The sequence below is a fragment of the Pelophylax lessonae genome (assembly GCF_965119305.1).
Source record: "Pelophylax lessonae genome assembly, chromosome: 1".
Taxonomy (NCBI): Eukaryota; Metazoa; Chordata; class Amphibia; order Anura; family Ranidae; genus Pelophylax; species Pelophylax lessonae.
Window position 1 is genome coordinate 683,469,394 of NC_138768.1, and position 144,179 is coordinate 683,613,572.

A 144,179-nucleotide genomic window follows, 5' to 3' on the forward strand; every position below is an offset into this window, starting at 1 on the left:
TAATGTGTGCAACAAAAAATACTTGGTGTGGAGAGGCCAAATTTTAATCCCTATGCCAAATAAAGTCAAGGCTGGATCTGGAGAGCAGCAAATGTGGGTCACAAAGGTGACAAACTGGAAAAATATATTTTCAAAAAGGAGAGAATATTGGGCACTTCCACCATATATGACAAAAGAAACTGATGTTCCCACAGTTCTCCACCAAAGTGCAGAATACTTTTGGGGAAACATTTAGCTAGCTCCTGTGGGGTAAAATACCACCTGTGTAAGATTTTTTGAACAGTCTCCCAATAGGAAAGGCATCTAGAAACTTTGGTTGTCCAGTGCAGGGCCAATAGTCATTGGCGTGTGGGTTAGCAAAAGAACAAAAACAGGGCAAAAGTGGATTTGTAAAATATTTAAAGTATTCATTCGTAAAGCTGTCCACTGCCAGAGATTTATGGAGAGGGAGGTTAGCAATGACTTTTTCAACTTTTTTTTGAGGCGTAGACAATATTTCATATAGTCATGTTGCTGCAGGAGAGTTAAATTTGTATTGAGTAGTATTGAGCTGCTCATTAAGATGAGGTTTCAGTTTAGTTTTATTTTGAGACTCTAGGGCACTGATACTGTCTAGAAGTTCAGTAACCTCTGGAGTCCTTCTCTTCTTCTCAGGGGCTTGTCATTTTTTTTTACAAATCTCTTATAAATGCGTTGTGTGTGTTCCAAAGTACAGGAAGTAATAACATTACTGGGAGATCTATTCATTTACTTGCTTCACCTGCCTTGGCTAGAGATGAAGTTGACCCAGTATTGGAGAGGTTCTTGCATGTCATGTGCATACATGTTAGGTATTCTGCAACAACAGCATTTGTATGTATTTATTACTGCTCAAAGAGATCACAGCATGCCCCCTAACCATGCTCCTCTTCCCTACTCCCAAAAAAGGCAGACAAATCTTTCCTCAGGCATTATCTCAGGCCGCATATATTTATTGGACTACAAACCTTCTCTATGATTATGTAAAATAAGCAAAAAGTCAATTTTTTTATTTCCTCTGCTGCACAGGATTGGTATTTTAAAGTGAACATAGGCTCACCTTGTTTATTATTTTTTAGATTTCAGAATGTACATTTGCTTTGATAAAAGTACAGGGCATTTACTACTTTAGTAAATCAATTTCATTGCTAAAGTCTACACTGGAAAAAGGAGAATGAGGATATTCTTCCTCCTGGCTGCAGCAGACTGATGACATTATTCTCCCAGACTGCTAATCATAACCTAGACACAGTCACTTGCCTGAAACCCAAGGTTTAGTTTTTAATGATAAACGTTATGTAGCACTTACCCCCCAGAGAAGACGCTGTTTCTTAGGTCCTCTTTTCCAAATGCTAGTATCTCTTTGGGCTGCACCATGTTCTCCGACACACCGAGGCAGAAATGTGAAATATATATTAGTGCAACATACCATAAAGTAATTACTAAATTGAAAGAACAGTGAACAAATGTACGATACAAAGTATAGTTATCACTATAAAGATAACTGGCAGATCAATATGTCTACCCTTAAGCCTTGAATTGGGTGGGAGGCGTCCTAACTAAAGAGGATGCCAAGAATTAGAGGTACATTAGTCTTTTTCCAACCCCCTCCCAGTGGCCTGCGTGCTGGCATTCATTGGTGTCCAAAGTTCAGGTGATCAAGTGCTTAAACTTGAATGAGTCTCACAAAGCAGGCGTAGGTGGCCAAACTTTATCTTAGACTGTGCTCCCAGCACAACCAGAAAAGTGATCACACTAGGATGGATGGGCTTCTATGTATAGTGTGGTAAGTTTGAAATAGGAAAGCAGAGGGACTGGCGGAATCCCTAGATGCACACAAAGAAAGAAATACAAAGAGAACAGGATCCTTTATAACACAAGTACATGTAACGCAGCCATATATAAAGAATATTAAATGTTGGGATAACATACATTTTAACCTTTATTGTATTCCCATCTAACACCCTCTTTAGGAACTGCTTCTGGCAGCTTCTGTTATTCAAAATGTAACATTTTCCATTTACCTTTGTTCTGTGTTTCCCTGCATGCATCTTTACCTTTTATTTCTCTATTGTCAATATACACTACTGTACCTTCCTTCAGTAAACTACCAGTATACTGGTCTTTGGCTCATTTACCATTATAGAGCACCATTAGAACTGGTGTCAATTGTTTTTGTTTATGTCAGAATAGCTTCTCTCCCCATTCAAGTCAATAGGACTGTAAAAGTGGTTTGAAGCAAGTTGGTACAGTTTAAAAGGAGGTCAATTACAGGCCAGAAGGAGGCTAACTATGAATCAAATGTGTCTTTTACTGAATTCTGAAAGTGTCTCCAACTGATCTCAAATTTAGACAGAATGTACCTGAAAGCAGAATACATTTCAACACAAGCTCTTAAAGGGATACTAAAATCTTGCATTTTTTTAAGTTAAAAATATTAAGCATGTTATACTTACCTGCTCCAGATTCTCCTCCTCTTCCGTGCTCCTGACCCCTCCCTCTTGTTATGTGCCCCCACAGCAAGCAGCTTGCTATGGGGGCACGAGAGCCAAGTCACAGCTTTGTGTGTCCATTTAGATATTTAGCTGCAGCCTGACCCTGCCCCCTTTCTCTCCTCATTGGCTGACTGACATTGATTGACAGTAGCGAGAGCCAATGGCGCCACGCTGCTGACTTAGCCAATGAGGAGGAGAGTCCCACGTAGCCGAGACACTCTTGCAACATTACTGGATCTAGATGGACCTTGGGTAAGTATTGGGGGGGGGGGTAGAGGGGGCTGCTGCACACAGAAAGCTTTTTATCCTAATACATAGAAGGCATTAAGAGAAAAAACCTTTTGCCTTTACAACCACTTTAAGCTTGCAGTGCACGAATATATCTGCATACACTTTACTGCATTCACTTTTTTTTTTTTTTTTCATTGAAGGTGACATCATGTCAGTTTGTATTTTACCTCTCGGAGATTCTTGTTAGAAAATGAACCTGATTAAATTATCATTGTACTGTCTAGAATAGTGACTTCATGAAGTAGCACAATAGAATGCCTGAGAGGCAGAAACTCTCTTACTTATGATGCAGTTATGGAAATGTATTGTCATTGTCTATATGTCACTTCTTAAAACTTGGTAATGAGATGTGAGTTACCATTGTAAAGACTTTCTTTCAATGTTAAGTAAATGTAGAACTTCCATTGCCTGCGGTTTTGTTAGTTATAATAAAAGATGGTCATGACAACATCTTACGATTTGCATTGCACTCCCGCTACCTTGATGTTACGTATGTCTGCGAAGGAAAGGGTCATAATCACATATAGACATCTAACTGAAATGACAAAGCAAATCAAAAAATATATTAATGTAGGATTTATAGTAATCCAAGCAAATATTTTATAAAAACAGAAAATGCGTAGCAGATCTCAACCAAATCTAAAACGTAGCTTGAAGATTGAAAAGCAAGTTGTCTTATATTTACCTATTATAATATTGATCATATGTAGGATATATTTAGCCCAAGATACTAGGTCAGTAATAAAAAGGAGGAAAAGAAGGCACCAACATACAAATATTTATACTTTATCTAAAGCAACATTTGAAAGAAAAAAAAATATAGGAAATTAAACTGTGGATGCAAACTGCTTGTCAAGCAGCCTTGTCATGTCCCTTACTATTTATACTATTTATTAGGTATTTATTGGGTAGTTGGACTGTTATGCATTTTAAAAGTATATTTACTTGCTCCAAGAACAAACAAAACACATTAGGTATTAGTTTGCATTTTGACCAATATACAGTATCTCACAAAAGTGAGTACACCTCTCACATTTTTTTAAATATTTTTATATCTTTTCATGTGACAACACTGAAGAAATAACTCTTTGCTACAATGTAAAGTAGTGATTGTACAGCTTGTATAACAGTGTAATTATTCTGTCTCCTCAAAATAACTCAACACATCCATTAATGTCTAAACCGCTGGCAACAAAAGTGAGTATACCCCTAAGTGAAAATGCCCAAATTGGGCCCAAAGTGTCAATATTTTGTGTTGCCAGTATTATTTTCCAACACTGCCTTAATCCTCTTGGGCATGTAGTCCACCAGAGCTTCACAGGTTGCGTGTCTAGCGAACATGCAAAATCTATTAAAGTCTATGGGACATGAACATGAAAAATCAAAAGTCCTAATTTTAAAAGCTTATATTCAAGTTTTTGCCTTAAAAAGTGCATGGGGACCTGGGTACTGCCCTGGGGGAAATGTACCAATGCAAAAACATTTTTTGAAATTATAATTTTAAAGAAGTAGTGATTTTAATGATCCTTAAAGTGAAACAATAAAAATGAAAAATTCCTTTAAATATCGTGTTAGGGGGCCCCCTTTATGTGCCTGTAAAGTGCAGAATTTGTATGATGTATAGAGCCTGCTGTAGCAATACTAATATTTCTAAAGGAAAAAATTTAATCCAAACTTGCTTGTGGCTGTAATGTATTGTCAGCTCCCAGCAATACAGATAAGTAAAAATGAAAAAACAGCGTAAGGCCCCCCAAAATCCATGCCAGACCCCCTTCTGAACCATACCGGGCCACATGCCCTTAACATGGGGGGGGGAGGGGGGTGGGTGCTTTAGGACAGGGGGGCTCTGTCCCAAATGTAAATCCATCATCAATTATGATGCCCGCTGACCCGAAAAATAGAAAAATTGCAAAAAACGCTTTGCCTCCTAAGAAGTTACCCATCATATGCCCGATCTTCGGCTTTGACAGTTCTTTTTTTAGGCATGGGACGTGGCCACTCAGTTGCATCACCCGGTGGCACCGCCCCCTTCTGACATCACGTGACATTATGTGATGTCAGAAGGGGGCAATCCACTGGGTGACGTAGTCGGATGGCCCCACTCCATGCATATAAAAGAATTGTGAAAGCCAAAGATCAGGCATACAGCGGGTAGCCTCTTAGGAGGCGAATCGTTTTTGGTAAATGGGGTACCCCAAGAGCCAGGGGAAGAGGCTATATTTCCACATTTTTCTATATAAAAAATGTGGGGAAAATGTGGGAAAAATAGAAAAAATGTGTCTGTATAAATAAATTAAATAAAAGAGGAATAGAGGGAGAGAGAGAGAAATAAAGAGGGATGGGGAGAGAGAGAGAGAGAGAGAGAGAGAAAGAGGGATGGAGAGAGACAGAAAGAAAGAGGGATGGAGGGAGAGAAAGAAAGAGGGATGGAGGGAGAAAGAGAGTAATAGGAATGGATGGAGAGAAAGAAATAGTGATGGAGGAAGAGAGAGAAAAATAGGGATGGAGGGAGAGAGAGAAAGAAAGAGGGATTGAGAGAGAGAAAAGGATGGAGGGAGAGAGAAAGAGAGAATAAGAGGGATGGAGAGAGAGAAATAGAGAGAAAGAAATAGGGAGACAGAGAAAAAGAAATAGGGATGGAGGGAGAGAGAAAGATAAAAAAAGAAGGATGGAGGGAGAGAGAGAGAGGGATGGAGGGAGAGAGAATTAAAGAGAGAAAAAAGGGAAGGAGAGAGAGAAAGAAAGAGGGATGGGGAGAGAAAGAAAGAAAAAGTAAGAGAAAGAGAGACAGAAAAAATTGGGAGAAAGAAGGATGAAGGGAGCGAGAAAGAGACAGGAATGGAGGGAGAGAGAAAGAAAGAAAGAGGGATGGAGGGGGGAGAGGGAGAGGGTTGGAGGGAGAGAGAAAGAAAGAGAGAGAGAGAAAGAAAGAAATAGGGATGGAGGGGGAGAGGGATGGAGGGAAAGAGAAAGAGGAAGGAAGGAAATAAGGTATTTTTAGCAGCTTTTAATTACTGTTGGGTCATAACACACATTCTCCTTCCTCACCTCAATCAGTTTGCAGAGCAGTTCCATGCAACAACATTACAGGAAGCTCATGGAAAGTATTGGACAGTGCACTATACACCCATTGGCTGTAAGGCAATGGAAGGCGGTACAGCCCACTTGCTGCTACCTCCTCAACTCGATAGAACACCTTTGGGATGAATTAGAGTGCAGACTGTGAGCCAGGCCTTCTCTCCAACATCAGTGCCTGATCTCACAAATGCGCTTCTGGAAAAATGATCAAACATTCCTATAGACACACTCCTAAACCTTGTGGACAGCCTTCCCAGAAGACTTAAAACTGTTGTAGCTGCACAGGGTGGGCCAACTCAATATTGAACCCTAGGGTCTAAGACTGTAATGCCATCACAGTTCATGTGCGTGTAAAAGCAGGCATCCCAATACTTTTGGTAATATAGTGCATGTCATAGAAGAAAATAAAATATGTATAAACATAGTGCATAATGTGACCTATTGGGGTTGATTTCCTAAAGGAATACAGACTGTTCTCCACAAAAAGTATCTGCACACTTTGCAAAGTGGATGCTCCTTTAGCTTAATGAATACGGTGAATTTGTGTTCACCTCAAACATTCAATCACCTGCAAAATAAAATGTCTGTATTTTTACATTTTCTTTGAAATGTTTCAATATTCAAAATGCTAAGTAAACATTCACTTTGCAAAGTCTGTACACCATTTCCAAAGTGAACATACTGTACACTTTACTAAATGTGGATCTTTTGTAATGACAGTAGAGGAATAAAGGCATACCAGAATATTATTTTACCTCTACATTATAATCTATTTAACAGGCAAAATTAGGCAAATATTGGATATGATCTCCCAGTCCCATTTGACTTTGAAATTCTCTCTTAGCAATAAGTCCAAACTACAACAGCAACCTAGTGCTGCCCAAATGCTACAGAAGTACTTGTATTTCTTACCGCCCCCCCCCCCCCCCCCCCCTGCTGGTGGCAGATTTACTAGACTGTTGCTATTCTCTGCACTATATTTTACATCTATTTCTAAAGCCATCTTTAAATCCTACAAAATGTGCTTGTTATAAGGTTTCACATAGTTTCTGTGCTGTTAGTGAAGAATGTACCATTGATTGGCATGCAATTTTTTTCTGTATTCAAAGTTCATTTGTCAGTCTTATTATTATGCGACTTTACAATAGTCCAAATAACTTAAGGACATAGTCTGCCTGTCTGACATTTCATGGGGATATGCTTTTCTTCGAGCACTGTCTAAATATAATAAGAACATTTGTCTGCATTATAGTGACATAGATAATAAAGACAGGCTCAATGTCTCCTTAGTGTCATGATTACTGTCTGTCATGAATAGGTCACAACAGCCACGCTATGGTAGAAAAATGTAAAAGCTGGAAATAATGAAAAGGGTGGTCCAAAGGACTGGCAGTTAGGCCATTTTACCTTATATTTTACAATTGGACAGAATGAACCATTACCTTCTAAATGTTAGACTTGCTTTTCATAATGAAAATCATCAGTGACTGACACACAATCCTCTGTAGATTTATCTCTATAAATGAATGCTAGAAAAGTTCATGCCTTTAGTCCCTTATGCAGATGTGTGCTACCCAACTGACCCTTTCATCTGCATCCTGCAGGACTTGTGTATTTTCTCTCTGTATATTAAAATGAAAATTATATGCACCATTACTCAAGGTCATCAGCCTCGTCTTTGCTCTTATCTTTATGTTTCACTAACCAAACCGTCTTTTCATCAACTCTATCATCTTGTTCCTTTAGTCCAAATTAATAAATAAAATGCTTTTTGATTCTCATCTTTAAAATTTGCATTACTTATTCATGTAGCCCCCTTCATTTAACCTTCTGTAAAATATAATTTGTTTTATCTAATGACCAGGTCATTTTCCATGTCATTTATAATTATAAAAGTAATTACTTATATGTTTACTTTTTCAAAATATTAATTTCAACAATAGTCTGTTAGAAAAAGGCAGCTAAGAGAGGTAGAGCACCTAAGCTCCATTCATTGGATCACTGGATTTCTACACCCGTCACATGTCCAAGTATGCTTCATTTGCTTTACCCAATAGGGGAGAAGGGTGTCTGGGGAGACACCGAACAAAACCAACACTAACATTTTTATTTATTTCAGAACAGTTACCATTTCTGAGTGGGCATGTGTAACAAGCCATGGGGGAGATTTATCTATCTGGCACATAGGACTGCTGGAAATTTTTCAAAATGATTTGATAAACGTCCCAAATCTTTTTGAGTTTTGGAGCTCGATGAGAAGTCTCGTCAAATTTGTCATTATTTGTAAAGTGCAAATACTTCATAATGAGCGAAAATTTGTATTTGGATATGACCGTGCCAAAAAAAGGAGTGGCCAGTAATTTGTTGGTGGTCCAATACCACTTCTGCAGGGGTTTCCCCACCACTCCCTGCAGAATAATAATGCCCAGAAACTTCCAGATGTCCTCTTTGGTCACGGGTTCCCACATCCTGCTCCTTGAAAACCTCTGATGCGCTGCAGCTTGTTGCTCCTTGTACCGATTAGTTTCCACAACAATCTTTTCAATAACCTCATCGGTCAAAAAGAGTTGGAGGTATGCCAAGGGGTTGTCATCCTCAACATCCACTTTGATACCAGGTGCTCCAGTAAACGGGAACCTTGGGGGAGCTACGTGCTCCATACCCCAGTCGATCGAGCACCAAGTCCGCACATCGCTGGGCACAGTCGCAGGATCATCGCTGAAATTGCTTTCTGCATCCGATGACGAACTTCCCCACGAATCGCTATCACTCCATTCTGCAAGCGATTATGTATCGCTGTCATTGTTCTCCAGCAGGTCATATACCGCTTTTGAGGTGGCGGCGCGCTTTTTTGATGCCATGGTCACTCTGCAGTATCCAGACACAAGGTACAGGGAAAATGCAGGAAGGGCAATGGAGAAAGCACTGGGGGGCCATCTAAGGTCAATTTATTTTATTTTAGTAATGTAATCCAATAGGATTACAGTGTACCATGGTGTTTGTGCTTTTAACTTTTTGAATTTGCCGCCGGTTCCACCCCCCTGTGAACATCATGTCGCAGGAGACGGAAGCCGGGGCACAGAGAGCATCGGGAGGAAGATCCGCCGCCTCACACCGCCCGGATACATCGCTGGATCCCGGTGACAAGGTAAGTAACCCCTCTTTCAGGATCCAGCGATGCTTCTGGCGATACCCCGAGTGTGGCTCGAGGTTACCGCTTTTGGCACTGAAATTTAACCCCGAGCCACACTCGGGAATACCACTAGGAAGGTTAAGGAGATTTCCCCTCGCTTTCTGTCTGAGAACAGAACGTCAGAAGAAATCTCTTTAAATTCTCTTGTTGGGCCTATTTAGATAATGATGCTTTTCTGTATCTGACCAACACCAGTCAGAGCAAGGGTCCACATTTCCCACCACAACAGTTGTTTGATGGCCAATGTGGAAAAATAGAGACCTGCTGCAATTTTTTGCAGGGCATCGAATGGCACCACAGGTCATCACAGCACATCACATTGCACTACATTGCAGAGACATGAATGACATTTCCATCCATAGACTTTCAATAAAGGTAAGGAAGTGTAAACAGAGCAATGCAATGAAGCAGTGCACTATACCACTCTATCACCACCAGAAAAAATACAACAGCCCAGGTGCTAGAATTATGTGTTTTAGCTTACAGGGAATGTGAGCGGGCCCTTAGAGTTGTCACCAGAACCTTATTGGAAGGTTTCCCCTTTATTCCTATTCCTTTGACAACTCTAAAGTTTTGGTTTGGCAAATTATTTTTTAGGTCAGAGACGATGGTGATCAAGAAGATGACTCTCCGCCATGTGAACACAGACTGCAGTTAAAATCGGACAGGCTTTTCAAATCATCCACACTCTATCTTAAAGTGGTTGTAAAGTCAGAAGGTTTTTTATCCAAAGATATTTTTTGCATTAAGATAAAAAAAACTACTGTGTGCAGCAGCCCATCTCTATCCAGCGATGTTGCAGGAGTGTCTTGACTGCCTGGGACCCTCCTCCTCATTGGCTGTGGCAGCAGCGAAGCACCATTGGCTCCTGCTGCTGTCCATCAAAGTCAGTGAGCCAATGAGGAAAGAAAAAGGGCGGGGTCTAGCCAGGGCTCCATGTCTGAATGGACACATGGAGCTGCAGGTTCGGCTTGGGTGCCCCATAGCATGCTGCTTGCTGTGGAGGCACTCCTCAAGGGGGAGAGGCCAGGAGAACCAAAGAGGGACCTGAGAAGAGGAGAATCTGGGCTGATCTGTGCAAAACCAACTGGACAGAGGAGGTAAGTGTAACATGTTTTTTTAATTTTTTAGGCAAAAAAAAAAAAAATAGATGTTAGTATCACTTTAAAGTAGAGATCGACCGATTATCGGCAAAGCTGATATATTGAGGGCCAATATGCACTTTTCCCGATATATCAGAATCGCCCCGGAGGTTACCGATATTGCCGATATGTCAGGAAAATGCATGTACCGGATGATGCCTGCAGCTAGAGGCATCACTCTGGTACCGGCGTCCATAGCCGACGGTCGGCTGTCTTGTACTGACAACCGATGCGGCTGAGAAGCCACTCGGCTCTCATTACAAGGAGGGGGATCTCCCGCCGCCTTCCGCAGTTTGCCCGGTCTCCCGTCCCACCTTCTCGGCCGCCAAAGACCCAGTCAAAGCCACATTCAGCTCTGATCAGGTCTCCATGCAAAAACCCAGAAGTGATGTCATGAGTGACATGAATTCCGGGTACTGTCTGGCGCCAGATTAAAAAAATTACAGCATTCAAAACAACCAAACTTGGCGTTTTGAATGCTTTTAAGTGCAGAAGAGGGGTTTGGGGTCTTTTAGACCCCCAGATCCCTCCACAAAAGTACCTGTCAAAAAAAAAAATAATAATAATTTTTAAATGTACAAAAATATCAGCCGATACCGATATGTATTGGCAAAAATATCAGTATCGGCAACGAAAAACCGATATCGGTCGATCACTACTTTAAACATATAAAACAAGTTTTGGGTTTACATACACTTAAAAAAAAAAAACTATTTAAAAAAATACATTATTTTAGTTTAAAAAGAACAGGTCAAACTGCCCAAAAATAGCATTACAGTTCAGATAAATCTGACAAAATCTATTTCTCTATGTGTATGCCCTACTGGATATTCATTGCCTATACACGGACCTATTTATGTTTGACAGTTATGCATCTTTTACTCATATAATTGGATATGTGTAACCAGGTTACTGATGATTTTTTTTAAATACAACCATTAAATCAGGAGCACTGTATGCAGCAGCAAGTGTGTTAAAGCAGTGTCTTTATTTCAGCATATTGTGACCCTGTGTCATTTCCGCTTTTCTAATCTTTAATGTTTCGCTAATCGCAGGCACTTTACATGTGTATTTAAAACTCAGTTCTCATTTTATCAGTGACCCTGATTCATATGAGTCTCAGGTGGCCGTTAACGACAGTCACTGTGCCTTTCATGTGATTTGTGCCATGATTATTACCGCGATGATGTGTTTTACATTCTGCCGTGTTCCTGATTATTGTGCTCTTCAAATCAGATTAAATAGTTAGCCACATGAAATATGCATCATGTCTAAGGTTTTCACTTGCATTTACATCATATTGCAGCCTTCATTTTAATTAGTGTCGGATCATTACTATGTCATTTTGTGTTCCTTGTGCATCTACCTGCTAACAAATTACTGTTAAAGGTTAAATAGCTGTAGCAGAAATTACATTATGCAAGGAAATGTCTATTTTTGTTATAATGAACAGTTTATTATGGTGCCTCCCTTACTGAATCTTTCACTTTCTATATAAATACTTTTTTTTTAAAGGACAAGTATCTTTAAAAATAGTTGTGAAATCTCCATAGATAAAAAAAAAAAAAAACGTGCCTGTGCCCTTGGTTAATTTGTAATATAAAGACAATATACCAACTAGATTACAAATTTTGTAGGTTTTTCTGGCATCGTCAAAATTCAATAAGAGATCTTGAGCAAATAAAACTGTCCTTAAACATATATAAAATTGTGTGAAAAGTTAAAGCATTTAATAGATTTCTGCATGAATAAACTACCGTATAAAGAAGCATAAATAAATGCATAATAAAGAAGATACAACATACAATATATTAAATCCTAACACATCTTGGGGGAATCAAAAATGGAGAAAGATCTGGGAGTCTTGGTTGATGATAGATTAGGCAACAGCATGCAATGTCAAGCGGCAGCTTCCAAAGCCAACAGAATATTAGCATGCATAAAGAAAGGGATGTATTCCAGAGATAAGACTATAATCCTTCCACTTTATAAAACTCTGGTCCGACCGCATCTGGAGTATTCTGTCCAGTTCTGGTCGCCAGTCCTCAGGAGGGATGTGTTGGAGCTGGAGAAAGTCCAGAGAAGGGCAACTAAACTAATTAGGGGATTGGAGGACCTTGATTATGAGGAGCGTCTGCAATCGCTTGATTTATTCTCCCTGGAGAAGAGACGTCTGAGAGGGGACATGATAGCAATTTATAAATATCTTAATGGGGATCTCAGCTTAGAAAAAAAGCTGTTCATTCGAAGGAATTGCATGAGGACTCGAGGACATACAATGCGATTAGAGGAGAAGCGTTTTAACCTCAGGCAACGTGGGGGGTTCTTTACTGTTAGGGCTACAAGATTGTGGAATTGTCTACCACAAGAGGTGGTTTCTGCGGGTAGTATGGTGACTTTCAAAAGACTCTTAGACTTGCATCTCAAGGATCAGGAGATTAAAGGCTATGTTAGATGATTACAGTCACACACACCTACACAGGTTGAACTGGATGGACTATTGTCTTTATTCAACCTCACCTACTATGTAACTATGTAACTATCTTTATTGAATAAATCAAACTTGATAAAAAAGTATTTAAACATTTTATTTAATATTATAGTTATAAGAACAAATAAGAGTCTGGTGTCCTAGCCCATAAAGATATAGGTTTGACAAACCCTGCTGTATAAAATTAGATTAAAGCATGGATCGAATCCTGGCTGCTCCCTGCTGAACCAGCTGAGATTCGATCCATCTATGAGTAGGCTGATTGTACCCAAGTCAATCCATCAACAGCACATGAAGACTTATTGAAAGCCAAATTTTCTTGACTTTAGCTTGTAAACCAATTTTTTTATGATAAGAACACAGCAACAACCACAAAAAGAAATAATCGTGCAGACTTTTAAAGTTACTAGGCAATGTATGCATATTGGTTAACAAAGCTATTTACCACAGAATTATGTTATTTTCAATATGTTAAAAAAAAAAAAAAAAAGTAAACCCATTTTTTATGATAAGAACACAGCAACAACAACAACAACAACAAAAAATCATGCAGACTTGTAAAAAGTTACTAGGCAATGTATGCATATTGATTAGCAAAGCTATTTACCATAGAATTATGCTATTTTCAATATGTAAAAAAAAAAAAAAAAGAAAATTTGCTACATCTGAGATCAAAATTTCAATATGCACCAATTAATAAAGAGCATAGAAATTACTATGGGGAAACCATCTTCCAATCCCATGACAAATTTGGTCAAGCTGAACTCCAGTTCTGGAAGTGACTAAATTCTTGGCTCTTCCATTTTCATTTATCACAGAGGAGGGGGACATACGGATATACCTTCCTTTCCTCTGTGCTCAGCTAGACTGACAGGTTGCAGCAGCCTTGAGCGCACTACAGAGCTCAGGAACGGCGAAAGGCAGCAGAGAGGGGGGGGGGGCCCTTTTGCACCCTTTAAAAGTGATCAGGCATCTGTAGAGCTGCTTGATCATTTTTACAGGACATTTTGATACCAGGATCATGGTAACTGCTGCAGCTAATCCTAATGTAACCAGTTCACCTGAAGGACATACAGGTTTGTCCTAAATGTGTGAATGGGTAAGGAATATATTTAAATTAAAGTATTTGAGACTAGAGTTTTTTTTTTTTTTTCCTTATAGGATTTTAGTTCATATGTTCATACATGTAACTGGAATGGTGGACTGTGGTTGTTTATGCAATGTCCACTTAGATATACTACATTATATTTACTTTTGGCTGAAAATTCTAGTGCCTGCAGATCTATGTGCTGCTGCAGACTGGGGTGTCCACTATGGGGATTGCAACTGATACCCTAGGAATACAGGTTTGTCCTTTGCTGACAAAATCTATGGTTGCCCAGAAGTTTTAAGTCTCATAACATGATGTTTACAATATGTGGGTTGCAGGATACATACCGTATTTTCCGGCGTATAAGACGACTGGGCGTATAAGACGACCCCCCAACTTATCCAGTTAAAATATAGAGTATGCATAAAACAGTGCAAGTGGATTAAACTTTTCCAAATTCACTCTAAAGCTGAAAGGAAGTATAAAACAATAAATCCATGGGAGCTGCCATGCTCCACAACCCCCCTCCTTGCATCCCAGTCCCCTCCACAGTACCCCTCCTTGTATCCCAATCCCCTCCACAGTCACCCTCCTTGTATCCCAGTCTCTTCTACAGTTGTCCCCCCTTACTTGCACATTACTCCCTTTCACAGTCCCCTTTACAGCCCCCCCCCCCTTACCTTACACAGCAGATAGAGGATGCAGCATGTCCGAGCATAAGGCAGGAAGTGTCCAACTTTACATTTAACAGGCAGATTGGTTGCTAGGACCGCCCCTAGCAACAACAAATCACAGGCTTTTTAACTTAGACAGTGGTGGAGGTAGGGGTGGGGGAGCCTGGATGGGAGTTCTGTCAGCTTAGGCAGTCCGTGTGGCAGCATAGCTGAAGTGCTCTCACTCTCCCACCGCATATTCTTCAGTTCGGCTCCAGCATCCGCCGTATAAGGCGATACCCGGCGTATAAGACGACCCCCGACTCTTGAGAAGATTTTCCTGGGTTAAAAAGTCGTCTTATACGCCGGAAAATACGGTACTATATTTTACAAATCTGATATGTATTTTTTGTGATGTGAACTGAGTCTCCTATCCCCTGAGGAAGAATATTCAGAATGTGTAGGAATTGAAGAGACATCTCATGAGCAATTACCGTATTTGCCGGCGTATAAGACGACTGGGCGTATAAGACGACCCCCAACTTTTCCAGGTAAAATATAGATTTTGGGATATACTACCCCTCTTCCAACGCACACCAAATACAAATTAAAAAAGCATCACATTTGATTTCAATATGGTCAATATTTCAATATTTGATTTCAAACTATGACCCAATAGTTAGAGGATAATATATTTGGCAAGTTTTAACTCAGGAAACAAAATAAAAAATGGCCCCTGATCTCAGTGACAGTGTTTTTTAATTTTTGAATGCATGTTTGAATTCAGCATCCTGTCTGTAATGCAAAGATATTTTTGCTTTCTGTACACAACCAGCCCTTCCACATTTATATAGTGTGATCCAGCACCTAGATGCTATCTATGATTAAAAATACCATATGCCCGGGGTATGCAAAAAAGAGATAGAGAGAGAGAGAGCAGCCATGTGACCAGAAAAACATGCCTCTTTCACCTGTCTGGCCCGCCATTGTATCCTGTTACTGTACCTTCTTCTCTGCCTCTCAGATCTCGCACATGCGCACCTGCACCGCTTTACTGCAGTCCTCGGGAGCGAGACACAGAGAAGGAGGTACGGTAATAGGATACAAGGGCGGGCCAGACGGGTGAAAGAGGCATACCATAGTCTCTGAGACAGGGAGGGCTTGGAAGCAGGGAGAGCCAATCCAAGCAGGCATACCGTGGCCCTTTTTGAGTCCCCCCCCACCACATAGTTCAGTCGGCTCCGAAGTTTCAGCATCCGCCCTATAAGACGATACCCGGCGTATAAGACGACCCCCGACTTTTGAGAAGATTTTCCTGGGTTAAAAAGTCGTCTTATACGCCGGAAAATACGGTATGTTTTGAGTGTAGACGCTGTCAGTCTGTTGTTTTTATTTTTATTTCTATTTTTGTATGCATGTACACATATGTTTTAACTTTGGATATACAAATATATTACAGTTTATCACAAATATTTACACGACGATGCCTGAAAAGTCCTGTGGTGGTTTTCTGGTCCTTCCACATACGTCTCAGGGATGTTGCAATGCTTCTTGGTGTGAAATCACTTTCACAGACTTTTTACATGTTAAGTATCAATTTACTCTGTATTACATCATATTTCTATATTTTACCCCCCCCCCCCCCCAAAAAAAAATAAAAAAAAATAAATTGGTATTAAATTGTCTTTGTGTGCACTAAAATTCATTATAGTGTATGTGTTCCTGAAAATCTGAGTTTTAAAAATGGTTGTGCAAATATCGTGCAACATAAAAAATTGCTATTCTGATCTTGGCACGCCTAGTATTAGCTAGGGCATGGAAACAGCCTTCCTCGCCGACCATCGAGGCGTTAATTTATTCCATTAATGACCATTGCAACATGGAATATCTCTTCTCCAAAACACACCGCACAGAAGATAGATTTCAGGAGCATTGGTCATTATTAGGGATGATCGAACTTTTGAAAAGTTCGGTTTGACCAGAACACCCAAACTTCCCGAAAGTTCGGCCCGGATTTCAGAACCCCATTGAAATAAATGGGACCCGTGCCCCAGGGACTATTAATCACACAAAAAAAAGTTCTTAAAAATTGTCGTTTTTGATAGAGAGCCAATTATTGAAAAAATAAAAAATGAGATTTCTTTGGATTTAGTGTCTGGGGGGGTCTAAAAAGTGTACCTGTGAAGTTTCAGCTCTGTAGCATGTCCAGAACCAGGAAAAAAAAGATCAATTGTATTAGAATTGCAGTAGAGCAGGCATAGGGCTCCGCTATTTTCACACCTGGCCGTTTTTGTTGCAGGCGTTTATTGGGCTTTTTTGTGGACGTCTTTGGAGGCAGGCATGACATCTGAACTTCTGTGTAGGGGTATATATACACACACACGTATGTATATATACACATACACATATATAGGTGTGAAAGTAGCAGAACCCTATGCCTGGGCTAATTAAATTATTTGCAGGCAAGGGCTCCGCTGCTATCACACATATATGTGTGTATGTGTATAAATACATATATATGTGTGTGTATATATACCCCTATGCAGAAGTTCAGATGTTATGCCTGCCTCCGAAGACACCCAGAAAATGCCCAAAAAAACGCCTGCAACAAAAAGGCCCAGGTGTGTTGTTGCAGGCGTTTTTTTGGGCATTTTTTTAAGCGTCTTTGGAGGCAGGCATAACATCTGAACTTCTGTATAGGGGTATATACACACACACATATATGTATTTATACACATACACACATATAGGTGTGATAGGAGCAGAGCCCTATGCCTGCGCTAATGAAATTATTTGCAGGCATAGGGCTCCGCTCCTATCACACCTATATGTGTGTATGTTTATAAATACATATATGTGTGTGTGTGTATATATACCCCTACACACAATTTCAGATGTCATGCCTGCCTCCAAAGATGTCCACAAAAAAAGCCCAATAAAACGCCTGAAACAAAAACGGCCAGGTGTAAAAGTAGCAGAGCCACTACCCTGCTCTACTGCAATTCTAAAACAAACAATCTTTTTTCTGTGGCGGTCACCTTGACATGGAAGAGTTTGGTCACCCTGCCATAGCAGTCAGAGTCAGTTCACCCTACACTACACTACGGTCACCCTGACACTTAACACTTTCCCTACAGAAACTATATTATTGAATCTAACTATAGTGGAACATAGTACCCTACCTACACTACATATCCCTTTCCTCACACTAATAATTGCTAAATGACACTTTTGAAGCAGGAGTAACAGAACTGCTTCCACGCTCTTCCACAGCCCTGTATTAAAGTGTTAGAGATTTGGCGGGGTCTATCTTATATACTGGGGGGCGTATTCACTACTGATTGGCCTCTGGACCCCCTAGTCACTCCAATCCCATTACTAGCATCCTCCTGCCCCCTCAATTGGCTTTTACTGATGGTTCTGTTCCAATCACGGGCTTTTAAAGCCTAGTTCCTGTCCCATTGCATTTTGCTCGGTTTTGGTTGCCAAATTCCGAAAATGTTCAGCAAAAAGTTCGGAATTCGGCTGAATTTCGAACAGTCAATGTTCGGGTCGAACCGATGGTCGACCTGAACCGTTCTATCATCCCTAGTCATTATGGCTATCTCACCCTAAAAGCATTAATGTCTGATTATCATTATACTAACTTACTCTGAATCACCCGGATTTACTCATATTTGCAATTTAACTTTGGACTAGAGGGGGCCACGGTGGCATTCATATAAATATCACACCTTATTACCTATCTACGCATGTTCACCTGATGTCTGTTATGGTCACAATCTCTCTTTGATCTCTTCTGTTACTTATTGCTCTTACCTGCTTTTTTTCCTGCTAATCCTCATTATCTTCCCCCAGGTGGGCAGTGACTCCACACCCTCAGGGGTTGGAGGTCGACCCCCCCCCCCCTTCCCTACCAGAGAGTTGTTGCTTTTCAGTAGGAATAACAGTTGTGTTAAAGCTCTTAACCTGCATATTGATTGCTTCATGCTATGTAACTTCACTGCATCAGTTGGCTGATTGCCAATTATTTACTCATATAGAACGCACTGTTTGTTTCTTTGTTGACTCTATGTATGAGTGCATAAAAACCAATAAAATGTTTAAAATGAATGGAAAAAGTGATCCAAGTGATTTTCTATTTAAAAAAACGCATATTTTAACAAGTACTGTATGTGAGAAATGTCATAATTGGCCCGAGTCGCAAGTGATAATAGACTCAAAGGATACAAATTAATTTTGTATGCACCAAATGCCATTGCAGACCCGGATTATTTTATAGCAATTATTAATGACATGCGTATACTTGGAAAACTACATATACCATGATTCTCTGCCTTCACTAGGTATCAAGATTTGATTGTCATTTTTTCATTTCTAAGTATTTGTATTTTAACTGCTGATGTGATTTCTGAGTAGTAATTTAATGCACAACTAAGTTAAACATTAAAAAAATACTCTTTTATTTGTACATGTCCAAGTGCAAGGTACAGCAGAAGGGGAATTATAGACGCGTTTCACACGGGCTCAGCATGCTTGTTCACTATTTGAACTACTAGTGAACAATTCCCCTTCTGCTGTACCTTGCACTTGGACATGTACAAATAAAAGAGTATTTTGCTTCATTCAAGCTTCCCTGTGGTGTGCGGCCATTTTCCTCTTCTAGTTTTATTCTGTACAATAGCTGCTTTGGAATCCAACCTCTGTCAACCAATGGTAAGGTTGCCTGATGGATGAATCAGTCTCTTGGTTCCAATCAGGCTACACCCGAACAGTAACCCAAGTCATTTTCCAAATATGGGCATTTTCATATTTGGATAATAACATCACCACTATCCCCAGCCCCTTGTTGCAGGATGGGGCCAGGGATAAAGCCCTGTGTGGGGAGCGGTCACATAAATGACAGCTTTTCAGCACAGACATACCTTACTCTGAGCACTGGTGTACCTCTGTATGCCAGCACAGAGCTGATCATAATTATCACCAGTTTCTTAATCTGCAAACGTCACTGCACTTCTTTAAAAATCTGTTCCTGACATAGTGGCAGGTTCCTAAAGTAGCAATTGTTGGAACTACCTGATTTTATCACCCGTGTAGGTAACATTACTGAAACTGGTGCCTGAATTAGGCACAGGTAGTTCTAAAGCATTTATTGAATTCCCAAGAATGTGTTCAGTAAAGTTGTGAACGTGTAAAATACTGTGCATGTTGTAAAAAGGCTTTTCCTATTGCTAATCTGATTACATTTAATGGACCATTCATGCAGACTTTCCCCTACATCTGTAAACTATAGTGTAGCTAACCAAAATACATACCAGACCCTCTGAGTCAGGTATAGAGTTTAATGGGGTACCTCATGCAAAAAAAAAAAAAAAACCTTTGTGATATCTCCCCAAAACTCCATACTGATTTTAAGGGGGATGTCTACGCAAAAAAAATGGTCCTAATAATCCATAACAAACTCTTAATCTAAGCATGCAGCCTGGCTGAGCAGGAAAGGGAGGGGATGAGCATGCACCCTTCCTCCTGAACCATACCGGGCCACATGTCCTTAGCATGGGGCTGGGGAATAGCAAAGGGGCCACGCTAATGAGTACAAGGGTCTCTTCCCCACAAACCTGGCCAGTGGCTGTGGGTGCTCTACAGGTGGGGGGCTTATATGAATCTGGAAGCTACCTCTTTATTAGCCCTCAGATACTGCTTCCCCCTACATAAATGTAGTAATGAGTACCCCTACTCATTCACAAAAAAAGATATAGCCTACAAGTGCTACACAACACAAGCAGATTGGGTGCTCCCCTGCCTCCCCATCATAGTGTCATAATGACAGCTGAAGCACCAGAGTTAGTACTGGGCACAAAAAAATCAGGACAGCCACGACGTGTCCCCAGGGATCATGGTGAAAGAATTATACACAACCAAACCACTGCTAGACGCTCATGCTATAATGCACCAGAATGTGAACTTTCCATGGGTCATTTGTGTGGGGCTAATGATAGTGATGATTGGAAGTCCAGAGCCCAGTAATATGAGGAGCCAGAAGTCAGATAAATCACAGTTTATTCTAACAATGAAGCAGCAATACAAACAGCAAGAAGCAAGAGCTGAATGAGGAACAGCTTTACAAGTGGTGGATCTGATCCTGAGCTGCAGCAGCAGAGGTTTGCCGGAAGCCTCTGATGACAAGTGCAAACCTACGTATACCGGGAGATCTGAATGGAGGGCAGATCCTGTGTGAGAAAGCTACCCACTGCGGCTAAACAGCAGGGAAGCACAGGTAACCTAAAACAGCGTGGCTGGAACACAGGGATCAGCTGATCAACCAACACAAAGCTGAACAAACAGAAAGTGAAGTCGATTGCCAGGATTGGCTTGACAACTGAAAAAATGCATTATATAGGCAAGTTAATAAAGGCCTGTTAAAAAAAAAACATGTTGAAAAAAACAACTTCCCCCTCTGCTGGAACCCAGGTTCAGACAACTGCTGGAATTCAACATACAAGCAAGCAATAATAATCGAAAAAACAGTATATAATTATATCCACATTGGTGTCATGCATGTATATTGTAGGAACATAAAATAATAAATAAATAAATATATAAATATATATATATACAATATATAATATACTGTAATATGTGATATCCCCTGCAGCCACAACAGCCCCAACTCCCCTGGGAAAAGTTGCCCACAAGGATCAGGAGCACTTCTATCAGAATGCACGACAACAAGCATGCACTGATGTTGACGAGCTCAAAATGTCCTGGTACACTAACCCCTCAAGAGTTCCCCCCCACTGGAACCAAGAGGCCAAGGCCAACCCCTGACCTGGACCAGTGCACAAAGCAAGGTCCACAAAAACATGAATGAGTGAGTGCAGGGCAGAGGAATCTGACCAGCCTGCACAGAGTCCCGACCTCAACCCGACAGAACAACCCTGAGACGAACCAGGGTGGAGACTGCAAGCAAGGCCCCCTGGCCACTCCAGTGCCAGACCCCACAAAGTCGCCCCTAGAAAAAGGATCAAACACCCCCACAGGCACACCCCCAAACCCCGTCGACAGCCCTCCCAGAAAACCCAAAGCTGCCACAGCCGCAAAGGGCAGGACAACCCAACACTGAACCCCACAGACCAAGACTAGGATGCCACCAAAGTCCTATATGTGCAGGCATTTACCACCAGGCGTATTGCGGTTTGCGTTATATGCCTGCACATATAGTTTATATATTTACGTGGGTCATTGCTATGTATTGGTGTATATGCACTATATAGCCGGGAGTGTTGGGATGCCTGCTTTTGCACACACTTGGACTTTGGTGGTGTCCCAGTCTTGGACCGAGGGGATCAGGGTTGGGTTAATCTGCCCTTTGCAGGTGTGGCAGCTTTGGCTTTTCGCAGAGGGCTGTCCATTGGGTTTGGGGGTGTGTCTGTGGGGGTGTTTGATGCATTTGTGGGGTCGGGCGTGGGGCGGATGGGGGGCCTGCCTTGTGGTCTCTGCTCTGGTTTATTCTGGGGGTTCCTCTGTCCCAGGCTCGCTTATCCATGTCTTTGTGGACTTTGCTTTGTGCACTGGTTCAGGTCTTTTGGTGGAGGGGGGATTGTGGTGTGGGGATGGTTTTTCAGGAGTTGGGCTTGGCCTATTGATTCCAGTAGGAGGAGCTCTTGAGGATTCAGTGTACAGGACATTTTGGGCAACATGCTTCTGACAGGGAAACTGTATATTTTATAATTCTCTTTATTATTGCTGGTTCAAATTGTGGCTCACTAAATAATTCTAAGCCTCCTAATCTTGGTCAAGGAACCATATTAGATCATATGTATTGTTTTACCAAATGTAAAGCTTGAGGAATGCAGGATGGCTGAGCCCACTATCCCCCTTAAAAGGTGATATCACTGTACAAACAACTTTGGTCATTTACTCACATACTAGCCTGTATCTACCACAGCCCAAACTGGAATGCGCAAGTCCTATCTCCAGAGCAGCATCATGTAACATGCAAGCGTATGGTTTAAATACCTGTCCATGACTTCATGGAAACAGAATTTTTAGTTAAGTATTATTGGTATATTTTCTAAAATGATCTGTATCTGTCATTACTTTTAATAAATGTTGTGTGATCTCTCTTTGCGTATATCAAATAAAAACCCTGAAAGAACCTAAAATATCATGTGACCATAATAAAACAGCTCCCAACTTTGTGGGAGCAGTTTGGTGGTGGCCCCTTCCTGTTCCAACATGGCTGTGCACCAGTGCACGGGGCAGGGGCCTTGGGGACATGGATGGGTGAGTTTGGGGTGTGGGGGGCTTGACTGGCCTGCGCGGGGCCCTGACCTTGGCCCTGTGGAGTGCCTTTGGAGTGGATTGGAAAGGGGACAGCGGGCAAGGCCTTCTCATCCACATTGGTGTCTGGCAACACAGGTCTGCTTATGGAGGAGTGGTCCGGCATTCTCGTAGTGCACTCCTAGACCTTGTGGGTAGCCTTCCTGAGGGAGTTAGAGCTGTTGTGCTTCGTGGGATGGGCTGGCTTGGTGTTGTGCTCAGTGGACTGGGATGCTGTGGGGGATCATGTGCGTGTGGAGCCGGGCATCCGGTGCTTTTAGTGATATGGTATATATGTCTCATATTTGATTTAGTTCCCCTTCGCTTCTGGTCTAGTGTTGTTTGCCCCCAATAGCATTATCATTATTATATTCACAATAAATATATACTGTGTATATATATATATATATATATATATATATATATATATATATATATATATATATATAATATATATGTATATATATATATATACTGTGTATATATATATATATATATTAGGAATCGACCGATTATCGGCAAGGCCGATATATCGAGGGACGATATTGACTTTTGCCAATATATCTGTATCGACCCCAGAGCTGGCCGATATTGCAAATATTGCTCATTTGAGGGTAAAATGATGTCACATAGCATAATTTTGTTTACAAATGTTATTGAATATGCCACTCACATATGTACAAATTGAAGATATAAGCAATGAAGATATGTCATGAGATCACTTCCGGTTACTGGCGCAAGATTCCAAAAAATGACAGCATTCAAAACAGCTAAACTTGGCGTTTGAATGCTTTTATGTGAAGAGGAGGGGTTTGGGGGTTTTAGACCACCAGATCCCTCCACAAGAGTACCTGTCAAGTGATTAAAAAAAAAAATGTTTTTTTAAATGTACGAAAATATCGGCCGATACAGATATGCAATGGCCAAAATACCGGTATCAGTATCGGCAATGAAAAATCAATATTGGCCGATCACTAATATATATATATTATCTCACAAAAGTCAATGTCTGTTTTTTTTTGACGGATGAAAAATAGGGCATTCATCCATTCCAAAAAACGGACATTGACGAAAGTGGATGAAAACGGATGTTAATGGATGATCATCCGTTGTCATCCGTTTTTACATAGAGATGCATTGATGTCCATTTTTCATCCGTCAACGGATGGATAAAAAACGGACAAACGGACCGTATGTGTGAAAGGGGCCTAAAAAAGAAAATTAATGCAGCCATCACATCCTAGAACTGCTATGCTGCAAAAAAAAAAAAATATATGTTTGCTTTTGGTTTTAATACTGCTTTAACCTTTAGCTCACAAAATGGTATTCTGTATATGGGCAAAGAAGCTTATAATATAATAAAATAAAATACAATTCCTAGCATTCATTTCTGCCAACTAGATAAGAGGATACTAATGTAATACCTTCTTCTAACATAATAATTTAAGTCTCGGTTGCATACATTTACAAATCTGTTTAAAAACTAGGTAGAATTGTTGAGCTGCCTGTGCAGAGTGAGTTGTGTAGGAGGAATCATTACACAGGGATTTTTGTCATTCTAATACTTAATTTGTAAAATTCTCTTTATCAGGTGTAATCTATGTTTAGCTGCTGCAATGCGTGAAGGGCTACATTAATGGAGCTCACTGTGTATGTGATTAGATGGTGTTAATATGTCAGCTAATATCTATTGAAAAAGCGAGTAAAAGCAAATCAATATTCTCAGCTCCACTCCACATCAGTATGCTAAACGTGGAATTATTATCTCTTTAAGCTGTCATAAACAGACAGAGACAGATATTAGTACATTAAGACCGGCCACCCAGAGTATGCTCTTAACCACTTTACAACCGGAGGATTTTGCTGTCTTCCGTCCAGGCCACTTTTTGCAATTCGGCGCTGTGCGACTTCAACTGACAATTGCGCGGTCGTGCGACGCCGTACCCAAACGAAATTTACGTCCTTTTTCTCCCACAAACAGAGCTTTCTTTTGGTGGTATTTGATCACCTGTGCGATTTTTACTTTTTGCGCTATAAACAAAAAAAGAGCGTTTATTTTGAAAAAATAACAATATTTTTCACATTTTTTTATATGAAATTCCCCCCAAAAAAGATGTAAAAACCAATTTTTTTAAAAGTTTTTGGCCAATTTGTTTTATGCTACATATGTTTGGTAAAAAAAATCGCAATAAGCGTATTTTGATTGGTTTGCGCAAAAGTTATTGCGTTTACTAACAAAGGGAAAGATTTCTGTCATTTTTGGTGTTTTTTTTTTTAACGCGTAATGGCGGCGATCTGCGATTTTTTTTGCGGGACTGCGACATTGCGGCGGACAGACCGGACCCCTGACTGACATTTTTGACACTTTTGGGGGTACCAGTGACATTACTGCAGTAATCAGTGCTATATATATGCACTGTTACTGTAAAAATGACACTGGCAGGGAAGGGGTTAATTTTATTGGAGAGGGAGGGGTTAATGTATGCCTGGTGCTTACTGACGTGTAGGGGGGGAGGTGACTATGTGATTCATGGACAGATCGGATGTCCAGCTATGCTGAACAGTCCGATCTGTCACTCCCTGTCACTATGGAGATCCGCCCGCTGTGTTTACACACAGCGGGCGGATCTCCAGACTCGATCCCCGACGATCGGGTAAGAGCAGCGGCGATCGCCGCTGCTCCTCCCCTGGCCCGACTCCCGCTGTGAATGAAAACAGCGGGAGCGAGCCTCCGGCGGCGCGCAAGCGCCGCCCAGAAGGGGAGGAGTCCAGTCACGTTAATACTACGTGACTGGACGGGAACGAGCCACTCTGCCGCAGTAGTATTACCGTGAGCGGTAGTAGAGTGGTTAATCTAAAGAGATTGTATAACCTTTACATTGTGTTTTTGTAGTGTTTTCCAGTAAATTTACAGATTATTTCTAATTTTTATGTGTACATGGAGACAATCAAATTTGCCCGTTACATATGCCGCTTCTGCTTTACAGAGCTACATAATGATTGAGCATTATTGGTCCTTCTCCTAATGCAAGGCTAATAGATCTATCAATAATGCCATTGACCACCAACTCCACAGGCGTGGCATGCCTGCAATCATAGGTCTTGCTGATTGGACTGTATTGGCGGTGATTTGCTGACTTTTGCAACCCGTAAACTTATCATTTGCTAGAACTAATTACCATAAAATAGTTATGCCACATATTCTTAATATTTATAATATTAGAATCGCAAAAACCTGCAATTCAAGCAGCGCAAAAATTCACTAGAAACCACTAAAGTGCATATGTGCAAATGAGAGAGTACATAATGAAATTCAAATAGTTTGCTTTGTCTCAACAGATCCTTCCTGTGCCAATAGATATATAAATATATAAAATCGTGTAAATCGTTATATAATGTGCTACATTCATAAGGTGCATATGAATGAATATCTAAAGTGCTATGTTAATGAAGTGCATTCAGTGCTAAGTGCAAAAAGGCCGAAAGTCCAAAATTAAAAAGTCCAACAAATTATGCCCATGTGTCAAGTGAATGCAACCATGTGAATATATTTGGACTATGCAGGTAGTTGAAAATATAGTGATGGTGGAACCCTCCAAGCACCTTCAGGATATAGAAGAATTGAGAACTCACCAGAAGTAGTGGATCTCTGTTGTCATATGCCAACAAGAGATCACAAAACGCTTATGGGATTTCCAAGATCAGAATCCACTGTTCTCGGCACTCTTCTGAGGGGAGTTCCTGTGAGGTGGTCTCAAGCCAAATATAAAAACAGACTCCTCATAGTGTAGTATTAAGGTAAATAAATCCAGATTTATTAAAAAATAGTATAGTGAAGACCAGGCTTCGAAAGAAGCCCTTGGTGTATGTGCCCCTGGTGGTGGCAGTCCATGGGTGCCATATACTCACTGTGATTGGCAGCACTTTGAGTTTATTGGCACCAAGGTCACTGCACTATACACATTTTTTCACACCTGCCTCTAGGGCCGGGCGTTTTGGCCAGGACCAGAGGAATTTTTTATTCCTGGCCCGAGGGCCTGCCATAGTGTTGCACTATGGCACTATGCACTTCTCCACTTTTCCCCACTTATTTGTGTGTGTTTTGTCACAATTGTCTTTTTTTTAGTGTGGTGGGTACACTTTAAAAAAAAAATAGTATAGCAAACTTTTAAATTGCCCAATGGGCATCATCCGACATGCTCTGCTAAAAATCCGGTCTCCCTGTAGTTCGCAGCCTGCAAATTTGCGGTTACCCCTGAAAGCCATCCCGCTTCAGGAAGTGAATAGAGCAGCGTGCGTTCCACGAAAGGTTCAGACCAAGGCATCATGCGTGTCAGCTTGACGTGTTTCGTCACTACATTGACGTCATCGGAAGTTTTTTTGTTACTTTTTATTAGTAGAATGTAAGGCTTAATTACTTTTTCCAGACTCCTAGGTCCGGTCATGTAATGTCTTGGCTCAAATACAAATTTTCTTCTGACAGTGGGGAGTCCCCAGTGATGAAAAGAGCAGTGGTGACATGATATCAGTACCACCATCTGCACAAATACACTGGGAATGCAGGGTGTCATAATGATGCCCAGTGTCACTAAATCCTGAAAACAGAGGACATCTATTGGTAGAAAGAAATTAATGCAATTAATGGGACAGCACTAATAAGGAGGTGCGTGTTGCAGCTAGTGCTGCTTTGTTTTAACCACCGACTAGCAACCTTAAACAAAAAACTTGCCTGGAATCAGACTTGTGCTCTACCAATAGAAGTTCATTAAATGTTACCCTTTACTAATTAAATATGCATTTGTTTCTATATTCTTTATACTGTATGTTCCTTTTTACTATTTATTAACAGCTCCGAGAAACCCTGGAACTGCTGTTCCCGTGCAAAGTGATATTATATTCACATTGTACTTGCAGTGAGCATATGTGGTCTCAAATTTAGCTCAGAAATAAAAAGTGTTGCATATTTGTTGTAAAATTACCTCATTATCCTTTTATAATCATTGTAAGCCAATAAAAAGGCAGCTGATAGGGCTCATAAGGTATGACAATATGCAGCATGAAAAAACATTGGAAAATAATGATGCTTTAATTCACTGGCATTACAACCTGTCCAAGATGTTACAACTAGCAACTTTAGGTGATTTATTCCATTAAAGGTTACCAGATAATGAAGTTAATGTGGTTGAAATGCCAATAAAAGCTACAAATCATCGCTAACCAAGGACATAAAATGGGCAATATGACATGTATTTTTTTTACCCTGTACTGCTTATTAAAGCATGAGGATATTTTTTCCAGAGAGGATGACAATTATTGTTGCAAGACTGCAGGATGTATATTGCTGCATAATACCTCTCTCCTGATTCTTTTTTATAATGGTGGCTTTTAAAAGTACTTGGCACACACAACTGATTCCAAATTAGGTTCTATCTAGTTATTAATTCCTGTCTAGTTAGCAAAGCTATTGTGAGACTCACGTTCTTGGACTCTGTGCCTTCTGTTAACTCCAGGAGACTGTTTGGAGTGATTACCAATCTAATCTTTTGTCAATATCCCTGATAATGATTTCTAAAATAAATATTTAAAGGCTGCACAAGGTAATAAAATGGAGCAAATAAATGAGACTAATGTTGCCATAAAGACCACAGAATAGGGCTTTGGTTCTGCTTTACTGCAGATGTTAAAAAATGTATTGTGCAACAAAATGCATCCATAGAGGCAATATGTGGAATAAGGGAATAATAACCGCGCTAAAGGAACAGATAAATTAAAACAGCAGCAACTTCAAGTGTGACCACACCCTAATAAATATTATACATATAAGTCGCGCTAAATATATTAGATGGAGATGTGAAGTCCATAAAAGTCCAAAATAATATTATTGATAAATTCCAGGACCAAGCTCCCTTAAGGGTATGTGCTTACCAGATGAAGGTAAGGAAAAGGCAGTCTCGCTGCGTAGAAACTTGTCACCTTGACAGTAGATCCAAGCTTCTATGATCGATCAACTCAGTGGACATGGGATCATGAAAAGCAAAAAATGCCGCAATAGCGTAAAACCCAACAAACAAATTGTGACTATCACCATAGGTGTGGGTAAATGAAAATTGTGATGTGATATGACCTCCACCACAATAAATGGAATAAATAAATCATGCAAAAATATAGGGAACTTAGGGTGAATAACCCCTACCAGAGAGGTTGAGGGTTGACGCCTTAAGTGATTAATGTGTATCGGTTGGAGTAGCCTCTTACCAAACAGAAAAAATAATGACACAGTGAAGAAAACGTTGAAAAAAGGGTATCGTGCTGAACCACCACCAGCTGAATTCGCCTCTTACCCTGGATAGATATAGATTAGCCAAAGTGCACTAAACAAATCCAGTGTAACACTCAGGATCCAGCAATTTCACACCTGTGAGAGTTGCCTCTTACCACATATGAAGTTGTATCAAGCCTGTAGGGTAAACCAAGTGGCCAAAGACCGACCCCAAATTGAATCCAAGCCTGTGTGTATACGAATAACCAGGGGATCCGACCAGAGGTGTAGGTAACTGGGTCTCAGAAGTTTCAGCAATATAGGATATCACCACCATAAGAAGAAAGAAAGGGCTCCCATAGCGTAAAACCATAAAAACATTTTATTCCATATAAGCAAAAAAACTTACAAAGACCAGGAATGGGTGAGCAATGGAGGTTGCCGCCGGCCGGACGGCTCCGCTCGTCCGCACTCGTGGGTCGCAGTCAGATGATGTCAGTACGCCGTTGCCCTGACGACGTTTCGTCACAGATAACGTCATCTGTGACGAAACGTCGTCAGGGCAACGGCGTACTGACATCATCTGACTGCGACCCACGAGTGCGGACGAGCGGAGCCGTCCGGCCGGCGGCAACCTCCATTGCTCACCCATTCCTGGTCTTTGTAAGTTTTTTTGCTTATATGGAATAAAATGTTTTTATGGTTTTACGCTATGGGAGCCCTTTCTTTCTTCTTATGGTGGTGATATCCTATATTGCTGAAACTTCTGAGACCCAGTTACCTACACCTCTGGTCGGATCCCCTGGTTATTCGTATACACACAGGCTTGGATTCAATTTGGGGTCGGTCTTTGGCCACTTGGTTTACCCTACAGGCTTGATACAACTTCATATGTGGTAAGAGGCAACTCTCACAGGTGTGAAATTGCTGGATCCTGAGTGTTACACTGGATTTGTTTAGTGCACTTTGGCTAATCTATATCTATCCAGGGTAAGAGGCGAATTCAGCTGGTGGTGGTTCAGCACGATACCCTTTTTTCAACGTTTTCTTCACTGTGTCATTATTTTTTCTGTTTGGTAAGAGGCTACTCCAACCGATACACATTAATCACTTAAGGCGTCAACCCTCAACCTCTCTGGTAGGGGTTATTCACCCTAAGTTCCCTATATTTTTGCATGATTTATTTATTCCATTTATTGTGGTGGAGGTCATATCACATCACAATTTTCATTTACCCACACCTATGGTGATAGTCACAATTTGTTTGTTGGGTTTTACGCTATTGCGGCATTTTTTGCTTTTCATGATCCCATGTCCACTGAGTTGATCGATCATAGAAGCTTGGATCTACTGTCAAGGTGACAAGTTTCTACGCAGCGAGACTGCCTTTTCCTTACCTTCATCTGGTAAGCACATACCCTTAAGGGAGCTTGGTCCTGGAATTTATCAATAATATTATTTTGGACTTTTATGGACTTCACATCTTCATAGAGGCAATATGGCTAAGCTAATGGTTATCTCTAGCGCCTTTCAGCCCTGTAGCCTTGCATATAATTCCCTCCTAGGATATTATTTGCTTTAATGTGTCTCTGAACCAATAAAATTAAAATAAAATATATTAAACCTTGCCAATCCTTGGATTGTATGGCTGCATTTTTTTTCCTTTATTTTTTCCTTGGTAATCCTGCAAATAACACTCTCTGTCCTAGGATACCTATAATTGCTTACATCCCTATATTTGTGGAGGGAGAAAAGTTTGTTTTGCCAAATCAGTCTTCTCCCCAGATTTTGACTATTAAGCCTAAGGCTGGGTTTCCCCGCATCCAGTTCACATGACAGGCAAGGCCATCTTACCGAATGGGCATGCATTTGCCGGGCGGGCCCCACCTGCCCAGCGACCCAGCCCCAGCCAAGCATTAGTGCCGACTCCCGTGTGCATCCCACCGCCAAACCTAGCAAGTAGCAAGTGCCTGTCGGCCCCGCGCTGCTGTCAGGCCACTTGGGCCATGGAGGGGGAGCCCACAACTGCAGGAATACCTGTCCGCCTCCATGGGAACAGGACAGTTAAGTCTAACTCCCGTCCATGTGTGTGTTCATCGGACTCAACCGGCAAACTTGGAAGCTGTCATTAGCATGGCACTGCTGTACTAATAAATATAGTCTTATCAATAATTAGCATTTTTATTCTCATGGGCGATTGTGTAGGCAGGGCCCCAATGCATTGCATTTCCCGGGGCCCTTTATAGCTCCTAAGATGGCACTGATGACAGGAGAGTGTGAACGGCTCTCATTGGAGCCGGTTTGCACAGCTCTGGGGTGGCTGCAGTCCATATTGGAAAAGAGTCCTGTGAGTCTTTGGGTCTGCTTCAGGTGCGAATTCAGGCAAAAATTTGGACATGATTCACACCTAATTCGGTGTACAGGGACGTATCGGACCCCTGCTGGGAACCGCGGCCACATAAGTGTGAACCCAGCCTTACTCCGCTCTTCACCTCTGTTACATAGAGAGGTGATCTTTTGTAGTTAACAGAAGTTAACTGGGGAAACTGATATAGGTTTGATTTATAAGGGCACTGGAATTCTAACAAGATAAAGTTATATATTTGCAGAAAATGCCCATCGTCTAAATAAGAAAACACATGCAGTCACCATTCTGTGCTACAATATATTACATTGTTAGTTTAAGGTTTGCAGATTTTCAACATGTTTGAAAGAGTTTTTTTTTTCTGGTTTATTGCTGAAAAATGAAAATGACTAAAAAAGTACTATAAGAATATTTGAACTTGGAAAGTGATCCATCAAATTAGATGTATACTTAAAATTTAAGACTAATCTTTCTAAATGAGATTTGTTAGCACAGTTCAATATGACAAAGCAATCAGTAAAAGTTGTTCCTTTTACCATATAATTTCCAATTTGAACCAGCAAACCTCTTAAGAACCTTTAAAAGTGTCCTTTTTTTCCACCTTTCAAAAGTGCCTGTCAGAACTTTGACATCATCAGAGTGCTGTGAAATAAATGACAAAGTAGGCAGTACAAAAAAAGCAGCTGAAGATTGTCTATTGTAAGTGCTCTATTATGGTGCCATAGGCAGAACTCAAGAAAAAGGGATTAAAATACCTATATAAATAATTATGCAATTTAGATTACTAATTAAAATACATACACTGACACTACACTTGCATAGATAAAAAATGGCCACGGCCTTTTTATTAAATTTTTGTAAAATTGTGGGAATAACAAAAAACATGGTATAGCTTGGCCACAGAGCACAAACTAACCACTTTATTTACTAAAACATAAAAATAAATACAGAGTTGTATAAAGTACTCAAAACCCATACTTGAGTAAAAGTACAAGTGCTCGATCAAAAAGTGACTTGAGTAGAAGTGGAAGTGCTCAATCAAAAAGTGACTTGAGTAGAAGTACTAAAGTAGTTTTTTTAAAAATTTTGCTACTCAAGTACTGAAAGTTAAAGTACCAGTAGTTTTGAAAAAGAAAATTGCTACTCAAGTACTGAAAGTAAAAGTACAAGTACTGTGTTATGCAGTTATTAAAGAAAGAAGTCAAAAGTTTGAACATCATATTGTTTTTTATTATTTCAAATGCAGCTTTTATTCATACATACAGTAGCATTTATTTTCGTATGCGCTGATAATACACGTTTTGAGCTTCATGAAACCTGCCATCTACTGTTCTGGCAGTGGGTAATTTTTATAATAGTAACGAGTAACTATGCAGCACAAAAAAAAAATATTGGAGTAGAAGTATTGAAATCATCAAAAAAATGTAGTGAAGTAAAAGTGGAAGTAGGAGAAAAAAATTCTACTCTAGGAAAGTACAGATACTGCCTTTCGGTACTTAAGTACAGTAGTGAAGTAGTTCTACTTAGTTACTTAACATCTCTGAATAAATACTATAGTCCAGCCCAAAAGCTCAGACTACACAAAACAATTGAAAACATTCCACATAAATGAAGACCGTGACAAACAGATACAGGGCGGGCGGGAGGGACAAATCTTCTTTACTTCTGTATGCTGCTCCCGCTGACTGAATTTAACCATTATCTCCCTTTCTTATATAGGGGAATTTCACATCCTTAGGTGATTTTTCCATACAATTTGGACCAATCCCAGGTGAGTTAATATATTATCCAATTAAAATACTAGTCTTATTAACCAATCAACATTGAATTATATTGACCAATTATATTGTTCATTTTATAGTCAATAGCATCCTTTTTTTTTTTTTTAAACCGTCATGCCATGTCCCCATGAATGAATGTCAGGTACATTTTATGACCTGCCCTTCATTTTTATTCACAGCTGATTTGTCTTACACTGTCTGAAGAAAGCAGTTGCCAAAGTCCAGGTTCATTTTAAAACACCAGGAAGTCATTTTTAGTCCTAATTTGTGGCATAATTGGCAGCAGCAGTTGCGTCTTGTCGTATTGTGGACAAAAATTGTGCTTGTTCAGTTGGGAAGAGGTTGATCTTGATGAGTATGTATTTTTTTAACCTTTACAGCTAAACTCCAGACAAACTGCTAACTATGCAGATAAACTACATACAGTATATTCTACTATGTTCACTTTTCTCACTGCCAAAGGATTTGTATTTCTCTCAAACCAATCCTGAGATTATCACAGTTCCACCACATAGCACAGTCCTGTCTGCCTGTTTTGTGCTGTCCACCCATTTTGGAACCTTTACCCACAGCTCTCAGGTTAGACGTCTCCGGTAGCTGCCGATGCAATTTTGGCATGCAGCATCCTGCATTTTTGTGAGTATGGATCCCTCAGTCTGATTCCCACATTCCATTCCACCTGATACATTTCCATGTTCATTACTTTGTTATATTTTTTTTGATCATTTTACTTTATAGATTATGTCTATGCGTCAACCCCTGAAGAGTGAGACTGAACTCACGAAACGTGTCGGGTTACCACAGATGCTACGACACATTTACTATGTACTATTGGATTACTGTATGTACCAATGTAATGGATTTGTATACTTCAGCAACTGTTTGGCATTATGACACCTTTTTTCCAGTTTTATTGCTGGCATATATTTAATAAACTTGTACTATGCTTTTATTACTGGTTGTGTGGCGCTTCATCTAAAGTCCCAATGGGCAAAACTCTGCAAATGTATGTATAATAGGGATGGAGGCGTTTCACAGGGCACTACCAACCATATTTTGTTTCTTAGCCATCAACCAGCCTCCCTTACCAGCTGCTTAAAACACAGGGCTGAAAGGAAAGTACCCACCCTCTTTATTGACCCTTTCTTAACCTACCCCAGGCTGACTCTCTACATAGTATAAAACCTTACCCCCCAGCATATGCATACTGTATGTGTATCTCAAATTGAATTTCCCAATTTATTACAAACTCATTATATTTTGAACAAATCAATTATGTGGAGACAATCAATATAGATGATGTTAATTATGATTTGGGCATACAAGTTGTGATCATCATTTTCCATAATGTACAATGTCTATTAGTGATGTCGCGAACATAAAATTTAATGTTCGCGAATGGCGAACGCGAACTTCCGCAAATGTTCGCGAACCGGCGAACATTGCGAACCGCCATAGACTTCAATAGGCAGGCGAATTTTAAAACCCACAGGGACTCTTTCTGGCCACAATAGTGATGGAAAAGTTGTTTCAAGGGGACTAACGCCTGGACTGTGGCATGCCGGAGGGGGATCCATGGCAAAACTCCCATGGAAAATTACGTAGTTGATGCAGAGTCGGGTTTTAATCCATAAAGGGCATAAATCACCTAACATTCCTAAATTGTTTGGAATAACGTGCTTTAAAACATCCAGTATGTGTATACGATCAGGTATGATGTTGTATCGATCAGGTAGTGTAAGGGTTACGCCCGCTTCACAGTGACAGACCAAACTCTGACAGACCAAACTCCCCGTTTAACGCACCGCAAACATCCGCAAACAGACCAGAACCGACCAAAATGGGACAGGAACTGGGCTTTAAGGTTAGGGTTAGGTTTAGTGTTAGGGGATAGGGTTAGGGTTATGGTGAGATACTTAGGGTTAGAGTTAGTAACCCTACCCCTACGCCTCTAACCCTAACCCTCTAACCCTAAGCACTAAAAATAACCCTAACCCTAGCCCTAACCATAACCCTAGCCCTAACCCTAATTCTAATTTTTTTTCTGGTTCTGGACATGCTACAGAGCTGAAACTTCACAGGTACACTTTTTAGACCCCCCCAGACACCAAATCACACAAAAAAAAGTTCTTAAAAATTGTCATTTTTGATAGAGAGCCAATTATTGGAAAAATTAAAAAAAAATAAAAATTAAAAAAAATAAAACATTTCTTTGGATTTAGTGTCTGGGGGTCTAAAAAGTGTACCTGTGAAGTTTCAGCTCTGTAGCATGTCCGGAATCAGAACAAAATTACGAATTAGGGTTAGGGCTAGGGTTAGGGTTAGGGCTAGGGTTAGGGGGTTAAGTTTAAGGTTAGAGGGTTAGGGTTAGGGTTATTTTATGGCTAGGCTTAGAGGGTTAGGGTTAAGGTTAGAGGGTTAGGGTTATGGTTAGAGGGTTAGGGTTAGGTTTAGTGTTAGGGGATAGGGTTAGGGTTACGGTGAGATACTTAGGGTTAGAGTTAGTAACTCTACCCCTACCCCTCTAACCCTCTAACCCTAAGCACTAAAAATAACCGTAACCTTAGCCCTGACCCTAACCCTAGCCCTAACCCTAACCCTAGCCCTAACCCTAATTCTAATTTTTTTTCTGGTTCTGGACATGCTACAGAGCTGAAACTTCACAGGTACACTTTTTAGACCCCCCAGACACCAAATCACACAAAAAAAGTTCTTAAAAATTTACATTTTTGATAGAGAGCCAATTATTGGAAAAATTTAAAAAAAAAAAAAAAATTCTTTGAATTTAGTGTCTGTGGGGTCTAAAAAAATTACCTGTGAAGTTTCAGCTCTGTAGCATGTCCGGAACCAAAAAAATTACGAATTAGGGTTAGGGCTAGGGTTAGGGTTAGGGCTAGGGTTAGGCTTAGAGGGTTAGGGTTAAGGTTAGAGGGTTAGGGTTATGGTTAGAGGGTTAGGGTTAGGTTTAGTGTTAGGGGATAGGGTTAGGGTTACAGTGAGATACTTAGGGTTAGAGTTAGTAACCTCACCCCTACCCCTCTAACCCTAACCCTCTAACCCTAAGCACTAAAAATAACCCTAACCTTAGCCCTGACCCTAACCCTAGCCCTAACCCTAACCCTAGCCCTAACCCTAATTCTATTTTTTTTCTGGTTCTGGGCATGCTACAGAGCTGAAACTTCACAGGTACACTTTTTAGACCCCCCCCCCGACAATAAATCCAAAGAAATATATATATATTTTTTAAATTTTTCCAATAATTGGCTCTCTATCAAAAATGACAATTTTTAAAAACTTTTTTTGTGTGATTTAGTGTCTGGGGGGTCTAAAATGTGTACCTGTGAAGTTTCAGCTCTGTAGCATGTCCAGAACCAGAAAAAAAAGATAATTTTTCAGTAGAGCAGGGATGGTGGGAACCCTCCTTTTATAACTATATGATCTTTTTTTTTCTGGTTCTGGACATGCTACAGAGCTGAAACTTCACAGGTACACCTTTTAGACACCCCAGACTCTAAATCCAAAGAATTTTTTTTTTTAAGTTTTTTTTTTTTAATTTTTTCAAAAATTGGCTCTCTATCAAAAATGACAATTTTTAAGAACTTTTTTTTTTTTTTTTTTCCAAGGAAGAACTTTTTTTTTGTGTGATTTAGTGTCTGGGGGGTCTAAAAAAAGTGTACCTGTGAAGTTTCAGCTCTGTAGCATGTCCAGAACCAGAAAAAAAAGATAATTTTTCAGTAGAGCAGGGATGGTGGGAACCCTCCTTTTACACCTATATGATCTTTTTTTTCTGGTTCTGGGCATGCTACAGAGCTGAAACTTCACAGGTACACTTTTTAGAACCCCCCCCCCCCCCCGACACTAATCCCAAAAAAGTCATGCCTGCCTCCAAAAATGGCTGATAAATATATATATAAAAAAAAATAAAAGCAGACTGAAATACCAGCCCTAAAAAGGGCTTTTTGGGGTGCTGTCAGGATGCTGTCCTTACAGCAGGAGTGGACACAGAACACTGGCCTAGCTAATGATTTCCCTATCAATTCAGCAGCAACAGCAGCCCTCTCCCTGCTCTAACTAACTCTGCAGCTTCAGAATGAATCTAAGATGGATGCTGCCCTTGCTTTTTTTTATAGGAGGTGGGAGGGTCTGGGAGGGAGGGTATGCTGATTGGCTGGAATGTGTCTGCTGACTGTGAGGTACAGGGTCAAAGTTTGCTCAATGATGATGTATAGGAGGCGGACCGAACATCGCATATGTTCGCCCGCCGAGGCGAACGCGAACATGCGAAGTTCGCCTGCGAACAGTTCGGGACATCTCTAATGTCTATATATCCTTCTTGTGAGAGGCAAACTGAGGAACTGTTTTATATATTTATGCTTGTACATTTTGTCTCCTTTGATTACCTGCAGACAGTCACTTAGGGGTAGTTCACACATTCATCCTTACTCCCAATGGCTCGTTACTCAAAAAACAGTCCAGGGGTTTTGGTTTTTGATATTTATTGTAGAACTTGGATGGAAGAAGAGAATAGTGGATACTCCAACTTGAACTATCTACTGTTGATAAGGACAACTCTCACTTGGCCTCACCAGGTTACTTGTGGAAGCAGTCACACTGCTTTAACCATACTGCCACGTGTATTGAAAAGGTTAAGTCTTCTTGCTCTCTCTCCAGCAACAGACTTGGTGAACTACATTATCTTCAGGACACTCTCTAGTGTCCCCTTTACTGACACCCGTCCACTGACTCCTCTGGCTGAAGGGATGCCCCCCCCCTCCCCCTCAGGACAGGCCCCTTGACACAGATCTGTACTCACTGTATGCAGAATAAGATCCTTTTCAGTGTCTCCCTTCCAGTCAGCTCTGCAGGACCTCCGGGTTCAGTTCCTCTGTACTTAAGGCCCTCAGGTTGACCACCTGTGGCTGCATGGCAACCTCTACAGAGGAGGAGGCAGCTGCTCTCCTGCTGAAAGACACCAAGCACCGAGCCATTTTATACAGTGTTCCAGCATGCACCAAGGCACTTTCCTCTGCCATTTACCAGGGCTGTACTAAATGCCTGTGCACTCATGTGTCAGGTTTCCTCTCACTGTCCAATATGCCTCCCTATTGGACCAGTGTGAAACACCTCAGACAAACTGAGCTGCACTTGAGCACAATGAGCAGATCTCACTAGCAGATCCTGCTCTCTGGTAGACAGAGAACAGTATAGATTTACCTGGCAATCCTTCTGATAAGCAGAAAGGATCCAAAACTATACTCTCTCTCTAGCACCTACCTAGGAGGGTGCTACATCTGCAATTGCATTGAACAGATACACAATATGCAAACTCATGTTTAAAAGAGCTGTTCTAATGAGGTTTATTATTACAACCTATTTTATGCATAAGAAAGGAATGGTGTGAGATGCTATTAACACATTCTATTTTCTAACAAAAATAGAATAATGTCAGCAGCTATCTCTAAAAGTTGAGAAACTAAAACCTTGAGAGGGAGGGGGTAAGAAATAGAACATTCTAGCAAGTTCAGTATATATTGTATACAGAATGGACATTACAAAACTGTTGCACAAAGTTGCTTCTCTTGGGCTTAAGTGAACAATGCAGTACATTTTTTTCAACTGCTAGGAGAGGCTTAGGCTGTAGAGAAAAGTAATGATTTGAGTGCCACAATCCATCCAAAATGTAATTTGCATCATCTAAAGCATTGGCTGAGTAGTTGCCACTCTCATACAGGACTGGTAGGTTTTTTTTTTACATACAAATTTCAGCTGATTCACCATACCCAGAGACAACTTGACACTTTTGTCTGTCAGAAAGCCCCCTGTTGCAATTAATAATTCCCCACCATATCATGCAGCTGCTGCAGACAGATTGGGACAGCCCTGGATGCTGTGTAGAGTAAATGTTTTCAATGCTCACTGCTGTATCTCCTTTCAATGAAAGCAGGCTCCAAATCACATAGTCCACGGGACAGTATACTGTCAACCTCTGGAAAGGAGCTTAACAGGTTTCTCATGCACATCCTCCAAATATTTTTTCTCTTTTGCTCTCTCTATAGGGCAGAATGAGCTCTGCAACTTTCCCCTTTGTAATATGGATCCAGGAGGGTTACCAGCTAGTAATGATCCTTCTCCTTAAAGGGGCCCATCCACCTCATGGTCGCTGAAGAAGACATTGTTGTCAGCTACCTCTCCCCAGCTGCCTAGAACTTTCAGGTTTGTGAGGAATTAAACCCACACCTATAATTCTATAGGGGTGTGCTCCCGCTGTGTTCCTAAATATGAGTGCCACATCCCGATATGAGAAGCATATTTGAGAATTCCCCTTGGGGTGGGACTTTGAAGGCCACTCAAAAGTATACAAAAGAAAATATTGGGTATATATGGATTTTATTACAAAAAATGGTAAAAGGTAGACATGCACAAATAAACAGTGAAAACTAGTAAAATTATTGGCAAAACTGATATTTGTATGAAGGTGTACAAATCACTCAACCAATTATTCCATGCAAGATCCGACGTTTCAAGGTGAGAACCTCTTCTTCAGGGATTTTTGTGGGAATAATTTTGTCTGTAAGTATTAGAGAGATATATCAAAGCAAACAATTGTCGATATAATAAAATACAGTAACAAAATATTGGTATAAACATGTTTTTTGAGTATAGACATACACTCATTATAACACAGCATTGTAAATATAGAAATCGTTGTATACACTTACATGGTTGAAGGACGCATGAACACCACAATTGTTTTGCCACAGATTAAAAACATGGAACATTAACGACACCCACAGAGATCATCGTCAGCCTTGTCTATAAGAGGAAGGTTTGGTACTTGGAGTAGGTCCAAAAAGGGATGTTAGTAAGCATGTGATAGTGGAAAGTGTGCAGACCAGAGGGGCCCATATTGCTCCAGCTGGAGTCCAAAATAGCCCAACCAGAGGGGCGGGGGTCAGTCACAGTAATGCTGTAGATAGCAAGGAAATACATATAATAAGTAAAAAAATACAAAATATTTGTTTTATCTAGGTGCAGTGTATAAAGAGTACAATGACGCAACAAAACCAAAAATATGCGCGTATATGGAAATACTACACATATATAAGGCGATAGCCTAATGGGTGTGCGTCAGGTGAATGCACATATAGCGTCTCACTAGGATCAAGCAAGTATTTCCATATACGCGCATATTTTTGGTTTTGTTGCGTCATTGTACTCTTTATACACTGCACCTAGATAAAACAAATATTTTGTATTTTTTTACTTATTATATGTATTTCCTTGCTATCTACAGCATTACTGTGACTGACCCCCGCCCCTCTGGTTGGGCTATTTTGGACTCCAGCTGGAGAAATATGGGCCCCCTCTGGTCTGCACACTTTCCACTATCACATGCTTACTGACATCCCTTTTTGGACCTACTCCAAGTGCCAAACCTTCCTCTTATAGACAAGGCTGACGATGATCTCTGTGGGTGTCGTTAATGTTCCATGTTTTTAATCTGTGGCAAAACAATTGTGGTGTTCATGCGTCCTTCAACCATGTAAGTGTATACAATGATTTCTATATTTACAATGCTGTGTTATAATGAGTGTATGTCTATACTCAAAAAACATGTTTATACCAATATTTTGTTACTGTATTTTATTATATCGACAATTGTTTGCTTTGATATATCTCTCTAATACTTACAGACAAAATTATTCCCACAAAGATCCCTGAAGAAGAGGTTCTCACCTTGAAACGTCGGATCTTGCATGGAATAATTGGTTGAGTGATTTGTACACCTTCATACAAATATCAGTTTTGCCAATAATTTTACTAGTTTTCACTGTTTATTTGTGTATGTCTACCTTTTACCATTTTTTGTAATAAAATCCATATATACCCAATATTTTCTTTTGTATACTTTTGAGTGGCCTTCAAAGTCCCACCCCAAGGGGAATTCTCAAATATGCCACACCTATAATTCTGCCCCATGTCCTCCTCCTTCTCCTGAACGCCACCACTACTCCTACTCCTCATGCTCCTTCTGTTCCTGCTCTGGAATTACAAGGCCAGTGTCTGGGAATAGTAGACCTGGAAACACCAGGAAATCCTCCTCCTCTTCCTGCTGCTGTGCATCCAGTGCCCTGTCTATATTTTCTATGCAGTATCTGCTCCAGCAGGAAAACCACAGAAATTGTGGTGCTGATTCCCGCATTGTCGCAGCTCACCATTCTAGTTGCCTCCCCAAACAGTGACAATATGGTGAATGCATCCTTTATTATGAGCCACAACAGCTCCCCCAGCCTGTCCTTGTGCCATACTCACATGGGTTCTCATTTATGGCTTGCTGATGAATAAGCAGCTGCTGCAGCAAGGCCAAAATAGAGATACACAGGTTGGGCATGTGTTTGAGCAGAGGGAGTTCCTGCTGGGTATGACTGCCTGCAATTGCTACAAACTCTTCTGGCCTGCCTCCTAAAAGCCAGAGTACCTATCCTGGAAGTGCTGCACCACTGGCTTAAAAATGTCTACAAGGCATGTCACATGTATGAACTTTCACCTGCCAAAGGGCACAGACCAGTTGGCACCATTGTCACTGACAATGTTTCCTAGGACAAGATGAACTGGGGTTAACCACCTTTAGGTGTGCCTCTGAAGAGTAGACAGAATCTCTGCCACAGTGTAGCTCCTGTCTCCTAGATATACCAGCTGTGACACTCTATCCCAGTGATTGTGAACATTGGCAACCCAGATATTTTGGAACTACATTTCCTATGATGCTCGTGCACTCTGCAGTGTAATGGAGCATCATGGGAAATGTAGTTCCAAAACATCTGGGGTGCCAAGGTTCACCATCACTGCTCTATGCCATTGTTTTGCCTGAGACTTTACATGGTTTCAAGAACACTTGCAGAGAACTAATGTAAAGGATGACCCACCTGGAGAGACATTGAGGAGGAGGAGGAGGAGGAAGAGATAGAGGCCTCTGTACTTTCAGTATCATCAGTTGTAAGGATGTGGGGTAGCACCATCCACTTCAATGGTGTTCTGCATCCTACATGGCCAAATCCATCAGTTGGAAAGGCAAAAGCTATAAAGTCAGTGAGTTTGCCATGCTGGCAGTGAACTGCTGCTCATGGGGTTGGCTGGTGGCGTACTTTTTCCTCTATTTTATCAGCTGGGGCAGAGAAACTTCCTGCAATATGCTAGAGTTGGAGATTGCAGGATGGGTTTGGAAGAATCAGAGCAAGGTTGCAGCCTACACTTGCCCCTACTCTGTGTTGCACCATGGTAATCCTCTTTGCTGCTGGAAGAGGCATAATGTAAACCTCTGACACTCCCTGAAATACACTTATCCCTATATGCTTCTGATTGGTAATCCTGTACAGTGGGGGTAGAGTTGGAAAGGGATGATCTGGAAGGAGGAGTTTGGACATTTTCCCCCTGATGTTAGCTTTGTGAGAAGTCATGTGTCTCTTCATATACATGGTACCCACATGACTAATGGTATTGGCACTCTTGATATGCTTTTAGGCACAGGCTGAAAATTGCAATGTTGCCATCCACAGCACGTATTGGCAAAGGACCACAATGCTGAACTCTGAGGAGTGAACTCAGTGTATAACAGTGTCCTGCCCCGTGGTATTCTGTCATCCAAGCACTGCGCAAACTGTTGGCGCTATATACAGTAAATCCTGTATAATAATAATCTAGTAGAATCGGATGGCTGCACCCTTCTCTCCTCTGTCAGCTGTCCCAGGATAATATCCTGCCTTGCTGATGTTGTGAATTCATCTCATTCACACCCCTTTACATTGGGGCCAACCCTAAGCTGGCAATATAAGGGCCATATTTAGGCAATGATGCCACTCTGGTCTCTGCTCTATTGCTTACATGACCGGTGATTTCTGGCCACGTACAGTAAATCAATGAGCCTGGTGATTTTTGTGTTTGACCTTAGATAGAATTAAGTGCTGCTCATCCTCATGCACCAAGTGATTGATAATGTGGTCAAATAACTTCTTCAGTTGGCAGGGCCAAGGCAGGAGTTGCTGTGGAAGAGAAGACATAACAGGGCACTTTTTTTGGAAAATGAACGAGGTAAAATTTGCGTTGATTTATAGAACTATGTTGCTTTTGATTACATATTGTTGTTACTATTTACAGTTTTTTTAGAAAATTCCTTTTTGTTTTTACTGCTTCCTCCTATTGGGATTGGAGTAGGTATCTCTGTGTGTGATCATTTAGCTTAAATCAACTATGATTTAGGCCACAAGTTGTCTGAAATGTGTTAGCAGACTATATACTTTTTAAGTGATTTGCCTGATCTTTAATAAAATAATCTGGAATACAAAGCCATGTGTAGGATTTCTTGTCAGGAGGTCAGGTGCAAGACTGACCAATGAATGACAGTTGTGTGCAGTCTATTATGGGAAATTTTACCAAGCAATTCTCGCTGAACAGTGCTATATTTTGCATTTAACCCAAACAGCAGAAGTTTGGTCTGAACTTAGAAGAAGCTGCAGAAACATTAGGTGTGGCACCTTTACACTGACGTAGCATTAGAATTCACTGCAATCGTTAAGTCACAGCACAGGATTGACCTTGTAGAAAAAAAATGCCCAAATTTGCAAGCTGAGAAGCAGTTGCTGAAACATCACATGTCATATCATCTTTATAAAGGTGAGCCAGTCATCTATGACTGGGTACTGACAATTTTTATTTTCTGTCATTAAACCACCTGCTGAAGAAGCTGGCAATAGCGGCAGTATGTGTTAAAAGGACGAAGGCTGACAATGCTAGTTGGATATTGTGACGAGACCCTTGCTCGCCCTGTCCGCTCTCCCGACACTCCTCTGTTTCTAGTCAGTCAGCTTGCAGATCGCATCGTCTGATGGTTCGGTCAACCAAGGATCCGGGATCCGAACTACAGCTATGTGCCGTTCGGAATCCATTAGAACAAAACACCAAGCAGGCTGTATGTAAGTTCAAGCAGGAAGACAATTTATTGGAAGAACACAGCACACTTTATACAGAAAGTGGAATATACATGCAAATGAGGGCTTGAAATGAGTCAACAGGGATTGGTCAGATAGCTTTGACCAATGCAAATGAGGGCTTGAAAATGAGTCAGTAGTGATTGGTCAGATAACTTTGACCAATGCAAGGAGACAGAAGCCCCAGGGGGCAATCAATGTACACAATAGTCAGACACAGAACAATGGTTGTCTAACGAGCCCTGAATACACATTACTCTGTGTCAATACCTCCCTTAGCAGACAACAGGTGCGGTCATTAGCATTAGCCCACCTGACAATAGTTGAATGGGGAGCCACCCCCAGACAGTCCGGCTCCTCAGAACTTCCTGGGATGACCATATTAGGAAAGGGCTTCCTGCTCAGAAACCTCATGGCAAAGGGAACAATTGACCTTGCTGACAAAAATGAAGCAATTCAACCCCTCACCCATCTGTCCTTAAATTCCAGTGATGGTGAACACCATCACATATCTTCCCCCGGGTACACAGTCCAACAGCCACAGTGGGACCCCGAACGGGTCAACTCGAGGATGTTGGAAAAGTAGTCTTAAGGTTCTAGGTCTGTCTGCCGGGATAACCCATCCGCATTCCCATGTATATTCCTGGTGTAGGGGTGTGGGGCCTTTGTGTAATTGAGAAATCTACACGTATGTGTCTTCCATCAAGTTCCATGCCATTTGCATGTTCTTTTGCCTCCTTTGCATCTTCAACATTTTCAAAGCAGACAAACGCGAAACCCCTGGAACGCCGAGACTGCCGATCATACACAATGGATACATCAGCCATTGGACCATATGTTGAAAATACTTCTCTTAGATCTCGCTCCGTTGTGTAACGACTTAGGCCAAACACGCCCAAACAGCAGTTAGGATCAGGATTTACCGGACGTACTCTACTTCCTATATGCCGCCTTCGATTTGACATGGGAGAGCGACTGTGGCTGTGACGTCTGGTGGTCCCGGCCATGGTGGCCTCTGGGGCATAAGAGGAAGTTAAATGGCCCAAATCGTTTCCCAAAAGTACTTCTGCGGGTAACTCGCGTAGCAATCCCACTCGCACATATCGCTCCCCTGAGCCCCAATCCAAGAGGACTTGGGCGGTGGATAAACGTAGCACCTGGCCCCCTGCTACCCTGACTGCAACAGTCTGGCCGGTCCGGGCTGACTGGGGAATCATGTGAGGCTGGATGAGGGTAATCGTAGCCCCGGAATCGCGGAGTCCCTGGGCCGGCTGCCCATTAACCCATACTGCCTGGCGATGGTGCTGCCGATTATCTCCGGCAGCAGCTTGGACAGGATCCGCTTCGAAAAGTTCGCCGCACTCTTCCTGAACATCTCGATGGATGGGCTCATTCTGGTAGCAATGAGCCGCTGGTCTGGATGGATGATTAGTCTCTCGATACCTCGTGGATTGGCTAGGGCAATGTCGTTGCAGATGACCAGTTTGGTTACAGGTATAGCACTTAGGTCCGGTAGGAGGGTTGGGTCGGGCTGGGGGTCTCGAGGCAGACCACGGAGGTACTGAAGTCGGCTTAGAGGCTGGTAAACTGGGCCGAGATAGTGGATAGCGCTCGTTTTCGCCTGACCTTCGAGAGTCCAGATATTCATCGGCCAGAGTAGCCGCTTGTTGTACCGTCTGTGGTTGTTTATCTCGCACCCAATCCCGTACTACCAGAGGGGTGTGGTTAAAAAACTGTTCTAATAGTACTAGCTGGGTGATGTCCTCTATGGTATGAGCGTGGCTTCCCTGGAACCAGCTCTTAAGGTTCCGCTGCATATGATGTGCCCACTCCACGTATGTTGTGTTGGTTTGTTTCCGGGATTCTCGAAACTTAATCCGGCTGGCTTCGGGTGTAATGGCAAATCGGGCTAGCAAAGCTTCTTTTACCCGGTCGTAGTCTTTAGCGTCTTCGTCCTCCAGGGCCCGAAATGCATCCGCCGCTCTGCCAGTTAAATTACTCGCCAGTAAAACGACCCAATCTTGGGACAGTACTTCATGTATCTGGCATAGTCTCTCAAAGTCCTGCAGGAATGCGTCAATTTCCTCCTCTCCTTCCTTAAATAGTTTGAACGCCCGAAAGGGCAACTTACGGACAGTCGCTGCATCTTTAGGCGTTTTCTCCGATTGACGTATTTCTGCCATTTTCTGCTCATGTTGCCGCTCTCGTTCCCTCTCTTGCCGTTCTCGTTCTTTCTCTTGTCGCTCATCCTGCAGCTGGATGTCTCTAATGGCATTCTGTATGGCTGTCTCTGATGGGTTAGCACCATATAATGCCAACCGCTCCTGAACTCGTTGCTGAAAAAAGTCTTCAACTGACCGGGGTCCTGCATCACCCTCCCTCTGATCCATCTCGGCTAGCTCACTGATCAGGGTGGCCTTGTTCTTTGTCCCACCGGTCCCTCCGCGGCTCTCAAGTAAGTCTTTCAGCGTGGCTCTCCTGCATGCTGCATAGCTGGTCATTGACTCTGGTGGTTTGGAGTGTCCTGGTAACTGGAGAGCAAATCCCACCGCTGCCAACCAATGTGACGAGACCCTTGCTCGCCCTGTCCGCTCTCCCGACACTCCTCTGTTTCTAGTCAGTCAGCTTGCAGATCGCATCGTCTGATGGTTCGGTCAACCAAGGATCCGGGATCCGAACTACAGCTATGTGCCGTTCGGAATCCATTAGAACAAAACACCAAGCAGGCTGTATGTAAGTTCAAGCAGGAAGACAATTTATTGGAAGAACACAGCACACTTTATACAGAAAGTGGAATATACATGCAAATGAGGGCTTGAAATGAGTCAACAGGGATTGGTCAGATAGCTTTGACCAATGCAAATGAGGGCTTGAAAATGAGTCAGTAGTGATTGGTCAGATAACTTTGACCAATGCAAGGAGACAGAAGCCCCAGGGGGCAATCAATGTACACAATAGTCAGACACAGAACAATGGTTGTCTAACGAGCCCTGAATACACATTACTCTGTGTCAATACCTCCCTTAGCAGACAACAGGTGCGGTCATTAGCATTAGCCCACCTGACAATAGTTGAATGGGGAGCCACCCCCAGACAGTCCGGCTCCTCAGAACTTCCTGGGATGACCATATTAGGAAAGGGCTTCCTGCTCAGAAACCTCATGGCAAAGGGAACAATTGACCTTGCTGACAAAAATGAAGCAATTCAACCCCTCACCCATCTGTCCTTAAATTCCAGTGATGGTGAACACCATCACAGATATGGTAATACTTTATGGTATAATATATATTTTTTGGGACCAGATTGAAAGAAAACATTTAATTGGTAACATCACTTGAAGAGGTTTGGTACTCATTGCTGATCCAAGACTAGTTTATTTTTTCAAAGGTGAACCTGTTGACCATGTCTGGGTGGAGGTAAATTCATGTGTCAAAAAAACGGATTAAATGTTTGTAGTTGGAACTTTTTATATCAACAATTTATTAAACATGTGTTTTCTTTAAAAAATATATATACCGGTATATATGTTATCGCACATCTTTTAAATGATGATAAAAGATGAGGTTGCATAAAGTAAACAGCCAACAAACAAACAACTGTTGTTTTGTTTTGTTTTTCGGAATGATTAGTGCTGACGGCCATAGCCGGCTGACATGAGAGCTGTTGCAGTCACTCCGGTCAGTGTGAGAGAAGGGAAGTGCTGTGCTCCCAGCGCACCCCTGCCTCTACATAAAGAGACAGGACACATTCCCCTTTTTGCTACCACTCACTTGTTCTGGTCCTAGGTCCAAAAAAACCCTATGAACCCGAGGGTTCTTAATGAGCTCAGCCAGGTGATTGCCAGACCATTATTCTTGATCTTTAAGGATAGTTTACAGACGGGTATGGTGCCAGCTGATTGGAAAAAAGCCAACGTGGTACCAATATTTAAAAAGGGGCCGAGATGTATCCTGGGTAACTATAGGCCGGTCAGCCTAACGTCAGTAGTCTGCAAAATTTTGGAGGGGATGTTAAGGGACCACATACAAGACTTTAGTAATGAAAATGGTATTATAAGTAGTAATCAGCATGGATTCATGAAAAATCGTTCTTGCCAAACCAATCTATTAACCTTCTATGATGAAGTGAGCTGCCACCTAGATAAGGGAAAGCCTGTGGATGTGGTGTATCTGGACTTTGCAAAGGCCTTTGACACCGTTCCCCACAAACGCTTACTGTACAAACTAAGGAAGGTAGGTATGGACCCTAAGGTGAGTACCTGGATAGAGAACTGGCTCCAGGGGAGGGTCCAGAGGGTGGTGATTAATGGGGAGTACTCGGATTGGGCGGGTGTGGAAAGTGGGGTCCCCCAGGGTTCTGTCCTGGGACCAATCCTGTTTAATTTATTCATAAATGATCTAGAGAAGGGGATATCTAGTACAATCTCAGTATTTGCAGATGATACTAAACTAGGCTTGCCAATATCTTCTATGCAGGATGTGGAAACCTTGCAAGCGGACCTGAACAAAATAACGGGGTGGGCAACTACATGGCAGATGAGGTTTAATGTTGAAAAATGTAAAGTAATGCACCTGGGGGCCAGAAACCAGAAAGCAAGCTACTCACTAGGGGGGGAACCTCTGGGTGAGTCTAGGATGGAAAAGGACTTGGGGGTACTGGTAGACAACAGGCTTGGCAGTGGCATGCAATGCCAAGCCGCTGCAAGCAAAGCCAACAGAATACTGGGATGTATAAAAAAGGGGATTCACTCCAGAAATAAAGAGATTATTCTCCCACTCTACAAGACTCTGGTCCGGCCACATCTGGAGTATGCTGTCCAGTTCTGGGCACCGGTCCTCAGGAAGGATGTGCTGGAACTGGAGAAAGTCCAGAGAAGGGCAACAAAAATGATTAGGGGAATAGAGGACATCAGCTATGAGGATAGGCTACAAGCACTGAACCTATTCTCTCTGGAGAAGAGACGATTGAGGGGGGATATGATATCAATGTACAAATACTGTACTGGCGACCCTAGCATAAGGAACAAACTATTTAGAGAAAGGAGATACAATAAGACACGTGGCCACTCACTAAAACTAGAGGAAAGGCGGTTTAACCTTAAAGTGCGTAAGGGGTTCTTCACTGTAAGAGCGGTAAGGATGTGGAATTCTCTTCCACAAGCAGTCGTATCAGCAGGGAGCATTGATAGTTTCAAAAAACTAGTAGATGGGCACCTTAGAGACCACAACATACAGGGGTATACGATGTACGGTTAAAAGCAAACACACACACACACATCATAGGTTGAACTGGATGGACTGATGTCTTTTTTCAACCTCACTAACTATGTAACTATGTAACTATGCTCATGGTATTAAGCTATGCAACACTGTCCCTTACATGGATAAGTTCGCTGCAGTGCTGATCGAAGGAAAATTATCCTATAAGTCGTTTTGAGAGAAGTTGATCATTAGATTGGCTTTACTGGAATATGAATGGCTCTAGATTTATTGATATTCAGCTGGTTCCTGCTGAATCAGACAGATTGCAGTCCATTTATGGCCAGCTTTAAAGGATAAGTTCACCTGTTTTTATGGTGGAACCAGGGCTGGCCCAAGACATTGTGCTGCCTGGGACCAAGGATGAAATGCTGTCCCCCCCCAAAAAGAAATAACAGCCAACAAAAGGCCCCCACATCCAATAACATAACATTTTGAAAATCTTATATATACTGTTATCTTCTTCCATAAGTCATCACCGGACTTGCCCACCAAACACCCACTGTCTGTCCTCACTCCTCCTGTCACTCCTGTGTCTGCCAAGCCCACCGCACACCACCCTAGAAGATCCAGCCTGCTCTGCGTGAGAAGGAGTTGGCTGATGTCTGACATCATTGCACACACCAGGTTGACGTAAGGGACCGGAGGAAACTCTCCGCTTCCTCATACTCATCAGTTTGCTCTACGGGCGGCAATATGATATGGGGAAAAGCCACCCGTAATACGCTGCAAACTGATGACACACAAAACTGCTGAAAAAAAAATCTTGGGAGACAATTTGCTGCCCCTCTCCAAGTGCTGCCTGGGTCCAATGGACCCATCAGGAACCATGGTAGGGCCGACACTGGGTGGAACATGCAATATATGCCCAATGCTGCAGCTGCTGCCTAATCCCCCCTCTCCTCCTCCCTATGACAGCAGCAAGGTGAAAAGTTCCCCTTACTAGCTGTTTGTTTTTAAATTAAGCATGGCAATGCAGGGCTCGCCCATATGGCCGTATCATGTATTCACACACTTCTTTGTGTGTATGAACTACAAGCCCCGACATCCTTTGTGGCTGTAGGCTTGTAGTTCTCAATAAACTACCATGGCGCTGTGGAGCTCCATGGTACTTCATTGATTTTTCCTGTCAATGTATCTGCTTGCCAATACATGGTGCACGAGCACACAGATTCACTGATCGGTCTGCAGGAGACCCGCAAGGCAATATTTTACGGACTCAAAAAAAATAGATAAATGCACATTTTTTTACCTGTGTATTTTTATTTATTTATTTTTTTTAGAAAAGTGAACGTATCCTGTAACTTCAGATGCAGAAATAAGGGAAAGATAATTATGACAATTATACAAATGAAAAAAGCACACACACACACACATGGCCTGTATTGTACATGTGAACATTTTCATTAGAATCAATTTTAGTAACAGTTGTGCTTTAATTCTGAAAGACAATGCAAGCTCAAGAATTATATAATCTCTGTAAAACGTAATTGTTATAATTTGTTATTTGCAACACATAACAGTAACTAGTGATGGAAGAACATCGGCCGGGGCGGTTCACGAACGTCAGCTGCAAATTTTCTCAAAAGTCCGCGAACCACGAGTTTGCGGCGGGCCCCATTGACTTTAATGGGAGGCGAAATTAAAAAACCTTTAGGCTTACTAAGACTTACTAGATGTGCACAAATAGTCCCGGCACATGGACAATGTCATAACAGAAGTATTACAACTGCAATGTAGGAGACAAAAAGCGCACGCCGACCTCGGATTATAACGTTTTATTAAACATACAATACACCACTATGAATTGCACTCACATTTTGTCCTTTCAAGGACAGGCACATCTGCAGCCCCAAAAAATTGGACCACATGGATTTACCTGACAGCAAAGAACGTAGTATTTGGCGGCTGGAGGTACATTAGGCATTCACAGGATACAGAAGTAAGTGTCGGCCAGTATAGGCCCCAAAAATTAGACCACATGGGTTTACCTGACAGCAAAGAACGTTTTATTTGGTGGCTGGAGGTACATTAGGCATTCACAGGATACAGAAGTAAGTGTCGGCCATTATAGCCCCCAAAAATTAGACCACATGGGTTTACCTGATAGCAAAGAATGTAGCATTTGGTGGCTGGAGGTACATTAGGCATTCACAGGATACAGAAGTAAGTGTCGCCCATTCCAGGCCCCAAAAATTAGACCACATTGGTTTACCTGCCAGCAAAGAACATAGTATTTGGTGGCTGGAGGTACATTAGGCATTCACAGGATACAGAAGTAAGTGTCGCCCATTCCAGGCCCCAAAAATTAGCCCACATGGGTTTACCTGACAGCTAAGAACGTAGTATTTGGTGGCTGGAGGTACATTAGGCATTCACAGGATACAGAAGTAAGTGTCGCCCATTCCAGGCCCCGAAAATTATCCTACATGGGTTTACCTGACAGCTAAGAACGTAGTATTTGGTGGCTGGAGGTACATTAAGCATTCACAGAAAAAATAATTGTCGGCCATGAAAGGCCCCAAAAATTTGGCATTCCATGGACATGAAATGCCTTTTATGCTGCTGTATTTAGCGAAGACAAGGACCAGGAATTGTTGTGGGTAGATGGCGGTCTGGCGGATATTTGTGGCCTGTCATGAGGAATTTCAATGAAACATGGTCTACTGGTCACATGTGTTGATTTCCTCCGAGATCCATGCCTCATTCATTTTTATAAATGTCAGGTAGTCTACTCTGTCATGAGCTAGGCGAGTGCGCTTATCGGTCACAATCCCCCTGCTGCGCTGAACGTCCTTTTGGACAGGACACTGGACGGGGGGCAAGCCAACAGTTCCATTGCAAATTGTGCATGCTTTGGCCAGAGGTCAAGCTTGCCCACCCAGTAGTCCAGGGGTTCATCACTCCTAGGAGCATCCACATCGGCCGTTAACCCGATGTAGTCGGAAATCTGTCGGTCTAGGTGCTGACATCCCTGATGCTGGATCCAGAGTACAGCTGTCGATGGTTCGGCTGAAAGAAGGATCTCATATAAGAAGTGACCAAGACATCTTCAAACTGCCCTCTTCTTGCAGGCGCTGTTGGATTGCTACACGCAACTGTCTCTCTGTGACTGAAAATTCCTCTGCCAGCGCACGCAAAAGCAGAATGCAGCATTTCCCGCAGCAAGGCCTGGAAGTGCTACATTCTGACCGCCCTCTGTGATTGTGGTAACATTTCCGCCATTTTTTTTTCTAAAGGGGGTCTAAGTACATTGCCACCCAGTACTGGTCCTTGGCCTTTATTCCTTTTTACGGGGTCCCCCTTAAAATACTGGAGCATGAAGGCCCCCATTCGCACTAAACTGGAAGCGGTGTAGTGGTCTGCTTCCAGCTCATCATCCAGGATAATGTTGTCCTCGTTCTCCTCCCCCCATCCACGGATAACACCAGGGATCCCAGAAAGCTTTAAAGCATGCTCTTCTTGCTCCTCCTCATCCCCCGGCACCATCCTCCTCTGACTCCTCTTCATACTCTTGTTGTTGACTTGTCTCAGATGGAGTAGCACCCACTGGGAATTCATCCAACATTGCGACTTGCTCATCTTTCTGCTCCTCGATGGCTTGATCAATGACACGACGCAATGCACACTCCAGAAAGAAGGCATAAGGTACGATGTCACTGATGGTGCCCTGGCCGTGACTGACCAGTTTGGTGATCTCATCGAATGGCCGCAGAAGTCTGCATGCGTCCCGCATAAGCAGCCACTGGTGAAAAAACCCAAGCTCCCCATAACCTGTCCTGCCGCAGAGTTCGTACAGGTAGTCGGTAACTGCACGTTTCTGCTGGAGCAGCCTATCAAGCATATGCAACGTTGAGTTCCATCACGTCGGACAGTCACAAATAAGATGCCTGACGGGCAGGTTGTGTCCCGCTGAATGTCAGCAAGGCGAGCCATGGCTGTGTAAGATCTTCTGAAATGGCCTGAGATTATCCTGGCCTGCCGCAAGACATCCTGGACCCCAGGGTATTTGGCAATGAATCGCTGCACGACCAAGTTCAGGACGTGTGCCATGCATGGCATGTGTGTTATTTTGCCCTGTTGCAGCACGCTCAGCAGATTGGCACCGTTGTCGCACACCACTCTACCAACTGTCAAATTGAGCGGTGTCAGCCACTGATCTGCCTGTGAACGCAAAGATGAAAGGAGGGCAGGACCAGTGTGGCTCTTGACTTCCAGGCACGACAGACGCAGCACAGCATGGCAACATCTCACCTGGCATGTGGAATAGGTTCTGGGGATCTTGGGCAGTGCAGCGGAAGAGACAGTAGCAGCAGAAAAGGAGGAGTCAGCTGAGGAGGAGAGGGAGGATGGAGGAGGAGGAGGAGAAGAAGAGGCAGGCCTGCATGCAATCCGTGGCGGTACAACCAAATCTACACGGGTGCCATGGGTTACATGCTTGACGGCCGTCAGAATGTTCACCCAGTGGGCAGTAAAAATGATATACCTTCCCTGCCCATGTTTGCTAGACCATGTGTCTGTGGTCAGATGTATCTTGGCACCAACACTGTGTGCCAGAGATATATTCACTTGCCGCTGAACATGGCCATACAGCTCTGGAATGCCCTTCTGCGAGAAATATTTCCTGCCTGGGACCTTCCATTGTGGTGTTCCAATGGCCACATATTTACGAAAAGCCTCCGAGTCCACCAGTTGATATGGCAGTAGTTGGCGGACTATCAGTTCAGACAAGCCAGCAGTCAAACGTTGGGCAAGAGGGTTATCCGGCGTCATCATTTTTTTCCGCTCCAATATTTGGGCCACAGAAGCCTGCCTTTTTCCAGAACAACGTGACAACGGCATGATGGAAGGTGGAGTGGAGGACAATTGTGAGGAGAGAGGAGAAGGAGAAGAGGCTGGACGGTGAGAGCCTGGAGTGTAGCTTTGTGGGTTCTGACGGTGTTGCTCCCACTGGGCTCAGTGATGGGAGTTCAGGTGCCTTTTTAAGGCGGTCATCCATAGGTGAGTTTTGGGCATACTGCGGCTTATGCGTTGATTGCAAAGGCTGCAGATGGCAACACTGTTGTCAGTAACGGACACATTGAAAAAGTCCACACTGCGGAGCCATGTGCCGGCGTCCTGGGAGCGCCAGATGTGACCGTACATGGTTGATGGCTCGGTCTTGATACATTTGCAGTCTGCTTTTTACCTCTTGTGCAATGCAAGTTCTGCCTGCCTCTCCTCCCTATCTGCCGGTCCGTCTCTCCCTCTGAACTCCCCTCCTCTTCCTCTCTTGTGGCCACCCACGTGATGTCCATAGACATGTCATCATCCACGTCACCTTCCCCACCACTAGCATTCGAGATCTCGGAGTAGGCAGCAACAGCGGGGACCAACCTCCTTTGGCTGATCTGGGTACTGTCGTCAGACTGCTGAATGGCGGCTGTTGCTACCTCCTCTTCCTGATCCGATGCCAAGAATGGCTGCGCATCGCAAATGTCTTGTGATGGATCGGAAAATCATCCCAGTGACTCAAGCGGAGGGTATGTGGTGGTGGTGGTGTTTGTGGTGGTGTCTTTGGGGGTGCACACAGCAGAGTGAAGAGGGTGCAGATAGAGAGGATGAGGAGGGTGCAGAAGAGGAAGGCTGAGTGAGCCACTCAACCAAGTCTGGTGCGTCCTTTGACGTAATCAAACGCACCTTCTGAAACTTCACACTTTGTCTCCGGCCTACTGCTCTTGCCCTACCCCTACCACCCCTGCGTAAGTGTCTGCCTCTTCCTCTGTCTGTCATGTTTTTAAACTACCCTGTGACAAAAATCTCTAGAGAATCGCAGTATATCTGGAAAATGTATATAACACCCCGCTTCAATCTGTGGTATTGGGGGGCCACAGGTTTATCACACCAGTTCTACAAATAATTGGCCAGTAACTGTTGTCACCAGTGTTAATTTCGTCGACTAAAACCGACTAAAATGTTTTCGTCGACTAAATTAACACAATTTTAGTCGACTAAAATATGACTAAAACTAAAACAATTCAGATGACTAAAATACGACTAAAACTAAAATGGCATTTTAGTCTTAAGACTAAAATACGACTAAAACTAAAATGGCATTTTAGTCATAAGATTATAACTAAAACTAAATAAAAAATTGACATTATCAAAATTAACACTCCTCTGCTGGTCATTTCTATATCGGCAACACAATTCCATCCAGAGCATGTAATAATAGCACATTAAAGTTTAAACATGTATTGCACCACCGCCTACGCATATGTAAGGAGCATCTACTAAGCTGCTGAAAACTAAACAATTAAGAAAAAAGCTTTTCTTATATTTTTCCCTAATATTTAATGTTGGTAATATATTCAGGTAATATGTGCAATGACATTACAGCCAATGGAGTTTACAGCAGTGTTAATTTCATCAACGAAAACGTTTTCGTCACCACTTTCGTCACCGTCATTTTTCAACTGACAAAAACGAGACGCAAAGTATAGCACATTTTCGTCAAATGACGACAACTATGACGAAAATCAAATCCGTATTCGTTAACGAACGAAAACTAAACAAGAATGTGAGGCAGGGATGTTTACCCAACTTCCGGTTTTCACGGAGCTCCGCCTGTGTGGCGTCTGGCGTGGCGTGCCCCGTGACGTCCGACGTGAGGAGTGGACTACTACAAGAGAGTCAAATCGAGACTAGTCACCTGACCTCACCAGAGCACTGCAGCTGCAGCACTACAGCCAGACGCGCCAGGCCCGAATCATCACACGGCACTGGCACCCGGCCACCACCACATCCAGAGCAGAGCACCCACTGTGAGTTTACAGCCAGGCCAGCTATTACTGCCTCCCTGAGTCCCCTCAGACCACTCACCAGTCACCACTGGCATCTGATTCTGCCATCCATCCAGGACTGTGTGCGTGCATATAGGCCGCTGAGGCCCGCCCAGCCCATCCTGTTCAACAACTTCAGTTCAGAGTCAGACCAGAGACCACCCTTAAACCTGAGACCCCCATCCAGCACTCTGAGCAGCACTGTGTGCACTCACTGCACTGACTGGAGGCAGCAGCATTACGGGCCTCCTCTCTGACCTGACCATGACCATTTAGATGACTAAAATGTAGGACGTTTTAGTCGACTAAAATGTAAGATGTTTTAGTCGACTAAAATGTACTGGAGTTTTAGTCGACTAAATACGACTAAAGCTAAAACACTTGCAGAAGACTAAAATGGGACTAAAACTAAAATGACATTTTAGTCCTAAGACTAAGACTAAAACTAAATTGAAATTTGCTGCCAAAATTAACACTGGTTGTCACTCTGTGTAGCACAGTTAACACAGCAAAATAGGCCATTTTTTTTGCAGGACTAAAATACACTCTTAGAAAAGTATAATGTAAAATAACACCCCACTTCAATATGTGGTATTGGAGGGCCACTGGTTTATCACATCAGTTGTTCAAAAAATTCAACGTCCTTTTGGACAGGACACTGGACGGGGGGCAAGCCAACAGTTCCATTGCAAATTGTGCAAGCTTTAGCCAGAGGTCAAGCTTGCCCACCCAGTAGTCCAGGGGTTCATCACTCCTAGGAGCGTCCACATCGGCCGTTAACCCGATGTAGTCAGAAACGTCCTTTTGGACAGGACACTGGACGGGGGGCAAGCCAACAGTTCCATTGCAAATTGTGCAAGCTTTGGCCAGAGGTCAAGCTTGCCCACCCAGTAGTCCAGGGGTTCATCACTCCTAGGAGCATCCACATCGGCCGTTAACCCGATGTAGTCGGAAATCTGTCGGTCTCGGTGCTGACATCCCTGATGCTGGATCCAGAGTACAGCTGTCGATGGTTCGGCTGAAAGAAGGATCTCATATAAAAAGTGACCAAGACATCTTCAAACTGCCCTCTTCTTGCAGGCGCTGTTGGATTGCTACACGCAACTGTCTCTCTGTGACTGAAAATTCCTCTGCCAGCGCACGCAAAAGCAGAATGCAGCATTTCCCGCAGCAAGGCCTGGAAGTGCTACATTCTGACCGCCCTCTGTGATTGTGGTAACATTTCCGCCATTTTATTTTCTACCGGGGGTCTAAGTACATTGCCACCCAGTACTGGTCCTTGGACTTTATTCCTTTTTACGGGGTCCCCCTTAGAATACTGGAGCATGAAGGCCCCCATTCGCACTAAACTGGAAGCGGTATAGTGGTCTGCTTCCAGCTCATCATCCAGGATAATGTCGTCCTCGTTCTCCTCCCCCCATCCACGGATAACACCAGGGATCCCAGAAAGCTTTAAAGCATGCTCTTCTTGCTCCTCCTCATCCCCCGGCACCATCCTCCTCTGACTCCTCTCCAGACTCTTGTTGTTGACTTGTCTCAGATGGAGTAGCACCCACTAGGAATTCATCCAACATTGCGACTTGCTCATCTTTCTGCTCCTCGATGGCTTGATCAATGACACGACGCAATGCACACTCCAGAAAGAAGGCATAAGGTACGATGTCACTGATGGTGCCCTGGCCGTGACTGACCAGTTTGGTGATCTCATCGAATGGCCGCAGAAATCTGCATGCGTCCCGCATAAGCAGCCACTGGTGAAAAAACCCAAGCTCCCCATAACCTGTCCTGCCGCAGAGTTCGTACAGGTAGTCGGTAACTGCACGTTTCTGCTGGAGCAGCCTATCAAGCATATGCAACGTTGAGTTCCATCACGTCGGACAGTCACAAATAAGATGCCTGATGGGCAGGTTGTGTCCCGCTGAATGTCAGCAAGGCGAGCCATGGCTGTGTAAGATCTTCTGAAATGGCCTGAGATTATCCTGGCCTGCCGCAAGACATCCTGGACCCCAGGGTATTTGGCAATGAATCGCTGCACGACCAAGTTCAGGACGTGTGCCATGCATGGCATGTGTGTTATTTTGCCCTGTTTCAGCACGCTCAGCAGATTGGCACCGTTGTTGCACACCACTCTACCAACTGTCAAATTGAGCGGTGTCAGCCACTGATCTGCCTGTGAACGCAAAGATGAAAGGAGGGCAGGACCAGTGTGGCTCTTGACTTCCAGGCACGACAGACGCAGCACAGCATGGCAACATCTCACCTGGCATGTGGAATAGGTTCTGGGGATCTTGGGCAGTGCAGCGGAAGAGACAGTAGCAGCAGAAAAGGAGGAGTCAGCTGAGGAGGAGAGGGAGGATGGAGGAGGAGAAGAAGAGGCAGGCCTGCATGCAATCCGTGGCGGTACAACCAAATCTACACGGGTGCCATGGGTTACATGCTTGACGGCCGTCAGAAGGTTCACCCAGTGGGCAGTAAAAATGATATACCTTCTCTGCCCGTGTTTTCTAGACCATGTGTCTGTGGTCAGATGTATCTTGGCACCAACACTGTGTGCCAGAGATATATTCACTTGCCGCTGAACATGGCCATACAGCTCTGGAATGCCCTTCTGCGAGAAATATTTCCTGCCTGGGACCTTCCATTGTGGTGTTCCAATGGCCACATATTTACGAAAAGCCTCCGAGTCCACCAGTTGATATGGCAGTAGTTGGCGGACTATCAGTTCAGACAAGCCAGCAGTCAAACGTTGGGCAAGAGGGTTATCCGGCGTCATCATTTTTTTCCGCTCCAATATTTGGGCCACAGAAGCCTGCCTTTTTCCAGAACAACATGACAATGGCATGATGGAAGGTGGAGTGGAGGACAATTGTGAGGAGAGAGGAGAAGGAGAAGAGGCTGGACGGTGAGAGCCTGGAGTGTGGCTTTGTGGGTTCTGACGGTGTTGCTCCCACTGGGCTCAGTGATGGGAGTTCAGGTGCCTTTTTAAGGCGGTCATCCATAGGTGAGTTTTGGGCATACTGCGGCTTATGCGTTGACTGCAAAGGCTGCAGATGGCAACACTGTTGTCAGTAACGGACACATTGAAAAAAGTCCACACTGCGGAGCCATGTGCCAGCGTCCTGGGAGCGCCAGATGTGACCGTACATGGTTGATGGCTCGGTCTTGATACATTTGCAGTCTGCTTTTTACCTCTTGTGCAATGCAAGTTCTGCCTGCCTCTCCTCCCTATCTGCCGGTCCGTCTCTCCCTCTGAACTCCCCTCCTCTTCCTCTCTTGTGGCCACCCACGTGATGTCCATAGACACGTCATCATCCACGTCACCTTCCCCACCACTAGCATTCGAGATCTCGGAGTAGGCAGCAACAGCGGGGACCAACCTCCTTTGGCTGATCTGGGTACTGTCGTCAGACTGCTGAATGTCGGCTGTTGCTACCTCCTCTTCCTGATCCGATGCCAAGAATGGCTGCGCATCGCAAATGTCTTGTGATGGATCGGAAAATCATCCCAGTGACTCAAGCGGAGGGTATGTGGTGGTGTTTAGTGTTGAGCGAACACGGACTGTATTATTCGTGTTCGTACCGAATAATTGGATTTTTTGTACCCGAACACGGACACGGACACTTTACTGTATGTTCGGGTAAAAATCCGTGTTCGGTCGTTTTATTTCCGGGTTTTGCATGCTTTGGCGCTCTTTTCATGGCGGGCTTTCAACAGCCAATCAACAATCGTTTAACTGGTGTGCCTTAAGCCATCCCAGCCATGCCTGCAAATGTCTCAGTAGCTGTGATTGGCCGTCTGAAGCATGTGACCAAGTCTTTATAAGTTCGAGGCAGCCGCAGCGGCGTCATTATGCTGCTTAGATTCAGGGACAGAGCACACATCAACGTGCTGGCTGCTGATTAGGGAAAGATAGGCAGGAAAAAACCATTTGTGTCCGGATAGAATTGAGGGACAGGTCGGAGTGTTTAGGCAGGGCGAGTTGTAGGCATTTTAGGGATAGAGTCTGCTGAATTATAGGGTCAGTGTCTTCTACAAACTACAATCGATATTGCTGTGTGGGGGGTGGGGTCTGCACTCAATCCTGATCTACGATCTCTTCTCAATCCTGTTAGGGACAGAGTCTGCTGAATTTTAGGGAAACTGTGTTCTACAAACTACAATCGATATTGCTGTGTGGTGTGGGATTGGAGATAGGCAGGTGTCAGTGATCCACATCCATTTTTCTGTGTGTGAGCTGCAGTGAACACAATCTTTTTGGGCTGCAGTGAACACAATCTTTTTGGGCTGCAGTGAACACAATCTTTTTGGGCTGCAGTGAACACAATCTTTTTGGGCTGCAGTGAACACAATCTTTTTGGGCTGCAGTGAACACAATCTTTTTGGGGTGCAGTGAACAAAATCTTTTTGGGGTGCAGTGAACACAATCCTTTTTGGTGTGCAGTGAACACAATCTTTGTGGGGTGCAGTGAACAAAATCCTTTGTGGGGTGCAGTGAACACAATCTTTTTGGGGTGCAGTGAACAAAATCCTTTTTGGGGTGCAGTGAACAACATCCTTTTTGGGGTGCAGTGAACACAATCTTTTTGGGGTGCAGTGAACAAAATCCTTTGTGGGGTGCAGTGAACACAATCTTTTTGGGGTGCAGTGAACACAATCTTTTTGGGGTGGAGTGAACAACATCCTTTTTGGGGTGCAGTGAACAAAATCCTTTTTGGGGTGCAGTGAACAAAATCATTTTTGGGGTGCAGTGAACACAATCTTTTTGGGGTGCAGTGAACACAATCTTTGTGGGGTGCAGTGAACACAATCTTTTTGGGGTGGAGTGAACAACATCCTTTTTGGGGTGCAGTGAACAACATCCTTTTTGGGGTGCAGTGAACACAATCTTTTTGGGGTGCAGTGAACACAATCTTTGTGGGGTACAGTGAACAGAATCTTTGTGGGGTGCAGTGAACACAATCTTTGGGGGGTACAGTGAACACAATCTTTGTGAGGTGCAGTGAACACAATCTTTGTGGGGTGCAGTGAACACAATCATTGTGGGGTGCAGTGAACTCAATCTTTGTGGGGTACAGTGAACACAATCTCATACTTCTGAAGGTTTGAGGGTGCTGCCTGTTCCATACTCCCCCTACTCCTCATCTAGCCTTTTAGGGGTACAAACAATAGTAATTGGGGCCTAGTGTGGTTGTGTACGTGTGATATACATACACTTTTTTGGGATCATATTTTCTATTCCGCTATTTAATCAAAAACCTTTGGGGATCAGTTAAATTGGGGGATAGTCTGTGTTGGTACGTGTGAGAGAGATCCACCTTTCCAAGTTGTTGGGGTTCATCTCATACTTCTGAAGGTTTGAGGGTGCTGCCTGTTCCATACTCCCCCTACTCCTAGCCTTTTAGGGGTACAAACAATAGTAATTGGGGCCTAGTGTGGTTGTGTACGTGTGATATACATACACTTTTTTGGGATCATATTTTCTATTCCGCTATTTAATCAAAAACCTTTGGGGATCAGTTAAATTGGGGGATAGTCTGTGTTGGTACGTGTGAGAGAGATCCACCTTTCCAAGTTGTTGGGGTTCATCTCATACTTCTGAAGGTTTGAGGGTGCTGCCTGTTCCATACTCCCCCTACTCCTAGCCTTTTAGGGGTACAAACAATAGTAATTGGGGCCTAGTGTGGTTGTGTACGTGTGATATACATACACTTTTTTGGGATCATATTTTCTATTCCGCTATTTAATCAAAAACCTTTGGGGATCAGTTAAATTGGGGGATAGTCTGTGTTGGTACGTGTGAGAGAGATCCACCTTTCCAAGTTGTTGGGGTTCATCTCATACTTCTGAAGGTTTGAGGGTGCTGCCTGTTCCATACTCCCCCTACTCCTAGCCTTTTAGGGGTACAAACAATAGTAATTGGGGCCTAGTGTGGTTGTGTACGTGTGATATACATACACTTTTTTGGGATCATATTTTCTATTCCGCTATTTAATCAAAAACCTTTGGGGATCAGTTAAATTGGGGGATAGTCTGTGTTGGTACGTGTGAGAGAGATCCACCTTTCCAAGTTGTTGGGGTTCATCTCATACTTCTGAAGGTTTGAGGGTGCTGCCTGTTCCATACTCCCCCTACTCCTAGCCTTTTAGGGGTACAAACAATAGTAATTGGGGCCTAGTGTGGTTGTGTACGTGTGATATACATACACTTTTTTGGGATCATATTTTCTATTCCGCTATTTAATCAAAAACCTTTGGGGATCAGTTAAATTGGGGGATAGTCTGTGTTGGTACGTGTGAGAGAGATCCACCTTTCCAAGTTGTTGGGGTTCATCTCATACTTCTGAAGGTTTGAGGGTGCTGCCTGTTCCATACTCCCCCTACTCCTAGCCTTTTAGGGGTACAAACAATAGTAATTGGGGCCTAGTGTGGTTGTGTACGTGTGATATACATACACTTTTTTTGGATCATATTTTCTATTCCGCTATTTAATCAAAAACCTTTGGGGATCAGTTAAATTGGGGGATAGTCTGTGTTGGTACGTGTGAGAGAGATCCACCTTTCCAAGTTGTTGGGGTTCATCTCATACTTCTGAAGGTTTGAGGGTGCTGCCTGTTCCATACTCCCCCTACTCCTAGCCTTTTAGGGGTACAAACAATAGTAATTGGGGCCTAGTGTGGTTGTGTACGTGTGATATACATACACTTTTTTGGGATCATATTTTCTATTCCGCTATTTAATCAAAAACCTTTGGGGATCAGTTAAATTGGGGGATAGTCTGTGTTGGTACGTGTGAGAGAGATCCACCTTTCCAAGTTGTTGGGGTTCATCTCATACTTCTGAAGGTTTGAGGGTGCTGCCTGTTCCATACTCCCCCTACTCCTAGCCTTTTAGGGGTACAAACAATAGTAATTGGGGCCTAGTGTGGTTGTGTACGTGTGATATACATACACTTTTTTGGGATCATATTTTCTATTCCGCTATTTAATCAAAAACCTTTGGGGATCAGTTAAATTGGGGGATAGTCTGTGTTGGTACGTGTGAGAGAGATCCACCTTTCCAAGTTGTTGGGGTTCATCTCATACTTCTGAAGGTTTGAGGGTGCTGCCTGTTCCATACTCCCCCTACTCCTAGCCTTTTAGGGGTACAAACAATAGTAATTGGGGCCTAGTGTGGTTGTGTACGTGTGATATACATACACTTTTTTGGGATCATATTTTCTATTCCGCTATTTAATCAAAAACCTTTGGGGATCAGGTAAATTGGGGGATAGTCTGTGTTGGTACGTGTGAGAGAGATCCACCTTTCCAAGTTGTTGGGGTTCATCTCATACTTCTGAAGGTTTGAGGGTGCTGCCTGTTCCATACTCCCCCTACTCCTAGCCTTTTAGGGGTACAAACAATAGTAATTGGGGCCTAGTGTGGTTGTGTACGTGTGATATACATACACTTTTTTGGGATCATATTTTCTATTCCGCTATTTAATCAAAAACCTTTGGGGATCAGTTAAATTGGGGGATAGTCTGTGTTGGTACGTGTGAGAGAGATCCACCTTTCCAAGTTGTTGGGGTTCATCTCATACTTCTGAAGGTTTGAGGGTGCTGCCTGTTCCATACTCCCCCTACTCCTAGCCTTTTAGGGGTACAAACAATAGTAATTGGGGCCTAGTGTGGTTGTGTACGTGTGATATACATACACTTTTTTGGGATCATATTTTCTATTCCGCTATTTAATCAAAAACCTTTGGGGATCAGTTAAATTGGGGGATAGTCTGTGTTGGTACGTGTGAGAGAGATCCACCTTTCCAAGTTGTTGGGGTTCATCTCATACTTCTGAAGGTTTGAGGGTGCTGCCTGTTCCATACTCCCCCTACTCCTCATCTAGCCTTTTAGGGGTACAAACAATAGTAATTGGGGCCTAGTGTGGTTGTGTACGTGCGAGATACATACACTTTTTTTGATCATATTTCCTATTCCGCTATTCAATAAAAACCTTTGAGGATCAATTGAATTGCGGGATAGTCTGTGTCGGTACGTGTGAGAGAGATCCACCTTTCCAAGTTGTTGGGGTTCATCTCATACTTCTGAAGGTTTGAGGGTGCTGCCTGTTCCATACTCCCCCTACTCCTCATCTAGCCTTTTAGGGGTACAAACAATAGTAATTGGGGCCTAGTGTGGTTGTGTACGTGTGATATACATACACTTTTTTTGGATCATATTTTCTATTCCGCTATTCAATAAAAACCTTTCTAGGGCAAGATCTTAAATTACAGAAATATGAGGAGACCGTCAAATAAGGGCCGTGGCCTGGGTCGTGGTGCTGCTGGTAGAGCTCCTGTTGCAAGGAGAGGACATGGTCGATCTGTGCCAGCTACACGCACAAGTGAAACACCTTCCTCAAGTGTGAGTAGGCGACAGAACCTGCATCAGTATTTGGTAGGGCATCAAACGCCCCTAGAAGTGATGAGGCCAGAACAAGTTGAGGCGATAGTAGATTGGTTTGCTGCTGACAGTGCCTCCAGTTCCTTCACATTGTCTCCCACCCAGTCTACTGCAGAAAGGTCAGAGTTGGCACCTGCAGCCAATGTCCAACCGTCTTTCACCTCACCCCCTTGCAAATCAGGCCAGCAGTCTGAGCCCCAAGCCATACAGCAGTCTCTTATTCTTTTTGAGGACTCTGTCAGCAGGGTTTCCCAGGGCCATCCACCTAGCCCTGCCCCAGAAGTGGAAGAGATTGAGTGCAGCGATGCCCAACCACTTATTTCTCAAGATGAGTACATGCAAGGATCATCGCAGCACGTCTCCGATGATGACGAAACGCAGGTGCCAACTGCTGCGGCGTTCAGCATTGTGGAGACCGACAAGGAGGGCAGGGGTGAAGACTGGGTGGAAGATGATGTGGAGGACGATGAGGTCCTCGACCCCACATGGAATGAACGTCATGCAGGTGACCTGAGTAGTTTGGAGGAAGAGGCGGTGGTCGCACAGAGCCACCAGCACAGCAGAAGAGGGAGCAGGGTGCAGAAGCGGAGCGGCCGTGCCCTAGACACTACGCCCGCTACTGCCCAACGCAGCAAGGGAACGAGCGCACCAAAGTCAGCTCAAAGGAGTTCTCTAGCGTGGAAGTTCTTTAGAAAATGTGCTGATGACAGGACACGAGTGGTTTGCACCCTGTGCAATCAGAGCTTGAAGCGAGGCATGAACCTTCTCAACCTGAGCACAACCTGCATGATCAGGCATCTAAGTGCAAAGCACGAGCTGCAGTGGAGTACACACCTTCAAAACCAAGAAACGTCTCTGGCTCATCCTGCTTCCTCTTCTGCTGCAGTCTCGGCCGCTCCAGCCACATCTGTAGTGATACCGGCACCTGCCACCCCGCAAACAGACGATCTGTCAGCAACACCACCACCTGGGTCACCAACAACCATCTCCACAATGTCCCGTGGAAGCGTTCAGCTTTCCATCTCCCAAACACTTGAGAGGAAGAGGAAGTACCCCCCTACCCACCCGCGATCCCTGGCCCTGAATGCCAGCATTTCAAAATTATTGGCCTTTGAAATGCTGTCATTCCGTCTGGTGGAGACGCACAGTTTTAAAAACCTTATGTCGGTGGCTGTCCCACAGTACGTCGTGCCCAGCCGCCACTACTTTTCCAGGCAAGCCATCCCTTCCCTGCACAACCAAGTGGGGGAAAATATCAGGTGTGCACTGCGCAACGCCATCTGTGCCAAGGTCCACCTAACTACGGATACGTGGACCAGTAAGCACGGTCAGGGGCGTTATATCTCCCTAACGGCACACTGGGTAAATGCAGTGGCGGATGGGCCTGAGGCGGATAGCAATTTGGCGCATGTCCTTCCACCACCGAGGATTGCAGGGCGCTTCAGTTTGCCTCCTGTTCGTAACTCCTCCTACTCCGCTTCCTCATCCTCTACCGCCTCCTCATCCGGACAGCGTAACACCTTCACCACCAACTTCAGCACGGCCAGGGGTAAACGACAGCAGGCAGTTTTACAACTTGCCTGTTTGGGGGACAAACCACACACCGCGCAGGAGTTGTGGAGGAGCATGGAACAGCAGACAAATGAGTGGTTGCTGCCAGCGAGCCTCAAGCCCGGCCTGGTGGTGTGTGATAACGGGCGAAATCTCATAGCAGCTCTGGGCCTAGCCGGTTTGACGCACATCCCTTGCCTGGCGCATGTGCTGAATTTGGTGGTGCAGAGGTTCCTTAAAAACTACCCCGATATGTCAGAGCTGCTGCAGAAAGTGCGGGCCGTTTGTGCGCACTTTCGGCGTTCTCACCCTGCTGCTGCTCGCCTGGCAGCGCTGCAGCGTAACTTCGGCCTTCCCGCTCACCGCCTCATATGTGACGTGCCCACAAGGTGGAACTCCACCTTGCACATGCTGGAAAGACTGTGCGAGCAGCAGCAGGCCATAGTGGAGTTTCAGCTGCAGCACGCACGTGTGAGTCGCTCTGCGGAACAGCACCACTTCACCACCAATAACTGGGCCTCCATGCGAGACCTGTGTGCCTTGTTGCGCTGTTTTGAGTACTCCACCAACATGGCCAGTGGAAATGACGCCGTTCTCAGCTTAACTATCCCACTTCTATGCCTCCTTGAAAAAACAATTCGGGCGATGATGGAAGAGGATGTGGCACAGGATGAGGAGGAGGAGGAGGATGAAGAGGTAACATTTCCAAGGCTTTCAGGGCAGTCATTCGCAAGGGGCTCCGAGGGTGGGTTCCTGCACACGCAAACGCCAGGGACGCAATTGTCCAGCAGGGGCACAGTTCTGGAGGATGAGGAGGATGAGGAGGAGGAGGAGCTGGAGGAGGAGATGGAACCATGTTCACAGCAGGGTGGCACCCAGGCCAGCTCATGGCCATCACTGGTGCGTGGCTGGGGGGATACAGAGGACACGGACGATACACCTCCCACAGAGGACAGCCTTTCGTCGCCTCTGGGCAGCCTGGCACACATGAGCGATTACATGCTGCAGTGTCTCCACAACGACCGCCGAGTTGCCCACATTCTAACTTGTGCTGATTACTGGGTGGCCACGCTGCTGGATCCCCGTTACAAGGACAACGTACCGTCCTTAATTCACTCACTGGAGCGCGATCGCAAGATGCGCGAGTACAAGCGCACGCTGGTAGACGCCATGCTGCTGGCATTCCCATCTGACAGCGGGGCCACAGTGGAAGCACAAGGCAGAGGAGGAGGAGGAGGAGGTCGCCAACGCAACCAGGGCACCGCCAGCACCTCAGAAGGCAGGGTTAGCATGGCCGAAATGTGGAAAAGCTTTGTCAGCACGCCACAACAAACAGCAGCACCAGCAGCTCAGATGGAACGTCTTAGCAGGAGGCAGCATTTTACCAACATGGTGGAGCAGTATGTGTGCACACGCCTACATGTAGTGAATGACGGGTCTGCCCCCTTCAACTTCTGGGTCTCCAAATTGGGCACATGGCCTGAGCTTGCCCTTTACGCCTTGGAGGTGCTGGCGTGCCCTGCAGCCAGTGTATTATCTGAACGGGTATTTAGCACGGCTGGGGGCGTTATAACAGACAAGCGCAGCCGCCTGTCCAGAGACAATGTGGACAAGCTCACGTTCATTAAAATGAACCAGGCATGGATCCCACGGGACTTTTCCGTACCTTATGCAGAATAGCAATGGATACCGACCTTACCCACCCATTGTTCCATTTTTGCTCTTTCTCACTCTTTTGGGGTGTACCCTCATTTAAAATTTTTGAAAAGAAGCAGTGTTGGCTACCTCGTCCTCCTCCTCAGGGCCAGATTAATGTAGGGGCTATTGGAGCTGCAGCTCCAGGCCCCTACCTTTTATATAGGCCCCGGGTTGGCCATATTCACTGTTACCGCTCTTCTGTCACTTGTAAACACAGAAGTCTGGCTTCTATGCTCGCTTCCCCAGGCAGCACCCTCAGAACCTCCCCACACAGCGTGAAGGCCGGACAAGGAGGGACAGTTGGCGATGCATGGATGTGTTTATGGGCTTCAGAGACAGCATCCCATGTTGAATTAGGCATGCATGGCTGCACCCTTCCTCCTCTGGGTGCATGGCAAGGCACGGCCCTTAAGGCCCTTCAAAATCCTCAGCACCAAGCCCATGATGCTGTTAATCCGGCCCTGGTCCTCCTCCACCGCCGCTTCCACCTACACCGCCCATAGGTGTGCGCAGCCTATTGCATTAAGGTGTGCACCCCAAAGTTGAAATACACATGCATGTGTTTGCCAGCAGGGAGAGTAATGTATCGGGGCCATGTACCTGTAGGCAAGGAGAAATAGAGCAGAGCAGGTCCCAGGGAGATCTTTCCCATCTCCTCACTGGCAATGCTATGTGCCCTAGGTGATTAGGGTGTGCCCAGGCACACCCAGCACACCCTGTGCGCACGCCTATGTCACCGCCACATCCACCACCACCTCAACCTCCCTCCTACTCCATATGGGCCTCGTCCTTCAGAGATGAAGAAGAACATTGTTTTATTTTTCTGTTTTTTTTTTGTTGTTTTAAGTTATTTCCCTATCCACATTTGTTTGCAGAGCACTTGCCATGCTCTTAATTACGTTTTGCTGCCATTTGCAGCACTCTAGCCCTTTCCTTTGGTGTTTTAGAGCCATTTTAGTGCCTTAAAGTTCGGGTCCCCATTGACTTCAATGGGGTTCGGTGTCCGGGAAAAGTTCGGTAAAAGTCCGGGACACGGACCCGGACTTTTTTTTAAAGTTCGGCCGAACCCGTCGAACACGGACATCTAGGTGTTCGCTCAACCCTAGTGGTGTTTGTGGTGGTGTCTTTGGGGGTGCACACAGCAGAGTGAAGAGGGTGCAGATAGAGAGGATGAGGAGGGTGCAGAAGAGGAAGGCTGAGTGAGCCACTCAACCACGTCTGGTGCATCCTTTGACGTAATCAAACGCACCTTCTGAAACTTCACACTTTGTCTCCGGCCTACTGCTCTTGCCCTACCCCTACCACCCCAAGCGTAAGTGTCTGCCTCTTCCTCTGCCTGTCATGTTTTTAAACTACCCTGTGACAAAAATCTCTAGAGAATCGCAGTATATCTGGAGAATGTATATAACACCCCGCTTCAATCTGTGGTATTGGGGGGCCACAGGTTTATCACACCAGTTCTACAAATAATTGGCCAGTAACTGTTGTCACCAGTGTTAATTTCGTCGACTAAAACCGACTAAAATGTTTTCGTCGACTAAATTAACACAATTTTAGTCGACTAAAATATGACTAAAACTAAAACAATTCAGATGACTAAAATACGACTAAAACTAAAATGGCATTTTAGTCTTAAGACTAAAATATGACTAAAACTAAAATGGCATTTTAGTCATAAGATTATAACTAAAACTAAATAAAAAATTGACATTATCAAAATTAACACTCCTCTGCTGGTCATTTCTATATCGGCAACACAATTCCATCCAGAGCATGTAATAATAGCACATTAAAGTTTAAACATGTATTGCACCACCGCATACGCATATGTAAGGAGCATCTACTAAGCTGCTGAAAACTAAACAATTAAGAAAAAAGCTTTTCTTATATTTTTCCCTAATATTTAATGTTGGTAATATATTCAGGTAATATGTGCAATGACATTACAGCCAATGGAGTTTACAGCAGTGTTAATTTCGTCAACGAAAAACGTTTTCGTCACCACTTTCGTCACCGTCATTTTTCAACTGACAAAAACGAGACGCAAAGTATAGCACATTTTCGTCAAATGACGACAACTATGACAAAAATCAAATCCGTATTCGTTAACGAACGAAAACTAAACAAGAATGTGAGGCAGGGATGTTTACCCAACTTCCGGTTTTCACGGAGCTCCGCCTGTGTGGCGTCTGGCGTGGCGTGCCCCGTGACGTCCGACGTGAGGAGTGGACTACTACAAGAGAGTCAAATCGAGACTAGTCACCTGACCTCACCAGAGCACTGCAGCTGCAGCACTACAGCCAGACGCGCCAGGCCCGAATCATCACACGGCACTGGCACCCGGCCACCACCACATCCAGAGCAGAGCACCCACTGTGAGTTAACAGCCAGGCCAGCTATTACTGCCTCCCTGAGTCCCCTCAGACCACTCACCAGTCACCACTGGCATCTGATTCTGCCATCCATCCAGGACTGTGTGCGTGCATATAGGCCGCTGAGGCCCGCCCAGCCCATCCTGTTCAACAACTTCAGTTCAGAGTCAGACCAGAGACCACCCTTAAACCTGAGACCCCCATCCAGCACTCTGAGCAGCACTGTGTGCACTCACTGCACTGACTGGAGGCAGCAGCATTACGGGCCTCCTCTCTGACCTGACCATGACCATTTAGATGACTAAAATGTAGGACGTTTTAGTCGACTAAAATGTAAGATGTTTTAGTCGACTAAAATGTACTGGAGTTTTAGTCGACTAAATACGACTAAAGCTAAAACACTTGCAGAAGACTAAAATGGGACTAAAACTAAAATGACATTTTAGTCCTAAGACTAAAACTAAATTGAAATTTGCTGCCAAAATTAACACTGGTTGTCACTCTGTGTAGCACAGTTAACACAGCAAAATAGGCCATTTTTTTTGCAGGACTAAAATACACACTTAGAAAAGTATAATGTTAAATAACACCCCACTTCAATATGTGGTATTGGAGGGCCACTGGTTTATCACATCAGTTGTTCAAAAAATTGTCCAGGGAGTTTGGCACTGTGTGTATCAGAGTTAACGCAGCAAAAGAGGCAATATTGTTGCAGGACACAAGTACACTTGTAAAAGTATACTCAGATAACACCCCACTTCAATATGTGGTATTTGGGGGCCACTGGTCTATCACACCAGTTGTTCAAAAAATTGGCCAGGGAGTTTGGCACTGTGTGTATCAGAGTTAACGCAGCAAAAGTGGCAATATTGTTGCAGGACACAAATACACTTAGGAAAGTATACTCAGATAACACCCCGCTTCAATCTGTGGTATTGGGGGGCCACAGGTTTATTACACCAGTTCTACAAATAATTGGCCAGTAACATTTGTCACTGTGTGTGGCAGAGTTAACACAGCAAAAGAGGCCAAATTTTTGCAGGACTAAAATACACTCTTAGAAAAGTATACTGTTAAATAACACCCCACTTCAATATGTGGTATTGGGAGGGCCACTGGTCTATCACACTAGTTGTTCAAAAAATTGGCTAGTGAGTTTGGCACCGTGTGTAGCAGACTAAACTCAGCAAAAGAGGCAATATTGTTGTAGGACACAAATACACTTGTAAAAGTATACTCAGATAACACCCTACTTCAATATGTGGTATTGGGGGGCCACTGGTCTATCACACCAGCTATAATACATTAAAAGTGCTTTTGTCACTGTTTGTAGTATTGCTGCAGCAACGTTCAGTCACCACACCAGTCACAATGCTGCACAGTGCACAATACAAATCCACTATAAAATGCTTTCTATATTACAAAGTATATTATACCATGGATTACACCCCTATATAGTGCACTGCACACCTATACCAAATAAATAGCAGCCCTTGAAATTACTTTTGTGGATATTAACAGAGCGATTTGTGCCACTGCTGATCTCTGTCCCTGGAGCACACTGGATACCTTTCCCTAAACTGAAAAACTGCACACCTATACCACTATACCAAATATATAGCAGCCCTTACCATGACTTTTGTGGACATTAACAGAGCGATTTGTGTCACTGCCGATCTCGATCTGTCCCTGATGAACACATCATACCTGCCCCTAAACTAAAAAGAAAGTGTAGTAGACCTATACCAAATACCAGCCCTTAAAAGGACTTTTGTGGACATTAACAGAGCGATTTGTGTCACTGCCAATCTCGCTCTGTCCCTGATGAACATAGCACACCTGTCCCTAAACTAAAAAGAAAGTGTAGTAGACCTATACCAAATACCAGCCCTCAAAAGGACTTTTGTGGATCTTAAGAGAGCTATTTGTGTCTGACAATCTGTCCCTGATGTGCACAGCCAACCTCTCCCTATGCTGACAAAAAGCAGAATGTGAATTGGCTGCCAGCTCTGGTCTATTTATAATAAAGGGGGCATGTCCATGTGCTGAAATGTTTCAATTGGCTGTCCCGTTCCACCTGACGGCTGTGTCATGGGTCAAATTTCTCCCCAATGTAAACTAATATGGCTGCCGCGAACAACGTCATGTGTTCGCAAAATTGGCGGGTAGCGAACAAGCAAAATTTGCCGCGAACCGACCCCCGGGCGAACTGCAAGGCCATCCCTAACAGTAACCTGAATATTCATGTGTCCTTCTCCCCATCATAAGGGTTATAAACAAGTATATATCTGCCAATGGCACTCTCCAACTAGTTTTGCCTTTATTTTAATTATCTTCATCCTTAACTATTGTTTTCTTTTTTTTTGCATTATTGTAGTTATAATTGGATCTAATTTTCTGCAGATAAATTCAGATCCCCTCAGGTTGTGGTATGCAAGAAGCTGCACATCTTCAAGCCATAGGTGTGTGCAGTCTATTGTATTAGGGTGTGCACCCCAAAGCTCAAACAACAAGCCTTACTCTGCAGCCTCAGCTGCACAGGGCAGTGAATGAATGGTAAGTGCTCTGTGCTGAGTGGATTCTTGTTCATTAACAGATGGAAGCATAGTAAACACAGTTTACTATGCTTCATCTATGAACTGACCCAGTAAGTGAGTGTGCTCATTGTGTTCATTTAGAAAAGAAAGAGGCCAGTAAATGACATATTTACTAGCCCCTTTCCCTGGTCTACATCCTAAAACATCCCCTGCAGCAGCGGGGGGAGAGGAGAGGGGGGAAGCCAGCAGCAATGCGAAACGGGGGGGGGGCACACCCGCCACACTCCCTGCAGACGCCTATGCTTCAAGCTCTGATACCCCTCCAAAGCAACACAGCTTAATAGGGGTTGGTGGGGCTGCCCATTATAGTGATGAGCCAATGTTAAGGTGCAGATGCCTGGGGTAATAGATAGAGCTGGCACCTACAAGAGCTGGTTTCTATTTTCCTATAACATTGACAAAGTTTTTTAGGTATTCAGTGGTGCTAAATGGAAGATTAGGCTGGATGTGTTGAGATGCCAACTGTATGGTGCAAGCTGAATTTAGTAAGTCCACAGGTACGCTTTAGGAAATGCCTAATAATAATAATAATAATAACATGACCTCATTTGAGCTGGGGAATTGAAGGGATTCATGCATTCAATAGCCTGTGCATTTCTGCTGGAAGATGAAAGTTTTCATCTGTCACAATAAACATGACAGGTTATTCTCTGTAGGACTTGCTTCCCTGTTTATACTTAATGCATCGGTTCACTAACGGTTTTATCTACTAATTGTCATAATCAATTACTTCACATAAATTCCAAGTACAAACCTGTGAGTCAGAGCAACAAACTGCATTGTTGACTAGAAAAACAAAAAAATTAAACATAACTTAAATTTGAAGTCAACAGCCAAACAGTCATTTTGCTCTGTGCAGGTACATAAAACATCAAGGGACAAAGTGAGATGTTTTGATGGTTTATGCTACTGCTGGATTTTCGTACTTAAACATTGTGAATATTCCATTCTTTTAACATCCATGCACATCACATAGCAATTAAAAAAAAAAACAGAAGCATAATTCTGTATATAAAATTTGCAAAAAAATAAAATAAAAAAGTTTACATTTTCACCTACACAGATTTGTCTTTGATCTATACAAATACACACAAATGGGCACATTGACAGGCAGATGTGCCGATACCCCCTTAAAGTGAACTAATACCCGACAAGTAAACACTTGCTGTTACAGAATCTACAGAATGGTTAATTGTGCTAAGCAGGATCTTGAAAAGTCGACATATTGTCTTTAAATCCTCCTGAGCACTTCCTGGTATGTAAAAGTGCCTAGATATCCCTACTCGTGTAGCCTCCTAGCTGTACATCTGCAGAATAGGATCATGGAAAGGTTATCCTGCCCATCCTGCTTTCCATAACAACTATTATCATGAGATTTAGAGAGATTTTGTGACGTCTTCAAGACCAATGCCGGGTCCATAGCCCTACTTTTTATGTGATGACATTGGGGAACAGTCAACTGCTGGAACTAATGCTAGTCTTCCCTAGACCTAGCCCTTGAAGTGCAGGCACAGCCCCCCTGCAAAGAGGAATGTTCAATTTCAAAGAAATGGCCCCTGCCCCCATCTATAACTGGCCTTCACAGCAAGGAGCACATGGACGGGCAAACGCTTGAAAGACAAAACAGTGAAAATTCCCAGCTCATCTCACCAAACAGTCTGCTTACCAACCAAATTAACCTGACAAACAGTATGCATTAAAAACAGGGGTTTAGTTTGCGCACATTTGCAAACGCATGCGTAAGCTGCAAGGCCCTTCGCAGCACGCTGTATTACTTGAAGTCCTAATCCTACTAATTTGTGAGAGTCTCCACAATGGAAGCACATGCATTCTAATGGATAGATGAGGGGCAGGTGGGCCTGGAGGTAGCCTAGTCCTCACCAAAGGGGGAGGGGCACCACGGACACCCAGCTAATAGCACATTGTCTTTCATGCGGAATGTTCAATTTTCCAGAGTTTGACTTAAACAGAGCTTCCACAGTATATTTCTTTGATGCAAAAGACAGACAGAAAATTCCATGTTCAATACACTGTTTAGCCTTTTCCTGTCCGTGCTATAGCCGAAAGACAGCTACAGCGCGGATCTTAATTGCCAGGAAGGCGTCCATGTATGTCTTCTCGTGCATGAGCTGCCTGTGCGCTCCCTGTGATCAGCGAGTCCATGAGACTCAGCTGATCACAGATCAGAGTAAGGGGCTGGTCCCGGCCCCTTACCACGTGATCAGCTGTCAGCCAATGACTGATCATGTGATGTAAACAGCAGCCGGCGATCAGCTGTTTTTTTATCCTCACGCTGTCAGTGTGAGGAGAAAAAAAAAGTCAATCACAGCTGCTGTCAGAGGGACATTGGTCCCGAAGAGGAGAGTGCCAACTACCAGTGGCCACCAGCACCATCTACCAGCGCCCACAAGCGCCACCTACCAGTGCCCACTAGTGCCACCTATCAGTGCCCACCAGTGCCCACAGTGCCACCTACCAGTGCCCACCAGTGCCATATATCAGTCCCAATAAATGCCCCATCATGAGTGCTGCCCATAAGTGTCACCTACCAGTGGATTTCAGGGCCCATCAGTGCCACCCATCAATGACACCTATTAGTGGCCATCAGTGCCCATCAGTGCAGCCTATTATTGCCCTTCAGTGCCAACTACCAGTGCCCTTTAGTGCCACCCTTTAGTGCCATCCATCAGTGCCCATTGGTGCCACTCATCAGTGCCACTCATCAATGCCACCTATTAGTGCCCATCAGTGTTACCTATCAGTGCCCATCAGGGCCCATCAGTGCCGCCTCATCAGCGCAAATCAATGAAGGAGAAAAATTACCTGTTTGCAAAATTTTATAACAAACCATAAAAACTGTTTTTTTTCCCACAATTTTCAGTCTTTTTTTTTTTGTTCAGCAAAAAATAAAAACCTTATTGGTGAATAAATACCATCAAAAGAAGCTCTATATTTTTGAAAAAAAAAGATAAATGGGTACAGTGTTGCATGACTGCCCAATTTACATTCAAAAGGCAACAGCGCTGAAAGCTGAAAATTGGCCTGGGCAGGAAGGAGGTTTAGGTGCCCAGTAGGCAAGTGGTTATACAACAACCTGTATTTTTATTGTATACAGGTGAACAATGGTGTTTCACATTTTAAAATATACAATTTTTGAAAAGCTATATCACATAATCCATAACTATGAATAAAAAAAACCCTCTTGATAATAGGGATAATCTACCCTTGTTTGTCATTAAAATGTGTATATTTTGAAGAGAATAAGTAATGACTTAGCTTGCATAAAATTGTATAGTCAGAGTTAAATTACACTGCTCAAAACAATTAAAGGAACACTTTGAAAACAGATCAGATCTTAATGGGGAAAATATCATGCTGGATATCTATACTTATATGGACTGGGTAATGGAACGAAAGGATGCCACATCGTTAGATGGAAATAAAAATGATCAACCTACAGAGGGCTGAAGTCAAAGACACTCTGAAAATCAAAGTGAAAAAATGATGCAGCAGGCTAATCCATTTTGCTAAAATTTCATTGCAGCAACTCAAAAAGGTTGTATGCATGCCTGACAACGTTGGGGCATGCTCCTAATGAAACAACTCGATGGTGTCCTGGGGTATTTCCTCCCAGATCTGCATCAGGGCATCACTGAGCTGCTAAACAGACTGAGGTGCAATCTGGTGGCATCAGATAGACTGAAACATAATGTCCCAGAGGTATTCTATTGGATTTAGGTCAGATGAGCATGGGGCCATTCAATTGTATCAATTCCCTTATCCTTCAGGAACTGGCGGCATACTCTTGCCAAAAGGAGGAACCCAGGACCCATTGCACCACCATAAGTCTGACAATGGGTCCAAGGATTTCATCCCAATACCCAATGGCAGCCAGGGTGCCATTGTCTAGCCTGTAGAGGTCTGTACATTCATGTATGGATATGCCTACCCAGACCATCACTCACCTACCACCAAATCGGCCATACTGAAAGATGTTACAGGCAGCATAATGGTCTCCATGGCTTCTCAAGACCATTTTGTGCCTGTCACATGCTCAGGATGAACCTGCACTCACCTGTGAAAAGCACAGGGTGCTAGTGGTGGACCTGCCAATTCTGGTGTTCAATGGCAAATGCCAATCAAGCTCCATGGTGCTGGACAGTAAGCACAGGGCCCACTAGAGGACATCAGGCCTTCAGGCCACCTTTATGAAGTCTGTTTCTGATTATTTGGTCAGAGACATTCACACCAGTGGCCTGGTAGAAGTCATTTTTTAGGGCTCTGGCAGTGCTCATCCTGTTCCTCCTTGCACAAAGGAGCAGAAACTTGTCCTGCTAAGGACCTTCTACAGCTCTGTCCAGCTCTCCTAGAGTAACTGCCTGTCTTCTGGAATCTACTCCATGCTCTTGAAACTGTGCAGGGAGACACAGAAAACCTTCTGGCAATGGCACGTATTGATGTGCCATCCTGGAGGAGTTGGACTACCTGTGCAACCTCTATATGGGCCAGGTATCACCTCATGCAACCAGTAGTGACACTGACCCTAGCCAAATGCAAAACTAGTGAAAAACAGTAAGAAAAGTTGAGTAGGGAAAAAAATGTCAGTGGCCTCCACCGGTAAAACCATTCCTGTTTTGGAGGTCATCTCACTGTTGCCCATCCAGTGCACCTGTTGTTTATTTCATTAACACCAAAGCAGCTGAAACTGATTAACAACCCCCCCTGCTACTTAACTGACCATATCAATATCCCAGAAGTTTAATTGACTTGATGCTATACTCTGATTAAAAAGTGTTCTTTTAATTGTTTGAGCAGTGTATTATAAAATGTATCACCTTTTTATTGTGATAGAATGGGAGTCATAAACTGAAGTCTGACAGTTGCTGTCCTGTCAACTTCTTGACCTCACAAACTGCAAACTCTTTTGAATTCTTTTTTGAATGGACCTGTTTTATTCTAACTTGAATATGCAAATTATACACCAAAGATAGTAGAAAAACGTTTACACTTGTCAAGAAACATATACAACCAGAACTCTTCCCTACCAATTAAGAACATTATTAGTGCCAAACTCCAAATGCCAGTAAGCCAAGAGAACTCTCACCACATCCCTAATATATATAGAAATTTAAAGAAAACAGGTGTCTCCAAAACAGCGGACCCTAAACTGGCCCCATGGGACCCGTATGTATACACAGGATACACCCAAAGTGGGACTTTAAAGGTGAGGTTCACTTGGCAATTGTAGATAAATGATAAAGAGCAATAAGTTAAAATACAATAATTTTATTGATACATAAATAACATGACAGATCAATCAGCAGAGATGCAAAGCATCAATACAAAGATTCAAGATTGTGCAATAAAAACAGATATAAGAACCATATCTTAGAGTAACAAGGTCACACAGGTCCGACATGTTTTGCCGCCATTTTGTGGGCTTCCTCAGGGGCACATAGAGACTGGTGACCTCCAAATAGGTTCTAGGTATAAATAACAAATTATGAGTATCTTACATATTATTTAATTTTTACAATGTAGCAAGATTAGACATAAATCATTCGTATAGAGATGTCAAACAAGACACTCACCAATATGATAAAATCCGGGGCATAATTAAAGAATCACTGAACAATGGCATAATCTGCAAGTCCATCTGAGGAGTACTCAAACTCCTGGACAGATCCAGCTGGGTATGTCCTACTGGTGTGGCAAAAACTGGACCGAATAGTGCCAGACAGCGGAAGTTAATAACGGGGTCAGCAATAGGAATTATTAAATCGCTGCCTCCTTTAAATCAAGGAAAGAGGAAACAATTGGTACAAAATATATGTCTAAATATGTATGGTCTGAGGTGGCATAAGTATAAGCCACCATTTGTCAGGCCAAAATTGTTTATCATAGTTTTCAGCCGGTGAAGCGGACATGGGTTTGGACAATACATGGTAGAGAAGAAGAAATAGAGTGCTCAACATATTGGTCCTGGCTGCTGCCCAGTGAATATATATAACCTATATTATGGTACTAAAATGCAGCAAAACCCATCTTCCCTATCAGAAGCTCTGGTGAACACCAGTTAGTACTTAGCAGTGTTGCTCATCTTACTTTAAAAAAGTAATTAGTTACAGTTACAAATTACTTCTCACAAAAAGTAATTGAGTTACTGACTCAGTTACCACATTGAAAAAGTAATTAGTTACTCAGAAAAGTAACTGCGACTTTTTTTACTATTCTATAATGCAATTACGTTTTATAAGATCTTTAATAGTTGTGGCGGTGTGGCACACTGTGGGGGTTTGAGTCCTCCTAACTGTGAGTAACTGTATTTTGTTTTGTTTTTTGGTACCTGCTGCCTGAAATAGTAGGTGGCAGTGTGGTGGTGGTGTGGCACACTGGTGGTGGTGTGGAACACTGGTGGTGGCGGTGTGGCACATTGGTACTGGGACACTAGAGCAGGGTCCCCATAGATTCCACTTTAGAGCAGGCCAGGGTCATCATCAATCCCCCTTTAGAGCAGGGTCCCCATAGATCCCCCTTTAGAACAGGCCAGGGTCCCCATAGATCCCCCTTTAGAGCAGGGTCCCCATAAATCCCCCTTTAGAGCAGGGTCCCCCAAAGATCCCCTTTAGAGCAGGCCATGCTCCCCATAGATCCCCCTTTAGGGAGGGGTCCCCATAGATCCCCCTTTAGAGCAGGGTCCCCATAGATCTATGGGGACCCTGCTCTAAATGGGGATTTATGAGGACTCTTTTCTAAGGGTGGATCTATGGGGACCCTGCTCTAAAGGGGGATTTATGAGGACCCTGCTTTCAAGGGGGATCTATGAGGAACCCTTTCTAAGGGGGATCTATGGGAACCCTTCTCTAAAGGGGGATCTATGGGGACCCTGCTCTAAAGGGGGATTTATGGGGACCCTGCTCTAAAGGGGGATCTATGGCACAGATCCCTCTTTAGAACAGGGTCGCCATAGATCCATCTTTAGAGCAGGCCAGCGTCCCCAAAGCTCCCCCATAGATTCCCCTTTAGAGCAGGCCAGGCAGGGTCCCCCATATATCCCACTTTAGAGCAGGCCAGGCAGGGTCCCCCATATATCCCACTCTTTCATCGTATGGGGGGAGGGCACTGTCTCTGACTGCAGTGCAGAACATACATCATGACATGGGGAGAGGGCACTGTCTCTGACTGCAGTGCAGAACATACATGGCATGGGGGGAGGGCACTGTCTCTGACTGCAGCACATACATGATGTATGTGCTGCAGTCAGAGACAGTGACCCCCCCCCCATGCCATGTATGTGCTGGCGCTGCAGCCAGAGACAGTGCCCTTCCCCCCTCGCATGCCAAAGCCACCCCCCAAGCACACACTTGTTGTCACTTGTTGTAAAGCACTTGTTGCAGGAGCAGAGAGCAGAGAGCAGAGCTGAGTGTCGGCCATGGGCGGAGGACAGCGGTCATAGAGGAGAGGGGGAATTACAATTACATCTACTGCCAATGCAGCCGAAAGTAGCGGCAACAGCGTTACAGGGAGGGAACGAGTAATCAGATAGATTACTCGTTACCCTCAAAAGTAACTGCGTTAAGTAACGCCGTTTAATCAAACACATTTACTTCCATCACTGGTACTTAGACTCCATACCTCTGGTGAGCCCATGTCATCAGCCAGGGTTACCTGCTTCTTTACTTATCCAGCTGGTTGGTGCGTGCCTCTCTATTGTGTTAGCTACTGACTTCCAAGACTCACTTGGAGATGCTCCAAACAGCTAGTAAAACACTAAGCGCTTTTCAGGTGCTTTTCGGACGCTTTTGAATAGCTTTTCAGGTGCTTTTGAAGAGCTTTTCTTAGTGCTCCAAACATGCTCCAAAGATGCTGCTTGCAGGATTTTTTTCACTGCCTTGCCAGCACTCCGCTTCAGCTTGAAAGCATTAATTTAACGGGAATAGGTTTTTGTGAGCTTTTCAGGCACTTTTTTTCTTAGCACCAAAGTGCTCACAAAGCACCTCAGTGTGAAAGGGGTCTGACTGCTGACCGTGACATATACACTCCAGTGAGGTAAACCTCCCAGCTCCTTTTTCCACATTTGGTGAATCTGCACAATAGCGTAAAAACGCTTACATTTTTTTACAGTCTTTGAATAGCCTTTGTGCAAAAAAAAAACCGAATGAATTACCAATAAATAAAAAACTTAAATGAATTAGACAACATAAACTGTTATATATATATATATATATATATATATATATATATATATATATATATATATATATATATATATACTTACCTAACTAAACAAGTCCTTCCTTTGCAGATGACATGAAAATCTTGAATGATATACAAATACCTAACCGCAAATCTAATACAATGCCAACATTAAAAAAAATGTTTTGTTTCTAAAAATTTACAATTACATTCATATAAATTAAATCTGTAATCTGGCTATCCCTCTACAAGGTATCTATCTATCTATCTATCTATCTATCTATCTATCTATCTATCTATCTATCTATCTATCTATCTATCTATCTATCTATCTATCTATCTATCTATCTATCTATCTATCTATCTATCTATCTATCTATCTATCTATCTATCTATCATCAGTTATTCTTGGAACTTTTTAATCAAGTTCATAAACATCTTTTAAACTATTTTCCAAGTACCCTGCCTGTATTGTCCTGATGTCAAAATGATAAGTGAACAAAATTGTTCTAATATTGAAGCTGTCAGCAATTCAAAACAGGCAGAAGATTAAGTGGAGAATGGTAAGAAGGGAAAAGCATAGAAAGTGACAGGTAAGCAAGAAAGATGCTCTTTGCCACAGGACAACTGGCAGGTGCAAGTGAGAGATACACTATCTCCTCTAACAGAAAAATACAAAGGAAATTAAAAACAATGAAAACATTTACTAAAATGGATGAGACCGCAAAACAAAAAAATAAGGAAATGAACCTCTGTTTTAATTGCATGGATTTAAAAATAAAAATGCCTTTATAATGCTCATTTAAATTGTTATCCTGCTATAAAATGAACAAAAAATAAACAGAAGTTTATGGTTCTATATACATTTGTCATTAACAAAGCTGCACGAAGCACTGGAAATATGCCAAGTGTTCTGTTCCATAGTAATATTCAATATAATATTATACAATTATTATTGAAAAAGGGACTGAATGTTCTGAAGAACTCAGCTTGTAGGTTTCATATTTTTGAAACATAGCCTTTATGTGTTGTGTTATTTTTTATGTTTATTTTTAATAGTGCAATAAATCTATTTGTACTGGTATCGAGTAGAAAATTATATAATAGTTCACAGGGATTTGAGATGAATAATCATTTAATTTTCCAGATTTACAAACTAAGGAAAGTGATTTAACTTAAGCTTAATTTTACTGACCATTTTATTATTAGTGTAGTACTCATTCCAGGAGGAGCCACTGGGAAAAAAAACAGGTCTCCCTTAAATGCTCAAAGACTGCTGGGTCCAAGTACCAGTTCCAGTACACACAGGCTCAGTCTACAGGTGAATTTTTGTAGTTTAATTGCAGTAGAGAGAGTAATGGGGGTGCGGGATACACCAGGAATGCAAGTAGGTACAGGAGGACAGATTCACAAGCAAAAATCCTTCAGCAGCAGCCTCAAATATTTCTAGAGGAAGAGAGATAAGCCAGTCCATCTGAGACTTTGTGTCAGGGATACCACATGCAGGCATCCAGGAAGGGTGATCAGATCAGTTGGCTGCTCTTAAGGAATAAGGACCCAGATGAGTAAGATTTAAATGAATTTATTAGGTCAAAAGACACACTCCAATACCGACACCAGTAGTTCATCAATAAGAAAGTGAAATATAAAAGTGACAGTGCAATACCCAAATACTAGCCTATCTAACTGTATACAAAATGGAGGGAGCACACAAGAGCAAGACAGGCCAGGGACAGGAGACAAGCTGAACAAGAAGCATCTATCTATCTATCTATCTATCTATCTATCTATCTATCTATCTATCTATCTATCTATCTATCTATCTATCTATCTATCTATCTATCTATCTATCTATCTATCTATCTATCTATCTATCTTTATCTTGCTAAGTTAGCGCTCCTAACTGATACAACACCAATAACATTTCTTTTGACTGATTAATCACCCGATTATACCACATCTCCCTCTTATCCAACTCAACTCCCTTTCCCATCAACCATACCACCCTCTTTCTTGTACCCTACGCCTTGACTTTATAACACTGGTATGCGCCCAGGTGACAGATAGTGATGGGCGAACATCTGTTGGGACAGTTTGCGAACGCGATCGCTCAAACTCGCTTAAATGTTCGCGAACCGCAGGTTCGCGGCGGGTCCCATTCATTTTAATGGCAGGCGAACATGAAAAACCTCCAGGTCATATTTGCAGCCACAAAATACTTATTAGCTGTGCACACATAGTCTCACCACATGGACATTGACATACCAGAAGTATTGCTATTGGAAAAGTTGCCATAAACTATTTATTTTTATTTTTTTTCCAGCAAATTTTTCTTTTTTTTTCATAATTTTTTTTTTTTTTGTAAATCAGCCAAAACTGACAGCAGACGGTAAATACATGTCAAATACATATAGGGTCCATTCACACATCTGTAAAATGGGTCCGCATCCGTTACACAATTTAGCGGAACGTTTACAAACCCATTGATTTTCAATTCCAGTCTGAAAAATTAGGCATTCACAGGATAAAGGAGTAGAATTAGACAACAGGCGTTCACCTGACAGCAAAGAACTTTGTATTCTGTGGCTGGAGGTACATTAGTCATTGACAGGATACAGAAGTAAGTGTCGGCCAGTATAGGCCCCAAAAATTAGCCCACAGGTGTTCACCTGACAACGAAGAACTTTGTATTCTGTGGCTGGAGGTACATTAGCATTCACAGGATAAATAAGTGTTGGCCATTACAGGCCCCAAAAATGAGGCATTCAACGGACATAAAAGGCCTTTTATGCCACTGTATTTACCTAAGACAGGAACCATGAATTGTTATGGGTGGTGGCGGATATTTGTGGGCTGTCATGAGGAATTTTAATCAAACATGGTCTACTGGTCACATGTGTTGAATTCCTCCGAGATCTATGCCTCATTCATTTTTATAAATGTGAGGTAGTCAACACTGTCGTGAGCTAGGCGAGTGCGCCTATTGGTCACGATCCCCCCTGCTGCGCTGAACGTCCTTTCGGACAGGACACTGGACGAGGAGCAAGCCAACAGTTCCATTGCAAATTGTGCAAGCTCTGGCCAGAGGTCAAGCCTGCCCACCCAGTAGTCCAGGGGTTCATCACTTCTCAGAGCGTCCACATTGGCCATAAACCCGATGTAGTCGGACACCTGTTGGTCTAGGTGTTCCCTGGTGCTAGATCCAGAGGACAGCTGTGGATGGGTCGCGGAAAGAATGATCTCATATCAGAAGTGACCAACACATCTTCAAACCACCCTCTTCTTGCAGGCGCTGTTGGATTGGTACCCGCAACTGTTTCTCTGTGAGTGGAAAATCCTCTGCCAGCACACGCAAAAGCAGAATGCAGCATTTCTCGAAGCAAGGCCTGGAAGTGCTACATTTTGACAGCCCTCTGTGATGGTGGTAACATTTCCGCCATTTTTTGTTTGTACTGGGGGTCTAAGTACATTGCCACCCAGTACTGGTCATTTTGTCACAGGGTCATTTAAAAAATGACAGGCAAAGGAAGAGGCAGGCCCTTCCACAGGGGTGGTAGGGGTAGGGCAGGAGCACCAGGCCGGAGCCGAAGTGGGAAGTTGCAGAAGGTGCATTTTGATTACATCATCCTATCTATCTGCACCCTCTTCACTCTCTGCTGTGTGCACCCGCAAAGACACCACCATATACCCTCCGCTTGAGTCACAGGAATTATTGTCCGATCCATCACAAGACATTTGCGATGCGCAGCCATTCTTGGCATCGGATCAGGAAGAGGAGATAGCAACAACCACTACTCAGCAGTCTGACGACAGTACCCAGATCAGCTCAAGGAGGTTGGTCCCCGCTGTTGCTACCTACTTCACTTTTGTGGACCTATTATCTAGCGATTTGTGTCACTAACGGTCTGCCCCTGCTCCACACAGCAACCTCTCCCTACACTGACAAAAGACAGAATGTAAAATGGCAGCCAGATCAGGTCTATTTATAAGGAAGGGGGTATGTCCATGTGCTAAAATGTCTAAATTGGCTGTCCTGTACTACCTGATGGATGTGTCATGGGTCAAAGTTCTTCACAATGTAAAAGAATATGGCTGTCGTGAACATCGCCATATGTTCGCATGATCGGCGAACAGCGAACGAGCAAAGTTTGCCGCGATCCGACCGCTGAGCAAACCGCAAGGCCATCTCTAGTTATATTTCCCCAGCAGTCCACATCAGCTTCAGTCTAATTATGCAGTCTAATTATATGTACAGTCCATCTACTGGGAGACACCCGCTGGTGGCCACCGGAAATTACGCCCTTCGATTCCAGGAATCACAGTGTCACCAGCAGGTGACCCAAGTAATTTCACTAATCCTGACAGCCCCCCCCCCCTTGAGGAGCGGCCTTTACCCCTAAAGTCCAAAAAAGTTTCTCCTTCATATCTGTGGACTTTCTTGCACTCTTCAGGCCAGAGTCTTTTAACCTGCTGGAAGGCGTGCCACCAGGGTCCAGTAATTGGTCATGCGCTCCCCCACCAGGGTCTGGAAGCTGTCTGAGTACCCCACAGGTCATATTCCTGAAGAGTCGTAACATCAGAAATAAACATGCCCTTGATACAGCAAATGTCCCAACGAAGCGTCAGCAGCAAGCTGGGCATCAGGCAGTGAAACATCAGCGGCAAACTGGGCTTTAGGCAGGGAAGCATCAGTGGAAAGCTGGGCATCAGGCAGGGAACCATTAGTCAGAGGACAATCAATCTGGACACCAGGCAGATGACCATCAGGCTGGGCAGCAGGCAGAGAATCATCAGGCTGATCAGCAGGCAGAGAACCATTAGGCTGGGCAGCAGGCAGAAGACCATCAGACTGGGCAGTAGGAAGAGGACTGTCAGGCTGGGGAGCAGGCACCGCACCGTCAGGATGGGCAGCAAGCACCGGACCATCAGGTATTATAGCTCTCATTTTCTCATACTGGTCACTGGAAGTTCAACTTGGCACCTCATGGCAAAGAACTTCCTGAGGATCTGAAAAAAAGAATTGTTGCTCTACATAAAGATGGCCTAGGCTATAAGAAGATTGCCAAGACCCTGAAATTGAGCTGCAGCATGGTTGTCAAGACCATACAGTGGTTTAAAAGGACAGGTTCTACACAGAACAGGCATCGCCATGGTCAATCAGAGAAGTTGAGCGCACGCGCACAGCGTCAAATCCAAAGGTTGTCTTTGGGAAATAGACGTATGAGTGCTGCCAGCATTGCTGCAGAGGTTGAAGGGGTGGGGGGGTCAGCCTGTCAGTGCTCAGACCATACGCCGCTCACTGCATCAAATTGGTCTGCATGGCTGTCGTCCCAGAAGGAAGCCTCTTCTAAAGATGATGCACAAGAAAACCCGCAAACAGTTTGCTGAAGACAAGCAGACTAAGGACATGGATTACTGGAACCATGTCCTGTGGTCTGATGAGACCAAGATAAACGTATTCGGTTTAGATGGTGTCCAGCGTGTGTGGCGGCAACCCGGTGAGGAGTACAAAGACAAGTGTGTCTTGCCTACAGTCAAGTATGGTGGTGGGAGTGTCATGGTCTGGGGCTGCATGAGTGCTGCCGGCACTGGGGAGTTACAGTTCATTGAGGGAACCATGAATGCCAACATGTAATGTGACATACTGAAGCAGAGCATTTGGCTCCAGGGCAGTATTCCAACATGATAATGATCCCAAACACACCTCCAAGACAACCATGGTAAAGAGGCTGAGGGTAAAGGTGATGGACTGGCCAAGCATGTCTCCAGACCGAAACCCTATTGAGCATCTGTGAGGCTTTCTCAAACGGAAGGTGGAGGAGTGCAAGGTCTCTAACATTAGCTCCGTGATGTTGTCATGGAGGACTGGAAGAGGACTCCAGTGGCAACCTGTGAAGCTCTGGTGAACTCCATGTCCAAAAGGGTTAAGGCAGTGCTGGAAAATAATTGTGGCCACACAAAATATTAACACTTCGGGCCCAAATTGGACATTTTCACTTGAGGTACTCACTTTTGTTGCCAGCAGTTTAGACATTAATGGCTGTGTTTAGTTTTTTTGAGAGGACAGCAAATTTACACTGTTATTCAAGCTGTACACTCACTACTTTACATTGTAGCAAAGTGTCATTTCTTCAGTGTTGTCACATGAAAAGATATAATAAAATATTTATAAAAATGTGAGGGGTGTACTCACTTTTGTGAGACACTGTAAGTCCCAAAGGGAAACCTGATGTAAATATAATGAAAATACGTATTCTTTCTGTCTCAAGGCTAACACTGTACATTGGTACAACAGGTACGCTGCTGCAACAAGGAATAACATTAGCATTTGGCAATTTATGAACTATCATCAATTGCTAATTTTACCATACCTGCAATAGGCAAATATATGTAGCTATAGAAGTTTACTGGGTGAAATCGCAGATCTTTGCAAGGGGTCCGAAATTGTATTTTGTTTTCTGGGATATACCCAGAAACTACATTGATTTAGAATAATGATTGCAAGTATGCTTATCACAATGCAACACATAAAAAACACAATACAACGCAAAAAAAATGCAATGCATTGCAAAACACACAGGGAAGAAACACAGGCATTATATGTGCATTTTCCTTTGCATTTTGATGTAAAAGGCACTCATATACAGTGTAAATGCAGCTCTGTAATCATTAGTACATCATTAAATGTATTCAAGTAGAATAAGTACATGAATGAACCTGACATCAGCCTCTTGCAGTCCCTGTATAGCAGAGCTGGAGTGTAAGAGGAAGAAGCAGCATAGAGAACCAATAAGTTGATGGTTATAAAGAAACATTCTTAATGGCTCAATTCTATGCTGATTCACTTTTACTGATCCGTCACAGACTGGGGCTGGTTAAGGACAACCTAGGCTCAGAGGAATTGGGTTGAGTGATGCTAGACATGAGACTAAGAACATATGATGGCAAAGAAAAATACTGTACCACAGGGGAAATCTCTGAATTAAATCTAAATATTGCAGTAATGCTGTTTTTTATTTTTATTTTATTAGCTTTTGATTTTTATATTGTTATTTGTGACTGAGGTACTGACTGTTTAATGTGACATTTAAAATGACCCTTCAACCTGAATCTTAGCAATAAATATATCACTTAGAATACCCGCTAAACAATAGCAGTTAGCCCTAACTCCCAATCCTTACTCCTGTCTTAATTCTTAAATTGAATGTCTAAAATCTAACGCCTTTAGCTCTTTAGGCCTGTCCCATATGTCCAGGATCTGAAGGGATTTCTATTTTGTGCAGCATGCTCCCAGCTTTTATGTAAAAATAAACAATGGCAGGATGGCTAGCAGGAGGACTTTAAGGTACACTTGCTTCCTGATGTTCCCTGCAGAAACATATGTGAAAGGAAAGGTCTGCATATGGCACACAAGTATGAAAAAGTTTTCTCAACGCATAATGTGTAGCGCTCTACATGCAAAAATGAGAGAGATAATTCTAGTCCCTCTATTATGGTTAACTCTAAACTGATAAGCTGAAAAGGCATTTAAAGTATCTCCTATTGAAAATTTTAAGTAGCGTGACATAATTGGAATGTATGTACTGGATACAACTGCATCTTCCCCTTCCCCACACTTTTTTGTGCAGCTTTTGAACTAGGGTGCGCTCACTCCTGTGATTCTGGGAACAGTTATCCGATGTTTTTTAGCCAAGCTTCAGTGTCAAATTGCCCACATGTACGGCACTTACATTAATCAATACTTTTCAAAGCTTTTTTTTTTTAAGACCTTTTTCACACGTGTGCCTCTGTGTAGCGGATTCCTCTTGATCAACGAGAGATCGCCCTGCTGGTCCCCTGCTGAGCAGACAGATGACAGGTCCGTGTCCACTCCGCTGTGCAGAACGGAAACAGCCCCGCTCTCCTCTATGAGGAGATCAGATGGAACCAATCTGCCTGTTTTTGGCAGACAGGATCAGATCGGATGGTGGTGGGTGTCAGCAGACATGTGTCCGCTTACATCTGCTCCATAGAGGAAAATGCAGTGTCCAATCAGGTCTGCCTGATAAAACTGACAGGCGGACCTGATCAGACAGCCCGTGTTAAAGGGTTCTAAATCTACTGGGGCTTCTTGTCGGAATAGTCCTTTTTATGCAGCCTTTAATGCATAGCCCACGTATTGGAAAAAGTAAGAAGGGTTGTAACTCCTATTGGATTTTTATTGCTGAGTGTGTCTGTTTTGGAGAGCTAACCTTATTAATTTCCTAGGGACCATTTTCATTAGAAGAGGAAGTGAGGGGAATTCCAAAATGTTATGGTTGTCACTGGAATAGGAATAGATTGAATATCTTTCCCTTGCGTGCATGGGTCCTCTCCGGGGACTCTCCCTCCTCATTGGCTGAGACAGAAGCCTTTGGCTCCCGTTGCTGTCAATCACAGCCAGTGAGCCAATGAGGAGAGAGAAGATGCAGGGCTGAGGCACTGCTCTGTGTGGGAATGGACATGCAGAGCAGCGGCTCTGGAGTGAACCTGCTTAGGTACCCCCATTAAAGCTGCCTACTCTGGGAGCATTCGGGTAGAGGGAGGGGCCAGGAGCATCGGCAGGAGACCCACGAAGATTAGGATCGGGGCTGCTTTGTGCAAAACCACAGCACAGAAGAGGTAAATATAACATATTCTTTTTTTGTTTTTTGTTTTTTTAATGCCTTTAATATTACTTAAAGATATTTAAATAACATACCAACATTGCTGCATTAACCCACATTTTTAAAGTACAAAACATCATTCTCCTGATCTATGAGAACATCTAAACAGTCTAAAAAGGTTATCCTAAATATAGAAGCATTCTGCCAAATATTTTAACCTTTTTAATTTTTTATTCAAAATGTTTTAAGCAATATAAAAGTAACACTCATATATATTATTTCATTAGCATATTAATAATGCCAAACAAGGGTAGACCTGGGTATAAATATTGTGATAAGCTTTGTACCATGAATAAAGTGCTAAATACAATTTAATTTAAAGCATGTAAGAAATAAATAACAAACTATAAAAATTACGCAGGCTCAATGTACAAAATTAACATACCATGATGAGGATGTTATATTAAAAAAATTGATAGTTTTTTTTTGTTAAGTAGAGTCCATTGAGATTTTATAGTAACAGTCACAAGACTAAAATAAAGGCAGTTACCCAGCAGGGAAAGTAAATACTTCGTTATCATGCCATATATGATCATTGACTCTGATTAGACCCTAAGGATAGATATAAGAAATTTGAAAGAGCCCTGCCCAATGTCACCAGCTGTACAGAGACAGCAGTGTAAATTTTGTTGCTATTGTAAAAAAAGTCATACATGTAAAATAGTATACCTCCTACACCTTGGCTTTTTGTTAAAACTCTTAATCATAATACATTTGCAATAAAATAATGCTATATGAACATATTCTTTTTAACACAAGAAACACAACTGAAAGATTAAAAATGGTGTAAGACCAGAGATTCTGGAATGATTAGAAAGTGAGGTACTGTATGTTAGAACATTCTTAGTATTCCTGTGCTGGTTTTTATCAATGAAATCAATTTATTATTATTATTATTATTATTTTTATTATTATATCCTTTATAAAGCACCAAACATATACTGTACACAGCGCTGCATAAACATATTGTTTGCTTGTAGGGAAGCCTTTTGTGGGAAAAGAAGGAAAGAGCTTGTGCCTTTAGGGATTCTTGCACTGACAAGATCTGAAATCATGCAACAGCACAAAGTACTATTCCCCTGAACAGCAAGAATGTTTGTTTGCCTTATTTGTGTTAAGATTTCCCAATGGGAATTATCATCCAGTGTCAAGGAGACTTTTCTTTGTATTAGCTAGAAGTCTCACTGGCAGAGTTCCTTAAATGATTTTGCTTGAATATGTGAACAGAACACCTGTTTAATAAAATTTATGAACATACCAGCTCACAGCACAAAGAGGTACAGCCTAGTTATCGATCTAAATAACTAGTTATTTGTTGTCATGTTACTATCCCAAACTGTAAAAAGTGTTTTAAAACCCAGAATATTTTTCTTTGGGTAGAATTAAATATGTAAAATTAAAATACACATGTTGGAGTTTTTCAGTTTATGCAAATAATACTAATATTATTAGTAACACTGCTGATTCAGAATTATACATTATGTAACCTGGACTGTAGCTGATTACTGCTGTGGAACTTCTTCTGTTGCTGCTGTATTATCCTTCTGCAGTGTGGACGGCGTCCATCTTTAAGGAGACCACTTTGCAATGTTCATCCATGAAGTGTCTCCAGTGCATGGGGAAGCCATCTTTGCTGGGTCTGGACAACAGTGATTGGCTGATGCAACAGAGTTAGGGGAAGAATAGTCTAGAGGCTGCTGAGAGGAATAAAAAGTGGACAGTTTTGAAGCAGGAGAGGTCTGGCTGGAAGCAAGGAGGTGTGTTAAAGAGAGGCTGTATTGCTGATGCTGCTGCTGGATGAACATATCCCTGCCATAGCTGACCACAATCAGATGAGAAATAAAGAGACTGTAAGGAAAGGGCTCACGTGTTGGTGGAACTGTGGCTACCAGATCTATAGGCTGCAGTTCCAGTGTCCACCAGTGGGTGTCCCTCAGCAGCCAGAAGATCCTCTTATGAACAGTAACCAGTCATCACCTGATGCTTGTTGCAGGATGTGTATTTAAACCCTGTCCATGCTCTTCATTCTGGCCTTGGTGTTGTCTCCATGTGCCCCTGACCTGCGATCCTGTATCCTGTATCCTGGATCCTGGATCCTGATTCTGACCCTGCAGCCTGATCCCTTTCCACCTGCTCTCTCTCTGTCTCCTGTTACCCTCTCCCTATTCTGTCTTGCTCCCAGCTCCCTCTGCTTGATCTCCCGTATATGACCCTGGCTCTGTTCTGATTAGGCTTTGCAGTTTGCATTCCCCATTTGCTGTATATATTTGTTTTAGGCATTTGTTCTTTGTGTGTCACTGTTTGGTTTTCTGGTTTGTTTTACTCAGTTTGGTATTTGGGAGGTGCGTTTACGTTTATGTTGTTCACTTATCTTTAAAATAATTTATATTCTTTTACACTGTATTTGTGCCTGACATTCTCTATGGCAGTCCACACATTTCTGGTCACACCAGCAGCTGACATAACACCAAGGACAGTCTCCTGACCAGAAGTGCCTGCGCAGGGAAGCCATCTTGGCTCTGCTGTTATTTGTTTCAAAATGCATCCAGAGGGGGTTGTATATTTTTCTTTGCTAGTGACAGAGGAAAATGAATACTGCTGCCAGATATTGAAGGAGTGGGTTAAAGATCAGCTGTTAGAATGTATTCATCTTGCTCATTCTCTAGTTGATCATGGCAGGATGTTTTTTTGGAGATGTTCAGCCACTGATGGGGGTTTGGGCGGAACTGTCTTTGTCCAGTATTCCTAAAGGCAGTGATGACTTTTCTCCTCCCTTCAGTATGGCTCAGGTAGAATCACTAGTATGGTTATTGGAGGATGACTCTGTTTATTTCTTTGAGCACTATTCAGCATGTTCCCAACAGGAGATAGTAGAGTGTATTAACGTACTGCATTCTCTTGTCAGAAAAGCAGAGTGTAAACTGAATTTTGTTCAACCATTACTACAAGCATGGTCAGATATATTTCATTCAGCATCAGCCAGCTTGCAACAACCCATTCCTGCTGCAAGACACCCACTTTCTCAAGTATCTCCCTCTCCATCACCCACAGCAACCACAGTTGCAGTCCATTATACCCTGCTACCAACTATGTGTCAGTACCCTGTTCCAATTTGCTGCACCTACTCTTCCTTTAACCTATTGATGATGACTAGTGTTGAGCGAACACGGACTGTATTATTCGTGTTCGTACCGAATAATTGGATTTTTTTTACCCGAACACGGACACGGACACTTTACTGTATGTTCGGGTAAAAATCCGTGTTCGGTCGTTTTATTTCCGGGTTTTGCATGCTTTGGCGCTCTTTTCATGGCGGGCTTTCAACAGCCAATCAACAATCGTTTAACTGGTGTGCCTTAAGCCATCCCAGCCATGCCTGCAAATGTCTTAGTAGCTGTGATTGGCCGTCTGAAGCATGTGACCAAGTCTTTATAAGTTCGAGGCAGCCGCCGCAGCAGCGTCATTCTGCTGCTTAGCTAAGGGACAGAGCACACATCAATGTGCTGGCTGCTGATTAGGGAAAGATAGGCAGGAAAAAACCATTTGTGTCCGGATAGAATTGAGGGACAGGTCGGAGTGTTTAGGCAGGGCGAGTTGTAGGCATTTTAGGGATAGAGTCTGCTGAATTATAGGGTCAGTGTCTTCTACAAACTACAATCGATATTGCTGTGTGGGGGGTGGGGTGAATCTGCACTCAATCCTGATCTACGATCTCTTCTCAATCCTGTTAGGGACAGAGTCTGCTGAATTTTAGGGAAACTGTGTTCTACAAACTACAATCGATATTGCTGTGTGGTGTGGGATTGGAGATAGGCAGGTGTCAGTGATCCACATCCATTTTTCTGTGTGTGAGCTGCAGTGAACACAATCTTTTTGGGCTGCAGTGAACACAATCTTTTTGGGCTGCAGTGAACACAATCTTTTTGGGCTGCAGTGAACACAATCTTTTTGGGCTGCAGTGAACACAATCTTTTTGGGGTGCAGTGAACAAAATCTTTTTGGGGTGCAGTGAACACAATCCTTTTTGGTGTGCAGTGAACACAATCTTTGTGGGGTGCAGTGAACAAAATCCTTTGTGGGGTGCAGTGAACACAATCTTTTTGGGGTGCAGTGAACAAAATCCTTTTTGGGGTGCAGTGAACAACATCCTTTTTGGGGTGCAGTGAACACAATCTTTTTGGGGTGCAGTGAACAAAATCCTTTGTGGGGTGCAGTGAACACAATCTTTTTGGGGTGCAGTGAACACAATCTTTTTGGGGTGGAGTGAACAACATCCTTTTTGGGGTGCAGTGAACAAAATCATTTTTGGGGTGCAGTGAACACAATCTTTTTGGGGTGCAGTGAACACAATCTTTGTGGGGTGCAGTGAACACAATCTTTTTGGGGTGGAGTGAACAACATCCTTTTTGGGGTGCAGTGAACAACATCCTTTTTGGGGTGCAGTGAACACAATCTTTTTGGGGTGCAGTGAACACAATCTTTGTGGGGTACAGTGAACAGAATCTTTGTGGGGTGCAGTGAACACAATCTTTGGGGGGTACAGTGAACACAATCTTTTTGGGGTGCAGTGAACACAATCTTTGTGGGGTGCAGTGAACACAATCTTTTTGGGGTGGAGTGAACAAAATCATTTTTGGGGTGCAGTGAACAACATCCTTTTTGGGGTGCAGTGATCAAAATCCTTTTTGGGGTGCAGTGAACACAATCTTTTTGGGGTGCAGTGAACAAAATCCTTTGTGGGGTGCAGTGAACAGAATCTTTGTGGGGTGCAGTGAACACAATCTTTGGGGGGGTACAGTGAACACAATCTTTTTGGGGTGCAGTGAACACAATCTTTGTGGGGTACAGTGAACAGAATCTTTGTGGGGTGCAGTGAACACAATCTTTGGGGGGTACAGTGAACACAATCTTTTTGGGGTGCAGTGAACACAATCTTTGGGGGGTACAGTGAACACAATCTTTTTGGGGTGCAGTGAACACAATCTTTGTGGGGTGCAGTGAACACAATCTTTGGGGGGGTACAGTGAACACAATCTTTTTGGGGTGCAGTGAACAACATCCTTTTAGGGTGCAGTGAACACAATCTTTGTGGGGTGCAGTGAACAACATCCTTTTAGGGTGCAGTGAACACAATCTTTGTGGGGTACAGTGAACATAATCTTTGTGGGGTGCAGTGAACACAATCTTTGGGGGGTACAGTGAACACAATCTTTGTGAGGTGCAGTGAACACAATCTTTGTGGGGTGCAGTGAACACAATCATTGTGGGGTGCAGTGAACTCAATCTTTGTGGGGTACAGTGAACACAATCTCATACTTCTGAAGATTTGAGGGTGCTGCCTGTTCCATACTCCCCCTACTCCTCATCTAGCCTTTTAGGGGTACAAACAATAGTAATTGGGGCCTAGTGTGGTTGTGTACGTGTGATATACATACACTTTTTTTGGATCATATTTTCTATTCCGCTATTTAATCAAAAACCTTTGGGGATCAGTTAAATTGGGGGATAGTCTGTGTTGGTACGTGTGAGAGAGATCCACCTTTCCAAGTTGTTGGGGTTCATCTCATACTTCTGAAGGTTTGAGGGTGCTGCCTGTTCCATACTCCCCCTACTCCTAGCCTTTTAGGGGTACAAACAATAGTAATTGGGGCCTAGTGTGGTTGTGTACGTGTGATATACATACACTTTTTTTGGATCATATTTTCTATTCCGCTATTTAATCAAAAACCTTTGGGGATCAGTTAAATTGGGGGATAGTCTGTGTTGGTACGTGTGAGAGAGATCCACCTTTCCAAGTTGTTGGGGTTCATCTCATACTTCTGAAGGTTTGAGGGTGCTGCCTGTTCCATACCCCCCCTACTCCTCATCTAGCCTTTTAGGGGTACAAACAATAGTAATTGGGGCCTAGTGTGGTTGTGTACGTGTGATATACATACACTTTTTTTGGATCATATTTTCTATTCCGCTATTTAATCAAAAACCTTTGGGGATCAGTTAAATTGGGGGATAGTCTGTGTTGGTACGTGTGAGAGAGATCCACCTTTCCAAGTTGTTGGGGTTCATCTCATACTTCTGAAGGTTTGAGGGTGCTGCCTGTTCCATACTCCCCCTACTCCTCATCTAGCCTTTTAGGGGTACAAACAATAGTAATTGGGGCCCAGTGTGGTTGTGTACGTGTGATATACATACACTTTTTTTGGATCATATTTTCTATTCCGCTATTTAATCAAAAACCTTTGGGGATCAGTTAAATTGGGGGATAGTCTGTGTTGGTACGTGTGAGAGAGATCCACCTTTCCAAGTTGTTGGGGTTCATCTCATACTTCTGAAGGTTTGAGGGTGCTGCCTGTTCCATACTCCCCCTACTCCTAGCCTTTTAGGGGTACAAACAATAGTAATTGGGGCCTAGTGTGGTTGTGTACGTGTGATATACATACACTTTTTTTGGATCATATTTTCTATTCCGCTATTTAATCAAAAACCTTTGGGGATCAGTTAAATTGGGGGATAGTCTGTGTTGGTACGTGTGAGAGAGATCCACCTTTCCAAGTTGTTGGGGTTCATCTCATACTTCTGAAGGTTTGAGGGTGCTGCCTGTTCCATACCCCCCCTACTCCTCATCTAGCCTTTTAGGGGTACAAACAATAGTAATTGGGGCCTAGTGTGGTTGTGTACGTGTGATATACATACACTTTTTTTGGATCATATTTTCTATTCCGCTATTTAATCAAAAACCTTTGGGGATCAGTTAAATTGGGGGATAGTCTGTGTTGGTACGTGTGAGAGAGATCCACCTTTCCAAGTTGTTGGGGTTCATCTCATACTTCTGAAGGTTTGAGGGTGCTGCCTGTTCCATACTCCCCCTACTCCTCATCTAGCCTTTTAGGGGTACAAACAATAGTAATTGGGGCCCAGTGTGGTTGTGTACGTGTGATATACATACACTTTTTTTGGATCATATTTTCTATTCCGCTATTTAATCAAAAACCTTTGGGGATCAGTTAAATTGGGGGATAGTCTGTGTTGGTACGTGTGAGAGAGATCCACCTTTCCAAGTTGTTGGGGTTCATCTCATACTTCTGAAGGTTTGAGGGTGCTGCCTGTTCCATACTCCCCCTACTCCTCATCTAGCCTTTTAGGGGTACAAACAATAGTAATTGGGGCCCAGTGTGGTTGTGTACGTGTGATATACATACACTTTTTTTGGATCATATTTTCTATTCCGCTATTTAATCAAAAACCTTTGGGGATCAGTTAAATTGGGGGATAGTCTGTGTTGGTACGTGTGAGAGAGATCCACCTTTCCAAGTTGTTGGGGTTCATCTCATACTTCTGAAGGTTTGAGGGTGCTGCCTGTTCCATACCCCCCCTACTCCTCATCTAGCCTTTTAGGGGTACAAACAATAGTAATTGGGGCCTAGTGTGGTTGTGTACGTGTGATATACATACACTTTTTTTGGATCATATTTTCTATTCCGCTATTTAATCAAAAACCTTTGGGGATCAGTTAAATTGGGGGATAGTCTGTGTTGGTACGTGTGAGAGAGATCCACCTTTCCAAGTTGTTGGGGTTCATCTCATACTTCTGAAGGTTTGAGGGTGCTGCCTGTTCCATACCCCCCCTACTCCTCATCTAGCCTTTTAGGGGTACAAACAATAGTAATTGGGGCCTAGTGTGGTTGTGTACGTGTGATATACATACACTTTTTTTGGATCATATTTTCTATTCCGCTATTTAATCAAAAACCTTTGGGGATCAGTTAAATTGGGGGATAGTCTGTGTTGGTACGTGTGAGAGAGATCCACCTTTCCAAGTTTTTGGGGTTCATCTCATACTTCTGAAGATTTGAGGTTGCTGCCTGTTCCATACCCCCCCTACTCCTCATCTAGCCTTTTAGGGGTACAAACAATAGTAATTGGGGCCTAGTGTGGTTGTGTACGTGTGATATACATACACTTTTTTTGGATCATATTTTCTATTCCGCTATTTAATCAAAAACCTTTGGGGATCAGTTAAATTGGGGGATAGTCTGTGTTGGTACGTGTGAGAGAGATCCACCTTTCCAAGTTGTTGGGGTTCATCTCATACTTCTGAAGGTTTGAGGGTGCTGCCTGTTCCATACCCCCCCTACTCCTCATCTAGCCTTTTAGGGGTACAAACAATAGTAATTGGGGCCTAGTGTGGTTGTGTACGTGTGATATACATACACTTTTTTTGGATCATATTTTCTATTCCGCTATTTGATCAAAAACCTTTGGGGATCAGTTAAATTGGGGGATAGTCTGTGTTGGTACGTGTGAGAGAGATCCACCTTTCCAAGTTGTTGGGGTTCATCTCATACTTCTGAAGATTTGAGGGTGCTGCCTGTTCCATACCCCCCCTACTCCTCATCTAGCCTTTTAGGGGTACAAACAATAGTAATTGGGGCCTAGTGTGGTTGTGTACGTGTGATATACATACACTTTTTTTGGATCATATTTTCTATTCCGCTATTTAATCAAAAACCTTTGGGGATCAGTTAAATTGGGGGATAGTCTGTGTTGGTACGTGTGAGAGAGATCCACCTTTCCAAGTTGTTGGGGTTCATCTCATACTTCTGAAGGTTTGAGGGTGCTGCCTGTTCCATACCCCCCCTACTCCTCATCTAGCCTTTTAGGGGTACAAACAATAGTAATTGGGGCCTAGTGTGGTTGTGTACGTGTGATATACATACACTTTTTTTGGATCATATTTTCTATTCCGCTATTTAATCAAAAACCTTTGGGGATCAGTTAAATTGGGGGATAGTCTGTGTTGGTACGTGTGAGAGAGATCCACCTTTCCAAGTTGTTGGGGTTCATCTCATACTTCTGAAGGTTTGAGGGTGCTGCCTGTTCCATACCCCCCCTACTCCTCATCTAGCCTTTTAGGGGTACAAACAATAGTAATTGGGGCCTAGTGTGGTTGTGTACGTGTGATATACATACACTTTTTTTGGATCATATTTTCTATTCCGCTATTTAATCAAAAACCTTTGGGGATCAGTTAAATTGGGGGATAGTCTGTGTTGGTACGTGTGAGAGAGATCCACCTTTCCAAGTTTTTGGGGTTCATCTCATACTTCTGAAGATTTGAGGGTGCTGCCTGTTCCATACCCCCCCTACTCCTCATCTAGCCTTTTAGGGGTACAAACAATAGTAATTGGGGCCTAGTGTGGTTGTGTACGTGTGATATACATACACTTTTTTTGGATCATATTTTCTATTCCGCTATTTAATCAAAAACCTTTGGGGATCAGTTAAATTGGGGGATAGTCTGTGTTGGTACGTGTGAGAGAGATCCACCTTTCCAAGTTGTTGGGGTTCATCTCATACTTCTGAAGGTTTGAGGGTGCTGCCTGTTCCATACCCCCCCTACTCCTCATCTAGCCTTTTAGGGGTACAAACAATAGTAATTGGGGCCTAGTGTGGTTGTGTACGTGTGATATACATACACTTTTTTTGGATCATATTTTCTATTCCGCTATTTAATCAAAAACCTTTGGGGATCAGTTAAATTGGGGGATAGTCTGTGTTGGTACGTGTGAGAGAGATCCACCTTTCCAAGTTTTTGGGGTTCATCTCATACTTCTGAAGGTTTGAGGGTGCTGCCTGTTCCATACCCCCCCTACTCCTCATCTAGCCTTTTAGGGGTACAAACAATAGTAATTGGGGCCTAGTGTGGTTGTGTACGTGTGATATACATACACTTTTTTTGGATCATATTTTCTATTCCGCTATTTAATCAAAAACCTTTGGGGATCAGTTAAATTGGGGGATAGTCTGTGTTGGTACGTGTGAGAGAGATCCACCTTTCCAAGTTGTTGGGGTTCATCTCATACTTCTGAAGGTTTGAGGGTGCTGCCTGTTCCATACCCCCCCTACTCCTCATCTAGCCTTTTAGGGGTACAAACAATAGTAATTGGGGCCTAGTGTGGTTGTGTACGTGTGATATACATACACTTTTTTTGGATCATATTTTCTATTCCGCTATTTAATCAAAAACCTTTGGGGATCAGTTAAATTGGGGGATAGTCTGTGTTGGTACGTGTGAGAGAGATCCACCTTTCCAAGTTGTTGGGGTTCATCTCATACTTCTGAAGGTTTGAGGGTGCTGCCTGTTCCATACTCCCCCTACTCCTCATCTAGCCTTTTAGGGGTACAAACAATAGTAATTGGGGCCTAGTGTGGTTGTGTACGTGTGATATACATACACTTTTTTTGGATCATATTTTCTATTCCGCTATTTAATCAAAAACCTTTGGGGATCAGTTAAATTGGGGGATAGTCTGTGTTGGTACGTGTGAGAGAGATCCACCTTTCCAAGTTGTTGGGGTTCATCTCATACTTCTGAAGGTTTGAGGGTGCTGCCTGTTCCATACTCCCCCTACTCCTAGCCTTTTAGGGGTACAAACAATAGTAATTGGGGCCTAGTGTGGTTGTGTACGTGTGATATACATACACTTTTTTTGGATCATATTTTCTATTCCGCTATTTAATCAAAAACCTTTGGGGATCAGTTAAATTGGGGGATAGTCTGTGTTGGTACGTGTGAGAGAGATCCACCTTTCCAAGTTGTTGGGGTTCATCTCATACTTCTGAAGGTTTGAGGGTGCTGCCTGTTCCATACCCCCCCTACTCCTCATCTAGCCTTTTAGGGGTACAAACAATAGTAATTGGGGCCTAGTGTGGTTGTGTACGTGTGATATACATACACTTTTTTTGGATCATATTTTCTATTCCGCTATTTAATCAAAAACCTTTGGGGATCAGTTAAATTGGGGGATAGTCTGTGTTGGTACGTTTGAGAGAGATCCACCTTTCCAAGTTTTTGGGGTTCATCTCATACTTCTGAAGATTTGAGGGTGCTGCCAGTTCCATACCCCCCCTACTCCTCATCTAGCCTTTTAGGGGTACAAACAATAGTAATTGGGGCCTAGTGTGGTTGTGTACGTGTGATATACATACACTTTTTTTGGATCATATTTTCTATTCCGCTATTTAATCAAAAACCTTTGGGGATCAGTTAAATTGGGGGATAGTCTGTGTTGGTACGTGTGAGAGAGATCCACCTTTCCAAGTTGTTGGGGTTCATCTCATACTTCTGAAGGTTTGAGGGTGCTGCCTGTTCCATACCCCCCCTACTCCTCATCTAGCCTTTTAGGGGTACAAACAATAGTAATTGGGGCCTAGTGTGGTTGTGTACGTGTGATATACATACACTTTTTTTGGATCATATTTTCTATTCCGCTATTTAATCAAAAACCTTTGGGGATCAGTTAAATTGGGGGATAGTCTGTGTTGGTACGTGTGAGAGAGATCCACCTTTCCAAGTTGTTGGGGTTCATCTCATACTTCTGAAGATTTGAGGGTGCTGCCTGTTCCATACCCCCCCTACTCCTCATCTAGCCTTTTAGGGGTACAAACAATAGTAATTGGGGCCTAGTGTGGTTGTGTACGTGTGATATACATACACTTTTTTTGGATCATATTTTCTATTCCGCTATTTAATCAAAAACCTTTGGGGATCAGTTAAATTGGGGGATAGTCTGTGTTGGTACGTGTGAGAGAGATCCACCTTTCCAAGTTGTTGGGGTTCATCTCATACTTCTGAAGGTTTGAGGGTGCTGCCTGTTCCATACCCCCCCTACTCCTCATCTAGCCTTTTAGGGGTACAAACAATAGTAATTGGGGCCTAGTGTGGTTGTGTACGTGTGATATACATACACTTTTTTTGGATCATATTTTCTATTCCGCTATTTAATCAAAAACCTTTGGGGATCAGTTAAATTGGGGGATAGTCTGTGTTGGTACGTGTGAGAGAGATCCACCTTTCCAAGTTGTTGGGGTTCATCTCATACTTCTGAAGGTTTGAGGGTGCTGCCTGTTCCATACCCCCCCTACTCCTCATCTAGCCTTTTAGGGGTACAAACAATAGTAATTGGGGCCTAGTGTGGTTGTGTACGTGTGATATACATACACTTTTTTTGGATCATATTTTCTATTCCGCTATTTAATCAAAAACCTTTGGGGATCAGTTAAATTGGGGGATAGTCTGTGTTGGTACGTGTGAGAGAGATCCACCTTTCCAAGTTTTTGGGGTTCATCTCATACTTCTGAAGATTTGAGGGTGCTGCCTGTTCCATACCCCCCCTACTCCTCATCTAGCCTTTTAGGGGTACAAACAATAGTAATTGGGGCCTAGTGTGGTTGTGTACGTGTGATATACATACACTTTTTTTGGATCATATTTTCTATTCCGCTATTTAATCAAAAACCTTTGGGGATCAGTTAAATTGGGGGATAGTCTGTGTTGGTACGTGTGAGAGAGATCCACCTTTCCAAGTTGTTGGGGTTCATCTCATACTTCTGAAGGTTTGAGGGTGCTGCCTGTTCCATACCCCCCCTACTCCTCATCTAGCCTTTTAGGGGTACAAACAATAGTAATTGGGGCCTAGTGTGGTTGTGTACGTGTGATATACATACACTTTTTTTGGATCATATTTTCTATTCCGCTATTTAATCAAAAACCTTTGGGGATCAGTTAAATTGGGGGATAGTCTGTGTTGGTACGTGTGAGAGAGATCCACCTTTCCAAGTTTTTGGGGTTCATCTCATACTTCTGAAGATTTGAGGGTGCTGCCTGTTCCATACCCCCCCTACTCCTCATCTAGCCTTTTAGGGGTACAAACAATAGTAATTGGGGCCTAGTGTGGTTGTGTACGTGTGATATACATACACTTTTTTTGGATCATATTTTCTATTCCGCTATTTAATCAAAAACCTTTGGGGATCAGTTAAATTGGGGGATAGTCTGTGTTGGTACGTGTGAGAGAGATCCACCTTTCCAAGTTGTTGGGGTTCATCTCATACTTCTGAAGGTTTGAGGGTGCTGCCTGTTCCATACTCCCCCTACTCCTAGCCTTTTAGGGGTACAAACAATAGTAATTGGGGCCTAGTGTGGTTGTGTACGTGTGATATACATACACTTTTTTTGGATCATATTTTCTATTCCGCTATTTAATCAAAAACCTTTGGGGATCAGTTAAATTGGGGGATAGTCTGTGTTGGTACGTGTGAGAGAGATCCACCTTTCCAAGTTGTTGGGGTTCATCTCATACTTCTGAAGGTTTGAGGGTGCTGCCTGTTCCATACCCCCCCTACTCCTCATCTAGCCTTTTAGGGGTACAAACAATAGTAATTGGGGCCTAGTGTGGTTGTGTACGTGTGATATACATACACTTTTTTTGGATCATATTTTCTATTCCGCTATTTAATCAAAAACCTTTGGGGATCAGTTAAATTGGGGGATAGTCTGTGTTGGTACGTGTGAGAGAGATCCACCTTTCCAAGTTTTTGGGGTTCATCTCATACTTCTGAAGATTTGAGGGTGCTGCCTGTTCCATACTCCTCCTCCTACTGCTCAACCATCCTTTTAGGGGTACAAACAATAGTAGTTGGGGCCTAGTGTGGTGGTGTACGTGCGAGATACATACACTTTCTTTTTGATCATATTTTCTATTCCGCTATTCAATTAAAACCTTTGGGGATCAATTCAATTGCGAGATAGTCTGTGTCGGTACGTGTGAGATCCACCTTTCCAAGTTGTTGGGGTTCATCTCATACTTCTGAAGATTTGAGGGTGCTGCCTGTTCCATACTCCTGCTCCTACTGCTCAACCATCCTTTTAGGGGTACAAACAATAGTAATTGGGGCCTAGTGTGGTTGTGTACGTGCGAGATACATACACTTTTTTTGATCATATTTCCTATTCCGCTATTCAATAAAAACCTTTGAGGATCAATTGAATTGCGTGATATTCTGTGTCGGTACGTGTGAGATCCACCTTTCCAAGTTTTTGGGGTTCATCTCATACTTCTGAAGATTTGAGGGTGCTGCCTGTTCCATACTCCTCCTCCTACTCCTCATCCATCCTTTTAGGGGTACAAACAATAGTAATTGGGGCCTAGTGTGGTTGTGTACGTGCGAGATACATACACTTTTTTTGATCATATTTCCTATTCCGCTATTCAATAAAAACCTTTGAGGATCAATTGAATTGCGGGATAGTCTGTGTCGGTACGTGTGAGATCCACCTTTCCAAGTTTTTGGGGTTCATCTCATACTTCTGAAGATTTGAGGGTGCTGTCTGTTCCATACTCCTCCTACTCCTCATCCATCCTTTTAGGGGTAGAAACAATAGTAATTGGGGCCTAGTGTGGTTTTGTACGTGCGAGATACATACACTTTTTTGGATCATATTTCCTATTCCGCTTTTCAATAAAAACCTTTCTAGGGCAAGATCTTAAATTACAGAAATATGAGGAGACCGTCAAATAAGGGCCGTGGCCTGGGTCGTGGTGCTGCTGGTAGAGCTCCTGTTGCAAGGAGAGGACGTGGTCGATCTGTGCCAGCTACACGCACAAGTGAAACACCTTCCTCAAGTGTGAGTAGGCGACAGAACCTGCATCAGTATTTGGTAGGGCATCAAACGCCCCTAGAAGTGATGAGGCCAGAACAAGTTGAGGCGATAGTAGATTGGTTTGCTGCTGACAGTGCCTCCAGTTCCTTCACATTGTCTCCCACCCAGTCTACTGCAGAAAGGTCAGAGTTGGCACCTGCAGCCAATGTCCAACCGTCTTTCACCTCACCCCCTTGCAAATCAGGCCAGCAGTCTGAGCCCCAAGCCATACAGCAGTCTCTTATTCTTTTTGAGGACTCTGTCAGCAGGGTTTCCCAGGGCCATCCACCTAGCCCTGCCCCAGAAGTGGAAGAGATTGAGTGCAGCGATGCCCAACCACTTATTTCTCAAGATGAGTACATGCAAGGATCATCGCAGCACGTCTCCGATGATGACGAAACGCAGGTGCCAACTGCTGCGGCGTTCAGCATTGTGGAGACCGACAAGGAGGGCAGGGGTGAAGACTGGGTGGAAGATGATGTGGAGGACGATGAGGTCCTCGACCCCACATGGAATGAACGTCATGCAGGTGACCTGAGTAGTTTGGAGGAAGAGGCGGTGGTCGCACAGAGCCACCAGCACAGCAGAAGAGGGAGCAGGGTGCAGAAGCGGAGCGGCCGTGCCCTAGACACTACGCCCGCTACTGCCCAACGCAGCAAGGGAACGAGCGCACCAAAGTCAGCTCAAAGGAGTTCTCTAGCGTGGAAGTTCTTTAGAAAATGTGCTGATGACAGGACACGAGTGGTTTGCACCCTGTGCAATCAGAGCTTGAAGCGAGGCATAAACCTTCTCAACCTGAGCACAACCTGCATGATCAGGCATCTAAGTGCAAAGCACGAGCTGCAGTGGAGTACACACCTTCAAAACCAAGAAACGTCTCTGGCTCATCCTGCTTCCTCTTCTGCTGCAGTCTCGGCCGCTCCAGCCACATCTGTAGTGATACCGGCACCTGCCACCCCGCAAACAGACGATCTGTCAGCAACACCACCACCTGGGTCACCAACAACCATCTCCACAATGTCCCGTGGAAGCGTTCAGCTTTCCATCTCCCAAACACTTGAGAGGAAGAGGAAGTACCCCCCTACCCACCCGCGATCCCTGGCCCTGAATGCCAGCATTTCAAAATTATTGGCCTTTGAAATGCTGTCATTCCGTCTGGTGGAGACGCACAGTTTTAAAAACCTTATGTCGGTGGCTGTCCCACAGTACGTCGTGCCCAGCCGCCACTACTTTTCCAGGCAAGCCATCCCTTCCCTGCACAACCAAGTGGGGGAAAATATCAGGTGTGCACTGCGCAACGCCATCTGTGCCAAGGTCCACCTAACTACGGATACGTGGACCAGTAAGCACGGTCAGGGGCGTTATATCTCCCTAACGGCACACTGGGTAAATGCAGTGGCGGATGGGCCTGAGGCGGATAGCAATTTGGCGCATGTCCTTCCACCACCGAGGATTGCAGGGCGCTTCAGTTTGCCTCCTGTTCCTAACTCCTCCTACTCCGCTTCCTCATCCTCTACCGCCTCCTCATCCGGACAGCGTAACACCTTCACCACCAACTTCAGCACGGCCAGGGGTAAACGACAGCAGGCAGTTTTACAACTTGCCTGTTTGGGGGACAAACCACACACCGCGCAGGAGTTGTGGAGGAGCATGGAACAGCAGACAAATGAGTGGTTGCTGCCAGCGAGCCTCAAGCCCGGCCTGGTGGTGTGCGATAACGGGCGAAATCTCATAGCAGCTCTGGGCCTAGCCGGTTTGACGCACATCCCTTGCCTGGCGCATGTGCTGAATTTGGTGGTGCAGAGGTTCCTTAAAAACTACCCCGATATGTCAGAGCTGCTGCAGAAAGTGCGGGCCGTTTGTGCGCACTTTCGGCGTTCTCACCCTGCTGCTGCTCGCCTGGCAGCGCTGCAGCGTAACTTCGGCCTTCCCGCTCACCGCCTCATATGTGACGTGCCCACAAGGTGGAACTCCACCTTGCACATGCTGGAAAGACTGTGCGAGCAGCAGCAGGCCATAGTGGAGTTTCAGCTGCAGCACGCACGCGTGAGTCGCTCTGCGGAACAGCACCACTTCACCACCAATAACTGGGCCTCCATGCGAGACCTGTGTGCCTTGTTGCGCTGTTTTGAGTACTCCACCAACATGGCCAGTGGCAATGACGCCGTTCTCAGCTTAACTATCCCACTTCTATGCCTCCTTGAAAAAACAATTCGGGCGATGATGGAAGAGGATGTGGCACAGGATGAGGAGGAGGAGGAGGATGAAGAGGTAACATTTCCAAGGCTTTCAGGGCAGTCATTCGCAAGGGGCTCCGAGGGTGGGTTCCTGCACACGCAAACGCCAGGGACGCAATTGTCCAGCAGGGGCACAGTTCTGGAGGATGAGGAGGATGAGGAGGAGGAGGAGCTGGAGGAGGAGATGGAACCATGTTCACAGCAGGGTGGCACCCAGGCCAGCTCATGGCCATCACTGGTGCGTGGCTGGGGGGATACAGAGGACACGGACGATACACCTCCCACAGAGGACAGCCTTTCGTTGCCTCTGGGCAGCCTGGCACACATGAGCGATTACATGCTGCAGTGTCTCCACAACGACCGCCGAGTTGCCCACATTCTAACTTGTGCTGATTACTGGGTGGCCACGCTGCTGGATCCCCGTTACAAGGACAACGTACCGTCCTTAATTCACTCACTGGAGCGCGATCGCAAGATGCGCGAGTACAAGCGCACGCTGGTAGACGCCATGCTGCTGGCATTCCCATCTGACAGCGGGGCCACAGTGGAAGCACAAGGCAGAGGAGGAGGAGGAGGAGGTCGCCAACGCAACCAGGGCACCGCCAGCACCTCAGAAGGCAGGGTTAGCATGGCCGAAATGTGGAAAAGCTTTGTCAGCACGCCACAACAAACAGCAGCACCAGCAGCTCAGATGGAACGTCTTAGCAGGAGGCAGCATTTTACCAACATGGTGGAGCAGTATGTGTGCACACGCCTACATGTAGTGAATGACGGGTCTGCCCCCTTCAACTTCTGGGTCTCCAAATTGGGCACATGGCCTGAGCTTGCCCTTTACGCCTTGGAGGTGCTGGCGTGCCCTGCAGCCAGTGTATTATCTGAACGGGTATTTAGCACGGCTGGGGGCGTTATAACAGACAAGCGCAGCCGCCTGTCCAGAGACAATGTGGACAAGCTCACGTTCATTAAAATGAACCAGGCATGGATCCCACGGGACTTTTCCGTACCTTATGCAGAATAGCAATGGATACCGACCTTACCCACCCATTGTTCCATTTTTGCTCTTTCTCACTCTTTTGGGGTGTACCCTCATTTAAAATTTTTGAAAAGAAGCAGTGTTGGCTACCTCGTCCTCCTCCTCAGGGCCAGATTAATGTAGGGGCTATTGGAGCTGCAGCTCCAGGCCCCTACCTTTTATATAGGCCCCGGGTTGGCCATATTCACTGTTACCGCTCTTCTGTCACTTGTAAACACAGAAGTCTGGCTTCTATGCTCGCTTCCCCAGGCAGCACCCTCAGAACCTCCCCACACAGCGTGAAGGCCGGACAAGGAGGGACAGTTGGCGATGCATGGATGTGTTTATGGGCTTCAGAGACAGCATCCCATGTTGAATTAGGCATGCATGGCTGCACCCTTCCTCCTCTGGGTGCATGGCAAGGCACGGCCCTTAAGGCCCTTCAAAATCCTCAGCACCAAGCCCATGATGCTGTTAATCCGGCCCTGGTCCTCCTCCACCGCCGCTTCCACCTACACCGCCCATAGGTGTGCGCAGCCTATTGCATTAAGGTGTGCACCCCAAAGTTGAAATACACATGCATGTGTTTGCCAGCAGGGAGAGTAATGTATCGGGGCCATGTACCTGTAGGCAAGGAGAAATAGAGCAGAGCAGGTCCCAGGGAGATCTTTCCCATCTCCTCACTGGCAATGCTATGTGCCCTAGGTGATTAGGGTGTGCCCAGGCACACCCAGCACACCCTGTGCGCACGCCTATGTCACCGCCACATCCACCACCACCTCAACCTCCCTCCTACTCCATATGGGCCTCGTCCTTCAGAGATGAAGAAGAACATTGTTTTATTTTTCTGTTTTTTTTTGTTGTTTTAAGTTATTTCCCTATCCACATTTGTTTGCAGAGCACTTGCCATGCTCTTAATTACGTTTTGCTGCCATTTGCAGCACTCTAGCCCTTTCCTTTGGTGTTTTAGAGCCATTTTAGTGCCTTAAAGTTCGGGTCCCCATTGACTTCAATGGGGTTCGGTGTCCGGGAAAAGTTCGGTAAAAGTCCGGGACACGGACCCGGACTTTTTTTTAAAGTTCGGCCGAACCCGTCGAACACGGACATCTAGGTGTCCGCTCAACCCTAATGATGACCTCTTCACTGCTGCCTGTGACAATCCCACAAAACCCTCCTTAGCAACTGCTCTCTCTTTTTCCCCATTTCTCAGCTCTTCTCTTCCATCAGCTGCTCCCCTTACTCACTGCCCTGCATTCACATCCAGAACCTCAGTAAGCTAAAACCAAAAAGAAACAAACGTTTTTCCCAACTCGCACAATCCTGCCATTATCCAATCTTGCTTCCACGCCAGCCCATCTGCTCCAGTCTGCTTCCAGGCGACCGATCTGCTCCAGTCTTATGATCCAGTGCCTGTTGCTCAGCCTGATGTGCCTCTGCCTGCTGCCAAGCCGGATGTGCCTCTGCCCACTGCCCAGCCTGATGTGCCTCTGCCTATTGCCCAGCCTGATGTGCTTTTGCTCACTGCCCAGCCTGATGTGCCTCTGCCTGCTGCCCAGCCTGATGTGCCTCTGTCTGCTGCCCAGCTTGATGATCTGGTGCCTGCTGCCCAGCCAGATGATCCAATGCTTGCTGCCCAGCCAGATGACCTGGTGCCCAATGCCCAGCCTGCCTCTGGATGTCCTGTCCCTAACAACCTGCCTGCCTCTAATGGTCTGCTGCTCGATGACAAGTCTACCCATGATGATCTAGTGTCTGATGACCTGCCTTCCTCTGCCTCTGATGATCCGGTGTCACGTGTCCAGCCTGATAGTCCCATGCTCAATGTCCAGCCTGCTTCTGATGATCCTTTTACCAATGACCAGCCTGATCTTAGTTATCTTCTTCCTACCACCCAGCCAGGTTCTACTGACTCAATACCAGCTGCTCAGTCGGATTGTGCAAAGGCTAAGTGTCCACCTGCTAATGGCTCTGAGTCCTCATGTGCCTTATATGGGTTACCTGCTTGGCCTGAGATTCCTTTGACGGTTGCCTCTGTTGAGTCTCTCTTGCAGTGCGTTGTTCCTATGGCTCAAAAGCCTGGTGGACCGGACATACCCTTGGTAACTAGTAGCTGCATTTGCCTTCATGCTCCTGGTCATCTCCTGGGGAAAGGCAGAGTACTATCTGTGCCTTGCCATGATCCAGATGTGATTGCCACAGCTCCGGTGCACTACGGAACCCGGGTCGTGTACCAAGTGCCTCAGAGAGACACAGGTGGCTTTTGAAGTGCAGAGTAAGTCCTGGAAACCAGGCAAGCTACATGGTTATGGTGAGACACTTCAGTGTCAGAGTTCCGGTATTGTCACATGACCCCAGGGCAAAGTCTGCAGATAATTTGTGGGACTGCTGTTTTGAGGGACTTGGAGTATCGAATGCTGTACATCTCAGAGGATCTGGCCAGCAGGACACCCAGCCAGTTGCTTGACCCCGGGGGGGGGGGGTACCCAGTCAGTCCCCTGACCCAGGTTGAGGGACATTTTGTCTATTGTTGGATCTTGGCAGTAGGGTATCTCACTTGGAACCTGACACTTCTTCAGCTTACGAGGAACTTTTGCTCTGGACTTTCTTTTATAGAGTTGTTCAGTTATGGCTGTTTGGAGTGTCCAGAGGCTGCTCCTCAGAGGGGGGGGGGGCTGTAGTCTGGTGTCCACCAGCGGGTGTCTCTCAGCAGCCAGAAGATCATCTTATGTAATCGGTCATCACCTGATGCTTGTTGCAGGATGTGTATTTAAACCCTGTCCATGCTCTTCACTCTGGCATTAGTGTTGTCTCCATGTGCCCCTGACCCGCAATCCTGTATCCAGAAAAGTGATCCCGACCCTGCAGCCTGATCCCTTCCCACCTGTTCTCTCCTAGTACCCTCTCCCTGACCTGTCTTGCTCTCAGCTCCCTCTGCTTAAACTCCCGTGTATCACCCTGGCTCAGTTTTGATTATGCTTTGCATTCCCCATTTGCTGTATATATTGGGTTTAGGCAGTTTTTCTTTGTGTGTCACTATTTGTTTGGTTTTCTGGTTTGCTTTACTCAGTTTGGTATTTTGGAGGTGCATTTAAGTTTATGTTGTTCACTTATCTTTTAAATAAATTATGTTCTTTTAGTCCCTGTTCACACATATGCGATGCGGGAACCCTGCAAATCCACTGTGGGTTCCTGCATCGCACTCAACTCCCAGGCAGTTCACACTGCCCTATGCAAATTGCTGGGGGTGTCAATACAAAGTTAACGATACCCCCAGATCAGTTCACATATCGCAGTGAGAACTGTCAGTTCGGACATGAATCGGATCGCATAGGTGTGAACACCCATGCGATCCGATTCTGGTGAGGACCCAAAAAAGGGTCCTGTGCGAGTTTGGTCCGAATTTGATGAAAATTCAGCCATACAATCTGTATGGCTGAATTTGCATCGCAGAGAGATCACATGTGATTTGCAGAGCAGTGCGCTGCTAATTACATGCGATGTCTGTCATCACATATGTGTGAACCGGCTCTCACACTGTATTTGTTCCTGACATTCTTTTTGACAGTCCACGCATTTCTGGTTACACCAGCAGCTGAGAACATTCCCCCTGGGAGAGTGTGATTTGGATGCCTGGTAAAATCTGACTGTAGTAGAGAGCACTCCCACTGATTGTAAGGAAGGAAGAGGGACTGTTTCAACAGGATTTATAGAGAGAAATAACAGAAATGTCTATCCTTGTCTGACTTGAGTTGGACTTTTACTGAATCAAAGTAAATGTTGGGAGACCCAGAAGAGGGGGATCTGGAAAGAGACTAACATCATACAAGTTAAACTGTTATCTGCTGGGAACTGTGCTTTCTTCAAGGGCCCTAACTATGGCAGATTTTTTTATTTATTTTTTCACCATTCACTTGCCAGTGTTACAAAATGGAGGCTGTTATAGCCAGTTAAGACTGTCTTTATATATACTGTTGCAAGGTAAATGTAGTTCAATTCTGTTAGTCAGAATACTGATGGTTTAACCATATCTCACAGAGTAACATCATTGTCTTATTGATTGTTTGTACATAAGTTTAGTAATTCTTTCTTCATTTAGACTATGCTTAACCTAAAAAATTCTTTGAAGTACGTGGGTGTTGGTAAGTGCTGGATGAGTGAGGTGTGTCATCTTCAGGTGTGCAGTGAAATCACAAAACAATTCAGTAGTTCCTCTGTAGGTAGCGCTACAGGTATAATGTCGTAGATGTATATTTCTGAGTTCGTAGCATTAATGAAGTTAAGAAAAATTTTTGTTCCCTGTCTTTCCCCAATATAAGACCAATCCACTACTTTTTTCAGTCCAAATTTCCCCCTGATAAACATCATCCTAAAAGGTTTACCTGAGACCAGAATGATGAACACCCCCTCACTTATCTTGAGCATCGCTACCCTCCAACAGTATAGTCTTCTGCTACCATTTTAGTGTTTCACATGACAGTCTCTAATAGAGCAGTCTCTCAAATCTTAAAAGATATTTTTTGTTTTTAAAGTGTTGCTCTAACAGAATGATTTCCCATATGCTTTCTTTAGCTTTTCAAACTTTAGAGGGGCATTCTGAAAGGGCAACCACTAATATGGCATCCTGTGTCTTATAATGAAACCTTTGGCCAACAAGAAATTCTCTCACATGAAAAGGTAATTTTCTCTAAAAATGTCCCCATTCTCACAAGGCAATGTATGACATTCTCTTTTCATTTCTCATTTGGTATTATCTTTTAAATTTTCCAATGGTGCTGATGAACATATGTAACCAATCTGCTGATGAGAACCTGAGAAATGTCCCCTTTTAGGTGATAATCACCCTTCCAATTGATAAACGTATGTGTCTATTCCTGGTAACCACTGTTAACGTACTTTTCCAGATGACTAAAGACTTCTCTAATCCCAACAATGACTGATGATATTTGCAGTGCTGAAACTAACCCTACCTCACCTTTACCACTGTTTTTTTTTTTTTTTTCATTCTCTTTTCAATAGTTTTTATTAAAGTTTCAAAACATCAAACATAAAATACAGTACAGGTAAACGTAATGGTTGTATAACATTGAACAAATATAGTAAACACACTAGAGTATACCATACAAAACCGTGACGGATACATTTTTGGATTCCCCAGTACTCAATGTCCGGGCCCCCCCCCGGAGACCAGGCCCCAGTCCAACTTCCCCCGCGCTGAGCCGAAGGTTCGGGCCGCCGGACCACCCCCAAGGGGATCAATACTGTGGTCCCACGCCCTCCCCCCCCCCACCCCCGCAGGAGCTGGGACCCAGCCCCCGGCGTACACCCAGAGCTTCCCGAAGCTAACAGGAGGTGCGTCCACAAAGAACCTTAACTCTAGCATGCTATAGAACATTACGTTTGCAATATCCACGCAGATGAACACAGAGACCATCAACCGGACGGTCTAAACATCAGCCTCAGATAGAAATATATGTCATCATTAATAATGTGATCAAGTAAAGATCAAGCCCGAGCAAGAGGAAAACCCCTCAGCTCGGGTACTTTAGCAACCAAGGACTCCATTCACGGTCAAACAGCAGGCTTCTATCGCTGGAGTTGGCAAAGAACTGTTCATAGGAGTAGTGGGTTCTAACCCTGTTTATGACATCTGTCACCATGGGTGCATCAACAGACCTCCACGCCGCGGTGACAGACATCCTAGCAGCTGTGAGAATGTGAGAGGTCACACAACGAAACGGTCGTGGAACCTTGTCAATACCCAAGTTCAATAGAGCTAGGGCTGGGGACATGGACAGCGAAATTCCCGTTATAGAAATAAGTAGTGCAAACACCGCTGCCCAATATCCTCTCAGCTTCCTACACTGCCACAATAGATGGAATAGTGTACCTCTACCCCCACACCCCCTCCAGCATAGGACTGGTGCATCTTTGAACATCTTAGCCATCTTCACAGGTGTCAGATAACTACGGTGGAGAAATTTGAGAGCCACCTCCCAGTGGTTAGTACAATGCGTAAATGTGTAAAAGGAGCGAATAGCCAGCCGCCATTCCAGCTCCGAAAATGCCACTGAAAGGTCGCCCTCCCAGGCCACCATACTAGCCGACTTGACCCATCCACGCTGGAAGCGCAGACGATGGTAGAACCACGACAACCCCCTCGTTTTACGATACTCCTTGTGCAAATAGTCCCAGATCTCAGAGGGCACCTCAATAATCGGGTTGGGAAACTTAATGTGGTAATGGTGTAGCTGTGCATGAAAGAAGGAGGACGGGGTTCCGACCTGCCCACGGACATCATGGTATGTGAAGGTATCCGGGAACAATGTCCTCGGAATTTTCAGGGAGGGAAGCAGGAACTGATAGGCTGCCAGTGTTAATTCTCTCTTAGCTATCTGGGTTCCCTCCATCCTCTGTACCTCCCCCCAAGCTCCCAGTGTGGCCCGCAGTGAGGACAGGCTGGGAATGTGCACCTCCCTTTTCGTCAATACGGCCTGAAGCAGAGATGGTAGATCTCGCTGCGCCACCATTGCCCTCTCTAACAGCACCCATAGTTTGTCCGAAATTGGATCGAACCAAGCTTTCGCTTGGTCCAACAAGGCAGCAGAGTGGTAGGACTTAAGATGAGGGAAACCCACCCCCCCGAAACCCACCCCCCCAGCCGATCTAGATTTAAGTAACGTGGAGTATGACAATTTAGGTACCCTGCCCTCCCATAGGAACTTCCGGAAGAGCTTATCCATACCTCTAAAGAAGGATTTGGGTAACAATATAGGGAGCGTCCTAAAATAGTACAATATTTTGGGGAGCGCTATCATTTTAAGGGCAGCTATGCGGCCCATCCAGGAAAGATCGTAGGACGCAATGTGCTGCAAGTCCCCCGTAACAATGGACTGTAATTTAGCAAAGTTGGTCTGGTACGTTAAGGATGTCGGCGCCACTAGGGAGATACCCAGATACGTAAGGGACTTGTTAGTCCATTGAAAAGGATATTTTGACTTCAGGAACTTCAAGATCGGAGGGTTCAGGGAGAGTGGTAAGCACACGGACTTAGTGACATTGAGTTTGTAGTAAGAGACTGTCCCAAACCTGTCTAGCTGTTGCTGTACGTAGTGCAATGACTTTACAGGGGAAGTTAAGGTCAGGATCACATCATCCGCAAAAAGCCCGATTTTGTGATCCCTACCTCCCACCGAAATCCCAGATATATTAGGGTCGCTCCTAATCGCCTCAGCCAGAGGTTCCATAACCAGAGTGAAAATCAAGGGGGAAAGGGGGCACCCCTGACGGGTCCCGTTTGTAATGTTGAAATTAGATGATAAAGCACTTGATGTAAATACCCTAGCTGAGGGCTTGGTGTACAATGCTGAGATAGCCGAGAAGATGTTCCCCCTCAACCCGAATTTAGTAAGTGTCGCTCTAAGGTACCCCCAGTGAACCCTATCGAACGCTTTTTCAGCATCTAATGTCAGGAACACCGAGGGCACCTTCCGGGTTTCAGCTATCTGCACCAGGTCCAGCATCCTCCTGGTACCATCCGGCGCCTGTCTCCCTTTCACAAAACCCACTTGGTCAGCCTTGACCAGGTGAGGAGTCACCTCAGCCAGTCTGACCGCTAATATTTTGGCATACAACTTGAGATCGGTGTTTAAAAGGGAAATGGGGCGAAAATTCTGGGGAGCATCTGGCGCCTTCCCAGGTTTTGGAAGTGCCACGATAACCGCCTGGAGCATCTCCTCGGGGAAGGAGGAGCGCTGAACAGCGGCGTTGAACATCCTACTTAGATATGGAGACAGAACCTGACTAAAGGCCTTATAGTATTCTGAGGAGAAGCCATCCGCTCCCGGTGATTTATTGGAGGGCAAAGAAGCTATGGCTAGTCGGATCTCCTCTTCGGTTATGGGGGCATTAAGGGATTGCAACATATGGTCCGTAACCCCTGGGAGATGAAGGGTATCTAGGAAGTCAGCTATGAGGGAATCTGTAGGCTGTGGGGTAATCACATCATCCTGGAGATTATACAACGAGGTATAGTAACTCGAGAAAGCATTAGCGATCTCATTAGGGTGTCGCACCTGATTACCAGAAACGGGATCAGTGATAGAGGCCAGCTTAGTTTTTTGTTGTCTTTTCCTTAAGTAGTTAGCTAACATTTTCCCTGACTTATTTCCTTGAGAGTAATGCCGCGCTTTAGTGCGAAAGAGGAGGTATTGATGTTCCTCCATAAGCTTAGCTCTAACCTGCAGTCTACAGTTTGTGAGGTCTCGCAAAAAGAGCTGGGACGGATTCAGTTTATGCGCTGATTCTAGTGCTTTAAGTTTCTCCATTAGGGCCCTAAGCGCCTCCGTTCTTGCTCTTTTAGCCCTAGAAGCCTGCTGAATGAGCAACCCTCTCGAGAACGCCTTATGAGCGCACCACAAATGAAACACATCAATCCCAGGGGTATCGTTGTACCCAAAATAGTCCCTTATCTGACCACCCAGTCGGTCCCTATGAGCGGGGTCCCGGAGCAAAGAGACATTGTTGCGCCACAAATGCACCGGCGTTGTCACGTGAGACTCCGAGACCGCCACCGAAACCGGCGCGTGGTCAGACCATGATATAGAATGTATCACAGAATTCTCCACTGCCCTCAAAAATTGCAAATCGGCCACAAACAAATCCAGCCGCGAATAAGATTTGTGAGGGGCCGAAAAGTAGGTAAAATCCCTTTCCGTGGAGTTAAAGCATCGCCACACATCATACAGGTCAGAGGCATGCAAGAACCTCTGCAGAGTAGCCCTTGCACGTCCCTGAGCTGGAGAACAATCCAGCTCCTGGTCCACCACACAGTTGAAATCCCCACAATACACCGTGAGACCTTTCTTCACGCGATCCACCTTCTTGACTAATGCTTTAAAGAATTTGATCTGGCCCTTGTTCGGGGCATAAAGATTTACGATTGTATATGTAGTGTTGTTGATGTCGCAGATCAATATCACGTATCGACCTGCCTCATCTGACACCACTTCATGCAGCTGAAATGCCACAGAATGTTTAACTGCAGTGAGCACCCCCTTTTTTTTGGATTCCCCAGAAGAGACAAATATATGTGGATAAGCCTTATCCGTGCATTTAGGTGGGTTGGATCGCGCAAAGTGGGTCTCCTGTACACATACAATATCACCCTTGAGGGTGCGAGCCTCTCTCCAGAGGGACCTACGTTTGAACGGGCTGTTCAGTCCATGGGCGTTAATAGAGACAATTTGAATAACCATTTAAAATGGTACCGTAATGATCATTGCAGTCCAATCTATATGCAGAGACAAGGACTCTGTAAGATATGGTTGGGGACCATGAATAGCCTCCAGCATCAGCGACTAGACCTAAATTGGAGGGTAACACTAGGCCGTGGCCGTCACAGTACCTGCAGTCCATGTAGAATAAGGTCAGAACTGAGCAACTTGTCCTCGCTGGTGTAATGGAACCGTGGGAGTCCTTGGTTACAGGGTGAGTGGTTTCCAGGTGTAAGTAGCTTGCAAAGAGGCTGAAGAAATGAAAGAAACAAAATAAAACAAAACATGGAAGTAACAAAGGTAACAAACCAAAAGCTTGGGGTAAACCCCATCATGCGATTCAATCGCAGGTAGTGGTAAGGGGGGTAATAGCACCGGCCTCCCGGATACCCCTTGAACTCCAGCATGTCGGTCAGGGAGAAAAAAAAGGGAAACAGACAGACCCCCTAAAACCTCTCTGGATCTGCTGAAGAGACCTCCAGGGAAAAGGGACAGACCATTAGAACCATCGGGGCCAACGGGAAGGGACCCAAAGTTCATTTGTTGACTCGGCGCCATTCAGGTTCAAGTCGAGCTGGCGGATCTGTACTCGGCGGTGAGCTCTGCTGATCCGGGATAATTCCCCACTGCTTAGTCAGCGCAAAGCCCTCATGCACTGAGCGAATAACATGTGTGCGGCCCTCCTTGATTATGAGCAGCTTGGTAGGGAATCCCCAGGAATAAGCAATGTTGTTGTTCCGTAGTAGCTTGGTCAAGGGAACTAGTTTCCTCCTCGCCGCCATTGTGAACTGAGACAGGTCTGCGTAGACAGATATATCATGATACGGGTCCGGCAGCGGTGAATGCTTCCGTGCGAACCTCATGAGATCGTCTTTGACATGAAAAAAATGGATGCGGGCTATAACATCCCGTGGCACCTTGTCTGGAAGATGTTGCGGCTTTGGCAAGCGGTGGGCCCGATCTACCACTACTTCCGTCACAGGTGTGTCAGGCATCAGAGCCAAAAGCATGGCTTGGACATACGGCCTCAGGTCTGACGGGGGAATAGACTCCGGGACCCCCCGAAGTTTAACATTGTTTCGGCGGGCCCTGTCCTCCAGGTCCGCCATCTTGCTCTTTAGGGCCTCCAGGTCATCGTCCTGCCCGTTATGAGAGTCAACTAGTTCGTTATGCGCTAGCGTGAACTCCTCCATTTTGGATTCCAAATGGTCCACCCTGCCCCCGAGTTCAACTACATCGGTTTTAATTCCATTGACACAGGCCACAATTTCCCTGTGAAAAGCGCCATTAATAGTGAGGAGCATTTCCTTCATAGTGGCATCTGTGAGAGGCTGCCCTGTAGTAGGAAAGTCTTTAAAGTTCTCATAGAACTCCAGCGTGCTGTTCAGGGACCCCTCCCCCGCCCGCTCATCTCCTGCCCATCTGTGGCTTTCAGACCTCTTGGGCGCCGATTTGTGGGGGCTGTGGGCAGGTGAGGTCCCCTGGGATGATTTGCTGCTCGCGGCGGGGGAGATAGAGCCGGAGGTCCGCTCGTGAGTTCGCCGCGCCTCTCCGGAGGCTCCGGCGCCTCGGGCCTGCAAGGAGGACTCGGCGCCATCTTGTGAGCGCGGGGTGCTGGAGGTGGCGAAAAAGTCCGTCAGTTTACGGGGTGCCCCGCTGTCTTTACGCTTCCTCATGGTGGTCTAGAGGTTCCTGAGTGGTGTATGAGGGGATTAGGAGCCGGAGGTGCTTACCCACGTCGCTTGGCTGTCGGTGGAGATACCGGGAGAGACGGAGCTCGGATCCTAAGCGGCCATCTCCTTCGGCTGCCGGCCACGCCCCCTTTACCACTGTTTTTAACGCATACTGTTAGACAGGATAATTTGATTGGTTGCAGGCTTGTCGTTAAGTTGCTGAAGACACCATATGGCGAAATACATTGATGTCCGTCTGCCTACACTTCCTTACTAACCAGTGACGTCACTTCTGGCGACTCCATGGAACGCACGCCGTCCGGCTTCTCGGAGCGTTTAAAGAGGGGTGAGCCCATTACATGGTTGAGGAAAGTGCATGCAATTGATATGCAATCTGAGCTGGTGGCAGTCAAGGCACATACTATGTAAGTCTAACTATTGATGTGTGCCTGCATTTTAATATTTAATAAAACAGTGTTGCACTATTATAAGTGTTTCTGTTTTACCTCCATATAACCAACATCGGCCATCTTAGCGGGATTAGAGAGGTGCAGACCTATCCAGGTCTCCTGATTGCTGATAAGGCTGTATGGTCCCTGGGACCTGGCACTTCTGGTGAGCAGATTTATGAGCTATATCACGAGGTGGAGCACTTGAATCAAAATAAGAAAGCATGGTGTGGGTGACAGCATTTATTGAGCACTATTCCACTTAACCACTTAAGCTCCGGAAGTTTTTACCCTCCTAAAGACCAGGCTGTAATTTAACTAACAATTGCTTGGTTGTGCGACGATGTACCCAAATACAATTGATGTCCTTTTTCTTCCCACAAATAGAGCTTTCCTTTGCTGGTATTTGATCACCTCTGCGTTTTTTAGATTTTGGGCTATAAACAAAAAAATAGCGACCATTTTGAACAAAAAAACACAATATTTTTTTACTTTCTGCTATAAAACATTCCCAATAAAAACATTTTAAAAAATCTAGAGTATAATGTGTATATATGTCTATTACAATAAACTTTTTTAAAGATAATGCACTAGGCTGGTGCGCCCTCTGTCCATTTCTCTTTTCCAGCAAAACAAATGGTACAGGGGTGTTAACCCTTCCCTATGCTATCTAAAAAACGTAAAAATGATTCTTTTGGCTGGAGCTGCTCTTAAAAAATGTACCGGTTCTGACTTAAAAACAAATTCGACTTAAGAACAAACCTACAGTCCCTATCTTGTTTGTAACCCGGGGACCGCCTGTACAGTGATCAGTGCTAAATAAACTGTTACTGTATAAATGACACTGGCAGAGAAGGGGTTAATACTGGGGGTGATCAAGGGGTTAAGTGTGAGCCTAATTGTGCTTACTAACTGTGGGGGGGGGCTCTGTGACAGACACATAGAGATCGGTGTTTCAGCTTAGCTAAGACACACAATCTCACTGTGCCTGTCTGACAGGAAAGCCACCTGCCTTGTTTACATAGGCAGGCGGCTCTCCTGTCAGTTTCCTGGAAGATCTGACTTCTGCTGTGTCTAATCCGCGTGCACATAATCATGTAGATCTACGTGATTATGCGCAGCCGAGCCGCCCTGCTGCAGTAAATCTGCGTGGGGCGGTCAGTAAGTGGTTAAGAAGACTTAATTGTATATGGACTGTGAATGCTTCACCTTTATTCATTTCTGCTGGTTATATAGCAATAGTGTATTGTTGTGTTCACACTATTGGCACATTTGTATGTTAGTTTCCATTATATCTACATTAGCCATCACTTAACAGCACCTGCTTTATATGTATTATTTTTGTTTTTAGTGTTTTTCACTTAAAGGGGCAGCAGTTAAGGGAACTCACTATATGGATGAGGCTCCCTTCATGATTATTGTCGGTAAGTTGAGCTAGGAATTTTCTTTGGTTTTGTTTGATATGCGTGGCCCTTCCATGTGCTCCTTGCTGAAAAGGCCAGTTATAGGTGGGGCAGTGGCCATTTGTTTATACTGTTGGAATACTGATGAGTGGATGTACTGGACACCTTTTGCTGCCATTGTGCTATATTATGGGTGTCCAGTCTGCCCCTGTGCCTATAAGGAGGTGTGGGCTCCATCCAGGCTTACCTGTCTTCTGCCTATCCATTATAATGCATGTGCTTCCACTATGGAGGCTCTTAAAATTTAGAGTTAGGACTGCAGATAATACTGGGATGCTGTAAAGTGGCAGCGCAGCTTATGCATGTATTTGCAAAAGTGTGCTAACTAAACCCCTGTTTTTAATGCATACTGTTAGACAGGATAATTTGGTTGGTTGCAGGCTGGTCGGTAAGTTGAGCTGGGATTTTTCTTTGGTTTTGTTTGATTACCTCACCTTTATCCTCTTTGGGCTACTTCACACTTTGCACTTCCAGCTTGTGAGCACTCTTCCCTACCCCAGTTATTTATACATAACGGCTTTTATGAAAACAGTAAAAGGGATGCCTTATCCTTCCTGAACCCCTAAGCAATACCTTATTCCAAATATAATGTGAGTGTTCCCTCATCTACTCTCGTGATGAGCGTGGGTTCATCATCCATACATTAAGGAACGCAATTAAATAGTGTATTGATAACACTGCATATGATGTTACCTGGGTACACCAGTACGCGTAGAATTGGCAGTTCATAGGACACCTCATAATAGCTATATTTCTTGACCATGATATTTTGTATGTATCTTTAAGGGCTCTTTCACATGGGCGATCCGATCAGATCCGCCTGTCAGTTTTTTAGGCGGATCTGATTGGATCCTCCATGCAGCTCTATGGGGCAGCGGGTGTCAGCGGAGACACCTGCCATCCGCATCCGATCCTGTGCTTGAAATCTGGACGGAGGGAAACCCTATTTTTCCATCCGTTCAGTAATCGGATCGGATCGGATCTGATGAGAGCGGACAAGCGGTCCGCTCTCATCCTATCCCCCATAGAGGGCAGCGGGGGCTGAGACACCTCCCTCTCCGCTCTGCAAGCGTAGACGGAGCTGTCACCTGCCCGGCTCAGCGGGGATCGCGGATCGATCCCTGCTGAGCAACACGGATCCGCCTACGGAGCGGACCGTGTGAAAGAGCCCTTATATGATTAAATCTGTTTTTAACAATATCTGTTTTTGAATAAAATATGAATTATTTTATATATGCTTGCCGTTTTTACTGTAAGTATCAGACCCCTTAAAATCCCACTAACAATCGTGACCATGTTTGGATTCTAGGACCATGTGGTCATGTGTCAATTTGTTTCTTTCCTATTTGTAAATAGCACCAATAATATTATTAAATAAAGCAGTTCATGTGTACATAGTGTAAAATCAATAAAGTGTTTCAGATGTGTGGGAATAAATATAAGAATTATTGCATTAAATTGTGGGTGAACATAATAATCGATCAAAAAATGTCCATGCAAAAGTGCAAAAAAATATATATAAGTGGCCGCTCACCTCTATATACACTCATAGGAGCATTTTGTGATAAGTATCACCAGGCTTGGAACAGGATCTTCCTCCACAGCTGGGGCATTTATTGGGGTCACTAATAAATCCCTTGCTCCTTAGGGGATACAGCCAGTGAGTGGTTCATTAAGCCGCCTCTTTAAATTGTAATGGCCAGGTATTCCTCCCGATAACTCCCGCTCATGTCAGGATTAGGAACACAATAAATAGGATCTCATGGTGTAGTAGGTAAAATTTATTAAACCAAAACATAGTAAAACTCACAATTCAGTAGGAACAAACGAGTAGCCACCGATGCGGTAAAGATCCAATACTTCCGGTCTCAGCCGTAGACCGGAAGTGAAGTCACCTGTCTCCTCCCGACGCGTTGCGTCACTACACTTTTTCAAGCGTAAGGCCGCAGCATAAAAGACAGCATGAATCCACCAGGGAGACTCATCGTAAATAGCATTAACTCAGTAGGATCCAGATTGGGAGAATACATTGACTGGTTCCTACAACCGGTAGTGCAGAAAACTAGAACCTAAAAGATACCAAAGATCTAATACAATATTTGAAAAACATAGAAATCAACTCAGAAGTAATCCAACTGGCCACAGCAGACGTGGCAAGTCTATATACCATTATAGACCATCAAGAAGCCATATCTGCTACAAAATGGGCCCCTAGAGAAATGAGTAAACTTTAGTATAAACTTAGGAGATTTCTAGTAAAATGCCTTAAATATAGTCTAGAGCATAATTATTTTTGGTTTAACTCTGAGTAATATAAACAACTACAAGGTGTGGCGATGGGAGCCAAATATTCGCCAAGCGTAGCTAATCTTTTTTTTGGCAAAATGGGAAGAATCAGCTATTTATAAAAATCGACCAAACCAATTACTTGTTTATAAGAGATTTAGAGACAATATTATTATTCTTTGGGCTGGAGACAAGGAAAGCTTGTTAAAATTCGGAGAATCACTTTCTCACAATGATTAAAACATCACCCTATCATGGGACATTAGTGAAGAAAAGATTACATTTCTAGATCTAGAAATCTGGCGAGAACAAGATTCATTAAAAACCAAAACTTTCTTCAAACCAGTAGACAGGAATAGTTATCTACCCATGAACAGCTGTCACCATATGCCCTGGCTGATCAATATCCCGAAAGGCCAGCTTATGCGTTTTAGGCTTAATTGTACAGACAAGAGGGATTACGAACATCAAGCTGAAATATTGGGAACACGGTTTATTGAAAAAGGCTAGAAGACAGAAGATACAAGAAGTGGGTAACATAAAAAGAGAAAATCTGATAGAAAATACCAACGTAAAATACAAACATGAGGCAACATATCAAAATCCCTCCCTGATTCTTGATTTTAACGTACAACATAAGAAATTAGAAGCCTTCATAAAAAAACACCGTAAATTTCTGCTAGCGGATAGAACCCAAGCAGAATTTCTACCACAATACCCTAGATTTGTATATAGAAGAGCACCAACACTCCGCAATATGATGGCAAAAAATATAATTGATCAACCGAAGATAAATAATTTCAGTTTTTTTTTTTTTAAGGAAAGGGGTTCTACCCATGTAAAAACAGTTTTGCCTGTAAAAAAACATCATCGAATAAAAAGAAAACAGAAGAAATTGGATAAACAAGCACAGGGAAGGCCTATACAATTAAAGAATTTATATCCTGAGAACAGAGGGAGTGGTCTTTATCTTTGAATGCCCTTGTCATTTTCAAAATGCAGGAAGAACTAAAAGAACCCTCTGGAAATGCCTGCGAGAAAATATACAAAACATTCAAAAAGGCTTTCCAAAACATAGTGTCACTAAACACTATGCCGAGGTACATCACAAAGATTCCTCATCCCTCATTTTTTTTTGGGGGGGGGGTAGAAAAATATAAATGGCACTGGAGGGGGAGTAACAAAGTGAAAACCCTAAGTCAAACTGAGTCTTGCTGGATTTTTGAAAAATGCAAACACTCACACCTCCAGGACTCAACATTGAATTTGATCTAAATTGTTTTATATCTGACTGTTACCATCCCTTTTTCTATACACATCTTTTATTACTTTTGGATATAATCTAGAGTTATTTTGAGGTTCTATCTTGTTTATATACACTTCCATGCCCTTTTCTCTATTTAGATTTACATTGTAGTTTTTAACATTTGGAGGCCTTTACATGTTTTTTGTAATGTTGCCATGCATTCATGGTTTCCATTATTTAAAAAAAATAAAATAATAAATTTGGGTTGCTACCATTTTACTTTCTCTGGGTATCTATTTATATGATTATGATCCATCTATTATCTAGTCCTTTTTTTATTATTGTATGTGGATTCATGTCATTTGCATTGAAATTTTGAGTTGGTTGTGGGAACCTTATCCAATTCACTTATGAAGATTCGCATGTATACATGTTTCCTCTTTGAGCCAATATTATGCTCGTGACATTATCATCATAAATTTAATATTATTGGTCTATTCTATATTGAATCAGACACTTATTGCATCCAAATCTTTTTTATGAATTGTATGATTTATATCCTGGGTATTCATCATGCCATTTTGTTTATTTTGATTTATTTTTAATGTTTGAGCCCGTGATTGATCCAATCCCCTTGGCTGTTCTTTTTATTATTCAGAATGTGAATTATGGACCTTAGAACTAGAAATGTCCCAAACTATTCGCCGGTGAACAGTTCCCGGCGAACATCGCTTGTTCGCCACGGCGGGCGAACATATGCAATGCTTGGTCCGCCCCCTATACATCATCATTGAGCAAACTTTGACCCTGTACCTCACAGTCAGCAGACACATTGCAGCCAATCAGCATACCCTCCCTCCCAGACCCTCCCACCTCCTATAAAAAAGCAAGACAGCATCCATCTTAGATTCATTCTGAAGCTGCAGTGTTAGTTAGAGCAGGGAGATTGCTGCTGCTGCTGAATTAATAGCTAGGCCAGTGCTCTGTGTCCACGCCAGTCCTCAAAGACTCATCTGCTATAAGGACAGCGTCCTGACAGCACCCCAAAAAGCCCTTATATATATACACAGTGCCTTGCAATTCGGCCCCCTTGAACTTTGCGACCTTTCGCCACATTTCAGGCTTCAAACATAAAGATATAAAACTGTAATTTTTTGTGAAGAATCAACAACAAGTGGGACACAATCACGAAGTGGAACGAAATTTATTGGATATTTCAAACTTTTTTAACAAATAAAAAACTGAAAAATTGGGCGCGCAAAATTATTCAGCCCCATTAAGTTAATACTTTGTTAATACCACCTTTTGTTGCGATTACAGCTGTAAGTCGCTTGGGGTATGTCTCTATCAGTTTTGCACATCGAGAGACTGAAATTTTTGCCAATTCCTCCTTGCAAAACAGCTTGAGCTCAGTGAGGTTGGATGCAGAGCGCTTGAACAGCAGTTTTCAGTTCTTTCCACAGATTCTCGATTGGATTCAGGTCTGGACTTTGACTTGGCCATTCTAACACCTGGATATGTTTATTTGTGAACCGTTCCATTGTAGATTTTGCTTTATGTTTTGGATCATTGTCTTGTTGGAAGACAAATCTCCATCCCAGTCTCAGGTCTTTTGCAGACTCCATTAGGTTTTCTTCCAGAATGGTCCTGTATTTGGCTCCATCCATCTTCCCATCGATTTTAACCATCTTCCCTGTCCCTGCTGAAGAAAAGCAGGCCCAAACCATGATGCTGCCACCACCATGTTTGACAGTGGGGATGGTGTGTTCAGGGTGATGAGCTGTGTTGCTTTTACGCCAAACATAACGTTTTGCATTGTTGCCAAAAAGTTCGATTTTGGTTTCATCTGACCAGAGCACCTTCTTCCACATGTTTGGTGTGTCTCCCAGGTGGCTTGTGGCAAACTTTAAACGACAGTTTTTATGGATATCTTTAAGAAATGGCTTTCTTCTTTGCCACTCTTCCATAAAGGCCAGATTTGTGCAGTATAGGACTGATTGTTGTCCTATGGACAGAGTCTCCCACCTCAGCTGTAGATCTCTGCAGTTCATCCAGAGTGATCATGGGCCTCTTGGCTGCATCTCTGATCAGTCTTCTCCTTGTATGAGCTGAAAGTTTAGAGGGACGGCCAGGTCTTGATAGATTTGCAGTGGTCTGATACTCCTTCCATTTCAATATTATCGCTTGCACAGTGCTCCTTGTGATGTTTAAAGCTTGGGAAATCTTTTTGTATCCAAATCCGGCTTTAAACTTCTCCACAACAGTATCTCGGACTTGCCTGGTGTGTTCCTTGTTCTTCATGATGCTCTCTGCGCTTTAAACGGACCTCTGAGACTATCACAGTGCAGGTGCATTTATACGGAGACTTGATTACACGCAGGTGGATTCTATTTATCATCATTAGTCATTTAGATCAACATTGGATCATTCAGAGATCCTCACTGAACTTCTGGAGAGAGTTTGCTGCACTGAAAGTAAAGGGGCTGAATAATTTTGCACGCCCAATTTTTCAGTTTTTTATTTGTTAAAAAAGTTTGAAATATCCAATAAATTTCGTTCCACTTCATGATTGTGTCCCACTTGTTGTTGATTCTTCACAAAAAATACAGTTTTATATCTTTATGTTTGAAGCCTGAAATGTGGCAAAAGGTTGCAAAGTTCAAGGGGGCTGAATACTATCGCAAGGCACTATATATATATATATAATTATATATATATATATATTGCAGTTGCCTGCCCGTGTGTGAGAGGCCACAGGCCCACAGACTGTACTGTGTGCACACCACTCATATAGGGTGGCACAGTACATTGCACGGCGCACGCGCAGTGCCCCAAATTGGAAGTAAGAGGACTGACAAACCACCTTTTTCCATCTCCCGGTTCCTAAAATCTATTCCATACACCGGCCCCTGATAGGGGACGTAACAGGGATTAAACAGATAAGAATAGTACTACTTAACACACCACTCATATAGGGTGGCACAGTACACCTAAATTGGAAGTAAGAGGACCGACCAACCATCTTTTTCCATCTCCCGGTTCCTAAAATCTATTTCATACACCTGATAGGGGACAAAACAGAGATTAAACTGCTAAGAACAGATTTTTTTAATTTAAAAAAAAGAGGACAGCCTCTGCGGAGCTGGGTATTTTTTGGCCGTGTTACTGAACGCTCATGCACAATGGCTGTAGGCTCATGCATCCTTTTGCGGAGGTGACAAACCTGGTCAGTCAAACCCAAGGCAACATCATCGACCTCATCCCACATGCGTTTTTTCTGGAGCGTGCCCTGTGAAGAGTGCTGGATTAGGCCGTAGATGAGCATGAAGAGGAAGAGTTTTGGTCACCATCACCACCAGAAGCAGCCTTGTCGTCGTCGATTGCTGGACCTGCGGCAACGCAGAGAGAGGAGTCTGAAGAAGAGAAGTCAGAGGAGGAAGGTGGCTTTGAGGAGGTGAAAGACCAACTACAGCAGGTGTCCCAGGAGGCTTGTTGTCACCTTTCGGGGACCCTTGGTGTTGTACGTGGCTGGGTGGAGGAAGAGACCCTCAATGACGTCAGTGAGGACAAGGAACAGGACATGGCTAGCTTGGTATCCAGATAAAAGGAAAAATAAATCTATGCGCTACCACTAGAAAAAAGGGCGGGGATAAGGAGGGAGCTAATCTGCAGAATGGAGCACCCGGACTCTGCAGCTAATTCCTTAGTGTCACCACATACAAAGTAAATTAAAGAGAGAAAGAAGAATCAGCGCAAGATGTCCCTACTGGATGAACCATAAATAAAGGAATAAAACTGATAAGAAGATAAATAATTCTTAAATTCTTCTAAAATCATAAAAATATAAATGATGTGCAAAGATCAAGTGCTTATTAAGTGGAATAAAGGTTGATGACAAAATACTTATACAAAGATGTAAAGAGTGCTCCTATAAATAATTAATTAAGAACTTGGAAAGGAAGCATCTTAATAAAAAAAATAAATGAAGTGATGTGAAAAATCAGGTGAGTGCCCTCTGAAGGGTGAACCCCTGCAACCAAAGGTTGCACAATGGGTGTGCAAATAATTACTTGCTAATTCACCGGCACATTTATTGCTGCTCATTTGTTATATAATTTGAAAACCCAAGGAATTTTTTTAAATTAATCACAGTGGGCCTCCTATATGTTTCTTGCGTTTAGTACGTGGTGACTACACAATTGGCGGCCCTTTCTACAGATTCTTTGTTTGTTTGCACATTTGGATTTATTTTTATTTTACATATTCACCTAACAAGTCTCATACCCCATTGGTAGCGCATTGGCCTTCTTTTTATCTTTACACAACATGCACAGGCATCACTTCGGCCAGACGCGGCACCCAAAAACACTGTAGCATTCACTTGAATGGTCTTGGCCAGCTCTGGACCAGAACTGTGCATGCACAGTCTCCAACCAAGCTTCATGGCCATATTTTTTTACTGGCAACCTTTTGTGTCACTGGCAGTTACTGGCTGGAGGAAAGTTCACATTTTTTACTGGCTGCCAGTAAAAAATATTGACAGTTGGCAACACTGGTGGGGGTCCTCTAATAGAATTGTCCAATTTGTTTTCAAAATGTGCTTCATCCTCTTATACTTACAATGGTAAAATGCAATTAAATGAACATTTAAAGCTGTATCCTGTGTGGGCTTGTAAGAAGTATTATCCTGCATAGAGGAGAATACTCTTTGTCAGTAAATTTATTGTTTAGTAGAAGGCTGTGTTCCTGATAATCCTCAAGCTTGGTACAGTTTTTACTGCATTATTCTTCCCTTCTTCATGACAAAACAGAAGGTAAGGAAAGGCAAGGGATTGGTTATCAAAAAAACTGCAGTGTATGAAAGACCAAATGAATTGGAATTGCAATATGAAACAAAATTGTCGATGTCGGTATCAGAGCCTTCCTATATATTGACCATATTGTCTATGTACCTTCCGTAAAAGGTTATGTGGGTCAAGAAAGGTTTATTACGTCCGATGTAATTGGCCCCCCAATAGTCCATCATCAGAATGGCATAGGCAGGGGAATATTTTCCCCCAAAAGCTGTGCCAATAACCTGAAGATAAAAGTCTCCATCAAACAGAAAATAATTATGAAGTAGACAAAAATGGGTAGCATTTAAAATGAACTGGCATTTTCTATTGTTTTGTAGTCCTCAGCTTAGAAGCATTAGGCAGCCTGAAGGCCTACCTGATGGGGTATGCTGGTGTATAAGGAGCATACATCGAGTAATACCCATTTGTATGTGGGCTCCCACTGATATTGGGTGAACAACAACAGGTCAATACTCATATTGGTATATAGTTCTTCCAGGTGACCTAAGGCTAATAGATCAAGCCCAGTAAGCGAGATTTCTGGGACCGCACTAGGGGCAGGTTCATCATCAGTAGTACGTGTCCTTTTAAGGTTATATTATCGCTTCAGAGTGAGATTCCTAATACATCTGTTTAGGTCCTTGAATGAAGTAAACAGGTTTGGTTGAACAGTGAGAGCAAAGTTAAGACCCCCAACTGAGAAGTGTTAGCTCCAGTTGGGTGAGGGAGTAGGAAGACAAGTTGAAAATCTTAACTGTGTCTTCCATTTTCTATTTTTGCTTTTGTCTGGACTTTCCCCTTATACTGCCTCTTCTCTGTATTTTATGTTTTGTCGGGAGGAGTGGGGTTGGTTCTAAAAAAGGCCACATCAAAACCATTAGTAGGTTCCCCATACAATGGGGGATATGGTGGGGATTTTGGGAATAGTCTCAGAATTTGAAGTGTGGGGTGTAATAATGGTCTCATCAGTTTGGGAACAGTCCCGCGAGAGACTTAGGAGGTCATTGATGGGCAATATAAGCTAAGTGGGGGCCATGTCATTGTGCTGTGAGGAAAGAGGTCTGGATCCAATAGCCAAAGGTGAACCCCTATGATGGGTAACACCAAGAGTATTCTGTACACTGGTAGTACCATCCCTGTGTATTACTGACTGGTATAGATGGATGTTCAGCCTGGAGGGTGTCAGCACAAGGATGTTTTTTACCCTTGCGCCAACTGGAAGTGCATTTACGGTGGTGGGTGGTGTGGCATGAAGGCAACAAATTAGTGGAGACTGAAGGTTGGGAGGGATGAGGTGATTTGGAGGAAGGAGGCTGTGACATGGTATTGTTAGAAACATGCTGTGAATGTACAACTGGCCCAGAACATCTTATGTGGTCGACAGGGTGGTGCTGTCTAATATCAGCAGTCTGTAAAGCCATCAAGGATGGAAAGGGTAATCGAGACCTCTTTTTCCAACAAAACATTCTATGGAAATTTTAATTATCGGGATTCAATCTAAATTTGTGTTTGTCTTTTTCTTTCCACTCTATCCACCTTTGCACTGCCTCTTTATTGCTGAGGTTTTTTTTTGATTGGCTGAGTGCAGAATAACCCCCCCCCCCCCCTCTGTTATATATAGCTTGCCTGTCTATGATTTTTAGTGGTTTGAGAAAGGAGCCAAAAGGAGTTCCAAAACATGTTACCATAGCAAAAAGCCCACCCCAGGTGTGATGTCACATTCTGGTTTGTGTCCCACAGTGGCTCTCCTCATTGGACTTGATTTCCTCACTGTCAATACGCTGTTTGCTGTCACAAGTGGCTCTTCCGGTGGACGGCTTCCATCCAATGTGGCATGACTGCAGATAAGCTCTTTGATTTTATATTTCTGTGAGTTTGCATTTGGCTTTTTAATTCATAATAAACCCAATGATGCTGCACTTAGCTGGTGCCTCCTTGTGTTCTTTTTTTTTTTTTAATTTCAGTAATTTGTTCTTGTCTCAGGTAGAGCTGCCTATTGAAGTACAACACCCTTCCTATGGGATTTTTATGAACTCTTTTAAGAACATTTTATGAACTACCTATGTTACTACACAAGCGTATCTTCACATTTATCTAGGGGGAAAGAGGCTAAAACATGGGATGGGGCATTTGTTTGCACCACAATTTATGTTGTTTGACTACTGCACTGCATAGACGTTTAAAAAAAATATTTCCACAACTGGTATATTTGCAACTGTTAAGCTAGAAAAATGCAGCTTTCTGTCTCTAACGTGCAGGCTGAAGGAACATATATTCTTCAATAACAATGCCCACAGCACAAATCTAAAACATAGAGTACACTACCAACATGACAGATATCACTGTGGCTACAAATGAGCTTTTACTTTTTTCTCAAGTTAATGGCTACTTACACATGGGGATCTATTAAAGATGAAAAATTGCTTGTAGAATGCATCTATTTTTATTACATATTTTTCTGTTGTGATGAAAGCAGAGAATTTGCATAATAACAAGATGATGTATATTCTTTTCTTTGATACCTCTTCAAAAATGCCACCTTTAATCCCTTTTGCAAATGGGGTTAAATAATAAAATACTTGTCATCACTGTTACAAAGTAGCATTTGAGCCAGCATTCGAGTGATGGTTAAGCATCGAGCTTGGGAAGCAAAGTAAATACTTTGAAATGTCTGTACTCTTTACAAGAACACGTTCAAATAAAAGATAAGTGTTTCTGTCACTCTTTACCTACCATAGGCTTATTGTGTTTCCAGCTTGCAATTTCCGTGATGAACAAAATCGTACAGCTGGGACCACATGCTGGAAACAAGAACAAAAAAAAAAAAAAAAAAGTAACAGAAAAGAAGGGAAAAAAACAAGAATTGGAGTGCTTATAAATAATAAGCCCGGGCACAGCGCATTTGAAGTTTCAATCCCAGACTGAATCGAAACCCAATTTCACAGATGTTGGCAAACTAATAAAACAGTTGACTGTATTTTCAACTTTGGGTTAAAATGTTTTGGTGAATTAAATAAACAAAAATTCAACATTTTGAGACATTGTGATTCGGATGTCCTTTTTTTGAGGAACATTTATTTAGTATTCTCTTAATACACAAAGCTTAATTTAAAAAATTCCTCACTGCTGTGAAAAGCAAAGTTTTCCTTTTTTCTTTTATTGATCCCACTTCCTGCATTGAAGATACAGAATGATAATGAAAATGTAACAATAGGATGGAAAGCTAAGAATCCCAGATCAACCAACACAAAGCCATATTTATTCTGTCCTATCTGACAATTGTTCCTATTGAAAATCTAATACAACTTTAAGGTTTCTCCATTCAAGATGTACCTGCTGCACAGCTGTGAGCAATATAGCATGTATTTCTATCCAAGCTTATATGGTACTAACTATATATATATATATATATATATATATATATATATATATATATTTCGTAGTGTATTTTTAGTGAACACATACAGTAGAAAGAGTTTCCTTTTGGTAGTATTTAGCATCCACTTTTTTTCTTTTTTTACTTTTTTACTATATAAAGAAAAAGACAAAACATATGAAATGCAAAAAATGTTTTTCTTACTTTCTGTTAAAAGAAAAATGCCAACACTGTATGGACACCCCTAAAATAAATACTCTATGAATAAATAATAGGCGGCTCTCCAAGCAGCTAACTTGTTATGTTTTCTAATTGCTGTACTTTTAGCATGTAATACTTATAGCTGACAGTTTGTCTTTGTCTAAAAAAAAAGGAAACTGTGTGGAGATCTTGTGCATATACTGTGATGTACTGTTATGTCTCTCCATGCGTCTTTCTTTCATACGAAAATCAAAAAGTTAGTGGCTTGAAGTGCTGCCTATTATTTATTTATAGAGTATTATTCCTGGGTCTTTCTCAAGGAAACCCAACCTATGGTTTTAGCACCCTAATTTATGTAAGTAACCCCTTATGCACTGATGTTGGGATTTGGGTGTGCATTAGCTCACCTTTTGTTTTACCCAAAACCTTTTGTTTTACACAATTCTATTTAACCACTTTGTGTAGAGTAGAATGAGTACACTCAATGTTGATCATAGAGACAGAAAGGTCAAAAGAGTGTATACAAAAAAACTGAAAAAGGAAGGAATATTAATTGCATTAAACCTGGGGGGGGGAGGAGAGAGAGAGAGAGAGAGGAGAGAGAGAGAGAGAGAGAGGAGAGAGAGAGAGGAGAGAGAGGAGAGAGAGGAGAGAGAGGGAGAGAGGGAGAGAGGAGAGAGAGGGAGAGAGGAGAGAGAGGGAGAGAGGGAGAGGGAGAGGGAGAGAGAGGGAGAGGGAGAGAGAGAGAGAGAGAGAGAGAGAGAGAGAGAGAGAGAGAACTGCTGCACCACCAGGTTGAGGACATGTGACATGGAAGGCACATGTGTGAACTTTCCTTGTCAAAGGGTAGACGGCAGATGAATGACAGTGTCACAAACAACTTTGCCTGACACATAGTGAGCTGCTCTGCTCCTGAGAGGAGGGGGGATAAGCAAGTCCATTTTATCATGTAGTGAGTAGTTAGCACCAACGGGGGATGTCCATTTACTCACTGTATTTTTGAGTTGCCTGTTCTGGTACAACATGGGATGATGCACCTGTCATGTTGTTTGGATGAGAATCGGGAGAGTCCAGGGACTGCACAGTTTGTCCCCCTGATTCCAATCCCGCTTATTCCCATCAAGAAGTGGCTGCTCGATAGCAGTGATAGATAGAGAGGGAGACAGGTGCAGATCTGGCACAGGAGAAGGAGAAGATGACGACCAGTAGCATTGGTTCAACTTTATAGATCCATAAACCATTGATTCAGTTTTTTTTTTGCCAGATTTGGGCATGACTATTGTTCACAGGGACTGGGCTAGTTTCCACAGCTGCCTGTGGACATAAATCATGGTAAAAAAAAATAGCAAAGGGAACCATGCTAGATGATCTTTCTAATAGTGCTACTGCTCACACGAGCTGAATGCACCCCCCCCCCCCCAAAACTTCTGCACCTGTAGGGAGGACAAATGTGGCAGCATTGATTATTAGAGATGGAGTGAGGGCAGTTACCTCTAACATTATTATGTAACAAAGCTGCCCCCTACCAAATGGTATTGTAAAAATGCTGCAGCAAAATGTCACAAAGTCAGCTAATTTTTATACAATTTGAATGGTACAAATAGATAGATGTAATTAGATAACTGTTTATATTATTATAATGTGTTATTCTAATCATAAGATGATAAGATAATGGCCATAGGATGATGAATGGTCATGGGATGTGTTGCAATAAGTATATAAGTTGCACTGTACTGTTGTAAATGTAATGGGCTTCATTGATTTGCAGCTGATAATAATACATTTACCTCAGCATAAATTTGGGCATGGTGTACCATTTTAGTTGGAAACCAGAGTGACCATTTATAACAAAATCTTTGTCACAGATGTCACTGCGGTAGTGTGCTGGCACTGCACAAAGAATAATATTGTAATATATAACAAACAATATAAATCATTATAATGGAAACAGGAATCAGACCTCTTCACGCAAGTTTCAGGAAACCTCAGTTCTTTTCCTGTGCAGCATTTATTAGATCCCAGCACCAGATGACATGTCCAACATAGTATATGCAAAAAAATACAATGATCAGAAGCCCTATGAATTCCTTCAGAATACAATATTCTTCTGTTAATGGAGTTGGTAAAGTTATTGACATTCCACACATTCTAAATAAGGTGCAACAAATACAGATTGTAGGAATCAATTTGTAACACTAGCAGCGCTAAACCATGAATGTCATCAAAACTTCAAAGATATGGCTGGAACAAATAAATGATGTAATGCATCAAAAACATCTAAAGTCCATCAGTGGTTATAAACCTTTGCTAATGTGCAGGTAAGCATTCAGCCAAAGTGTAGTCCCATGTACCAGTGTGACCATGACATGGAAAAGAATGCGGCTAATAATAAAAATGTCCGTGTGCCACCACCAGCTGTGATCACCCGTCAGATGGAACACTCACCGGATCAGGGAAAGAAACAGGCATGTAATTACTACTGCTGGCTCCTCCACTTCCGACCAATAGCCGCCTCCACCTGGCTTTTACTGCGAACCTTAACTTAGTCACTCGTGTCACCATGTGAATGTAAACACAATGAGGGGGATACATAGCGTAATTCCGTAAAGGATGTTTATTGAAAATCACCCCCGTTCCCCCCACATATGTACTCACAAACACGAGAATTCGTCTGGCATAAGCAAATGTATGAAGCGTCCGTCCACCTCTGCCGTTTTCAAACCGGCCGCTTTGGCGCCAAGCAGACCGGATTCGACAGTGTGGCGTGGCGTCCTCCATTGCTAGGCGACCGCGCACTCACGCACTGACGCGTTTCGTCATCAATAAAATACCATGTAAACAGCAAGAATTTTTGATACACACTAAAATAAATAGAGTGCAAAAGTACCCATTAATCTTTACAACATGATCTGCTGCAACTATACATGATAATAAACGTCAACATTAAAATCACGACCGATTAAAAATATCAACTAAAACTAAGATAAAAGGTAAAATTACAAGAATATAAAAATAAAATTAAAATTACTAGTATAAAATGATGCTAAAACATCAAAAGGCCAATACCTTAAAACGTATGTTCATAAATAGAAGAAGCTGGAGACGGATAAAAAATATTACAAGGAAAAAAACAGTACTCAATAATTGCTGATAAAACAATTAATCTCCAAATCGATGTTCAACCTCTTTGGATGTAACGAATCCGTCAGAAAAATCCAATATGTCTCCCGTTTGGAGAGTTCTCTCACTCTATTTGAACCTCTCCAAACAGGGTCTACCCTTTCTATCCCCCAAAATCTGAGGTGAGAGGGGTCCCTGTTATGGTGTTGACGGAAATGAAGAGACACATTATGGTCTTTAAACCCTTTGCGTATATTGGCAATGTGTTCTGACACTCTTATGGCCAATGTCCGCTTGGTCCTGCCAATATAGATCAGGCCACATGGGCATTCTAGGCCATATACCACATGCGTACTATTACAGGATATAAAGTCTTTAATATCAAAGGTACGGTTATTGGCTGAGGATGTAAAGAGGTGAAATTCCTCAAATGCGTGTGGACCTGTCTACATGACCTGCACTTCCTACATGCAAAAAAACCGACCGTATTATCCCAAAACATCCTGGGTTTGGTTGGGGGATCCAAGATTTTTCATACAATCTGGTCTCCAAACGAAGGACCTCTCCTGTATATAAAAGATGGAACTGGAGGTAAGACACCCCCTAAAATCTTGTCCATACACAATACAGGCCAGTGTTTTTTAATCACTTCTTCTATATCTTTGTACTGGGCATTAAACTGAGTAATAAAGCTGAACTCATGGTCATTCTTTGGTTCTCTCGCATGTTCTTTTAGGCAATCTTCTTGTGATACAGTATTAATCTCAGCAATGGTCCTGTCAAGGATCTGGGGGTCGTAACCCTTCTCCACAAATCTGTTTTTTATGATCTGTGCTTGAGCTGAGAAATCTGTATCCAAGGTGCAGTTTCTTCTCACCCTCAGTAGCTGGCCCCTAGGTGGGGGGAACGGGGGTGATTTTCAATAAACATCCTTTACGGAATTACGCTATGTATCCCCTCATTGTGTTTACATTCACATGGTGACACGAGTGACTAAGTTAAGGTTCGCAGTAAAAGCCAGGTGGAGGCGGCTATTGGTCGGAAGTGGAGGAGCCAGCAGTAGTAATTACATGCCTGTTTCTTTCCCTGATCCGGTGAGTGTTCCATCTGACGGGTGATCACAGTTGGTGGTGGCACACGGACATTTTTATTATTAGCCGCACTCTTTTCCATGTCATGGTCACACTGGTACATGGGACTACACTTTGGCTGAATGCTTACCTGCACATTAGCAAAGGTTTATAACCACTGATGGACTTTAGATGTTTTTGATGCATTACATAATTTATTTGTTCCAGCCATATCTTTGAAGTTTTGATGACATTCATGGTTTAGCGCTGCTAGTGTTACAAATTGATTCCTACAATCTGTATTTGTTGCACCTTATTTAGATGTTTCTTTCAATATAGCAGCAGCTTTTATCTTTAAGGTATTCATTGCAAACAGTTGTTTTAATAGTAGCGCTGGGTGAGTAAGTGATTTTACACTTGGTAGTGTTCTGTACTCTTGTTCCTTGATTGATTCCACACATTCTGTACTTCCATATATGTGAGCACCTAAGTGTCCTTGTATGTGCATGCATTCATATACACCATATCCTAGTCTGTTCCTTCCGTCACCCTACCCTTGACATATCAATTTTCTCATTTATTCATTTATTTAAAAAAAAATATATATACAGTATATATAAATATAAATATATATATATATATATATATATATATATATATATATATTTTTTTTTTTTTTTTTTATTTTATAAAAAAAGAAAAAAAATATATATATACAGTATCTCACAAAAGTGAGTACACCCCTCACATTTTTGTAAATATTTTAATATATCTTTTCATGTGACAACACTGAAGAAATGACACTTTGCTACAATGTAAAGTAGTGAGTGTAAAGCTTGTATAACACTGTAAAATTTGCTGTCCCCTCAAAATAACTCAACACACAGCCATTATTGTCTAAACCACTGGCAACAAAAGAGTACACCTCTAAGTCAAAGTGTCCAAATTGTGCCCAAAGTGTAAAAATTTTGTGTGGCTACCATTATTTTTCAGCACTGCCTTAACCCTCTTGGGCATGGAGTTCACCAGAGCTTCACAGGTTGCCACTGGAGTCCTCTTCCACTCCTCCATGACGACATCACGGAGCTGGTGGATGTTAGAGACCTTGCGCTCCTCCACCTTCCATTTGAGGATGCTCCACAGATGTTCCATAGGGTTTAGGTCGGGAGACATGCTTGGCCAGTCCATCACCTTTACCCTCAGCTTCTTTAGCAAGGCAGTGGTCATCTTGGAGGTGTGTTTGGGGTCGTTATGTTGGAATACTTTCCTGTGAAGCAGTCTCCGAATGGAGGGGATCATGCTCTACTTCAGTATGTCACAGTACATGTTGGCATTCATGGTTCCTTCAATGCACTGTAGCTCCCCAGTGCTGGCAGCACTCATGCAGCTCCAGACCATGACACTCCCACCACCATGCTTGACTGTAGGCAAGACACACTTGTCTTTGTACTCCTCACCTGGTTGCTGCCACACACGCTTGACACCATCTGAACCAAATAAGTATATCTTGGTCTCATCAGCCCACAGGACATGGTTCCAGTAATCCATGTCCTTAGTCTGCTTGTCTTCAGCAAACTGTTTGCGGGCTTTCTTGTGCATTATCTTTAGAAGCTTCCTTCTGGGATGACAGCCATGCAGACCAAGTTGATGCAGTGTGTGGCGTATGGTCTGAGCACTGACAGGCTGACCCCCCACCCCTTCACCCTCTGCAGCAATGCTGGCAGCACTCATATGTCTATTTCCCAAAGACAACCTCTGGATATGATGCTGAGCACATGAACTCAACTTCTTTGGTTGACCATGGCAAGGCCTGTTCTGTGTGGAACCTGTCCTGTTAAACCGCTGTATGGTCTTGGCCACCGTGCTGCACCTCAGTTTCAGGTTCTTGACAGTCTTCTTATAGCCTAGGCCATCATTATGTAGAGCAACAATTCTTTTTTTCAGATCCTCAGAGAGTTCATTGCCATGAGGTGCCATGTTGAACTTCCAGTGACCAGTATGAGAGAGTGAGAGCGATAACACCAAATTTAACACACCTGCTCCCCATTCACACCTGAGACCTTGTAACACTAACAAGTCACATGACACCGGGGAGGGAAAGTGGCTATTTGGGACCGTTTTGGACATCTTCACTTAGGGGTGTACTCACTTTTGTTGCCAGAGGTTTAGACATTAATGGCTGTGTGTTGAGTTATTTTGAGGGGACAGCAAATTTACACTGTTATGCAAGCTGTAAGCGCACTGCTTTACATTGTAGCAACTTGTCATTTCTTCAGTGTTTTCACATGAAAAGATATACATTTTTTTTTTACAAAAATGTGATGGGTAAAATGTGAGGGGTGCACTCACTTTTGTGAGATACTGTATATATAAATATATATACAATATCTCACAAAAGTGAGTACACCCCTCGCATTTTTAAATATTTTCTTATATCTTTTCATGTGACAGCACTGAAGAAATGACACTTTGCTACAATGTAAAGTAGTGAGTGTACAGCTTGTATAACAGTGTAAATTTGCTGTCCCCTCAAAATAACTCAACAAACAGCCATTAATGTCTAAACTGCTGGCAACAAAAGTGAGTGCACCCCTAAGTCAAAATGTCCAAATTGGGCTCAATTAGCCATTTTCCCTCCCCGGTGTCATGTGACTCGTTAGTGTTACAAGGTCTCAGGTGTGAATGGGGAAAAGGTGTGTAAAATAAATGATGTTAGCACTCTCGCTCTCCCATACTGGTAACTGGCAGTTCAACATGTCACCTCATGGCAAAGAACTCTCTGAGGATCTGATAAAAAGAATTGTTGCTCTACATAAAGATGGCCTAGGCTATAAGAAGATTGCCAAGACTCTGAAACTGAGCTGCAGTGGTTTAACAAGACAGGTTCCACTCAGAACAGGCCTCACCATGGTCGACCAAAGAAGTTGAGTGCACATGCTCAGCATCATATCCAGCGGTTGTCTTTTGGAAATAGATGTATGAGTGCTGCCAGCATTGCTGCAGAGGTTGAAGGGGTGGGGGGTCAGCCTGTCAGTGCTCAGACAATACGCCACAAACTTCATAAAATTGGTCTGCATGGCTGTCGTCCCAGAAGGAAGCCTCTTCTAAAAATGATGCACAAGAAAGCCGACAAACAGTTTGCTGAAGACAAGCAGACTAAGGGAAGGGATTACTGGAACCATGTCCTGTGATCTGATGAGACCAAGATAAACCTATTTGGTTCAGATGGTGTCAAGCGTGTGTGGCGGCAACCAGATGAGGAGTACAAAGACAAGTTTGTCTTGCCTACAGTCAAGCATGGTGGTGGGAGTGTCATGGTCTGGGGCTTCATGAGTGCTTCCGACCCTGGGGAGCTACAGTTTATTGAGAGAACCATGAATGCCAACATGTACTGTGAAATACTGAAGCAGATAATGATCCCCCCCCCCCATCGGAGACTGGGCCTCAGGGCAGTATTTCAACATGATAACGACCCCAAAAACACCTCCAAGATGACCACTGCCTTGCTAAAGAAGCTGAGGGTAAAGGTGATGGACTGGCCAAGCATGTCTCAAGACCTAAACTCTATTGAGCATCTCTTGGGCATCCTCAAATGGAAGGTGGAGGAGCGCAAGGTCTCTAACATCCACCAGCTCTGTGATGCCATCATGGAGGAGTGGAAGAGGTCTCCAGTGGCAACCTGTGAAGCTCAGGCGAACTCCATGCCCAATAGGGTTAGGGCAGTACTGGAAAATAATAGTGGCCACACCAAATATTGAAACTTCGGGCCCAATTTGGATAATTTGACTTAGGGGTATACTCACTTTTGTTGCCAGCGGTTTAGACATTAATGGCTGTGTGTTGAGTTATTTTGAGGGACCAGCAAATTTACACTGGTACACAAGCTGTATACTCACTACTTTATATTGTAGCAAAGTGTAATTTCTTCAGTGTTGTCACCTGAAAAGATATAATAAAATATTTACAAAAATGTGAGGGGTGTACTCACTTTTGTGAGATAATATATATATATATATATATATATATATATATATATATATATATATATATATATACAGTATATATATATATATATATTAGAAGGTTAGTATGGTGGCCTGAATATATGGGAGGAGCCCGGGGGAGGGGGGTATTTAAGCAGCCCACTCACCTGTGTTCCTTGTCGGTTCCAGTGCACAATACTACACGTCACTAGGCCGAGTCCCCCCAGCTCACTTTGTGTTTGTAAGCCTATTTGATCGATTACAAGTGTGTTGCAGCTTCTCAGTTCGTGGTCTTCGTCGGCGATCTCGCTCGCTGTTGCAGGTAGGATTCAAACCTTTTTCGCTTCATGCGCAATGTTACGTTTCATTATGTTTCCTATCCCACTTTCCTTTTGTACTTAGCTGCCTCTGAGTTGTTGTTGGTCGTGTCTCGACATCATTCAGCACAGGCATAGTAGATTTGTAGGTTGCCTCTGCCTTGCTTGTCATCCCATCCACAAACATATGATTCCTTTGTAGATCCAAGCCTTCCGAGCCCCTGTTGGTCGTTGTCCGATATCACTTGACACAGGCTTCACTGGTTATAGGATTCAGTGTCTATGGTTTTCCCGCCTCAACCATTTGGAGATCAGCATGTATTGTTTGCACAGGTTCTTCACTTGATTAGGCTGGGGGGCTGGGTGGTTGGTATGTGCTCGATTTTGGTGGAGGGGGGTGGCACCCTAACACTCTATGATTGCCTGATTCGAATCCCGGTCGCAAAGGCGACATAGTGTTTCGTATCCTCAGCATGACACAAGTTGATGCCAGTTGTCACACACATCACACCTGCAGCTCGATCTCTCTTGTGGGGCTCCTGCCACAAGCAACCAGTCGTTACTCAGACCATTCATATGGTCGCACTTACTCAAACACATACGATACTCTGGCTTCATAACTCCGATCCGAGTTGGCACGATTTGTCCTTGTTTTCACCTCCCTGTTGAGGCTACTTTCTTGCAATCGTTTCAAGCACGTCTCCAGTGGCACACGATCCAACCACTCATTGTCTCCAGTGGTACACAATTTGATCACTCACATTTTCTTGTCATTTCTCCCTTAGGTCATTCATGTTCAGGTTGATCCATCCTGCGCTAGATTGAACGTGCTTTCTACAAAAAAAAAACAATATATAATAATTGAAAAAAATTGAAAAAAAAAAAAACAAAAAAGAAAAAAAGAAATATATATATATATATATATATATATATATATATATATATATATATATATACAGATTATATATATATATATATATATATATATATATATATATATATATAATTTTTCCAACAGGCACCATGCTTCTGCAACATAGCCTCCCCTATGAGGATTCTGCAACAAGTTCTCAGTTACTGCTCATACTTAGTGATGAGCCGAACACCCCCTGTTCGGTTTGCACCAGAACATCTCGAACAGGGGAAATGTTCTAGTGAACATGCGAACTCCATTAAAGTTTATGGGACACGAACATGAAAAATCAAAATTCCTAATTTTAAAGGCTTAAATGCATGTTATTGGCCCAAAAAGTGTATGGGGACCTGGGTATTGCCCTGGGGGACATGAATCAATGTAAAAAAAATGTTTAAAACGATCATTTTTACAGGAGCAGTGATTTTAATAATGCTTAAAGTGAAACAAAAAAAATGAGAAATTCCTTTAAATATTGTGCCTGGGGGGCCACTTAATGTGCCTTTAAAGTGGCACATTTGTGCAATGTATGTAGCCCGCTGCAGCAATACTGACATTTCTAAAGGAAAAAATATCATTTAAACTTGCTTGCGGCTGTAATGTATTGTCGGCTCCCGGCAATACAGATAAAAAAAATAAAAAAAGAACAGTTTGGGGTAACCCCCCCCCCAGTCTATACCAGGCTCCTCGGGTCTGGTATGGATTTTAAGGGGAATCCCCACGTTAAAATTAAAAAAAAACAACGGAGTGGGGTTCCCCCTAAAATCCATACCAGACCCTTATCCGAGCACACAGCCTGGCTGGCCAGGATGGGTGTGGGGGCAAGCGAGCGCCCCCGCCTCCTGAACCAGACCAGGCCACATGCCCTCAAAATGGGGGGGTGGATGCTTTGGGGCAGGGGGGCTCTGCCTCCCCACCCCAAGGCACCTTGCCCCCATGTTGATGGGGATAGGGGTCTCTTCCCCACTACCTTGGGCTGTGGTGTGGGGGTCTGTTGGGGGAGGCTTATCGGAATCTGGAATACAAAGATTTTTGGTTCCTGAGGCCAAATAAGTGGGACTTTTTAGGCAATTTTATGCATTTTTTTATATAAATGCGATTCATGCGATTTATGTGAATTTTTATTAAAAAAAAGTTTATTCAAGTTGTCTTAAAGAGATGTATACATAAAATGGTGCTACAATTGGGTTAGAGGCCCAGAAGTGAAGTGATAAAGTAAGAAGAAGTGACATGTGTGAAAATGGTGACTTTAGGATGTCATTTTCTGTCATCCATGCTTGGTTTAGACTTAGGATGTACAGAAGGCATCTAATCCTACATGTTTCGGCTGTATGCCTTTATCATGGATTTCACCATATCTATAAATACAATAATATATGAATTATTGGGGTGTATATATATCCACGTTCCATAAATGTGGTGGAAAGTTTTAAACGAATGCTTACATTTTGTTTTTTTATGCAGATGTGTTTTAAGATCAATAATGCAGGGTACCTCTCCTTTTTCCCTCCTCTTCCTGAGCAGCAACGAGAGCCCATAGAGGTGGGAGTGCAACAGATTATATAGTGCTGCAAGACATAATTACATTTTAGGGAGCAAAATATCACTCCGTATTTAGGGTCAGAAGTCTTAAAATATGTCATATTGACTTACTTTGGACTACGACGAATGTCTTAAGGATTATCCCATCACTCTATTTATCTTCCTGATTTTCCCTCAGCAATCTAAGGTCGGAGATAAATTGGCTGTTTTTATATGCCCACTCAAATTTCCCAAGAATATGAGGAGCATGGGAATGTGATAAAAGGAGTTTTGCTCACATTTGGGGAGCATCTGAGGTTAGAAAAAGGTTCTCCCATCAATCATTTGATGTGTCCCGGTATATGCCGGTATCTAGTGTAATAAGGCAATTGTTTGTCCCATAGCATTCTTTTAATTAACATGTAAATAGGCCAACTAACTAGGCATCCACCAAATGCTCCCCAAAATCACTCTCCCAGCATGTATTTTGGACTTTGTCCCCTTTTCCCCATGTTTCTCTTTTTCTCTTTCTTTCCCCCCCCCCCCCATAATAGAGGGGGTTCGCCTCTTGGGTCCCCGGTCTGACCCCTATATACAAGCTCCCCAAGTCCCACCCAGTGGCCCCCGTCTCTGCAACATCCTAAAATCAGTTTTTACTCCTCCTTGGAAATACCACAATTTAAGCCATTACTGCTGATTATAAATAAATATATAAAGAAAGATTCAATTTAACCGTGATATATATACTCTTTATCAGAACCAATGATTTTAGTATAATCATATGTATTACTAATCTACTTGTCTATGTTGGACAGAAATATACAAAGTAAATGCAGATGTATGGTCTGAGTGTATGGAATCTCACTCTCTAAATAGCCCATCCATCTTCCCCACACAGCACCCGGCACGGAAAGCCCCGCTGTGTATACATTTATACGCGGGGCAATACT